General features: G+C 40.0%; 10 protein-coding genes and 1 pseudogene across 15 annotated transcripts; 6 read left to right on the forward strand and 5 right to left on the reverse strand.

The window, feature by feature from the left end:
* Positions 1-3,650: 3,650 nt before the first annotated feature.
* LOC107305218 lies at positions 3,651-14,738 on the forward strand. The gene is made up of 4 exons (XM_040528805.1): positions 3,651-3,654; positions 5,164-5,481; positions 14,466-14,537; positions 14,629-14,738. Exons 1-4 carry the CDS (start codon positions 3,651-3,653, stop codon positions 14,655-14,657), a joined length of 423 nt encoding a protein of 140 aa, XP_040384739.1. The 3' UTR covers positions 14,658-14,738.
* A 4,399-nt stretch (positions 14,739-19,137) lies between these two features.
* On the reverse strand, positions 19,138-27,016 carry LOC102713500 (annotated as a pseudogene).
* Positions 24,328-29,333, forward strand: LOC102706790 (F-box/LRR-repeat protein 12). 2 transcript variants are annotated; one of them, XM_006662849.3, is made up of 2 exons: positions 24,328-24,416; positions 27,547-29,333. In XM_006662849.3, exon 2 carries the CDS (start codon positions 27,783-27,785, stop codon positions 28,926-28,928), a length of 1,146 nt encoding a protein of 381 aa, XP_006662912.1. In that variant the 5' UTR covers positions 24,328-24,416; positions 27,547-27,782; the 3' UTR covers positions 28,929-29,333. The 2 variants fall into 2 exon arrangements, with proteins under 2 accessions (XP_006662912.1, XP_015697783.1); XM_015842297.2 differs by lacking the exon at positions 24,328-24,416 and adding an exon at positions 26,246-27,064.
* Positions 29,334-30,403: 1,070 nt separating this feature from the next.
* LOC102713777 (protein NLP2) lies at positions 30,404-35,196 on the reverse strand. The gene is given in 8 exon segments (XM_015842136.1): positions 30,404-30,483; positions 30,486-31,218; positions 31,220-31,347; positions 31,542-31,665; positions 32,240-32,535; positions 32,538-32,989; positions 33,078-33,118; positions 34,909-35,196. Coding segments are annotated over 8 exon segments (2,142 nt in total).
* A 14,043-nt stretch (positions 35,197-49,239) lies between these two features.
* On the forward strand, positions 49,240-58,022 carry LOC102714050. Of its 3 annotated transcripts, none has more exons than XR_005812710.1 (12): positions 49,240-49,509; positions 50,353-50,494; positions 50,823-50,956; positions 51,471-51,670; positions 51,780-52,061; positions 52,175-52,233; positions 52,330-52,366; positions 52,473-52,695; positions 52,797-52,943; positions 53,035-53,659; positions 55,452-55,570; positions 58,005-58,022. XR_005812710.1 is itself a non-coding variant. In XM_015842138.2 (10 exons), the coding sequence occupies exons 2-10, from the start codon at positions 50,362-50,364 to the stop codon at positions 53,485-53,487; spliced, it is 1,668 nt and encodes a 555-aa protein (XP_015697624.2). In that variant the 5' UTR covers positions 49,240-49,509; positions 50,353-50,361; the 3' UTR covers positions 53,488-53,979. The 3 variants fall into 3 exon arrangements, 1 of the variants encoding a protein (XP_015697624.2); XR_005812709.1 differs by lacking the exon at positions 58,005-58,022 and adding an exon at positions 55,774-55,789; XM_015842138.2 differs by lacking the exons at positions 55,452-55,570; positions 58,005-58,022 and having other exon boundaries at positions 53,035-53,979.
* On the forward strand, positions 55,837-61,181 carry LOC102714326 (ER membrane protein complex subunit 10). Its single transcript, XM_040528681.1, has 8 exons — positions 55,837-56,247; positions 58,176-58,238; positions 58,324-58,419; positions 58,914-58,961; positions 59,578-59,649; positions 60,277-60,335; positions 60,508-60,598; positions 60,674-61,181. The coding sequence occupies exons 1-8, from the start codon at positions 55,903-55,905 to the stop codon at positions 60,809-60,811; spliced, it is 912 nt and encodes a 303-aa protein (XP_040384615.1). The 5' UTR covers positions 55,837-55,902; the 3' UTR covers positions 60,812-61,181.
* Positions 61,182-73,037: 11,856 nt separating this feature from the next.
* Positions 73,038-79,888, reverse strand: LOC102714594 (F-box protein SKIP16). The gene is made up of 5 exons (XM_015842274.2): positions 79,574-79,888; positions 74,146-74,862; positions 73,665-73,886; positions 73,448-73,554; positions 73,038-73,295 (listed from the first exon to the last, which is right to left on the reverse strand). The coding sequence occupies exons 1-5, from the start codon at positions 79,832-79,834 to the stop codon at positions 73,217-73,219; spliced, it is 1,386 nt and encodes a 461-aa protein (XP_015697760.2). The 5' UTR covers positions 79,835-79,888; the 3' UTR covers positions 73,038-73,216.
* A 3,124-nt stretch (positions 79,889-83,012) lies between these two features.
* Positions 83,013-86,812, reverse strand: LOC107305219. The gene is made up of 4 exons (XM_040528992.1): positions 86,243-86,812; positions 84,461-84,763; positions 84,195-84,286; positions 83,013-83,615 (listed from the first exon to the last, which is right to left on the reverse strand). The coding sequence occupies exons 1-4, from the start codon at positions 86,810-86,812 to the stop codon at positions 83,048-83,050; spliced, it is 1,533 nt and encodes a 510-aa protein (XP_040384926.1). The 3' UTR covers positions 83,013-83,047.
* A 22,515-nt stretch (positions 86,813-109,327) lies between these two features.
* LOC102714868 (dehydrogenase/reductase SDR family member 7) lies at positions 109,328-114,101 on the forward strand. The gene is made up of 12 exons (XM_006663289.3): positions 109,328-109,458; positions 109,595-109,650; positions 109,807-109,840; positions 110,532-110,630; positions 110,749-110,897; positions 111,090-111,128; positions 111,209-111,301; positions 111,398-111,496; positions 112,035-112,136; positions 112,515-112,598; positions 112,937-113,002; positions 113,851-114,101. Exons 1-12 carry the CDS (start codon positions 109,383-109,385, stop codon positions 113,935-113,937), a joined length of 984 nt encoding a protein of 327 aa, XP_006663352.1. The 5' UTR covers positions 109,328-109,382; the 3' UTR covers positions 113,938-114,101.
* Positions 114,102-114,271: 170 nt separating this feature from the next.
* On the reverse strand, positions 114,272-120,166 carry LOC102706508. 2 transcript variants are annotated; one of them, XM_040528689.1, is made up of 10 exons: positions 119,755-120,165; positions 119,127-119,187; positions 117,842-117,890; positions 117,470-117,524; positions 117,007-117,094; positions 116,082-116,200; positions 115,589-115,714; positions 115,375-115,468; positions 115,134-115,288; positions 114,272-114,605 (listed from the first exon to the last, which is right to left on the reverse strand). In XM_040528689.1, exons 1-10 carry the CDS (start codon positions 120,082-120,084, stop codon positions 114,546-114,548), a joined length of 1,137 nt encoding a protein of 378 aa, XP_040384623.1. In that variant the 5' UTR covers positions 120,085-120,165; the 3' UTR covers positions 114,272-114,545. The 2 variants fall into 2 exon arrangements, with proteins under 2 accessions (XP_040384623.1, XP_040384622.1); XM_040528688.1 differs by lacking the exon at positions 114,272-114,605 and having other exon boundaries at positions 114,971-115,288; positions 119,755-120,166.
* Positions 120,167-129,670: 9,504 nt separating this feature from the next.
* On the forward strand, positions 129,671-135,435 carry LOC102715155 (2-(3-amino-3-carboxypropyl)histidine synthase subunit 2). Of its 2 annotated transcripts, none has more exons than XM_040529068.1 (10): positions 129,671-129,916; positions 130,043-130,245; positions 130,751-130,859; positions 131,444-131,831; positions 132,245-132,314; positions 132,414-132,481; positions 134,259-134,374; positions 134,451-134,557; positions 134,710-134,917; positions 135,020-135,110. In XM_040529068.1, the coding sequence occupies exons 1-9, from the start codon at positions 129,833-129,835 to the stop codon at positions 134,894-134,896; spliced, it is 1,332 nt and encodes a 443-aa protein (XP_040385002.1). In that variant the 5' UTR covers positions 129,671-129,832; the 3' UTR covers positions 134,897-134,917; positions 135,020-135,110. The 2 variants fall into 2 exon arrangements, with proteins under 2 accessions (XP_040385002.1, XP_040385001.1); XM_040529067.1 differs by having other exon boundaries at positions 129,686-129,916; positions 134,710-134,849; positions 135,020-135,435.
* The last annotated feature ends 54 nt before the right edge of the window (positions 135,436-135,489 follow it).

Genomic DNA, 135,489 nt, shown 5'->3' on the forward strand with positions numbered 1-135,489 from the left:
GGCAGAGGGAGGAGGCGACCGAGCGGCGGTGGTAGGCGACCAGCGACGGCGGCGGGGTCCGACGACCAGCGGCGGCGGACGCTCGACGATGGCCGGTGAGCGGCGGCGACAGAGGCGAGCGGAGCGGCGAAGTGGCGGTGGTAGAGGAGAGGAAAGGCGGTGGCCTTGATGGCGGAGCGCGGGCGGAGTGGGCGAAGCAGCGGCGAGTCGACCGGTGGCGTGGGCGCGCTCGGGCGTGGGCGGAGGGAGCTCGACGGCGGTGACGGCACGCATTCACGACGGCCGGCGCGGCGGGTGATGGGCGCGTGAGGGGGCGGCTCACGTCGGTGAGCCGAGGGAGAGAGAGAGGGAGGAGGAAGGGGAAGGAGAGCAGGACCTCACCGGCGACGAGAACGACGGCGGCGAATCAGCATGGAGGGGGCGGAGGCGACAAGGTTGGGTAGCTCGGAGCAGCGGCGAGGGTCGAGATCGGGTGGCGGCGGCTTCGGCCGAGCAGCGCGACGGCGGGCAACCGACGTGGGCGCGATGACAGGGAAGGAAGGAGGAGAAGGGAGAGGGCGGTGCTCACCGGCGGTGGAGGACGGCGACGCCAGCGGGGACTGACGAGGGCGATGGCGGCCGGAGGGGTAATGACGACGACCGGAGCGTGTAAACTCACGACGGCGATGTCGGCGGGGGTGGCGACGTCGGCAAGGAGGGGAAAGAAGGAGGAGTGCGATGTGAGCGCTTACCGATGGTGGCGAGGGCGTCAGTGCGTCGGCGAGGTGGAGACGGCGGCGGGAGAGGCGACGCGCCGGTGTGAGAGGTGACGCGGCGATAGATCGGTGGGGCGGCAGAGATAGGCAGAGGGCGGCGGCGCAAAGGGAGAGCAGCGGCGGCATGCTGGGGATTTTAAAAGGGGATGCAAGCGTGGCGGTCATGCGCTTAGGGCGGGTCAGTTAGCAGCGGCGCGGCCGTTGCAGCGCGGCGTCGGGAAGAGCGGGCCGACAGTTGACCGTGGCGGCACACACGTCGTGCGCGTGGCAGTTACGCGCTGCGGCGAAGCTCGGATGGTGGCTGGCGGTGGGCGCATGGGACACGGACGAGGCGGGCAGGTTGTTGGCGGTGGGCGCAGATTGCGGCCGGCGGTTAGCGAGCGTAGGGCTGACGCGGCGTGGAGAGTCGGCGGCGGCGAGTGCGGGTTGCACGCGCGGTGGGCGTGGAGACGGCGCGGAACCAGAGTGCAGCCGACGCGATGGCGGCCTCAATGGCGTGACAGCGAGAGGGCGCGGCGGCACTAGCATAGGTGAGGCGCGATAGTGCGATAGGGTGATGCGGCAGTGCGGACGCGGGCGCGATGTGCGCGGGCGCAGGCTAGCGGCGCACGACGCGGTGGCAGTGGCCATGGCGAGGCGGCACAGCGAGACGGAGGCGGGGAGGACGCGGGCGCGTGCGGGGACGTGAGATGGCGCCAGCGATCGCGGCGCGACGCGACGAAGCATGCATGCGGCGAGAGGTTAGAGATGGGCTCGACAGGTGGGGCCCACCTGTCGGTGTCCTAGGAAGGAGGAGGAAAAGGGGACTCGGGCGCAAGGGGTGGCAGTGGGCCGTGGCCTGGACTTTGGGGCGCTTGCGAGGATGGGCCGGCCCACGGGAGGAGGCCAAAGGGAGAGAGATGAGGGAGAAAGGAGTGGGCCGGTGGTGTTGGGCCGGCGGAGAGGAAAGGAGAGGAGAGGAGATGGGCCGAAGGGAAGTGGGCCGAGTGGCTAGGCCGGTGGCCTACTGGCCAGGACGAGAGGGAAAAGGAGGAGTGGGCTGAAGGAGGCGATGCAGACTTCGAGCGCGGTTGGGCCGTGGCTCGGGAAATCGCAAACAGATAACGTATACGCGTAACAGAACCAAAACGTGTACGAATCAAGGATTCGCACGACGAATTAGATTCGAAACGTGAAACCGTGGACTGTTAGCGGAACAACGATAGGAATTAACGACGCGTTAAATCTTGATTTAACGACTCGCTAAACAGGGATCTCAAGAGTTTAACGTAAAAACAATCTACATGTACGAAATTGAATTTAATACTGTAGATCAATTTCACGCTAGCTAATTAGATTAAAAAATCTAAGCAATTGAACAGTAGATCAAAGATAGACTGATTCGCATGAGTAAAACATACGCGATCCTGAGATTTGGTGGAGAGATCAGCGACGGATGCGGCTGTTCCTCGCTGCTCGGATAGGAAACCTAAACAATTAGACAATAGATTAATTTAGATTGATTCGCAAGAATAAAATATATGCGAACATAAGATTTGGTGGAAAGAACCCGGCAGACGGCTGCACTGCTGCAAACATGGATGCGGCAGGGACGCAGGGGAGACGGCTGGCGGCTGCTGGCTGTTCGGCAGAACCGGCGGCGGCCCGGCAGAGAGACAGCGTGGGCGCAGCGTGGCTGAAAAATAACGGGGAAAAGTGGGGGCTTAGGGGTCTATTTATAGGGGAGAGCTAGAGATAAATCTAGTTACCCATCTCCTATTAAAAAGGGATAGATAAGGTTTCCAAGGGATAAGAATTGGAGTCCCAATAGTTTAGGAATTGATTTTACCATGAGGGAGAAAGGTGGGGCTGACTCACGGCGTGAGGGTTGGCTGCAGGGGCGCACACAGGGGGAGGGAGAGGGGAGAGTATGATCCTGGGGCAAGGGGGGAGGTCGCACACGGCCTGGTGGGCAGGTGGGAGTGCAGCACAGGAGGAGGTGGGCTGCCGGGAGGAGAGGAGGGGAAGGCATGTGGCCTTTTTGGGCTAGAAACCCGAGCGAAACTTAAATTTCGGCCCGAAAATGAAAACCTACGGCTAAAGAAAGAACGGACGGATGACCGGGAGAATGAAAGAAAAAGGAAGGAGGAAAAAAAAGAAATTGTCTCTAATTTTGCCGATTTTTATTAAGTTTATTTGAGCAAATTTTATTGACTGTAATTTAAATATAAGTCCTGTTAATAATTTAAAATGCTTTCGGGACATTTTAGAATATCCGAAAAGCTTCCAATTAAATTAAATTAAATTTATTACACTGGGTTTTCTCTTGAACTTTAATTAAACAAATTATTTTTATTGCATTATTTAATTGAGTTTTAGCTAAGGTAAACTCAAGGCGTGACAATATTGCACTTCTATTGGGTCACAAATAATAAATTTTCCAAGAGTAAATAGCCAACACCGTACTTCCTATATATTTGAAGCAATCTTGTGAATTGTATATCCCATATGTCATACTACAGTGGCTATGAAATAGATATCAAATAAATAAACATTACAGTTTGAGTGTACTGTAAATACGCCTACCAAACAACATCCTATAATAAACAATGCAGGTATAGAGTATAGACTAGTGATCAGTTACTCTACACTTGGCATATACCAGTTGTAACCTATCTGATTCTATGCACAACAGAACATGTGATAAACAAAAAAAAAAAGACTTGGAAAGCACAGTGGGAATATGAGGCACCAGGAACAAAATGGCCGGTGCCCATTCTAACCATCGATCACAGAATCTATGAATCAGTAATCCAAAAATATTTGATGTGGCTGCTTCCATGGTGAGCTTAGAGGTCATTCGGGCCATTGTGCAACCAAAATAGAGTGAGGAAACTAGCAGATGTTGTGCACCTTATGGGTAATCTCTTATCTGTATAAAATCAAATGGAACCGTTAAAGTGATGTTTGTGGGTAATCTCTTATCTGTATAAAGCCAAATGGAACCGTTAAAGTGACGTTGGAACTCTATCTGCTGCTTGTAAAACCCAAGTTAGTTTGTGAGACTATTCTCAAGATGTCTCGTCCATACCGCTCTCATTACGCATTAGTAAACCACAAAATGAAATTCAGGGCATTAATTTTCCTCTTCTTTAATTTTTTTATGGAACCTTTTATTTATTGGTTGAAGTAAGACAATAGGAACATCAGCAAACCAGCGTGGCAGATGTGGTGCTTATTTTATTATCACAAATTTAAGGATATATTAGAATGACAGTAGTCCAACAAAACCATGAAACATTGAGATGGATTGAAGATGTTTTCAATTATATTAGTTAAATGAACAAAGGAACAAAATAGACTATAAGTGGCTAGAAGACACCTATTATTAGACCTGCCGTTGGAGAGGGTTTGGGAGTTCCCACCATCCCGGGCATACCCATGCTCATACTCACTGCGAATATTGCAAGTGCATGCCCTCCCCATCTAAATTACCCATAACCATTTGGGGATGGATAAAATTGATCAGTATAAGTAAAAATATTTGGGTAATAGACATAATAAAACACATTACGGTGATGGAAACCAAGGTACACCCTCCGTCCCAAAATAAACCAATTCCTACGTTTTTGGATTGAATTTTTGACTCTTCGTCTTATTTGAAATTTTTTTATGATTATTATTTTTATTGTTATTACATGATAAAATATGAATAGTACTTTGCATGTGACTATTTTTTTAATTTTTTAATAAATTCTTCAAATAAGATGGATGGTCAAACGCTCTATAGGCAAAACTTAGAAATCTGTTTTTTCTGGGACGGAGTAGTATATTAGGAGAAAAGACTAAAATTTCTGATGGAAAAAACAAAGCAATTGGAGAGGAAGTCATTTTTTTTTCAACATCAGTGTAAAGTAAATAAAAGTTAGATTTATGGCATTGGATCACATATTGCAAACAATCCATTCATTGCTAGAGAAGTAGCACATGCAAAAATAGTGGAAAGACCTATTATTTAAAAGATATTACATCACCAAAGTCATGTAATAGCAACATAACAACTTCTGTCGTTAATCATAACATGCTACTTAAAAATACTGGCTAGCATAAGGAGCCACATGTCTTCACTTTCTACCCTAGCAGAACACATAGTGCCTTGTGAAACCTCAAAGAAATCATCTTGACTGAAAAAGATGTTAAACAGTATTATAAGGGACAATTTCGTTCTTGCCCTTATTTCAGAGTCTAATATTGATTTTGCTCCTCTTTTAGGGCTTTCGTATTTGCAAATGCCTTTTGAATTGAATGAACTGGTTGCCCCTTTTTGATTGAATGTTAGGGAGACCGTTAGTTCTCAAATATATCCAGTTAAAAAATAAAAGATTTAATTCTTGAAATTGTAAAGGACAATTTTGCCCCTTACAACTAGAGAGAGAGGAGAGGTGTGGAGTGGCAATTTCTGAAGCCGCGGCAGGGCTTGCGGCGGCTGGGAGGGGAGGCGCGGCGCCGACGGCGGCTAGAAGGAGGGCACAGCGTCGGCGGCAGGGCTCGCTGCCAACTAGAGGGGTGCGTGGCGCCAGCGGAAGGAGGGGCTCACGGGGGTCGGCAGTGCCGGCGGCGGTGGCAAGGAGGGGCTCACAGAGGCTGCTGGGCAGGGGAGGCGGCGGCTGGGAGTCTTGGTGGTGGTTGATTCCGGCGACGGTGCTGGCTAGCAGAGGATGCAGCTACAGCGAGAAGCAAGTGCAAGGTGAGCCATTTCCTTCCCCTACCTTTGCTCGGTCCAGTGCATTCCTAGGATTTGTGGATTTTGTGAATTTCCTGTAAATATTCCTGGGAGGGCATTGTGCTAAAACCAAACAATATATTTACAAACGAAAAATAATTTATGAATAAATATTATATACGCATTCTTAGCGATGTAAAAGCCAAGGCTGGAAATTAAAAAAAAATTCAAAATCAACTATAAATTCAAAATTCGGCTTATAAATATAAGCATAAGCGAAAAGATGGGATGGACGTGACATATATGACCAGAGGTCCTAGATGCATGCCCATACGTCGAATTTTTTAAAGAAATATTATTATTTTAATAAAAAATCGTAAGATTACAGACCGCTTATATTAAATTGGCGAAATAGGAGTCTGTCGAACGTCGGACGGGCGATAGGGCACCTGTCAAAATTTGGCCGGTCAACTGGGTGCCTGTCGACGGGCGAGAGGTCGACAGGTCCACTGGTCCCCCGCTGTCGACCAACGCCCGTTCGACAGGTCCGATGCAGCACGTCCCTGACCGGTCCGCATGCAGCAACTCTTTTCGCTTGGTATTAATTATCGGTTAGTATACTTGAATATTTGTAAAATATAACTGTACATATTTAAATTTATGTATTAAATTATGTGCAAATTTAGATTTACGTGTAAAGAATACACAAAAGTACTTTATTCAAGTACCGGAAGAAACTGAAAAGGCGTTGGTGATCTTAATTTACATGTTCAGCCTAGTCTGCTTATAGAGAGGAGTAAGGATAAATCGTTATTCCAAATGTTAATACAATTTAGTAGCAAGTTAAAAAATGTAGTATATATTAAAATCAGTTTGTAGTTTCCATTGAACGATAATATTTGCTAAGCTCACACCCATTCAGAAGAAATGCTACTTATAACGAGATCGTCATCGACAATGGAGGGTAAACGGATCCTCAAAAATCTCGGAACCATTGATGTAGATTATTTAGTGTTAAATTTGGTACTAAATTAAGCTAACATTTTAATAAATTGGATTTGTGGTTATGGTTTAGAGCAACCATTGTTGTACACAATGATGTCATTCAAGTGTTTGAACGGATAAAAAATAAGCATACTAAAATAAAAAAATAATAGTAAACAGAGGGAGGAAGGAGGCAGCGTCGAAGTGGTAGTGGAGCCTTGCTTTAAAAAGCCTGCCGAACAGCCACCAGCCGACAGACTCACAAGGGGCTGTCGACCTATTTTTTTGCCCTGTCGAACAGCCAACGGGCCTGTCGAACGGGGCTGGTTCGACAGGCCGGGCGGTGGTCAGGTGGTGGGCCCTGTCGACGGGCCCCCATTCGACAGACCGCCTATCGTCCTGCCTGACATCTACAGGTACCCCGTCGTCCTTCCAAACTTGACAGTACAATATTTTGGCAATTTCATGTAACTGGCTCTTAGTCCTACGATTTTCCATTAAAAAATTAATATTTTTCTAAAAAAATTCCCCATACGTCAACCAGGAACCCTTAAACGATAGTATATAGATCATTGTACAGCTTTTACCTCACTTCGTACATATCAGTACTTTGTCTCCACTCAACAAAACTAACAAAATACATCACAAAAGTGCCCAAGAAAAAAAAAAGAAGAGGAAGGCTTGAAAAGCATGGGTGAATAGGAGACATGGGGAATAAAATGAACTAGTCTCTGGGGAAATAGCAGCCAACTGATGTTCGATTCATACCACAGAAGCCATGAAACAGGTCGAAATTATTCGAGGCACCTGCCTCAGGTGTTTGTGCAAGATCTGGAAGGCTGATGATGAGGCCATAGAAATAGCGACCTCTAGCAAGACGGTTGCATGTAGTGGATCTTCCACGGAAAGTCGCGAGGTTAATCTTTTGACGTGTTAAAGAAAAAAAATCAAACGACATATTTATCAAGAAAAATACTTTGCTAATAAAACTTGTGTCTTCATAGCGATCTAACAGCCATGGCTAAAAAATAAATTACGATGAAGAAACATCAAAATTAAACAAATTTAAGGTTGAAAATTTAAATTTGGTCTGATAAGTATAAGGAAAAGATAAAAGATGACGGTGATTCTGTGAAAGACTAAACTGAACATCACATGGATCTGGGACCCTGTTGTCTGACACTAAAACCACAGTTTAGTTCGCAGTGTTAGTGCTACTGAAAGCTGCTGGGCTGATTTAATCATTTGATTGTGGACGTGCTTGGCTGATATAATCAGCAAAAAACTCTCTATTCGAAAATATAAGTTTAAAAGTTTTTTTCCATTACATAAAGCATTTATATAACTATTCGTAGTACTTCCAGTCAGACCAATCACTTTTCATTCAAATTATTTCCCGTCTACCTTCTATCACCATTCATTCAACAATTATTGAGGGGGACTAAATTAAAGATCGTCTAGCCATTCTGTCATTTGTGTAACATGGTTCTCTTTTGCTCTATGGCTAACCATGGTAAATTCAAGCTTGAAGAAGTATTCAAAGATGTTTGAACGGAGGGTTTATATCCCTAAAGACTATGTTGCCTGTGCTACACAATCTATAAATATTTACCTCCATCTTATATTAAGTTCATATTTCAGTTTTTAGATACAATGTTTTCACTCTTCGTCTCATTTGAATTTTTCTGTGATTAATATTTTTATTGTTACTAGATGGTAAAATATGAATAGTACTTTACGCGTGACTAACTTTTTTAAGTTTTTATGTAATTTTTTTAAATAAGACGAATGGTCAAATATTGGACACGCAAATCAGAAAATAAAGTTATTATGGGACAGAGGTAGTATTTTAGAACATACGGGATAATTGGTAGTGCAATTTTATTATTGCAAGCTTGATCTCCACCACTATGTATTAGTAAAACAGAAAATTAATCAAAATCATGGCAGTCGTGTTTTTAATTTTTAGTTGAATGTAAGAGCTTCATTTATTTGTTATCAAAGGAATAAAAACAAAAACAAATGGGAGAAACAAGTGGCTAGAAAACACACGATACAGTAGCGAGAAACTTGAAAGCTTCATTTATTTCTAATAACATATGGAATTTGAGGGAGGTAAGTAGTATCTCCTCCCCATATTACCAGAACTATCACTTGGAATATTATGTATTTTTTTCATGTTGCCATCTCTTACTTAAATCTTTCCTAGTTTACTACTGGGGCTAATTAGTGAAACTGTGAAATGCAATATTTGAGAGTAAATAAATTGCTGTGACTATATGGTCAGCGAAATTAAGGGAAAGACGCAAAAAATAGAGTATATATGATGACCAGATAGGCTTAATCTATACTAATTATTACTCTCTTAAATAACAGATGACGGTACTCCAATTTGTGTATATGAGACTGTCCACTCTCCTAAAGTCTCAAACAACCAAAGAATTGCATTTTTTCTCAAACTGTAGTTGCACCCTAAAAGATATAACTTAGCATTAATTAAGCAGTTCCATGATATGTGTAATACTGCAATCGATCACATATAATTAGGGGTGAGAATGGACCAAGACCCGTGGGTTCTTTTACAACCCTATTTAACTCTTAAAATATTTTAGCTCAAAACTCTATACAATTTTATTTTCAACCCGTTTTAAACCTGACCCTTATATTTTGTAGGCAAAATGGTTGAGTCCATTACCACCCCTAAATATGATCAGAGTACACGAGCACACCCCCTTCCTAGCTACATATATCTATATATAGACATGTTCTTCACACAGATTTCAATACATGGGGGTTATCATTTGTCGACATATTTACAATCAAAAATAAGTTATAAATAAAAATTTTATATACATATTCTTAACGATATAAAAGACAAGACTAGAATAAGCTTCGATGACAAAACTCTAAAATTAACTTTAAATTTAAGCTTGAAAATTTAAATTTTGATTTATAAGCACAAACAGAAGTGAAAATACGGGGGGTATAAAGATAGCTGTTTTGCTAAACTTATTACCTGCCTCACAACAAATTTTTCAAGTGATGAGCTTAGAACATGAATGGGCACCTCTTTAGTAACTAATGCTAATTCGTTCCACGTATCATATAGATCTACTTCTCTCCATTGAACTGAACTAGTTTAAAGACTTTGCAATTGCAAATCCAAAGTGAAAAAACAAATAACAGGAGCTCCAAACAAAGGAAAAAGATTGAAAAGCACGGGAATACGAGACATCGGGAACGGGATGAACAGCGCTCTTCAAGGCTAGCAGTCATCTGCTCATTCATGTCGATCAGATAATCCATCGAGCACACCATAAGTATTTGTTATAGCTTCATCGGCAGCATATTTCAGACCATGTATTTCTTGTTGAGGATGGACAAATGAACATGGAGTGATTAAAAATGGAGAAGTGACTCCGCAACATGGTTAGCAGCTTGTCTGTTATCAGCAGAAGCCAAAGCAGGTGAAAAGCGCATGCAGCATCAAGTGGAAGATACGCTGAGTGTTGTGGTTCTGAAACCTGAGTTTCTTCGTGAAAGAGATGCTTCTTTTACACCATATGTATTAAGAGTTTGTAAATTACAAAACTTAAATTCAAAAACAGTTAATTTTCCCCTTTAAATTTTAGGGTTAATTTGATCCATGCCATTACAAATTTACTATATTAGAAAAATACCATCACTATTTGTGATATCAACTATACGCCATCACAATTTTATAAAATTAGATGGATGCTATCGCCGTCACATTCTTCTTTCTTCCTTCTTTTCGTTTCTTTCCGACAGCCTCCGCCCTTGCAGCGACTCAGGTGGTGTTTAGCTTGAGAAAATTTTTGAGAGAAGTGTGATATCAAATGTTTGGCTGGATGTCGGAAGGGGTTTTTGGACACGAATGAAAAAACGAATTTCACAGCTAGCCTAGAAACCGCGAGACGAATCTTTTGAGCCTAATTAATCCGTCATTATCACATGTTGGTTACTGTAGCATTTATGGCTAATCATGGCCTAATTAGGCTCAAAAGATTTGTGTCAAGATTTCTTCCATAACTGTGCAATTAGTTTTTTGGTTCATCTATGTTTAATGTTTTATTTAGATGTCCAAAAATTTGATGTGATGTTTTTGAAAATTTTTTTTGAGAACTAAACAAGGCCTCAATGTCATACTCTTGCTTTTGAACTCAGCAAATCCCTCCTTTTCCCGCAACAAAGATCCTTAGTAATCCGGGCTAACCAAGTCCTAGTTCATGTGGTGAGCACCCAGCAGAGCTCATCGGCTGGAACGAGGGTGACGTCGCTGCTCTGTGTGGCTCCGCTCGCTGCTATGCTCTTCCAACTCCGGATCCCCAACCTCAATCCCCACAGCATGGACACTGGCGTCGCCACCATAGACGCAGTCGCCTGTGAATCGAGTTCGATATGCCCGGTGTCCTGCGCGTGTACAACGACACGGAGACCGCCTCTCCATCGCCCTCCAGCGACCTCACCAACAGTGTGGTCTTCAAGGACGTTTGTCCTAGATGCGGCCGCCGGTATCTCCGTGCGGCTTTACCTCCTACCTGGTGTGGAGCTGGGGAAGAAGCTCCCCGTCGTGCTCTCCTTCCATGGCGGCGTGTTCTTGGTCCACAGTGTCGCGTCCCCGCTCTACCACAAGTACACCGCCTCCCTCGCCGCGGCGGTTCCCGCCGTCGTCGCCTCTGCAGACTACCACCGCGCGACGGAGCATCCTGTCCCTGCCGCATACGATGACGCGTTTGCTGCCCTTAGGGTGGTCTGACTCGCCGCGCACGGGGACGCACGGTGGAGGCGGCGATGGAGATGTCGGTGGAGAGAGTGGGGAAAGTGAACATTGAGGGGAAGAAATGAATCTGACCAGTGGGTCCCGTGTGTAGATAGGGAAGAAGATGGAAAACGTATCAGTGATGGCATGATTCTAATTTTGTAAAATTTGAGTGACACGACTATGAATAAATGAATTATAATGATATTTATCTGAATATGTATATTTGCGATGGCACGGATCAAATTAATCCTAAGTTTTAATGGAACTTAAAGGTTTTGCTTGTTGGTTGAGGAGAATAATCTTAAGGTCTAAGCATCAATCAAGGAAGCCAATATTGCAATCAATCAGATCAGAGCACGAGCAAAGTCTTGCTGCATATTTAGGAGACATGTTCATTTACTTCTGCCTTCAAGGCCTGCAAAGGTAGCTGTTTCTAGAAAGTCACTCCCTAGCTCACAAAGCTTCCTTGAGATCACCATTAGGAATGGATCATCGTAACATGAAGTGATATATTTGATCCAGGATACCATACGTCAATCAACACAACACCAAACAAATGGTGTGTACTTAGCTTGCACTTTACGGCTAAAGATGGAAGATTTTTTAACTTTTGTGATGCATATTTAATGATATAAACGACGCAATGAACTGTTATAAAAGTAAAAATCTATTGTTGAAATATAAGATGATGAACTTTTTGTAAAAAATACAATGTTTTAGCAGTTCATGGATATTCACATAAAATCTAACAATAAATAAATGTAGAAGAACAAAGCCTATATATAACATCACTTTATATTTCCACTCAACAAATCTCGTAAAGACATTTCAAAAGCCAAAGAACAAATTAAAAAAACCAAAAAAAAGAGTAAGGCTAGAAAAGCATCAAGGCATAGGAGATATGGGGAACGAAGTGGTGGGCGCTCCGTGGAACTCTTGAGTCTCACCAAAACTATTTGGTGTGTGTGCATGCATCGAGGTCATATTAGAGATCTGGGAGGAGCTGATAAGGCCACAGAAATGGCCGCAGCTAGTCAGTTTTCCATAGAGATTGGATCAAGCAGGGAGAGATAAAACCGAGCATCCTATAGTTCATTTGGGGTGCTGGGCTAGCCCAAATGCTCTTGCTATTTTGATCAATGGAAAAATTGCTAGTTCGATTCTTGTGCCAAGCTTTGTTTCCACCATATAGAATAGAAAATTAAAATTGTGATAGTTATATTTTTAGATTCTAATATAATGTCATAGCAACACGAACGAGCCACCATAGCTAGATCTTTCTTTGTTTATATTCTTACAAGATTCAGGATAGAAGGGTGATAATCATCCAAACAAAATGAAAAAAAAAGTGTCACGGACTGAGAATGGTCTTAATTATTACATGTAGCATGGGAATAAGAACAAAAAACATTAGGAAACAAGGGGCTGGAAAACACAATGGTATAGTAGTGAGAAAACAACTAATTACTAGAACATGAGGGGGGTATTCCTGTAGTAGAAAAGAACATTATGAGTTTTATTTATGGTGCCATTTCTTCATAAAATGCTTCTTAGGAACTCATATCTGGCCCTAAAACCCATATGTTGTTGCTAAATATGAATTTTAGGCCTTACTTTAAGAATTGTTTGTGGTGTTTTTATGCCCTTTTTAACCATGGGCATTGGCGTTTAAGCCCCTAAGAACACAATATAAAAGGTTCAACCAAAATTTATTTTTGTTCATACGCCATTTAATTTGGTGTATTATCCTTAATTAGCCAACCCATGGGCTCTTAGTACACTAGAGTTAATTAGCAAAACAATTAAATTAATTACATGAGAGTAAGCAGACCCCAGTAGCATCTTGAAGATTGTGTTAAGATCCATAAATAATTATATTTTGGTGACAGATGGAGTAAATCATGAGAATAATTTTACGATATTTTAGATGTAACCCCTAGTTGGTACACTAGGGTTAGTGCCACGGGATCCCTCATCTAGCAGACTGCGCATAACCCACATCTACCATGGAACATCACGATGGATTGTAACTTAACACCGGTCACATTTAAGGGCTTGTTTGGGGGAGCTTCTCCTAGCTGCAGCTTTTCTCAAAAGCTGCTTCTGCCAGAAGTTGCCCCAAATGGTCCACAACTTTTAAGAATTTGTAGTTACAGATTCTGGAATATGAACTAAGAATCCAGAATCTGGAGAAGCTGGGCTTAGGAGCTTTTCCAGATTCTCAGAAGCTGGCTACCAAGCAGCTGCTTCTCAGAATCTAAAGCTCCCCAAATAGGCCCTTAAGTCATGTTTGACAGCCATAAGTTAGTATCCATAATTGGTAACGAGTTATCCCTAATGGACAAATCTATGATGTGTGTTAGTGGTAACAGTTTCATGATTTTTAAGTTTTAAATGCACAAAATTCACCATAAAAATATTTTCAATTTTTCTAAGCATCTAACCCATGGTGCACGTTGCTATGAGCACCATATGAGCTCGGAGTCAAGACCTTATACTCCAACACGACAAACTCTAACAACCTCAGTTATGAGCACATGTTGACTATTGCTTTTCTCGTTTGAAATGTGTAACAAGTATTTGACATTCTATATCAGTTCTAATGAAAAGATCATCAGTTATGAAGTTGTAGATCTCATCAATATTTGCAACTTTGATAAGGGGCATTGCTCCATCAGAAATCATTTGAAAACAAAATCAAAAATTCATTTTTTAAAATAGATCTCATTATAATGTATATTTAGAGAGCATGAACAGAGACCACCTACCCTCTGCACCTCTAAGCTAAGAAGGGTGCTGGCAAGCTGGACCAGGGCAGGGAGTTCATGTCAATGACAAGTGGGCCCTATTTCATGTTAGTCTAGGTTTTACGAGAGCGGTTGGGTAGAAATTGTGTAGAAAATGTTTTTATAAAGTTTTTCAACATTTTCCTTATTTCTCTACTATTTGCTAATCGGACAAGTATTGCTAGAGGTGCGCTAAAATTGTAGTTATTTGCAGGATGGTATTACTAGGTACCTAATTTCCATTTTTTAAGGTTTCATTAAAATTTCCAGGTATTTTAACTATAGGGAAAAGGTGAAAAGGGGTCCCTTCTTAGGCATTGATGAATTTTTAAGGGGTTAAAAATGATTATTAAATTTTTAATTTTTTATTAACTCATCATAATTATTCTAGTATTTGATTAAAGTATTTCCTATAAATGCTATGATCTCATCAATATAACATCATAATTCAATAGATCATATGAAGACCACAGAGGCTTGGGAATCGGCAAAAAATGACGATGACAACATACAACTTGTGAAAAGAGGTGCCAAATGGATAATATTGTTCATTTTAGTAATCTTGTATATATTTAATATTCATATTGTAACTCTGCTATTGTTTTCTCTATCAAACAGTGGATACGAGTCATATCGTCTTGATGTAAGAGAGTTAATGGTATTGGTCAATGATACTCACAACTATGTATATCGTAAGGTTCGAAAGAAACATCACGTCTTAAAGAAAGTGGTCGACTATGAGTTGTGCCATGCGATCAAAGTTTGAATTTAAGCCTCATGGGTTCTGATACAAGCAGGGAAGATACACATACATATCCCTATGGTCCGTCATGAGTTAAAACGTTTCTTCACAAGTAAGGTGCACAATGGTGCAAAATATTTTAGGAAACAAATCTATTACTTCAACTCTCATTTTTCTTTCACAAGTATGTGAGTGACTCTTGACCGCAATGTCAGCACCATGGTCGGTACCGGTATATATACATTCCGTGTGCATGGTGCGTTGTATAATTGACTGGACAATTTGGTTCTTGATTCTCATGGGCCTCATCACATGCATCTATATTTTCTCATATAGAAAATAGTGACCTAACCCATAGAGTGCAGAGGTCCCTGACCTTGATATTTATCTTGTCTGGATAATCCTAACATTAGAACGGAATTGGTTATCTCTAACGGACTTAAAGTGTCATCTCTATCGGGCATGGCTTCCGTCACTAAACTAAAGTCAGTGATGTTTGAAAATATCTCAATCTGACATCCGACCGTCGCAGATGACACTCATCTCAATCGGACCTAGATTATGGTCCGTCACCGATGACTCTCATCTCTGACGGGCCAAAATTATGGCCCGTCACAGATGACTTTCATCTCTGACGGACCTAGATTCTAGGCCCGTCACAGATGAGTATAATCCAAAAAAATAAATGTTGTCATATGCGTGCCTCTCTGGCCATCTCTAACGGGCATTTGGTTAGCCTTAACCTCATAGTTCCTTTGGATATTGCTTCCGAGAAAGAAATTGTAAGTTGTTAGCATGAGTAATCTATTAATCCTATTAACCCCTAGACCAGGATGTCACATCCTACTCAATTCATATATATTCATTCACAAACACAAGTATCAATATATTTAACACAGCCACATTAATACAAATTTTACTTTGGTATTTTTGCTAGATAACATTTTTTGAACAATTTGAATTTGAATTTAAAAATAAAACAACTTCAAACAATATTTTCAAATACAAAATGATTTTAACTGAAAAAGTCATCAACAATAAAGTTGTATAACTCATCATTATTTATGACTTTTATTTTGTTCATTTTTCTATACAACATTTTTTTGAACAGTTTGAATTTGAAAATATGACAACTTCAAACAATATTTTGAAATACTAAATGATTTCAACTAAAAAAGTCATCAATAACAAAGACGTATAACTCATCAATATATATAACTTTTACTTTGGTATTTTTGCTATATAACATTTTTTGAACAATTTGAATTTGAATTTAAAAATATGACAACTTTAAATAATATTTTTTAAATACTAAATAATTTCAATTGAAAAAGTCATCAACAACAAAGTTATATAACTCATCAATATATATAACTCTTATTTTGTTTATTTTTCCATACAACATGTTTTTGAACAGTTTGAATTTGAATTTGAAAATATAATAACTTCAAACAACGTTTTGAAATACTAAATGATTTTAATTGAAAAAGTAATCAACAACAAAGATGTATAACTCATTAAGATTTATAACTTTTATTTTGTTCATTTCTTCATCCGATAATGTGATAGTAACATTGTTCATAAAATTCACATATCTCTCATCTAGTTTATAAACTATAACACAGATATGTCAATTTTATGAACAATGTTACTAACACTTTGTCCGACAAAGAAATGATCAAAATAAAAGTTATAGATCTTGATGAGTTATACATCATTGTTGTTGATGACCTTTTTAGTTGAAATCATTTAGTATTTGAAAATGTTATTTGAAGTTGTCGTATTTTCAAATTCAAATTCAAACTATTTTAAGAAAAGATATATAAAAAATGACCAAAATAAAAGTTATAAATCTTGATGAGTTATAAAACATTGTTGTTGATAACTTTTTAGTTGAAATCATTTAGAATTTGAAAATGTTGTTTTGAAGTTGTCATATTTTCAAATTCAAATTCAAATTGTTCAAAACAAACATTATATAAAAAAATGACCAAAATAAAAGTTGTAAATCTTTGAAAGCTATACAACTTTGTTGTTAATAATTTTTCCATTTGAAATCATTTAGTATTTAAAAATATCATTTGAAATTGTTATATTTAAAAATAGTCATCTGTGACGGGCCATAATTTAGGCCTATCAGAGATGAGGGTCATCAGTGATGGGCCATAATCATGGCCCGTCAGAGATGAGAGTCATCTGTGACGAGACATAATCTAGGCCCGATTGAGATGAGTGTCATCTCTGACGGACTTAATAGTTTGACCCGATTAAGATAATTGAGACCATCTCAATCAGGCTGTGCGACTACATCTATGACGGGCTCACTTTAGGCCCGATTGATATGAATTCATTCTGACGGTCCAATAGCCCAGGAATGTGACGGACCGTCATAAATGAGAGGATCTGTACTAGTGTAAGAATTTTAGCATATAACCTATGTGGACTTTTAAGACAGTAGGTATTATGTCTAACCTAGGTGACTATATAATTGAATTTAATATAGCTGTTACACTTGACCAACAAAGATACAATTTCCCCACAACTTCTCACGTTGTCGCTATAAGGTTAGTAAGGGATGATCCAATATGAGAACTTTCGATAAAAGTGTATGTACACCCCAAATGTGATCGTCCATAATATATCAAGGCATGGCGTCATTGTTATGACCTGATGGTGCATCCTTTATTTTTTTTCCTTCCAGGGAAACTAGATAGCACCTCAAGATGTTGTACGAATATCCCTAGAAGATGCTAGGTGATTTTGTAATAGATAGATGAGGTGAGTCACCAACTGTTCATAACGTGCATTCTAGAGAAGAAACAACCCATGATCATCATTCGGATTAGTAGTACACTTGTGCCATATATCCATTGTTTGAATTAGATTATCCTACTTGGTTGTCTAAATTAATAATATTATAATTTTGTAATAGATCATGATGCAGGTGATAACCATTTAGACAACAAAGGAGATAATGATGTGGTTTATGGACCCAATGAAGAGAAAATGCAGATTTGTGATAGCAAGAGAGTACTATGCCTTCAGACTACAGGTGCAAAAGGAAATTCTTAACACAATATTAATTTCCCAGTGATTCTCCTTCACAATCTTGACCCTAACTATGGGTTATGAAATACAAGAAGGTTATTGGCTAGAACTTTCCAAGACAATGCAGTTAATAATGAAATTGTTAGTGAACATCATGCAAGCAGGAGAGTTTATACCAAGGATTCCGTTATCTCCCTCAGACGATATTTTCCTCCCTTTCAACATCAAGAGGAAACAACTCTCAATATGCATAAGTTTCGCAATAACCATAAATAAATCACAGCGATAAACCACTCCAAATGTCAAGATCTTATCCTCTAGAGCCTGTGTTCTCACATGGACATTTTTGTATTGCACTTTCAACGGGAGTGTGAAGGCAAACGTTGATGATTTTGGCCAAACCAAAGAAAAATATAGATACTATGGGAAAGAGCACTAAGAATATATATTGTTTATAAAGACTTAGTGGACTGGTAGGTAATGAGGATAACTTTTTAAGTTTATATGCAATGGAAAATATGAACCATTTTAAAACCACAAAAGTTTAAGATTATAATGCAAAAAATATTTGTTTATAAATTTGAAACTAACCACTATCATTTCATGTATAAGAACAAGTTTGAGCCGATGGTGAGTACTATGTGATGATTGTTGGCATGTCAAATATGATGGAAATGCATTAGTTGTGGTATACCTACTTCTAGCACTTCTTGGCATATGTTATTTTGTAAAAAATAGACAATAACTATCATATTTTTCATTGTTACATTTGGACCACTCTTCATGTTACACATGCTAATTATCACTCATGTTCCGCTCTGCATGTTAGTCATGCTAAATTGTAATGATGCATTTTAGTTGTTGGATGATGTGTGATTTTATAATTGAAAATCATACTTTTAACGTTGTTATTTTATAATGTATTATCAAATATATTATGGTGTCGTAGCATTAGCACGGGCATGTTACCAGTTTATGTAGTTTACTCGAGACACACAGCGCACCACATATACAGAGTGTTCCATGCAAATATTTTCATTCTTTATGTATTGTTCTCATAATTTATTATGACATATCCAATTTGAGATGCAAACAACATCTAATAAAATCTAAGTAGGAGAGTAACAAAAGTGAAAACGGCAACTAGAATGAAGATGGTACCCCAAGGGTGCTCAGGGTCAAGGCTCCAACCGGTATAGATGCAATATATCCAACACTTGCATCCTGTATGTGTCTACCCATCCTTATTACAAAAATAACTTCATACATAGAAACACAAACACTGAGTGAAGCCAAAACATACAATGTGTAGCTTCGTAGGTACATCAATCACACAGTTAATTAGGTGTAACTGAATTGAGCTGGATGTGATAGCCTTGTGGGAATATGATCTCTGAGATGCGCACAACATCCCCTCCTTGGATCTCCTTCCACCTACTTCGGGTTAGAAATGCCAATTAGTGAGCTTAAAGAGCAACAAAGTAGAACACATATAACCAGGGTTTGCAATTTTCTCCCGAAATTTTGGGAATTTTGAAAATTTCGGTGGGTACAAAAACAGTATTATTTTCTGAAATTTCTGAAATAATCATTTATATTTTCAAAATTTATGTACTTGGTGAGAAAACGATCGTTATTAGCATTTGAATTTGAAAATTTTCAATTTCGGTCCCCCCAGCCGGTATAAAAGAGTATACATAAATTTCAAACGCTGCATATAACACACAAAACTATGGACTATACATAGTCATTTGTACCTGTACTCAGTCACCAAGATGTGGAGGAAAAGTGCAATAAAAAGCTTGGCAAAGTCTGCCCCAAGACAAAGTCTTATGCCTCCTCCGAATGGCATGTAATTTTGTAGCAATTCAGTTCGCTTTTCCTCATCCTGTAATTTTGTATGGTACGCTTGATTAAACTCACGGCTGCAAGGAGTTTGTCACTAACCGTCCATCTCCATGGATTAAACTCAAGTGGATCTTCAAACAATTTTGGGTTGAGATGAACTGCCATGGGGCTAATCATTACTAGCCACCCGGCTGGAATTGTATATCCTGGGGAAGAAACAAATCATCTCTGAAATGCCTAAGTGGATCTTTCAACAATTTATCAATGACATGATTTAAATTTACATCATAGAATTTATTGTAAGAAGTGTACCATTCACTTGGACATCTGTTATTGCTTTCCTGAAAATTCCAGGTGCAACATTACTAATCCGAGTGATTTCATTTATAACCTTCAGAAGAAACAATATAAATTGAGTTAACTAAAAATTATCAAAAGTGATATGATTTGACTCTTCAAAACATAATTTTACATAACCTCGAATCACCTGAGGAGTGAATATCAAGGACTTGTACTCTTCCCAAGTGAACCCGGAATTGACGTTCTTTCTTCTGTTCAATATCTTGTTATGCTCCTCCTGGAATAAATAATTAAATATACAATTATTGAAGTGTTTGTAGATCACCAGTCTTTCCTTTTGGGCAAAATGGTTAGTGCAAAGCCGAAAAGAATGGTTATTATTCTGGATTAGTATCAATTATTCAAGAGCTTTTTAGGTTCATTTTTGGGTACTACTGAACAATGTAAAATAGTGTGATATCTCACAGTAACTCCACAGTTTACATAATGAGTGTGAAACTCTGCAGTAACTATACAAGTTCTAAAAATAACTTATTTTCAAATATTTCACATTTAACATCTGCTTCTTATATACAAATGAACATCTTCCCATGTTTAATTTGTAAATTTTCAATATGTGTTTTGTAGGGGTAGCTGTTTAATTATCTAGCATCTTTTGGATGACTTTGGCCGTGTTCTTCTCTTAGACTAACTAACCCAGATTCTTTTCTATGCGCATGCTTACTGAACTACTAAAATATATATTTTTTACAAGAGAATTTATAGAAAAGTAAATCATATTAATTATTTTTTTAATTTTTTATAGTTAATAATTACTTAATAATCCACCACTACGCTTTCCGCGCGGGTTACTAACCCTTTTACCGAACGTGGCCTTTGAAGGACTAACTTACATTTGAGAGAGAGAGAGGAAGAGACAGAGATGTTTAGTATTAATAGAGAAGGACAAACCTTGAGCTCCTTGACAACTTTGGGATTATCAGTGAGCAACTTGAAACCTACAGTCAAGGTTGACGATAGTGTTGCAAAACTGGCAAACAAGAGCGCAGCAAGTGGATCTACAGAAAAAACGGGCATCTATCACTGACTTTTCACTTTGTAGTTCTTCAACAATTTGGTCAACGAGGTCATTGTATTTCTTCTCAGGTGCACTCAGTCTCTCTTTCAGTAGATCAGTCAGGAGTTAAAGATGACAGAATGTGCACAACATCTTGTAAGTTCAGAGTTTGCAACAAATATTCAGAAAAGTTGTTGAAACCAACATACCTGCATGCACCGGTAAAACTGTGTCCCTTGAAAATATATGGGGAAAGAGATCATCCCTTGAAAGAATTCCTGAAAGTTTTTCCTCAGTTCTCTTGACTTAGTGGGGTCAAGGCCAATCAACTTCTTAGCAATCAGATCAAAGATCATCTGTACGAATCATTGCGAAATTAAATTAAATTAGCATTTTCTGCCAAGTCCATGCATATAAAGTGGCCATAGTAAGCAATGTCAGAACCGCCTTAGTCCTTTTTTCTTAAGAAAATAAATAGAGTTCTCTCCTTGACAGGGACATTTCCCATAGCACAACACATGGAATTTACGTAGGTCTAAGTTTATTAGGGTCAAGTTCACTATTCACTAACAACATGCCCATTAGGCCTTGATGAGCCGAAGGTCCTAACCACCGAAGGCATACTACTCCGTCTCAAAAAAGTCAATTTCTGGATTTTGTATGTTTAGCATTTGACCATCCATCTTATTTGAAAAATTTATTAAAAATTAAAAAAAATAGTCGTATATAAAGTACTATTTATGTTATTTATGTTTTATCATGTAGTAATAATAAAAATATTAATCATAAAAAAATTTTAAATAAGACGAAGAGTCAAAAATTTTATCTAAAAATATAGAAATTCGTTTATTTTGGGACGGAGGTCTTACTTGGCAAGTCTCGCTTGGTCGAAGGTCTTCTTTGGTTGAAGGTTCATTGGGTCGAAACTCTCGTGTCGAAAGGCTCGTCGGTCCAGGCTGGTTGTTTGCAAAGCACAGGCCTTTAATGGGGTGTTTAGATGGAGCTAAACATTTTAACTCCATGTCACATCGAATGTGTGGACACTTATTATAAATATTAAACGTAGACTAATTATAAAACTAATTATAGAAATGAGAGCTAATTTGCGTTACAAATTTTTTAAGCCTAATTACTCCGTAATTAGAGCATGTTACTGTAGCATCACATAGGCTAATCATGGATTAATTAGGCTTGATAGATTCATCTCGCGAATTAGTCCAAGATTATGGATGAGTTTTATTAGTAGTCTACGTTTACTATTTATAAAAATGTCTAAACATTCGATGGGACAATCACAACCACCCCCTTAGCATCCAACAAGCCCATCACGAATAAGGTTGATTGCAAGATCACCGAAACCGTCCTTCTCTTAGGCTTTCATCTGGATACCCCTTGATGTGACGACCTTCCATTAAGCCTTTCCTGTCTTTCCTCTGCATAGGTCTGGAATTTTTGTCATCAGTATCCGGAAGATAATCCAAATTTCGGAGCCAAGTCTCTGTATTTTTTGGTGGATACAAATATAGGTCTGGAATTACGGTATCCCATGGTTACAGATTACCCGATCAAAAAATGGAGGCTACCTGGTTAAATATCCGGATATAACCCGAATAATTATAGCCTATCAAAAAAACTATGTTGCATACATAGATTATTAGAACCCAATAACCATGAAACCTTATTCTAAGAAGCTCCCTGTGCATATACATGTAGTTTGACTATATATATAGTTTTTGTTCCTTATCACTTATTGAAGTACTACAACCATGTATATATATACTAATCTAATGATTGAACGTAACGAATCATTTATGCTATCCTACTGGTTGTTCCTACCCTTATATAGTTGTATCGGGAATTTATGGAATGGTTGAATAGCTAACATATATGTATACATAGTTACTATTTTGATTTTGATATCCGATAAGTATTCGTAACTAGTGTCATTTGTATCCTTATTAGTACGTATTCGTTCCATATTTGTTTCTGACATTATCCGTGTTTGCATTCGTATTCGGCAATATCCATATTTTACCTAATCTCGAAGAGAAAAATTATGTAGTAAAATTGAAAATTTCAGTAATATTGATAAATTATTGATAACCAGTTTCTCTTTGATAGCCTGCTCTTTGTCTTACTTTCTATTCTACCCTATAGTGCATCTATCCTATAGTGCACCAACTGTTGTGACTCATGACTCATTGCCTTACCGGACAAATCCAACGATCTAGAATTATCTATGTCAATCAAATGAACCAGTTCGACTCTACATACCCTATTGTCATGCATAGAAAAATTCTTTCTATATATTAGAAACTTCCTATAAAATATAAATATATACGCTTTTCATTTATATAAATCATATAATTATGCTATATATTATGTGTGTATTCCTATAATTACCAAAAGTGGTGAAGTTGTGGCTTGTTGAGTTTTAGGAATTCATAAGATTAGTCATTATACATACAATTAGATTTCTGAATTTCATATGATTAAGATTTATGATCAAGTTTTATTTTCCCTAGTCTATGATTGCAGTGGATTTTTGTTAGATCATGATAAAAGACCGTTGTTGAATGAGATTATACAAATATTTCTAAATACTTTATTTTACATGAGTTAAAAGCTAGAAAACACACGTCTTCAAAAAGATTCCTATTTAGCACATATTTAGTATGCACATGTCATAATAGCATAGTGGATGGCATGCATATGACCACAAAATTCTCTTGGTTGAATATGACAATGATAGATAAAATTATGCAATATCTAAAACAATAACTTTATTTCAATTAATTGATTTTTATTATCAAATTCACCATTCATTGATATATGTATATTTAATATATGACTTGAATCAAATTAAAGTGCAACTAGACCTATTTTAGAAAAATTAATTTAACCAACATAAAATTAAATATGTATGAATATAAATATTATGATACCGTAGCATTAGCAGGGATATATTGCTAGTAGCACATAGATGTGCATTTTTTTTTGTGAATGTCATCATCAAATCAATGCATCATAAAAGGGGAAAACAATGAAAATTCACAGGGGAATATGCACTGAAAAGAAAAATCAAAAATAAAATAAGCCCAAACTTAAAAACTCAAATTGGCCCAGAAACACTTGCTCTTCCGGCAACAAAGACGGGCCAAGAAAACGGTCCAAATCAAGACTGGGGCCCATGAACCCCCGCATTGCGGCCTGCTTCGCAGGCCAAACCCCCCTCCCCTCAAGAGCCGTCTCCTCGTCGTCCGCTCGCCGTTGCTCCCTCTCCTCTCGTCGCGCGATTGCGGATTGCGAATTGCGATTTGCGATTTGCGATTTGCGATTTGCTATTTGCGAGTTCGAGTTCCCCCGCCTGCGCCGATCTTGGTCCTGCTGTTTCCGCTGCGTCATCACCCGGTGAGTGAGCATGCCCCGCCCACGTCCTCTTCCTCGTCTCTCTATCCAGCGCCTTCTTTTTTTTTTTCTTTATGGAATTTGTGCCATGAAACCCTAGATAGGTTATCCTCCAGATCTGCGGGTTTGATACTGATAGCAGTATGTTTGTTAGATGCGACGGTGCCTTAGAGTGAGTGGTGATCGTTGTTAGGGTGAGGTGGGGAGGACTTTTGCAAGTATGTATCTATTAGGTATCTTATCGTGCGGTCAATTCTGTTTCTGCGCAATCAAAAAGATTCGTGATGCCGCGAAAAGGCAATTGCGGTGGTTTAGTTATTGTTCTTATTGCACTTTTTGGGGGATTCAGCTTGCAAGATTCTGTTCTACGCACAATTTAGTCCAGCGTGTTACACGTGGACTTGCTGGCATGAAAATTGAAATTGAAATTGAAAACTATGTGTTGTCGCCGGGCTACACTTTAAGGTCCAAAAGCGATCTACGAGTGCAATGCACCCACTCTAGCATATAGAGCGTTGGGCTTGCACGAGCATGAAAAGTTTTCCACATGCCAGAGTAGATTGTACGAGGTATTGCCTAATGTTGTTTCTTTTGCGTAGTTTCTGAAATTCTGACTTCTGAATCGATGCTGTATGTTTAGATTCCAGTGTTCTTGAATGATACTGGCTATGTTAAATTGTTAACTTGCGTTATCAATCCAATATATTTTTATTTTCTGGCAGTGAACAGTCAAATATTGATTATTCTTCCAACAGTGCTTTATATTGGTTCAATTTTTCTTTATTAATGTTGAGATAGAAATATAGTGATAAATGGGGTCAAATTTAAATTAAATCAGTGATACAGGTTGTATGAACAGAAACTCGTGTCCATTATTCTTGTGTAGCTTCATGAAATTTAGCCCTATTTGTTATAGATACATTGTCATAAATCTCATTTGTGTTCATTTTTTTACTAGTATTCAGAACGTCGCCTAGTTGTCTGTTGCATTCTTTTAAAAACGTTGCCTATTCTCCATGTTCTTCCTCTTTGCCCTTCCTCTCCTCTCTGCTCTATCTCTTGGATCCCTACTCTACCTCTGCTCCAATCGCCCGTTCTTCCTCTCCCCTTCTCTTTGTTCTTCCTCTCCCTTCCACTTTGCTCTGCCTCTTAGGATCTCTGCTCTTCCTCTTTTCCTCGTGTGTGTTTGGTATCGCCTTGATTGCACACCTTGGCGTCACCTAGGCAATTGAGCGGTGGTGGGCGCCCTTTCGTTAACGCCTTAAGAACCATGGTGTGTTGGAACACATGTTCATTTGCCCATGATTTTTCTGGAAGTCTTCAATTTCTCAAATATACTATCTGATTGTTCTGATATTATCTAGCACACACCTTACTGGAGCTTAGACATTGGAAACTTTGACATCATTGGTGCGTCTTAATTTTTCAATTATGTAATAAATCACAAATTGAGATTATTGTGCTGGATTGCTTATATTATCCAATACAAAGTGTTTAAAAGCACGCATTTCTTTATTTATATATCCTCAGTAAGACAAAGCATGCAGGTTGAATCAAACCAGACCCTAAAAGTAATTGTAGTTAATGTCTTTTACAAAAATTCCATTGTCGCAACTTTATTGTTCTCATTTTTTATTTTTCATCTGCCAAATATGGCAAACATTATTTGCCAAGGTAATTGGGAGCACCAATATAGGTATATGAATTTATATTCACTTTGTCTTTCCTTATTAGAAACTTCACTGGAATTTGTTTTTCTTATTAGAAAATTCTTCTCCTTTCTCATTTGATTTAATCTTAGCCATAAACATGATCAAAAAAATTCAGAACTTCTCATTCATTTTATGCCATTCTTTTATCTCAGTAATATAACTTCAAGAGGGTACTAAAAGACAGATATTATTGTTCTAATAGTTGACAGATTGGCACAATGGTTGTTAAGGCATCACCATAGCATCGCTATGGCGTCGTTATAGCGGTAAGGTGCTGGCAGGAGTTAGGGCGCGTCTGTCCCGCCTTACTGGATTGAGTATGGCGCCCGCCTTTTGCCCAAGGCTTCACTGTGGCGTCAATATTGCATCCTGAGGAACTAGAACGGCTGAAGGTGATGCCATAGGGAGGTGGGGGCATGGTTTTTGCCCAGTCTGGCCAAAACAGCACGAAAATATTGTGGCAATGGGCCCTTGGCCGTGAAACAGGACAACAGAAGTGCCAATTTTTCGGGTAAAAGGGGCCATACACGCCAAACCCCACAAGATCAGGGAGAAAGCAACACAAGAGAGAATCGTTGGAGCCTTGCTGTAGCAATCCATCCCTGGCGATTTTCTCCATCCCTAGTGGCGATCCCGTCTGCTGCCTGTGACGATCCTGTTCTGCTGCTCTGCAACTGCGCTATCATCCTGGGCCTCTATGGGCACAAAATTGAGCGGGTGTGCTATAATTTCTTCTGTCCTATTCCACCCTCTGATTAGCTCTGTTTCTTGCTCTGCTTTACACTGATTTTGTTCTGCTCCTTCCTCTGCTTTGATCCTTGATCCTTCCTCTGCTGCTCTGTTTTGGTCTTTCTTTCCCTCTTCTACATCCCATCTACTCTGCTCATTCATCTGCTACTATGTGACTATGTTGTGAGTTCAAGAATGGTCAAGAACAAGGTATGTATATGTAAGGCATAGCAAAATAATCTAACATGGTGGCAAATCAAACATGCATTTTAACAACAGTACAGTACAGAGTATAATCAACATGCTATGGCGGTAAGACAGTGTGGGGTCACCTTAGGTCGCCTTACCGGCTTTAACAATTATGACAGGCACCTCCATTTAACCTTATTTCATATAATCAACATTGCACTGCATGCTCTACTTGATTTAGGGTACTTGCAATGGATTGAGCATGTAGTAATACTCTATTTAAATAAAAGTAGCTTACTCTCAATACTTTATGTAATGTTGAATGATTATCTCTGGTTTTGCTGTTCCGGCAACTTAATTGTGTATACATCTTATTATTAACTGCTAAATACTAGCTTTGAATGCTGTATCCTACTATGTAGTAATTTTTTTTTGACTATTTTGCAAGTCTTTCCCCTTTTGCCTGTATGACTTTCTGACAACATTTACATGTCTATTGGCAGTTGTTGATCTTGTGGATACCCTATAAACCTTTCATCTCCTAACTGAAGAAAATCTGACTTAGGGTCTTCATACCAAAAGTCTCTGAAGAAAGATCTGGTTTCATTCATTTCTGTTGATTTGGGCCAATTTAATCAGTTCTGTGCAGCTTTCAAAAATTTTAAAGATCCAGGCTCTCTAGCCTTCAGACGGGACTCAGTAGTCTGTCAGCTTCAGTCAAATTTTGGAAAGAGAGAAAATGGATGACAGTGTAGAAAACTATATTAATTTCCTATCAGATGATTGCTTGTTTTCAATATTTAACAAGCTTGAAAGTGAATCTGACAGGAATGCTTTTGGCTTAACTTGTAAGAATTGGTTCAAGGTTCGAAACATTGCCCAAAAATCAATAATATTCCATTGTTCTTTTAACCCTAAAGTATATAAGGAGTATGCTGATTGCCTTCCAAAGTTATTGGCCCGCTCACCTTATCTTAACTTGGTCTCCCTCGCTGGGCTAGCAGAGCTACCTGACGCTGCTTTGTATCAACTGACAATTTCTGGAGCATCATTGCACTCCCTTTCATTCTACTGCTGCTCTGGTATAACAGATGATGGTTTAGAACAAGTGTCAATTGGATGCCCTAATTTGGTGAGTCTTGAACTTTACCGCTGCTTTAATATCACAGATCATGGTTTGGAAAATCTTTCCAAGGGCTGCCATGCTTTGAAGAGTCTTAACCTGGGTTACTGCGTAACCATTTCGGATCGAGGGGTTGCTGCAATCTTTAGGAATTGCCCTGGTATTCGCACAATTATCATATCACATTGCAGAGGTTTATCCGGTGTTGGGTTTAGAGGTTGTCCAAGTACACTTTCTCATCTAGAAGCTGAGTCATGCATGCTTTCTCCTGATGGTTTGTTGGATGTAGTGAGTGGTGGTGGACTGGAGTGTCTAAATTTATACAATTTAAAAAGCTCAACTGGACTTGATGTCCTGGATAGAGTTGGCTATGCAAAAAACCTCCGGTTTCTAAACCTCAAGATGTGTCGTTATCTTACTGATGATTCTGTGATGGCAATAGCTAGCGGGTGTCCGTTGATTGAAGAATGGAGCCTTGCTGTCTGCCATGGAGTTCGCTTGCCTGGATGGTTTGCAATTGCAATGTTCTGTAGCAAGCTGAGAATCTTGCATGTTAACCGTTGCAGAAACATTTGTGACCAAGGTTTGCAGGCTCTAAGGGATGGCTGTGTGTGCCTTGAAGCTCTGCATATCCATGGATGTCGGAAGATTACTAATAATGGTCTGGCATTATTTCGCATTGCAAGGCCCAATGTGAAACAAAGGGTTGATGAAGTCATGTCAATTGGCCCCTCCATTGAGGATTTATTCCGATTGCAATGATCAGAAAGTAAGAAAGTTCAGGTAGAGTTTGGGCTTGGCCAGTGGTAAATCATTGCAACCAGTATTATCATTGCAAGTCATATCGATTGGCTCTGCAGCCCCATTATGGTCATCTATTTTCTCAAGTGCATACATATTTCGTTATTATAAGCAGGACCGTAAATATACAAATGAGTTGTAAAAAGTCCGTTAGATCCTGTGGTTATTTGAGTGTTCTGAGCTTATTAGCTGATACAGAAGGCTGTAAAAAAGTGTTTTTCATACAGTTTCATAGCTAGTTTAAGCTTGTAAATTTCTATGCTTTAAAACAATCGAAGGTTGAATTGGATAGAATCACTGTGCAATACTGTTGAACACTATTTAATTTGTCCGACTATCAGAATACCACCATGGCTGAAAACAACTCTGGAACTTTAATGGGCGCGTTCTCAAGAGCTGGTCCAATCTGATCTAATAAGTGTACCATCGGTTTTTAAACTTGTATGTATGTGTCATTTAGGTCCCTAAACTCTCAAAATGTATTTTTGGTCCCCGAACTTGTCCGGTGGTGTCATATAAGTCCACACGGACTTTAACCAGCTCCATTCGCTGACATGGCATGTCACGGTGGCGCCTACGGGAAGAGAGTGGCATGTCATGGTGGCGCGGCCTACGAGAAGAGAGATCGCCTACGAGAAGAGAGAAGAATAAAGAGGGGAGAGAGAAACTGATGTGAGACCGACATGACACTACCAACATATAGGCGCCACCGTGGCATGCCACATCAGCGGATGGAGCCGGTTTGGACCTATATGACACACCCGGATAAGTTCAGGGACCCAAAAATGCATTTTGAGAATGTAGGTATCTAGATAACACATGCATATAAGTTTAGGGACCGCTGGTGCACTTCACTCTAATCTATATCTCTTTTTCCACGCGCACATTTCTCAAGCTATTAAACGGGGTGTCTTTTGCTAAAAATATTTATATGAAAGTTGATTTAGAAAATCAGATTAATCTATTTTTAAAGCTTAAAATGGTTAATACTTAATTAATCATATACTAATGATAATTCTGTTTTGCGTGCGCCATTGATTCCAATCCCAACCCATCCATGCGAACGTGCCCAATGAACTATTGTAACAGAACAAAAAATATTAACTTGAACAATTGAAGAAGTTGCCGAATGATTTGGCAAACGAAATGAACAGCTGGCGCAGGCAGTTGCAGAATTATGTTCAGAGAAACAGATCAGCCACCGTAGATCCAAGTACACGGCGTTCTTCGAAATTATGGTAAAGATCATACAAGTAAAAGCAGAATTTGCAAGTATACAACTGTTGCATCGGCTTCCATGAATATATACATGTTTCAAAGCATCAGCAAGTGTAAATACTCGAGATCAGGAACCAAAATGTTATAAACTAGCACCTAGCTTTCCTCTGCCAGAACAGAACATACCTACATCCTTTCTGTACAACTACTCAAAGTAACTAAAACTGCATGATTAGTCTCTCATCTTTTTGCATGTGTCCCAACAGGGAACAGCTACCTGACGAACTTCAAGTAGGGCCTCTTGCACTTGAAGCTTCAAAATATGCAACCTGGTTGCGTCAAGCATCTCAAGGCACTCGTGGAGGTCATCGTCGCTTTCTAAAACCACCGAGTCACCCTCATCATCTGTATACTTCAGATGAAACGTGCCAAGTGATAGTTTCAGCCTCTTCACAATTTCCTCGAGCAGCTCCTCGTATTTCGCAGAAGGTAGCAGCAGTTTGAACCTAATGGTGTCATTCTTGTAGGTTGCCTTTACAACAATAGCCATACTGCTTTCACTAACTGGCTGACTCTTCAAGCTCTTGAAAGTTCCATCACTTGATGCACTACCACTGGAGCAATCTGTCATGCTGGAAGAAGACGGAACGCTTTGTTCAACATTCTTATTGCTCTTATCTGTGTCACTCTCCATTCTGTATTGTTCCGGTGCAGACGAATAATCCCTTGATACAGGCTTGTGCTCCTGTCTCTCAGTCCTCGCGCCAGTTTTGGCAGCACAAGTTGACATATCCTCACAGAGTGGCCCATCATCCATATCAAAATCAATTTCACCGTTTTGCCCATTATGCATTACATCTTGGCCCAGGTGTTCCCTTTGGTATGTATCACGGTCAAGTTTGAACTTCAAATGGGAAACCTCAGATTCATTTGGTAGGGGATTGGAACCTTTGTGTTCAACATTCACCAACACAGGCTCTATGGAAGAGGAAACAAGGCATCCCGTAGAAAGATCATACTTTAGCAGTCCGTCTGACTCCATGTACTGTACTTATCACATTCTGGATTTTCTTTAAGGATCGGTTTACCTTATTTATCTTACGAGATGGCCACCTTGATATTCCATGTTGCCTGCATATCCTTTTCAATGTAGTACGACAAACTGCAATGCAGCAGCAAATTAATAAAAAAATATCCTGTAAATTCCTCTTCTTATGACAGCATTTGTTTACTTTAGACTCTTCTGTTAGCAGTAGTACTTTTACCAGACACATCCAAAAGAAAATTAATTGAGTATGAATTAATATTTTTTACATAAAAGAACAGAAATAGATCATGAGAGAGTAAGCAGATTACCACCAATACTCTTTGCAGCATCTTTCAGACTGCCAGAAAAATATTGCTGGAGGACATTCAAGCTAATACTCTTCTCTGTTGAGCTACGTCTTTTCTCTCCACCACATGCATTGCTACATATTAACTTCAAAAGAAACAAATTGAGATTAGACAGCAGTTTAACTGGTTAAACTACATCTTCGTGTAACATGAATATCACACAAAGGAATTGACAGAACATACAGATACAGAAGCATTTGGTTGTTTAGATGTAAATTATAAATTGAGAAGATTGGTTTGGATGGAACTTCTTGTGGTGCTCACTTCTCAATCCAAAGGCATTGACATGTAAGCTGTTTGATACAGGTATAACTAAATTACCATTTCAGTTACTCCTATTGTTTTTTAGGTGAGTATAAGAGCATTGCAGTTATTCTCTGTAACATTTGGAACACCTTTATTGATTAAAAAATAATAATCTGACTAGATGCTGTCAAAACATCAGAATTATACAGCCTAAATTGCAATACAGGTATGCAACACGTGAAAATGACCATGCTTGATCTGTAAGAACTATTTAAAATAGATTACTGATAAACCTATCCTGCAGAGCTATCAGCTACAATTGTTTATGTCTGATGAATGACGCACGCACAAAAAAAGGATGTAAGAAATATTAGAGAGGATGAAGGAGAGAGAATTAATGTTGAGGAAAAAACCTTGTTAGAAATGTTTTTATCTGCAAGTTGCTTATTAGTGCTTTCTATCTGATATCCCAAAGGCATATTTGTTTTTATTTGATCGGATACATCAATATTTTGTCCTGAATAAATAAGATTAATGGGCGAAGAGCATCTTTTCCCTGATCCATTGTCATTTGATGGCTTTGTTGTAGCATCTTTCTTGAACTCAGCATCTGACACAGTTCTCAGACTCTTGCATACTTTCCGCATAGTCGCAGAAATGCTGTCAAGTAAGAGCTGTTGTTCTTCACAACCTTTGCACAAGACTGGAAGAAAAACTCTAGCACATAGTCATCATTTCCGGTGTATGTGCTCCGCAGCCTAATTGCAACAGCAGCATGAAGACCAAATTTACGGGCATGAATGGCAAGTGGATAAGCATGCATATCATAATCTTTCACATCAGATGAGAAGAAGGGATTATTCGATAAAAATGCGTTTCCAGCAACACCTTGTCCCTTCTCAAGGGGATGTTCAGCACAGATTTGGACAAAATCACACATTCTTGTGTCATTGACATAACATGCAGATTCATGTATGCAAAGCACTTGTTTGTTCCTTGTACCAAATTTTGCACCCTGATCACCATATTCTGCTGCCACATGCACGCCCCTTTTGAAGCAAACTGGAATCCATGCAAGCGCCAAAGGTAGCAAGTGTGCTTCACAAACAGTTCGCAGAACATCAAATATTTCCAAGAATGCTAATTTCTGGTTCCTTGTATAGCTCTGCAAAATTGAGTAAAGCAAGAAAATGTTGAATCAATTAGCTTTTCATGTACACTGACTGTAATAGTGATATAGTAGATTGGTACCTGAAATGTCTCCATGTGTTGACAGTGGTCAACTGAACAGACTGCAAGATAAACGTGTCATATTAAGCTCACAGAGGTAAATTTAATTATGAAAAAAAATTAACAAAATATTTTAGACAAAATGAAACCATATGCACAAGATCAGATGGAAACAAATTCGAAAACTAGCACTGTCCAGTGAAAAAACAAGTCATAGCAACTCTATAGTAGCATAGTACCATTTCCATGCCCAAAAGTTGAACCTTTTACTCATGCATGGGATAGAAACTACTCCCTCCGTTTTATAACATAAGATGTTTGACTTTTGCTTGCAATGTTTAACTATTTGTCTTATTTAAAAAATTATGAAAATATCATTTATTTTTCTTGTAACTTATTTTATTATCAAAAGAACTTTAAGCACGCCTAGTCATTTTTTATATTTGTACTAAATTTTTGAATAAGACGAATGGTCAAACGTTGCAACCAAAAAATTCAAACATCATACATTATGAAATGGAGGTCGTAATAATTTGGTGATAAGAGAAAGTAATAAACTAATAATTGATATTGACTATAAAAAACCTACCAGTTAACTTCAGAGATGTAATTCAATTGATTATTCGTAACATAAGAAAACAATAACTCAGGAAGAAAGCCAAATATCTCACATAACCTTTTTAGTTGAAGTAAAACTGTAGGAAAGATCCTACAATAAATATACTTATATAATTAAAAAGTGGGAAAAATAAAGCCTTTTATATAGTCTACCTATCCGCTGTTCAATTCTAGAAAATAACTTTGCTTTTGTCATATAGATGGCCATAGAAAATTTATTTTTGAAGAAAGCTTTACAGGATTCTGTTGAGAACTCAACCTATCTATTTTGTTGTCTCACTCACCACCTTAACTGAACCATCCATAAAAGAAAGCATTTTCCTATGGACTATGGAGGAGTGAAAACCTGTAGTGATGAATAATATGCAACTTCTCTAGGTTTTAAATGGTCCCACTTGGCAGACCCTTCCAATTTTATTTTTATTTTTTTAAATAGTCTAGTTGATGAGTAAAGAGTACAACAACAGTTAGGGTAGGGTACACCAAGCAAAACTCATCTCCTGAGTCCTGATTAGATAAACTTGCTACTTATTCATGCTTTCAATCATTCTTCCTGCTTCAGTACATGATATTGATACTACTTAGGCCGTGTTCGAAGTGGGGAGGATAAGTTAACTTATCCCTAGCACGGAAAACGTAGTAATAGATTAGTACATGATTAATTAATTATTAATTATTAAAAAAAATATAAAATAGATTAATATGCTATTGAAAATTTTTGCAAAAAATACACCGTTTAACAGTTTGGGAAGCACGCGCGCGGAAAATGAGAGGGATAAGTTAACTAACGGGAACCGCCGAACGCGGCCTTAGTGAAACAACAAATTTGGAACAGAAAACTGCAAGGCACGCATATGCACTTCAGTCATAAATTCTTTTAATGAGTTTCTTAGTGGTATTGAATCTCATCTGGGTATAAAGTCAGGCAACACAAAGGACGAACAACTTTTAGAGCTGTAACCAGAGCTATTAGACCATCAGTGACTTATGGAGATGTGTATACCACATAGGCTTGCTATAGATGTTTTGAAGACAAACAAGGACGTCAAGTTGATCAAGGGAAGCACACTGATCCAAATTTCCCTATATCAAACAAATGAAAAATGTTGAAACATGTAATTTAAACGTTTGCCATGTGCTACTTACAGGCATAGTAAAAATGGATCAAACCAATTATTGGAACACTTCAATTCTGAAAAGACATCTTATAACAAGGAAAAATACAATCGCTAACCTGCAGTGCGTTAGAAACATTCACCATGTCTGAGCAAAAGCTATCCTTCTCCCGTGTCATTATAACTTCTAACACAGCACAGCAAGATCCACCACCTGAGTTGAAAACCGGCATCGCAAGGGATCCACGGACTTCATGGCGCGCGGCATAATCAACCCTCAAATACTCAGAACCATGGTAGTACATCACATTCGACGTCCACTCTGGCATACCAGACATGAAAACCCGTCCGGGCAGCCAGGCGAACAGACCAGGTCCTCGTTGAGCCGAGAATGTGAACAGCTCCATCCATCTCGACCTCAGGCCCTTCCTCAGCACAGAAAAAAAAAACCCAAACTTTTCTTCTTCTTCTTCTTCTCCTTTCGCAAACAAGCTGCTACGGGAACTGCAACAGAATCAAAGAAAGCCCGGGAATAAACCGAGTTGGTCAGCAAATCCATCCCGTGTCGACGAGATCTCCGATCAACGCCACACGATGCTGTAAGATCATATGCATGATTAATATTTTCTGATAAACAATTGGCTTGTGATTTGGTTTTTAAATTAAATTTGGTTTGGAAACGATTAAGGTGTTGGTGCGAGTGTGTGTAACTAATGTGAGTCAGGTTGCGATATCTGTGCTCGGAAACGGTTGGTTTGTCTCTAGTTGTGTAGGTGACTTGAGGTCAATGTCAGTCAACGGTAGCGGGATCGTCACTAAGCTTAGGGAGGAGCTGAGGTCCGGACAATCGAGAATGTCGGGTGACGATATTGAATGCAAGTTGACATATGGTGAGGAACACTGTATGAGGATGGATGTGTAACGGGCTTCACAAGTTATACGTGCAAGCATCAGAGAAATCACGAGAAAAAACGAAGTAAATTTGAGAAGGAATAGAGGAAGCGTGCTATACGCATGTACATGTACGTGTGTACACGGGATTAGTAGGTTAATTGCTGTGCTACAGTATTCTTCCGGTTACTGTAGCAGGGCAGCAGTACGTACGGCTGCGTACACGTTCAAGAGATCGATCGGTGCTTGAGACGGATTCCGATCGAGCAGGGCAGGTCCGAGCTGGAGATCAATGAAGGACGGTTGCCTATCCGTGTTGGACACAGAGATAGAAAGAAAGAGATTCAATTTTGCTAAATTGAATTAGTTTAGAAAATCGAGAGATTGAGTCCTATTAGGATAAGGAGTTCTATTCCTAATTGAAGATAGATTTTTTGATATAAATAGGTACCGAGAGGTATGTCCCTGGTGTGCTTTTTGTGAGATTTAGTTGTTGATTCTAGATCGACGATTTTGATAGGAGTGCTGTTGGTGCACTTTGTAAATACCAGTTGATGCAATAAAGTCAAGATCATTCAATCTATGTTTTCGGCTTTTATCTACCGGTGATTTTTTGGATTCCGACGATCTGATCGGCGTCATAGTAGTGGCGCGATCCGATGATTTGATCGGCGGCACATGAGCGGCGCGATCAAGGTAGCGGCGGCACAGGAGCGACGCGATCAAGATAGTAAGCCTTCGTCAATTTCTTCGACAGAGATAATCCTTTATTCCGCGAAAGATTTTTGAGTTTTGTTTTTCCCTAGCATTCACCCCCCTCTAGTAGGTTTGTTTGATCTTGTTCGATCCTACAGATGCGACGCGGGAAGGAGGTGCACGAGAGGAAAGTGAGTGCCTTCAGCTCGATTGGAGGCAGCCGACACGGGAGGAAGGAGGCCAAGACCCTCTCGATGGCGGTGCGGGGCGAGCCCTGGCGGGGCGCTAGTGAGGTGTGGGGAAGGAGAGTGTGCCTTCCATCACAGGCCCTCTCCCCTCCCAGCTCGCCGGCCACCGGGGAGAAGGGCGGCGGTGATCGGAGACGGAAGGGAAGGGAGAGGAGGGGACGAAGACCTGAGTTTTGAGCTACGGAGGAGAGAAGCGATGAACGAGGGGCATTTTGGCCATTTCGTCATTTTCTTACTCTTTTTCCATTGTTTTTTTTGGTGAAAATTGGAACTCATTACAGAGGGAGATATGATCCTTTTGCATTGTTGTTAAATCTGTATGCCGGTATAAAAATGGAGTTTTGAAATTGTGGATAAATACAGGGTTGATACAATATTTTACACCTTGTTTGATAACTTGGGAGAAGAGAATTGGGTGTTTAGAGGAGGAAATCAATAGTGAGATTAATCTACCATATAGTGCATAAACATGATTTACTCATCATTATCATGTAACGCATCCAACGGCCTAAATCGATCTATATTGGATCGAACAGTCGATCTAACTCCCCTCTCTTCAGCCGCCTCCTCACATCATTTGCCCGTCCCCGAACCCTAGCTGTCGTTGTCGTCGCTATCACACGTTCGTGGCTCGGACTTGCCGCCGCCTACTTCACCGGATCCGCGGTCCGCCGCCGCCCTAACATGCTCCGTCACCCTCTTCGCCGCCTTATACACCCTCTCATCCCCGTTGGATCGGATGCCTTCATCCCTCGTTGTCGCCTCCTCTACATCCTAGGCAGACGCAACCTATACTCAAGGTTAGAGAGTTTTTCTCTTCATAAATAAGGATATTACTATATATATATATAATGTGAAGTAACAATAACTACAAATAAAAGTAATTTTGTAATATGTTTGAAGTTCCGAAACCATAAGTTGTTAGAATCTAATTCCGTGTGTCAATCAGTTCAGCTTTGGGACAATTTGGTTGTAGATTGGCAAACATTTTGGCTGAAGAACATCACATTTGCATAGTGAAAACAACATAATGGAGGTATAGCTACATTTTTCCATAGAGGTCTATATGGTGTTTTTTAACAACCTTGCTAATGATGATAATTGTCAAGAAAATTGACAATAAGTTACCGAAAAAGGTGAAACAATTACAAACAAAGAGATATGAAGAAAGTTAGGTGTTGATCAAGAAAGTGTCAATTATTTCTTTGCATGCTTAATTCTGACCGTAATATGCAAAGTGCAGCACACTGCGCATGAATATTTTTACCTATGCAGCGAGAACCAAAAACATAATATTCCAGATGAATCATTATCATAATTTTATTGCCAATAACATCTACATATAAGGCGAGATTAAACTCCCCGTGCAAGCAGTACCCAATATAATGTCAAGCATGCACAAAAATACAGCTATATAGATCGGGATCTGGGAACTTATAATGTACTTTCAGGAAAATAATAAACCACAATTTGACAAAACCAAATTATATTTGGTGATATGCTAGGTCCGTTGTCGTCTCTTACATACCTTGTCATCCACCGCCACCTCTACGCTAGGTGCGCCGCCACCTCCTCCTCGGTGTCGGGTCTGCTGCTGCCTCTTCTACACCCTAGTCAACCACTGCCGCCTCTTTATTTGTCTAAAAGACTTAACTTCCTTTTCTTTCCTTGTACAACTGCAAGATTCAACTTCTTTTTTCCCTAAAACAAAGAACTAAAAGCCTATATTATCGTGCAACAATGCAATTAGCTTAGTAATTAATAATATTGCCTCCTTCTCCAATAGTTCTAGAAAAAATAAAATTCAGACAACAAAAAGAATCTTAGGAAAATTCAGACAACAAAATAAACATAGGAAAAAGTAAGATTGAAGGTTTGGCAGCGGCAATGATGCTGCGTTAGCAACTGAAATTTGGTTTTTAATTTTATTTAATAAATAATTTATAAAAATATTTTGTTTCTAAAATTTACAAATCTAACCTCCTGCTGCCCTTGTAGAGGGTGGAAAGATGATGCGGTAGATGGTAGAGAGGGAGCCGAGACGGGCGATGACGGCGCAGTGGCAATTTTGCAGTTTGGCCCCTTTGCCGGAGCAAATTGCAAAATTACCACACGTGCTCAGGAACTTTTTGATTGAATCGTGGTTTGATACATATATGTATAACATATGTAATAGTTTAATCATAAACGCTACCTTAGCTCAGTGGTCACCGTCCCCCTCTTCTATCCACGAGACCATACGTTGAACCTCGTAGGAGCATATTTTCTTTGATGGGAGTGGTTGTGACCACTGAGCCAAGGTAGTACTTATAATTAAATTATTAAATACATTATACATATATGTATCAAACCACGGTTCATCGAAAAGTTCCCGGGTGCGGCGACAATTTTGCAATTTGCCCGAGGGTGGCTAGGGACCAAACTGCAAAATTGCCACCACACCGTCATCGTTCGTCCCTAGCTCCCTCCCCGTCGTCTGCCACGTCATCTGTCTGCCCTGCAGGAGGACGGTAGGAGGTTAGATTTGTAAACGTTGGAAACGAAAGTATAGTATTATAAATTATTTATTAAATAGAATTAAAAATTAAAAAAACTTCTGGAGCTGAGTTCCTACTGAAGTTTGTTAATTGGGCCGTGTCCATGAGTACATACATAGTTTAGGCCCATGGGCCCTTGTAGCTAAGCATTGCATGTGCAAAGAATGGCAGACTAGAGCACATAACACAAGAGTTCAGGGATAACTCAGATGCAGAACATTGCGTAAGGTGGCCATCTTAGATTGATTGGGTAGGTCTTTTGAGGTGCAGGGAGGAGGAGCACACACGCAAGCTTTCGTTTTTCTTTTCTCGAGATTTGCACACGTTTAGGAGTTCCATCATGTGATTAAGGAATCGAAGTGAGAAGAATTAGAGCATGTACAAAATAGAAGGCTATAAGTCAGATATAAATATTTTTTAGAGATAAGAGAAGAGAGAATAGCGGCGGACTATATATTTATATTCAGCTATAGGACGGACTCTAAGACACACGTGTATGACAGGTGGGATCAGATATTAATGGTGTAGTATATAACTATAGTATGAATTGACTATAAGTTGGTTAGATATAAATTGACTATAAGTTGGCTAGCCAACAGTTGGATATGCTATTGAACTTGCTTTTAAGGGAACGATTGTTTGGAAAAAGTGAAATGACATGTTTACAAATAAAAATAATTTATGAATAAAAGTTTATATATATATATATGATCTTAGCGATTTAAAAGCTAATGCTAGAAAATAAACTACAATAAAAAAACCCTAAAATTAACTCCATATTTTAGGTTAAAAATTAAAATTTTGGTCTATAGCACGAGCAAAAAGATCTAGGGCTCACTGGTCCTGAAATGATGGACTGATTTCTCTCTAGCATTAGTCTAAGCTACAGGCCCTTTTGTACGCAGCATCTTACGGTTGATTGCTGTTGCCGGGTTCTGGATTTTCTTTTAGCAAACTAGATAGATTCAAGAGTTATTTTCCAACTCTCAATTAGATTATGTATGCTGAATAGCTGATTAATATGTGATAATATTTTGAGGGTGCAAATGATTATTCGATATTAATTATAGGTTAAAATATAGATTCAACAAATATTTCCAGAAATTCATATATACTATTTTATTTAGAAAAATTGCACCGTGTACAAGTCCTCCGCTAATCCATTCTTCGTTCATCAGAAAAGAACAACTTATTAGTAGACATATTAACTATACCTCCGATCCTTATCATGTGTCAATAAACTCTACTGGTTGCAAACAAGTGTCAATAAATTTAATTTAATACAGGCACTACTGATACAACGTGAACACTGTGCTAACTTACCTTTTCTTCAGAAGAGAGAAAAGAAATTCAGTTGACGATGCTTGAAAGAGACATCGCTGGCAATCTCTTTCTATGATGTACGATATATATGTGCATGAAATTCGTCTGCAATTAACAGAATACATATCGATTTTTTCTCTTGTACAGAATCTACACATATATGAAAGTGTCGTATATATCAATATATGTGTGCACTACGAATTAATCCTGTGAAAAAATATACCAAGAAAATGATCGATGTAGTGCAATAAGCTTTGAAGACGACATTTTTGGGAAATATATGTTGCGTGATGATCAGCACATCGACATATACGTACATACAATATTTATCTCAACTTATCTTCTTGGTTTCCCTTCCACCCATTGTCGCAAGACAATATCTTACCTAGTATTTTTTTTTCTTCCATTGGGATATAGTTAATTATTATTGGATAAAGCTAGCCATTTTATGCACACATATATACATATATGTAGATATATATGTATATACACACACATATTTATATATATGTGTGTATATATATCTTCAGACGAAGACGTCACTTGGAAATATAACACACATACACTTTCTGTATGATCATAGAAACACATCTGCTCAATCCCCTCCACACATTAATTCTTCTCTAGCTAGAGAGGATATATATATATACACATTCTGATCAAGAGACAACATTATCTAGCCTTTAATTTTTCGAACAAATTCTCAGTACAGGAACATAATTCAAATTTTCAGTGGAGTGTATATGAAACGTTTGGATGCCCTCTTGTAAAATTTCAAAACTGTTACGAGACACATAGCTAGCTAGCTAGACACGCAGGAGCGTTCCTGTATAGCGCCACCTGGGGTTAGGAGAGACCCTCGTAAAATTCTACTGCCTCCGTTCCGTTTCATAAAATATAAGATAAAATATAAGATGTTTGACTTTTTCGGTTGTAATGTTTGACCATTTGTCTTATTCAAAATTTAGTACAAATATAAAAAATGATAAGTCGTCAAAAAGAAAGTCACAAGAAAAATAAATGATATTTTTATAATTTTTTAAATAAGACAAATGGTCAAACATTACAAGAAAAAAGTCAAACATCTTACCTTATAAAACGGAGGGAGTAATATTAGTTGTTTTAGTCTAAGACATGCATGTAATTGCACCAGCAAATCCAAACTCAAGCCATGGCACGAGTATTTTCTCCATTCAATCATATATCTAGCATGAGGCCAATGTTTTTTTTTTAAAGAAGCGTGTAAATTTCTTGTACTTGATCATGAGCTGAACTGTAAACGAACATTCCAATGTGCGGTTGGCTCGAACTTAACACCGGCATGGAGAACGGAATAAGTCATTAACGTGTGACTATATAATTAAGTGTTTGACTAATTAATTAAGTGTTAGCTATAACAAGTTTAAAGTTGGATTTATTTAAAAGTTTAGAGAAACTTCTGTACATAAAGTTTTGCACAAAAGACATTATAATTGTACATTATTTGGGGAAGCGTTCACGATGGAAAACAATAGAATAGATCTAACCAATTACACATTCGAACGATCCAACTGGAGAGAGCATGGACAATACCACCTACATTTTTCTTAAAGTTTGGCACATTTGACCATTTATTTTATTTTAAAATTTTATGTAAATATGTAAAGTTATAAGTTATGTTTACAACACATTTAATAAGAAAAGAAAATACAATGAAACAATTACATATTTTTAAATGAGACGATGATCCAACATAATTCTAAAAAATTAACACGATGTTAACCATCTACCCAAACTTTATGTTTTCTTTTCTTATGGTTTGGCTGGACAGTGGCATAGTTAGAATCTTATGTTTGGGTGGTCAAACTTATATAATATTCTAAATACCATAAATATATAATACCAAAAATACAATACATTTATAAAATCATCAAATCCATGGAAATCATCAAATCACGTGGATAAGAGGATGGGAATGTGTAATGATGATTACCATTTTAAAAATATTATAGCGTTCCAAACACCCATTCATCTAAATTTTTCTTTGTATTTTAATCTTCTACTTTATATGTGTGCTCGTGCATTATTCATTTCCCGTTTTTTATTCCGATGCTTTATTTATTCTTCGATCCAAATTGGGCCTCATTTTTAATCCATTGACCATATAAATGTTACACTCGCATGTGATCGATTTGAACTACTCTAAGCACACGGATACAGACTTCTGATAAAATGCCTACGTACACACATATGACGCATGTAGCTCTATCGTCATCTCCGAGTGAAAGCAATATAACTGTAAAAAAAAATTGAAACATACTGCATATACTCCCTCCCTATTTTCAATAGATGGCATCTTGATTTTTCATCACGCGTTTGACTATTCCTCTTATTAAAAGACTTATGTAATTATCATTCATTTTGTTTTCATTGAATTTATTACTAAATATATTTTAATTATAGCTTAGATTTTGCATATATGAATATATTTTTAATAAAACGAATGATCAAAATATAATAAAAATTCAACGGCATCATCTATTTTATAAAATAGTAGTCATTTTTGCATCATTTATAGGTTTGAATGTTTGATGCAGCTGGCTTTTAACTATTCATATTATTTAATTCTTTTAGAAAAACAAAATATAAAAGTAATGCTTATATATATATATATATATAATGATAAAAATAAATTACAACAAAAGAAAATAAATGGTAATTAAGTAATTTTGTAAAAATAAGATGAATGGTCAAGAAAAGTCAATGTGTATATCTCGAACGATAAAAATCGGGGAGGGGTACAAGTAACTCACTGCTTTTGGTGATGTACGCTTGCTTTTGGTCAAATTAGATGACACATACGAGGAAATTAAACTAGAAAAAGTGAGAATTAGCAAACAAGCACGTATACGTAGCCGTCGATCAGGTCACGCACGTAGTATAGTACGGTTCGTACTGACGTACGACGGCTTGGTGACGAGAGAACATGTAACTACCCACAAGAGTACTCTCTACAACAGCTAGCGTGTATACGTACGCGTGTGCACGTGCATGACCAAAATTAACTCACCTACTCCCTATATCCAAAAGACTTTATTTTTTTATTCTATGTCCATCGTTTAACCATTCATCTTATTAATTTAAAAATCTATATTTTTTAAAAAAAATCTAGTTACACGTAAAGTATTATTCATGTTTTATCATCTAATAACAATAAAAATAGTGATCATAAAAAATTTAAATAAGACGAAGAGTCAACCATTATATATATATGAAAATGTTTTTCATCATTTACGTGTAGGGAGTAGCTACACGTGGTAGTAGAATCTAATTTTCATATATATATAGATACATCATTCACATGAGATTTAATAGTGTCTATACTTTCTGTTGGGTGAGAGCAGAAACAATTATGAAAATGTTTTTCATCATGAACGTATCGGGAGTAGCTACAACTGATAGTAGAAATTATATATATATATATATATTAAAAAGCTTATTTTAGAACAGAGAGAGTAATTAACACCTAGGCACTCAAACAGCCAAAGGCACATGTACTCTGAACACTGAACCGACTTGTTTATTAAACTGAGCACACTCACCACGCTAAAAACATACAACTTTGTTATACGTCCGACTCATGTGTCCGAGGTAGGTAAGACTGAAACGGTGGAAAGACGAGCAATGACAGCGTTCGACGCATGACAGCCCCGCTAAACTAACAGCTCACGCTCACAAATGACGCCGTTGACTAGTCGTATGATAGTCGTATGAATCCGTCGTGTGTAACTGTGTATAGCATTTTCGAAAAACATATATGCACACGTAGGACTTCACTCGCTATAACTTAAACCTTGGCGCCTATAGGTTGTTTTCTAACCGTAATTTAGTTAAACGTGAGCGTCAATATTAAGTTCAGGAATTTAATCCAGGCAGGTGTAGATTTTCGATCAAAACTAGCTGAGCAACACTTAATGGAGATATACAAATATTTTTGTTTATATATATATCCTAACATTTGCAAACATTTCTATCTAAAACACAAACTAATTAATACACGTAGGAAAAAAAAACAATACTTGCATCTTGAAAGAAGGGTACAACAGAACGCATGCAGAAAGGTGCATGAAGAGCAAATTAAAGAACCCAAAGGGGCCGGGCAACGGAAAGTAAGTAAAGCAGTAGCAATACACAGGTACAGTCTAGTCGGCAAGTTTGACGTCTGGAAGCTCGGCCGTTGACGCGCGCACTAAACCGTGAACCGTCCCGTCATCTCTCTCTCTCTCTTCTCTCTTTATTTCGCTTTCATGTCCGACGACGACGACGACGACGCTGTCGGGAAATTTATGTGACGGCGAGGGCAGCTAGCCGCCGGCGAAATCTAGCGAGCGAGAAGATGCACCGGAAAAAGAGAAGGCCGTCGCTGGTGCTACCCTTTGGGCGCTTTCCCGACCGTCCATGCTGTATGTATGGATGGATCCACGGTAGGGATTTATTGCAGCGCCACGTGGGATTGATGAATCCGTCGTTCGGCGATAGTTATTATTGTAGGAGCAGTATCGGAGAGAATCTGAACTCATCGATTATCTTATCTTATTTCATTTTATTTTCTGTGGGTGCATCACATTAGAAATATCGTAACGGATACCCCGATCAACTTCGGTATGCTTAAATCATAGAGAAGACAAGGTCAGTGTTTTAACTGTTTCATGGGACAATTAACCCTATAAACTATTTCATTTGTGAAGTAATTTGTAATTAGCCATCAAAACGGTACACTTACACGGGTGGGTATAGGACTTCTCTTATAAATTATAATTGATAATGAATATACTTAGCTTCGCATTGCATTTTATTTCTTAATAATATTTGTCGAGTTATAAGATCATGACTATGGTATTCAAGAAACTTAGGGTCGTATGGTGCATGCAACTAAAAAGAACTTAGAATCCCTAATAAGTGATGGTCGGATATGTAAGATCATAGTCATGATTTATATATTGTGATGAACAATTGGCTTGTAAAGTGACAGAATTTGATCTGAAAACGGGTATGGTGTTATGTGAGTGTGTGTAACTAATGTGTGTCAGGTTATGATATCTGTGCCCGGAAGCGGTTGGTTTGTTTCTATGTGTGCAGGTGACTTAAAGTCAACTGTGATCAATGGCTATTAAGGACCATAACTAGGTTCAGGGAGGAACCGAGGTCTGGATGGTCGGGATGCCACGTGACATGGTTGGACTGGAGTCGTGATTCTCGAAAGTCAATATCGGTCAACGGCGGTGGGATCGTGACTAAGCTCAGGGAGGAGCTGAGGTCCGGACGATCGAGAATGCCGGGTGACGATGTTGAATACGAGATAACACATGGTGGAGGAAAAAACCGTGTGAGGTGGAATCGTAACGGGCTTCCCATGTTGCTTGTGTAAGCGCCGGAAAATCGCGAAGTATATCGGATAAGAAAAAAAAAAGCTGCCACATGAATCGGATCGCTACAGTAGCGCGGTACTGTAGCAAACGGGTTCGGGCACTGTAGCAAACCGGATCGGATTACTGTAGCGGACCCGGAATACTGTAGCAAATCGGGATGCTGTAGCGGTCGTGTTACTGTAGCACCGAGATTTGGTTTTGGATTCTAATTGGAGATAATTTTGGAGATAAGTCCTACTAGGATAAGGAGTCTGATTCCTAGTCAGAGAAAGATTTTGTTGATATAAATAGGTACCGAGTGGTATGCTCCCTGTGTGCTTTTAGAGATTTAGAATTAGAAAATTAGAGTTGAATAGTTGTTGATTCTAGATCAACAATTTTGAGAGGAGTGCTGTTGTTGCACTTTGTAAATACTAGTTGAAGCAATAAAGTTGAGAGCATTCAATCTACATATTCTGCTTTCATCTACCGGTATTTCTCTGGATCTCGACGATCTGATTGACGGCATAGGAGCAACGCGATCAAGTTAATCTCAGGAGCGACGTAACCAGATTGGCGGCATAGGACAGCGTTATCAGAGGTAATCGCAGGAGCGGCTAACCAGAGGTAATCTTTTATTCCGCGAAAGATTTTTGGATTTTGGTTTTCTCTACCATAACCCCTCTAGTAGGTCTGTTTAACTCTGTTTTAATCCTACAGGATAGGTGTCGGATTTTTAGCACATGATAACACAAACAATATATATTATAATAATCTAACAAGATAGCATCAATCATACTTGCTTTTACTTCCAACGTATGCCTTAAATTACAAAGATTACTATAATTATGTGATATTTGTCCTAATTATAGTTGGTTTGGTCATTTCAGTTAATGTAGGATGATGATTGAATTAACTGAATTAATTCTGGTTAGTGAAAGATGCTGAACGAATTTCTAATTGAAACTTTCAATTTTGGTCTTGGTTAGTTTGGATCGGTTTCTTCGTCTCGGTTATTTTTGTCCGCCTAATTGTTTTGAAAACTGTGCAGTGAAACTAAAAATGGAGACTGACATAAGAGAGCCTCCAAGTAGTATAGATAAATACATTAATCCATCTTATCATTTTTCTGAAAAAAATAACAACTATTTGAATAACATGCTGTATGAGCCTCACCATGTCTGACCAGCTCTCTTTTTCACCAAACAGACAATATGTACTTTATATAATCTCAATTTTCAAATGAAAGATTTTGCTTGCTTTAATACAATCTGATTAAAAAAAGCCTGAAGTCTCCTTGTTTGATTCAGTTATGCCTGAACCGCATAAAATCCAATATAATGACCTTTTCAGTGGCCCCAGCATATGCTTTTTATGTGCTTCATATCTAGCTCCCTCTTCCTTCTGCCTGTTGCCAGTCCAATTAGCCTACTGGCTTTTCATTGCTCAATTAACATCAATTCCCACTGATACTACCAAAACTAGCTAGCCAGCAGTAAAGGTAACATAGATATTAATTAGGCTGGTTAGTTCCAAGGAGCCTAATCTCTCTTTTTTTTTGCTGAAACAAGAAAAAAAGATATTTCAACTTTTATATGTACTGCATGCCATTGTGAACACACATGGAAAGAGAACAAAAGTTAGAGCCGAAAGAAACACGGCAGAATCGTTTCGTTTTGCCCCTCTTTTTGCTCTTCTCTAGGTTCCTTTCCCATGCTACCCCTTGAGTGTTTGTAGAAATTCTGTTTGGCCCTCAAGACCTTAGGTCACTATTGATGAAAGTTTCATATACACGATTACCTAGAGTAACATGTCATCTAAAAATATTTAAAACTAGAATAAAACACCCTTCTCTCAATGTATAGTTTCATCTATTGTTATTTCCTAGATTACATACAAGACACAAGCTGTCGAGGTAACTGTGCATATGGATTTTTATTACCATGAAACTTATTTCATCTCTCTTTATTAATGCGTTACCACACCATCAAAAATATCTACATGACACCCTATTTATTGTCCATTAAACTCCCACTAAGACTGGCCTATATGATGCCATTTTTTTATGGGAGAATTGAAATAGATAGCATTTGGAGAATAATCCTTGAAGATATCGTATTTGATTACACAATGAAACGGATAATTTGAGGGAGATACAACATATCATTATGATTCACTAAATCTTCATTCTTTAGATATAATCCAATTAAATTCGACTTTGTGTATGATATGATGATATTTAAACATTGTACTTTTGGAGAGGCGTATTTTTGTGTGATGATAAAGTTATGAGCAACATGGACTCAAACCTGGACACACATGTTGATGCATTTTCAAAAAAATATAGTGATGGCATGAATTCATCTAACATCCATCTTTTAAGCGTATGTTAACACGGCGCGCTCGATCATGCATGTGTGACAGTTCTATCTAGGGAATCATTGTTTGGCTTTTTCAGGGAATAAGTGTACGTTGCTTATGTGTCACTCTTGAAAATACAAAAATGAAATCTCCCACTAGAGATAGCCTAACAAGAACAACAATGGTCGAAAATGGTAACATGTTTTATATTATTTTTAAAAAAAAGGTCCAAAGTTTTAATTATATATGAATTTAACTAGTTAGTTCCAACTTCAATACAATAATGATAGAAGCTTAAAAATTTTATTTTTATGCACGGAAACAACCGGAAAAGATATCGTTCTTATATTACTTTTATAGAAATGGTATCAGTATGATCATCAATTTCCTTGCAATTGTCCAAAAGGACGCTCATAACTCAAAAAGGGTCATCTTTTCGTCTTTTTAGGGAAAAACCAAATAGCTTATTTAAAAAAATAAAAAATTATACAATATTCTTAGCGATATAAAAACAAAGCCTAGAAAATAAACTATGTTAAAACAAATCCTAAAATCAACTTAAAATTTTAGCCTATAAGTATAAACGGAAGAAAAAAAAGAAGACTCGCGATGATCCGACAAACGCCCTGAATACGGGTAAACCGCAAGGTCAGTCGCGCGAAATCCCCCCGCAGGCTTACAACTTTGTCCCTGTTCCCGTCCGTCAACTTTCACACGTACGCTGCCGTGGAACGAAGCAGAAAGGAGCCACGATCGCACAGAAAAGAAACAAAAGAGTCGGTTTGATTCTTAACCGGCAGAGCCCATGCATCGATCGGCAGCAGTATTCTTTGCTTCAGATTAATCCGCTCCTTTACTTAACCCGTTGGATTTGGTGACCATCACCACCACTGCTGCTGCTGCTGCTTCTTCCTCCGTGCCCAAGAAAAGGATGCCGCTTTCGCCCTTTGCTTGTCGCAGATTGCCATCGGAGGTCAGAGCATCACCACACACATATATAAATTTGCTCTGCTGCAGCTGCAGCTGCTGCTGCTGCTTGGTTGTGTGAGAGAGAGGGAGGGAGGGAGATGTGATTGAGCTTGGCGGTGAGCGAGAAAGGGAGGCCACGTTTGGAGGATGGGGTTAATGGCGAGAGCGACTGGAGGAAGAAGAAGAGGAAGGTGTTGTTAGGTCTCTCGCTCTGTCGTCGCTGCTGCTACAAAAGCTGGAGGAGGAAGACGATCGTGGAGCTGAGTAGCGAGCGAGCTCGGCTTGCATGGGAGGAGGAGATTTCGGCGGTGAGTTTCGTGGCTGTTCGTGATCAGCTTCTCTGCTTTCCAATGCGCTGCTTTGCTCTGTTCTTCGTTTTATTCGTCCCTTTTCCTTTGCTCACAGCTTAGAATTGGATCAAGAAGAAACCCAATCACCCCTTATCAGGATCATGTTTCTTTCTCTCTTCTTGCTTGGCTCTCTCTGAACAAGTAGTAATTGTCATTCAGCTGCACGCCTGAAGAAAATTAAGAACTCCGTTCCGTGTTTAATATTATGCCACCTTTTGTTCATTTTTGTTCTTAGTTTTCATAAAAAATTTTTAATCTTGTCGATCCAGTCATTGGCATTTTATTACCAATACTCCCATTTTTCCGCACAAATTCCGGTGCTCTAGTTGGCGTCCAAACAACACTGTCAGTCAACCTTACGGTATTCAATGGGGTTGAAATAAATTCCAATGTCTGAATAAGCTCATTCGACTCGGTACTAGTAAGGTTAGGCATGCATGGAAAACAAAATTCAGACGTTCAAAATGGGGCAGGAAAATCAAGTCATCTTTCTGAAAGTTAGTCCAGACAGACCGTGCAATACGTTTCTAGTTAGGCAGAAGAAATAGGCATGCGTACTAACTTTCCCCTAATCAGACCGGAGAAGTTGTTCATCACCAATGGGTTCAACATCATGGACAGTATGCAATTGCAGGTTTATCTGCAGTACTCTTTACTGCTACAAACTGACAGCGTAGCGCAATGCGCATTCGGAGATTTTGCTACCCAGAAGCTGCTCTATTTTACTAATTACTAGTTTACTACTATTGAAGTTCAGGGTTTCAGATCGGAAACTAATGTTTGGAGCTTTTCTGATGGCAGTTTACTGACATGGAATCGAGGAGATTGGAGCAGTTAGTGTTTCTGGTCTGCTGCTTTGCAGCGATCACATGCAGTTTGCATGTACAAGCCCAGGGCCAAACCACTCAACACCACCTCAAAAGCTCACCCCACAATGGAGCAGGTGACTAATCCTGATCTATCACTTTGCAAAGCATCCAGATATTTCACCTTTTGAGTAACATGTGCATCAAGTCCAGTTAAAAACAGAGATGTCGAAAAAATAAATATCCTGATGAACTGTCCTATGTTAAATTGTTCTTGTCTGTAGTATGTTCTTCCTTTATTGTATATATTTTTAGTACTTTTCTTGTTGACATTCTGTTTGTCAAAGGTATATTATTCCCCTGCTGTGTTTTTACTGCTCTAGTTGACAACTTGACATTTGTACTTGTCTGTAGTGTATCCTTGCTTCTGAACTGTATCTCATCATTTTTGCTTGTGTTGATCAGTGGGCCGAATTTTGTCGGAGATGGCAAACAGATCGGATAGCTCTCTTTCGAGACGAACACGAAGAACTGATCCTCTCAATAGCTTGAGGAAGTATGAGGGAGGATATAATATCACAAACAAACATTACTGGAGTGTAAGTTCTCTTTGATAAAAACAATATTCAGTCATATATACATTCATTCTGAGTTTATCACAAAAATGACTGCATTTGTGGATTATCAACAGGGAATAGTTTGTTCTAAGATGGATATCATTAACTGAATATGTGCAAATATCATTTCGTAGCCATAAATTTTCAAATTTGCTATTTTTCAATCACTTGAAAATTTTTAATTTACTAATCGATCTTTCTGTCTATTAAATTTGTTTCAAGAACTGTGATTGTCTTCCATATGCTACTATGATTGGTTTCTTTTGTTACTGTTCCATCTAAATCCAACACAACACAAAATCGATTGATGAATTCAGTTTTATCAATCGACTGATAAATAGGTGCCCCTATAAATTTTAGCTTCAAATGTACAGAAAGTAACTTGATACATTCATATTCATATAAGTTGTATCACATCAGATAATTTACTATAATGAGAGGGTAGGCATGTACATGCAATGAGAAAAAACTGATAGTTGTTATGTTACCTTTTCAGTCGACAATTTTTACAGGTAGCCCTGGATACGTTATTGCAGCATTATGGCTTATTGGTGGTATTGTTTTTGTGGGAGCTTTCATCATCTCAAAGATTTTCTTTGCGAAAAGGAACGAGGGATACGGCGATATAAATTATTTCCTCGCAAGATTTCACATTTGTTCTATGATAGTTTTCATCCTCCTTACAGTTTTTGTCATGTAAGTTACTCACAAAATGAATAGGCACCAATTCTCAAATGCTACTGTTGCAAATCTGGCAACATATGTAGCAATGCAGTTAGTAATCTGCTACCTGTTATTTGTGCAGAGTTGCATCAGCAATCACACTTCGCGGTGCCGTGAGATTTCATTCAAGAGCAGAATCTGTCAAAGAGATCATTGGCAGGACTGCACTTGAGGCGACGGCGACGATTTACAACATAACAGAAGCCATTGAGAAGATGCAGAACACATCAAAGCTATACAACAATAACAGCAAAGCTTTTGATCATCTGAACTCAACAGTACTGGCCCTCAACTCTGAAGCAGTGGAGATTCAGTCAAAGGCAGAGAAGAACATGAGTTTAGTCAGCAAAGGGATCAATATACTGTAAGAGCTGAGAATTTCTCACATTGTACACATATTTTCCTCGGATTTGTAGTTTCAGAATAGCAGAATACCACATGATAATTATCTCAAGTAACGCTGAAAATGCATTTCAGAGAAGCTGTGACCATCTTAACTGTGACCCTGAATCTTGTCGCAGTTCTTGCGTTGCTGGGTAAGCAAAAAACTCACCAAAATTCTCAGAATATGCAAACATATTTTAACATTCACACCTGAAATTAACAAGGTGGCTTTGAATCTTTGGCTGCAGTTGTGAAACCTCTAAGGCTACAAAAATTGTGCAACATGTGAGTATCCTTCAGAAAACCATTCCATCCCAAACTACAAACCACTGAAACTCTACCGGTCTTTGCACTACCATTCTAATTACAAGAAACTGTCTGCAACAAACAGATGCATAGCCATCTGCTGGATTCTGACAGCCCTTACCTGGATGTACTTCGGCCTGTACTACTTCCTCGACGAGTTCGCCGGCGACACGTGCGCCGCCCTGGAGGAGTACCAGCTGGACCCCAAGAACAGCACGCTGGGCAGCATCATACCCTGCAGCGGGAAGCTCTCCGGCAATGTGATCCTGCACGACGTCGGTGCAGGCATCCATGACATCATTGATCAGGTTATTAGAGAATTTTTTTCTGACGAAGCTAGCCTGCATTTAGGACAGGAGTAGAATGAATTTGTCTCGGAAATTTAGAGATTTTTGGTGTGCGTGGTCAGGTGAATTCGAACATCTACACGATAAAGTCGGAGTACGGGGTGAAGCAGCTGGACTATATCTGCAACCCGTTCACCGGGCCGCCGGAGTTCCGGTACCGGCCGGAGAATTGCCCCTCCGGCGCCGCCACCATCGGCGACATTCCTCAGGTACACGCAGCGTTCGTCGCAGCAACCGCTTGAAAGATTTCAGAAGCTCCAGGTTGTTGACATGGGCGTTGCATTTTTTTTGATGCTGAAGATCCTGAGGAGGCTGACGTGCTCGGACCTGGGCGGCGGCCCGCACTGCGCGGCGGCGGACCTCTCGTCGGCGATCGACTACGACAAGGTGGAGACGTACACGAGCTCCGTCCAGAAGGTGCTGGACATCTTCCCGGGCACGGAGCGGCTGGTGAGCTGCGAGCTGGTCAGGTCCGGGTTCGCCGACATCGTCGGCAACCAGTGCGCGCCGCTGGCGCGCGGCGCGCGCGCGGCGTGGGCCGCGCTGGCGGCGCTCTCCGCCGCGGCGACGGCGCTGCTCGCGCTCGCCTCCGCCGCCGCCGCCGGCGGCGCACCGCGCCACGCCGGCGACGACCGCCACTCGGTGCGGCACCTGACGTCGTCGTCCAACTCGGAGATATCGGAGGCGGACTTCGCCGAGATGCACGCCAAGAAAGTGCGGGTCCTCGGCCGGATCGACCCCCCACCGGCGTGAGCTCTGTGCATCGATCGAACTCCTCTTTCTTGCGCTGTTTCTTGGCCGATTTTGGAGGATCCATTCATGCCGCTCGATCGCCGCCGCCGGCGGTAGAGAGTGATCCAGGAGAGATCATCCACCGCCGTCCCGGCAGGCCGGCCGGCTTCGCGCCATTGACGCGGAAAAAAAGGTTTGTTTTTTTTTTTTTTGGTTTAGCTTCGTGAGATGGTCTGGAGAATCCAGCCATCCGCCCGCCATGGATGAATTCTGATTTTGATGAGAAAGAAACGATTAAAATTTAGGACAGTAGGGAAGGGAGAGAAAAAGGATTAAAATTTGTACATAAGCTGCAAATGCAAAAAGATACGAAATTAATTAATATACAATGCATTCTTTTGATCAACCTAGCGTCTTGATTTTGGATGAGGTTTGAGTTTTAAGAGCGAAATCTTTTATTATTTTTCAACCAATCTGTAACTTTAATGGATTGGGTAAATAAAAAGTGAGCCACACGGGACAAAAGGACTAATGTGAGCCATGTGCAAAGTTTGTATGTATAAAGACATATTTTTTTATGTATGAAGATGTATTTTCATGTATAAATATATTTATGTACTCCTACAAAGTTTGTGTACAAACATATATTTTCAGATACAAAGTTTGTGTACACAAAGATATATTTTCATGGACAAACTCTATGAGCAAAATTTTACCTATATTTGTATAAGTTTTTTTCTACCATCCAATAATTAATTGTATTACTGTAGTTTTTGTGTATTACATGTGTTTGTTTTTATGAATGCACGAATATTGGGAGTGCATTCTTTTCTCTACTTATGGAGAGCAAGTTCTCCCGTGTTAGGAACTCTAATTTATATGGGCGCCTATTTAGTAAAATTGATGAAACCTGATTTTAACTTGGAGACACAAATTTTAAATTTGGAATTCATATTAGGCATCTCTTGGTCATGCTCTTATATGTTTTAGCCAAAAGGCTACCTAAAGATAAAACCAATTTTGAGCTTTAGAGCTTACATTAGGGTTTTTCTTTATTCTCGTCGCTTAGCCTAAACCTTCAAACTGGTAAGAATTCAACCATAATATTATCTTTTCCTGGTCGCTACCTAGGCTTATAGGCACAACAAAAAGATGTCAACCAATTATATTAATCTAGGGAAATTTGAGTGACTACCAACAAGGGATTGAAACTGAAATCAAATTCCTGTCTTAAATCTCATCACTAATTTCTTCATTTAAACTTCCAATTAATGGATCGGGTCAGCGGTAGAGCAAATCCATGCTTGACTTGTTGCCTGACATTGCCCGCCTGACCATGACCGATAAGGGCTGGTGGGTAAAATACCACCAATAGTTTAAAGATCAAAGCAAATTATCACCATTCCTGCATAATTTCACCTAAGTTTAGCACATCAAACGCCGAAGTAGGAAGGGGTACTAGATGAAAAAAAATTCAACTAATAGATATACGTTGGTTCAGACATGAGTCACTCACAGATAAAATATATAACCTAATTGTCACCCGTAAAGATGACCTAGTTGTCATCCGTAAAGGTGTTGAGTCTTGAGCGAATGCGCCCATGAGCAAAGAACTAAACCCATGCCTATGCTCATCAGGTGCGGTATACGTAAAATACATGTGCTCACCGGGCATGATACCTACGGAGACCAGTGGGGTAATAGCCATCCCCACTTCCAATAGCTTCCTAAAGTTTCCACACCAGACATTTTCTTCAAAGCAAAAAAAGAAAATTTTGCAGGCCTCACGAATTTTCTTATTGATATATATTTTTATTAAGAGTTGACAAAATTATTTTTTATTTGAAAATTTTTAAAACTAAACCCTTAATGCCCAGCCAGTGGGTGATATATAAAATTCTAACTAACTAGACGATATACTTGAAATAGAAAATGTCCATTAGCAGTGGTTGGACGGGCGGTAACGTTGTTTGCCATATTTACAGGTGACTTCTTAATATCTATCTACTGGGAGTTAAAGGGGCCATCTACAAAAGGTTCTTGTTTATGGGCAGGGAAAGAAAACGCCAACTAGTATGGCGTTAAGGAGGCAGCTGTAAAATTGGTAATCCCTCTATCTTAAGTACTTACGACTTGTCATAGGAACTTACGGATATTTGACACATCGGATATATCATTTAACATCTAGGTACGTTATATATATCGACCACTGGCTGAACGTTGGGAGTTTAGTTTTACGATTTTTTCGAACAAAAATATATTCTTTATTAATTTTTAATAAAAATTATATAAATAAAAAAAATCCAGGCCTCACCACTAACGAGCGACTCTGACCCGGCCCGGCCCATCGAAAGGGTCCCACCATCACCGAAAGTCCAAAGCCGCACGGATCCGTCTTCGGTCTGCAAGCTCACCACTCCAAACGCCGCCTCCGCCATGGCGCCGCGCCGCCCTCGCCCGCTCCTCCCCCTCCTCCTCCTCCTCGCCGCCGTGCTCTCCCTTTCCCTCTCGCTCGCCGCCGCCGCCTTCCAGTCCGACGAGCTCCTCCTCCACGACGACGACGAGTTTGAGGGCGCGGGCGCCCGCCCCGTTACCCCCACCCCCACGCCCACGACCACCGCGTCGGTCTCCTCCCCGCGCCGCCGGCCCGGGGACGCGGCGGCGTCCGGGCACGCCGAGTCCACCGCCGTGCAGTTCGCCCTCGAGCACGACCTCGGCGCCGGGTTCGTCCCCGCGGGGTCCTTCTCCGCCCGCCTCAAGTCCTCCGCGCACGGATCCCAGGTCGGTTCTCGTGTCTTTGCCCTCGCTACCCCTGTTTGGTTGCTCGATCGTCTCGTCCTAACCTGTGGTTGGTCTGCTTGGGTTTAGTTCATGGATCCCTGATCCGTTGATCCGTTTGATGGTGAGCATGCCGGGGTCTGAATCGTGGTTGCGACCTTGCTTAGCTGCAGATTCGTATGTGCTGTGCTCCGGTTGCTTGTGTCCAGTGATCTTTTACTGGGAATGGTGGTGAACTCATTGCGGACTTCTAAGTGATAAGGACGTGAATTGCAGATCGGATCTAGTGATGATGGTGGTCGCTGTTGTCTACTCTCTCCCCGTCGCAAAATATAGCTAACTTAGGGAGTATCTAACTAGATGGCACCTGGCACGTTGCTGCTGGATGCTGATGTCTGCATCGCCATTTGCAAAATTGCAACAAGATATGGTTCAAATTATTGGAAGCCGTAAATCAGTAATACAGGAACTCATGTATGCTATAACGATTATGTGATAATGTGAACCATCGAAGTATCATGCAATGGTATGGCTTCCTGCGGTGGCTTCTTTGTAACAATAACTACATAAGTGTGTCCCAATTATATACTAGTATACATAGATTTGAATGTATGGATAGGGGTTACAGGGAGGTAAATGAAGGATTTATGTGGCAAAACTATAAAGGGCTAGTCGTCGATATAATTTAATTATTATTATTTTTTAATCCAAATATTCTAGAACTATAACTTTGGGTACATAAAATGAAAAGGGAAATATGCTATTCCACTCAACCATTTTTTGATGGTATATGTCTCAAGTTTCATACTTTGGGTGATTTAAACAATTGTGATTTGCACATGCTGACTTTTGATTAGGTGTTGTCTTGTGGTACTTGTACTTTTATTTGGTGAGTTCATCCAATGCATCATAATTATGCATGGGAAATGAAGAAGAGTTACGATTGGGACATTGGAATTTGGCTTTACTGTTATTTAATAAACTATTCCGTTTGCATTCAAATGTGAATATGTAAGAGTGTATTTTGACTCCATTGTAAACTAGTGGTAGTACATTGTCATTGTGAGTCAAAAAGGAGGATTTAAAAGCCGTTTAAATTTTGCCACAGAGGCCTAAACCTAGGTATTCCACTTTGCAGTCGATAGGAAATTTTGTTGAGAAGAGGATAATTGAAACACATGGATTTTCTACTGTCAGCCTTTCTGCATGAGAACAGGATACTGAATGGGAGCTAGAGCAATGAGGAGAGATAAGTAGGGAAAGAGAGGCGCTTGATGAGTTATTTCTTGTAATATGGGCCCCAAGAGTGGAGATTTCTGAAAGGTTTATCATTTTAGGCATAAACAAAGGATGATTGGTCTCTATGCTACTAATTTGTTTATTAGGCAATGTTTTCTGGCACACTTCTTTTAGCTAGCTCAATCTGGTGACATCGATGTTATAGAAGAATTATTAAATGCTGAGGTTATAGTATATTTTACAGTTTAGTAAATACCTTCTTGGTTTTCTGCACCAAATGGCTAAATGTGAATTTCTATAGGCTCATTGTTCCTCTAAAATGTCATAGTGGATTCTGTAACACTTAATAGGGCTGAAAGAAAATGCAAGGGAGTGATATTTGTTGTCCTGACCGAGATCAGTTTTTTTTTTCCTGTACTTTATTTAGTACACTTGCTGGTTAGTATGTTTTTTATTTGGTGCTTCTGTTCAGGCACAATCACTAAATGTGAATTTCTATTTGATAAATTTGAAACTATTAGTACCTAGGTCTTTGGAATAGGTGCATAGCTGCAATGAGGAATCCTAAGGAAGGATGTGTTTTTCTTAATAAGACGGTACATGTACCTTTGAACAAGACAAGAATTGACCCATTGTATGCTCTTTCCTTGAATACATTGCTATTTTCTAATTATACTCTTGAATTGTTTCAGACTCTCACTAAACTTCGGTTCACAAGAAACGAGTTGACTGGTGATGAAAAGGAAGCATTTAAAGTACTTTCTGTATTCCATTCTTTCTCTTTCATGTTTTTCTTTTTTTTCCAACTCATGTATTGTTTGCGTTCATTGTTCATTGCAGAAATTGCTGAATGAAGATGGTTTTTATTCAATTAGGCTGTTGTCTAATGTGTTGGACCCTTCAAGAAAGGACTATGTTGTTTCCTCAATCAAAGCTGTAAGCTAACTGAATTGCTCTCCACGTTGTGTCTCCTTTCCCTTATTGTTACTGCACCCATTGGTCACGCATACTTGTTGTTTCAGACCTACTTTTGGTGAAATTTCAAAACCTTTAGCATATATCTTTTTAAATATTTGGATTGGACACGGAAACCTCGTTTGTGATTACACCTTGATTATGGCCTTTTCATAATATTAAAAATTTGATGGGTTTTACAAAGATATTCTAAAATAGAAATCATCCAAAGGTTTAAATTGGTTTAGCTTTCTGTACTTATGGAACAAAACGCGATTGCACATTTTATTGGAACAAAAATAAACTTATGGTTATTTAAGTTAGCTAGAATCAACAGCCACTGTAAAATGTAGAATATCAAAATTACATCACTTGCAGTGGTACAAGGGTTTCTTTTTTCAGTACTGGAATTATTGTGTGATTCTGAATTGTGTTGTCAGCTCCTCAACTGCATTATGCTTCTTTATGTTTTTCAGAGGTGCATTCCACGTGAAAGTTTGGATGAACATATTGTTATCCACATGGTAATTTTCTCCATTTCTTCCATATTTCTGCAGAGCTGATTATTTTTTGATGATGGATTTGATTGTTGTTGGTGCTATTTGAGTGTTTGCTACTGCTAATATCATGGGCGTCAGGCTAGGAGCCATCCCTAGCTAGGTCATGTATGTTAAGGGGGCAGGGGGAATTTGGGCTAGGAGACACCCCTTGGCAGGTCATGCATGTCAAGGGGGTATACAAGTGACTTCTGGGGATAGGGATTATATTGGTTTGGATTGTTTGGTGTGCTAGTGATATCACCTTGGACAGATGCGCTCGCTAGGGATGTGCTGAATGTGATGTGCTAGGGGTATATAAAATGTAAAAAGTTCCATTGGCAGACAGGCCACTTAATGGTGCATGAACAGTGATGGCATGAAGGGAAGAAAATTGTTGTACAATAGCATATTGTAAAACTGGCCCTCATTGATGGCATATTGTAGACCTAGGTATTTGTGAATGTCATATCATAGAACTTTTTTTTATGGAAAGGATCTGAGGAATGTATTAGCTCTGGAGTAGTTATACATGAATATCAATAGAAATTCTCTGTTTGTTGTTAACTCATATTAAAGCGCTTTGCTGATGATTTGTATGCAGGATGGTGTAAATATTTTAGCAGTTAATTATGGTTCTGTTGGTGGGTGCCAATACCCTCGTCCGGTGAAAATGGTAAGCTACCTTGTCTTGAAATCATTATTTATGGGTGCTACATGTAATTAATAATTATAGGAAGAAAATACTAATCCGTAATATCGTGGCCTTTAAATTCTCAGCAATAATACACATTATATTTTTACATTATAAACATAAATTATATCTTATCCTTGATTCCACGTGGCATTTCATTTGTTCAACACAAACACAAATCAAGGCAAAATGGTATATGCACTAATCACTTGTACTAATTAGAGATATTTGTTAATGAGCTTGCAGAACCATTAAATGCAAAAAAAAAAGTTAATGCTGTAACATAATTCTGTCGCACAACATTATTGATGGTTAGAATAATATTCCAGAATGCTTCCCTGTAATCAGCAGTAGCCTCCACCAGGATGGAGTTAGACCAATTTGATCATGGGGTACCGAGCAATTAGCAAGCGTATGATGTACAAAGAAAGACAATACAACAGTGATATAACAGCACTAGAGTCCCCAATGCAGGGTGGCTTCCTAATGCACCTTCAAATGCCAAATCACGGTGGCTAGCTTGTGCTAGTGACTAATAGGTAGCATACCCAGTGCCAACTTTTAGAACACTGTATATGGTTGTATTTACTTTCCCCTTTTTTGTTTCAGCCATCAAAGTGGATATTCAATTCATACACTGTTCTGAAGACTTCTGAACAAGCACCAAGGTAAATTCACGACTTCTGAAGAAGTTATGTTTATGTAAGAATATTATTGCAAATGATCAACTAGAACAAGCATTTTGACAAATATATGTATGCTAGGATGTTTCGAAGTCATTCTACCTTCAAGGATGCTTAATAGTTAATTCCATGTGCTAACAAAGTTGTGCACCTGCAGAACTCCATCATTTGTAGATCAGTTACTAGAAGCCGAAAATGGTCTCGGTGAAGTGGTGAAACCCCCTGAGAAGTCTTTCTGGGCTAAATATGTAAGTAAAGTTGTAAATATCTCAGAGAGTTGATTCTTTTCCCTTTTAATCTGACTGCTGCCTCCTGCTTCTCAGTGGATGTACATCATTCCTCTTGGTCTCATTGTAATGAATGCGGTCACGGCAGCAGCAAACATGCCGGAGGAGCAAGCTGGAGGGCAGGGCCAACCTGGAGCACAGAGGGCACCGAATGCTGCTCCAAGGAGGAGATGATAGCTGCACTGCCTATTTGGTTTCTATCAAGCTTGTATTACTATATACAGTTATATCATAGCAGTACTTGGTATATGCTTAGATCCAAGAGCGATTTGCTGGCTGGTTTTACTGTTCGCCATAACTGTTAGCATCCAGTTTACAGAGCACGTCGCAATGCACAATGCAAAAGCTCTTGTCAGCTGTGCATTGTAGCTTTCACAGTTCCTGAGAATTTAGTGAATTCTTAGCTTTCAGTTCCCAGTAACTTATTCTTGTTCTCTATTTCTCCATACTTGTGTTTTACCGGAAATTTATTGTCTGATTTCATACTCGTGATCATGCTACAAATCTTTAACTAGTAACGGAAATATACAATTTTCCAGTGAAGCTATTCAGCAATGTGCAGTGCCAAAGCTCTGTGTCAGCTGTGCATTCTAGGTATCGGTTCTTGAGTAGGGCCTAAGTGCATTCTTCGCTAACTTATTTTTGTCACCCGTTTACCGACAGCTGTTTGTACCGGCAATTTATTGCCTGGTCTTATAGTAAAAATGTTACGATCTTTCATTGAATCCATCATTAGTAATGGCAACATACAATTTTCTACCAAGATTTCCTCGCCAAAAATGCTAATATGACATTGACAAAACTATGTGGATACAATTTGTCTTAACTTGCTACCTCCTTGCAAAGAACAGGAGCTGTACCTTCGTTGATGGGTCAAGGGGTAAGAGCATCCCTAGCAGGAGCTGTACCTTTAATGATGGGTCAAGGGGCAAGAGCATCCTTAGCAGCTCATTTAAATTTAGTCATTCATACGTTCATTTGGATGATCATATAAATCAGTTTCATCCTTTATATATCTTTATACTTTAGTAGATCATTCATAGATGACATGTTTTATATCTCTTTGGAGGACGGAGAGAACATCTAAATACGAACTTTCTCTCGTAATACGGATGACATCCAAAAATAGATAATATGATAGATGTTTTGCTGGAGCTCAATTCTTAGCCTTCGTCCTCTATTTTTAGGATGGAGAATGAGATAGATGAACTGAAGGCAATGCTCTAAACCTGCTTCTTCCCTCTAAGAATAGGAGCTGATGCAAAATGTTAGTATATAATTAAGTATTACTCTCTTCGTTTCATAATGTAAAATGCTTGATTTTTGTTAAAGCAATGTTTGACCATTTGTCTTATTCAAAAAATTATGGAAATACCATTTATTTTGCTTGTGACTTACTTTATTATCAAAAGAACTTTAAACACGACTTGTCATTTTTTATATTTCTACTAAATTTTTAAATAAGACAAATGATCAAACCCTGCAACAAAAAAATCAAACATCTTGCATTATGAAACGGAGGTAGTAGCTATAAAACTTAAAAAGTGTATTGACATGGTTTTTGAAATCAACTTTATTGTATAGAATTTTCATAAAAAAACACAACCAGCATATGTGACGAAAACAAGAAAATCCGGGTCAGTTAACTGGGCGAAAGACCGGGGACCTTGCTATCTCGCAAATTTTGTTGAGACTTATCTCACACGACATGATTATTGGTCATATAAACCTTGACCAGTAAGTAACCTTGCTTAATTCATCGGTATGTTTGTGTATCTTGAGGTGGACTTGGCTGGTTTCAGACTTCCGTTGTTTGCTAGATAAAAGGTATCAATGTTTTGTACCGATAGTAAAGGGGTGATAAGTGAGATAGAAAGAAACATATTGCACAAGAGATAAGAGATTTATATAGGTTGGGCTTTTGAATATGATTATACGAACTAACACCCTACTGCTGCCATTTAGGTTTAGCCTTCTGTATTTGAGTTGAATAGCTATCTATAAACTGTGAATCTGTTGTTCTTGAGGGACCCATCTTAGGCCCTGTTTGTTTCAACTGGGATTATTATAATCTAGATTATTATGTCGATTACTGTAAGATGAATTGTTATAAACTAAAGTAGAAAGAAATGATAAATGTAGATAATTATTTTAAAGTATCTAAGGTCAGTGGGTCTAAAGTCACCCAATAATCTAAAAAAACACATTTGGATGAGGCTACCATATTATAGTAATATGTGCTCTAGATTATAATAATGTTACAATAATCTATTTGTTTATTTTAGCTTACTCCTAATAAACCAGATTATAATAATTCCAAGATGAATCAGACAAGGGCTTACATACCCTACCCCCTCTAATATACCGAGAGATAGTGTTACAAGAGATGGATACTAAGTCGACTATGATCTCAGCACCCTCCATACAATATCTCGCCATGCCCGAGTGTGTCTATTGAATCAATAATAGAACTTCCTTGCCCCAATGGAGTATTAATTCTATCTTTGTTTACTCCTTTTCAAAGGGAAAGTTGATACCTCTAATCCGTAACACCCATAGCAGCCTCAAAGTCCTCTGCAGCCGTGTCAATTTCCTTATGTAGATCTTGATCATCCTGAAGGAATCACCTAAGTATTTTTCTCCATCTTGATGTCAATACTTAGAGGCTGTGGAGGGCTCTGCAAAAATAAAAATATAGATTCAAACAAGACTATATCTGAACATAGAATTTTGGGTGCATCGAATAGATGCACCTAATAAATGTAGGCCTCAATTATACTACCCTAGACTTCCTCGGAAAGTTACAGTAACCTTCTTGAGTGGTCCTCACCCGAGTGCTTTGGTCCTTAACTGGTATTTATAGACACAATAGTGTTAATTTAGTGCGAACAATTAATTAGTAGATTATTTTACCTAAAAAGGCTCCATTAGTAGACCAGCCGAAGTGGCTTTTTTGCCCAAGTGCAATAACACCTCAGGTCCCTACTTAGGTTTGGCATATACCGTATGGTATATTATGCACCAGGTGTGTTCATCTAGAACCTGCATTCCCAATATAGGACTAGTCATTAAGTCTTTTGAAGAACATATTGTTGGTACCCAATTAAGAGATCACAATTTTCATATTTTACCATTATGAAAATCTAGGAAATTTGTAATGTTCTCTAATGAATAGGTCAAAACATGCCATCAACATGCCTAAGCATTAGTAGGCTCCAGCCTAATAGGGACATGTTTTCACTTAGTCAAACTCGGACCATGCCAATAGGTGCATTTTCAGGCCCATTAAGTTCTAAATGGCCCATTTATACCGCCCCCATCATCTTCATAAATAACCTCTTCGCCCCTCACTCTAGCATGTTGCTCCCAATTCTTCGATGCACATGCGCGTTGATAGCCGGTGCTAGGGTTTTCGCTTATTCTCACTTCACCCCCATCGCCTTTGCCACCTCTAAATCTTCCATCCCCCTCAACGCTTGGCAGACCTCCACCATCACCGAAAAACACCTCAAGCCCATGGTGGATGTCGGGCCCTTGTTTTCCAAGGAGCTCATTAGCTAGTGATCCGCTGCAGGTGAGGAGCAACTCCCAACTTCAATGAAGCTATGGTTTTGGAATCTTTTTTGAGAGGGACTCTAGCTTGCCGTTTCCTCCTTCTGTTATCTTCTTGATTTCTACTAATCGAGCTCCATCGTCTGAACCCAAATTCAATTATCTAAATTACTATTTTTATTTATGCCTGGGAAACTATCCTTGGTATTTCTCCCCACATCAATCTTGTCCGCCACCTCTTTCATGTCAAACCTTAATCGGATCATCTCAAACCCTTTGTGGTTGATGGTGTCAACAATTAGCTTTGTGAAGGACTAAAGAAAGTTTTGCTCACCCTCCCTATCTATTCTTCCTTGAAGGAATGTGTTAACACCAAATTTGGTAAAATTTCTTAGTGAATTTGGATAGGGAAAGGCGCAATCATCGATAAAAAAATTATCCGAAAGAGTTTGAATTTAACAGGGAATCGTAAAGACCAAGGCATGGTGACATAATTTTGTCAATTAATTAGAGTCGGTTTAACAGTTTTATTTTATCTCTAAGAGAGTTAGAGTCTGATCGGGACTTGTTATCTATTAGGAAACATGTGTCCTATTTAATAGAAATTAGAGATAGAGTCCACATAGGATTTGTTATTTTCTTTTATCTATTAGGAGTCGTGTGTTGTGTTCGACATGAACTCGTATCTGCCTATGGGTATAAATATGTACGCCCGAGGTCATTGTAAATCATCTACATCTCAGTACAGATCAATTATTCTCGGCGAATCGCCATCCTCTTTCCCAAGGTTTCAAAACCGACGGAACTTGGCACTTGACGCAGGGCTGCATGGTTTTGATCTCTGGAGGAAGGGTAAGTCCTACGTTCTCCCAGCCCATGACAATCGTATCGTCTAGATCAGAACTGTCTCGGTTTAGTCCGATCTTCTGATCTGCTTGTACGGTTGCTAGTTACCGTATTAGTTTCAGCTTAGGTAACTCTTGTATCTTGAGTTGATCTGGTCAACCACTTTAGGTAATTTACATCGATTTGATATTTGCTGTTTGACATATTCAATCTCGTATTGTCCCGGTTCGGTCCGATCTATTATATTGCATTTATCAAATAGTTTATATTAGATCGATGTATCTTGCTCATAGTTTTATCGGAGTACCAACCGATAAGTTATCTATCATCGGCTCATTGGCTTGATAGCGATCTAGATCTGTTTAGTATCTAGCTTGACATTGCTAGGCGTAATCTTGAACTGTCTTGGTTTGATTCGATCTTCTATGATTATTCCTAGTAAGCTAGGCTAGATATTTTATAGACCTTGATTGATTGTCAGTCGTCTATGGCCAATGATCATTGCCGATATACATGTTCATTATATTTATATCAATATAGTAGCCGATTGTATTACTGCATTACTTATACATCGATCGACTTGATTTATTTAGATCGGTAGTTATTTATGTTGCATCGGCTTATGAGAATTGTATGCTAGTTATTTTGGCCGATCGTAGCAAAGTATTCATTGTTTATTTAACTATTCAAATATATCTATATCAGACATCCAGCCGATTCAAGCTTTCAACAGCCGATCGATTAGCCTATCGGCTAAGCGCCACTGCAATAACACTCGATCAGCTGGATTTTTTTGTTACCTATCGGCTCGATAGCCGATTGACTTGTTTTTTCGTATCTTGTTAGTTGCAGGATCAAACTGATGGAACGCCCACACACCTGTTGACGTTAAAAATATGATCCGATGACGTGTCACATACAAAGGCCTGAGAGTCACTTCTCATAACGCTCCAGCGCATTACCTAAATTCTTAGAAGGTGCGCGGGCGTGCCAGTCAGTTTAGTCCTGCAAATGACAAGACAAGCAGTAAAACAAGCCGATCGGCTATCGAGCCAATAGGTAACTAAGAAACCAGCCGATCAGATGCATGATGTAGTAGAGCCTAGCCAATAGGCTGAACGATGGGCTGTTGAAAGCTCGGATCGTCTAGAAATACGATAGAAATATATTCGAGTAGTTAAATAAGCAATGAAATATTTTTTCTGATCCGTCAAAATCAATTATCATGTAATCCTCATAAGCCAATGCAACATAAACAACAACCGATCTAAATAAATCAAGCCGATTGGTGTAAAAACAATGCAGTAAGGCAATCGACTACTCTATTGATGTAAATATAATAAACATGTAGATCAGCAAAGATCATCGGTTATAAATAACTGACAAACAACCAAGATCTATAAAATATCTGGCCTGGATTACTAGTAATAATCATAGAAGATCAGACCAAACCGAGATAGTTGAAGATCACACCTAGCAATATCAGGATAGATATTAAATAGATCTTAATTGCTATCAAGCTAATGAGCCGACGACTGACAACTTATCTGCTGGTACTTCGATAAAATAATGAGCAAGATACATTTATCTGATATAAACCATCTGGTAAACGCAATCTGATAGATCGGATCAAACTGAGACAATATTAGATTGAATATGTCAAGCAATAAATATCAAACCAACGTAGATTACCCAAAGTGGTCAACCAGATCAACTCAAGATACAAAAGTAACCTAAGCTGAAACTGATACGATAACTACCAATCGCGCAACCAAATTAGAAGATCGGGCTGAACTGAGACAGTTCTATAATCTTGTCGATACGATTACCGTAGCCGACGAAACATATGACTTAACCCTCCGTCGGAGATCGAGACGATGTAGCCCCGTGTCAGGTGCTAAGTTCCGCCGGTGTTGAAACCTCGATGAAGAGGGTGGCGACATGCCGAAAGTAGTTGATCTATGTTATGACGTATATGATTTTACAAAGCTACGGGGTGCTATATTTATACCCTGAGAAATAACTAACCTAACCGGATATGGATCTGTATCTAATAACTAATCTATTACACACAACCTCTAATTTAGAGATAAAATCCTAAACAAACTTTAATATATAGATAAACTAGTTTACATGGACTTTAATTACTTCCTAATCTACCTGCAATGTTCACATGCCCAATCGAACTGCAATTCTTGTCCAATCTAAACTCTCTCGGCTGAATCTGAGTTATACTCCGCTTTGGTCTTCTATCCGATTGTCATGTTTCTTGTCCGATTTGGTCTTTTAATCACGATTTAATCTCCAACGGTTATTTTCAAATTCTGGCATTACCAACACCTTCTAAGAATTTAGGTCCTGCACTAGAGCGGTTTTAGAGTGACTTTCAGGTATTCGTGTGTGACATGTCATCGGGTCAACTTTTGACGTCAACAGAATGGTATAAGGAGTGGTTTTACTATTCCAATCTATTCTCTTCTCTTCCTTGTTTTGTTGGACATATTCCTATTATCTAGGAAACTTGGACTTCTTTCTATTCTGCCGACGAGATGCCACAAGTCAGTGCCTTGTTGAAGCTCCTAGATGACATGAAGTCTAGGGGTCTAACCGGTGTTTGAGCCGCTTAGCAGTTCCTCCTTCGACGTGTATAACCTCTAAAAGAGATATTGCACCTCTCCTTTGACTACTCGGGTCCCCTCGACCTGACTAGGAAGGTCCTAAAACCTGTAAGCCAGTGGAGTTAACAAGTTGAGTAGGTCGCATTTTTACTTCTAGCACCAAGATCATGAGTCAAAGACAAATTCCTGACTTTCTTCAACATTAGCTTCCAAATACTAGCAGTAAGCTTTCTTGCCTTTCATCTCTTCTATACTTTGTAATTTCCTTGCCATCATCTATTTTGGTCTTCTCAATGGACCGCAACATCTTTTTGTCATATCCTCCCGAGTGCATCTCTCCTGAAAGGAAAAGATCAGCATCCCCCACTATCGATGAACCTGCTACAAAGAGAGCAAATGTTGACCAGGAACCCGAGACCGAGTTGCCAGAATTGCTGGACGACTCTAGGGTCCCTAGTCCAACTAGGTCATTGATCTAGTCCTTCCACCACTCAAGACTGAACAAAACCTTTCGATTTCAGAAGTCAACTAGTTAAAACACTTCGTTTTTATTTTTCATTAGCTTCTGAACTTCACGTAAGGCTAGCCATCTCCGAACCCCCTCCCCCTTCACTCCCACCGGCTGATCTCCTCATCCCGTAAGAATCTTGCAATAACATGATAAGGATCTAAGGTAAGAAATCATCATGAAAATGCTCTTTATCGCATATTTTAAAACTAACTAAATAGTGAATTCTTATACTATTGATCATGACTGTCTTCTTGAGTTGGTTCGTATCTCTGAACTGCTTGAGCCTTATAAGAGCATGTTGTCTAGTGGCGTATCAATCACCTCACCATCTGGTTTTGCTCCATGGATGGTCGAACAGATTTAAAACAAAACTCTTGTTCATCTAAAGTGATGATGACAAATTTTATCCATGAGTTCATGGCAGAAATGCCCTGCGTTAACTAGTTGAGAATACATGAATAGGATCCCCCAACATCACAATATTGTAGCATAAAAAACCATCCATCCCCAAATCATAATGCACACATTCACAAAAAGAAAAATACCGTCGATTTAATTTTTGTTTAGAACATATGCCAAACATAAAATATAAATGGACAATTCACCATCCAACCAAAAATACAAGCTTGATAACCTCACTATACAAATGGACGTGAATAACAACTCTACCACCATAAAACAGGGATCAAATGTGGAATAGAACACTAGGCGAGGCGCTACCGTGCACCAACAAGGATGCACCGCTCAATCTTTAGATCGCCCGAGGAATAGTATTGTTGGAGATGAACATGGCAGACACCACACTATGCAGGTGAAGAAGGGCACACACTTGATCCCAACAGAGTGGAGACTGACTAGATAATTGCGACCCATTATACTGCATGGACCTAGCAAATTCTGCACACCGAACAAAAAATGCACGCACAAATGTAGCAATCATGACATTATCCAATTGCTAGAAAAATCAACTGAAGTTTAAGAAAAAAAACTAGTAGCTAATTAAGGAGTCAAATTTGCACATGGCCAAAGGTTATTACTAATACATATGCATCATCACATCTTCATTTGTTTATATATGCAGATGTGGAGATAATAAGTTTATGATTCACAAGCAGCTTCTCATGTCTATATATACATACATACATCATTATAGTACACTACTGATATTAATACATACAATACAATATAGAATACACATGCGTACACATACAATATATATACAATAATACGCATGGAAGAGCGTACTAGTCTCTTTGTATATTGAATTGTACATGTGTAGTTGATTTGCTAGCTGTTGGCGAGGTTGGGCACCCACCGTTTACAAAATTATCAATGTTAAAGCGGCTAGTCTCCACTGCGGCAACTACCCATAACCCCTTCTAGCTGACATGGTGCCTCATCATTGACCTAACTAGGGTCTGAGTTGCCATACTCAAGTTATTTGACGATCTTGATGTCTCCACCACATGATGGCCCATATCCCACTCAACCTACCAAGTGATGTTGAGGGTGCCACTGAGATAGCTCTCCATGAAAACCACACGTGAGTGGTTCTTTCATGAGGTTTTCATAGTCCATTGTGTTAGAAGAAAAACCCAGAGGCATGTCGAACATCACTGCAGCCATACTCGATGATTACTTTGTGTGCCATCACATACTTGAACATGAAGTCGATGGCGCTAGTGACGTCAAATAGGCTACATGCCAACATATGCTCTGCATGTAGTTGGATCTATGTAGCTAAATTTTAACTAATTTCCCATCCTAGTCTAACATACTAGATTTCCATTAATTGCATATGTCATGTTGCTATGTGTATGTGAATTAAGGAGGAGACTGGGGAGGGGGGCACGTGCCCCCGTATCACCCTGTGTGAGGACGTCACGAGGTCTTATTGTTCCTTTGTTTCAAAGCTTAAATTGGCAATCTACCCTAATCCTTTCTTTGGTCCTTGTTTTCATTATGTTAATTTTTGATGGATTCAATACTGCACTTGAGTTTTCAGTGGAGCAAAGGATTGGTGAGCGTTTAAATTATTGTTTCTGCATGTGACGTTGAATTCCATGCTAACTCAATTTATATGGATATACCAATTTAGCATTTTCTCCAACTGCCAGTAATCAAATCGGCCAAAAATGAAGAAATAGGAGGATCGAACAACTGCAAATCCATGCGCTACCTACAACTATATATGAATTTATGGTGTAAATTTTACATCTGGTGTAATTGATATTGATTTTTATTTGTATGATATCATTTAGTTCAAAATTGAACATGCCAACATCACACAAATAAAAATGGAGTATATGTGTATTATTTGTATCTTAATCCCCGATCATACTCATGAATTCATGAATTTAGATATGATGTAACTGAATGGTTAGTTTGCCCTCATACATCCTTATTGCGATTTATGGACTTGTGCATGCTGATGTTTTACCACTGATTTTTTTATTTCCCACAACAAACTGATCTTAATTATGTAGTATAGCAAATGTATTGATGACATTAAATTTTAGGAATAAAAACTCATGTTTGTTGTCTACATTTAGGTTCATCCTTTAGTTAATTAATTATAAAATGTAAATTAGTTGTTAAATATCATTGTAGCGTTAATACTGACATATTACTAGTTGCACAAAGGTTCTTGTTTATTCAGACAATGGAATTTGATCTAAGGTTCTAGGAGGCCATACTCCTCCAACATCAAATAAACTCCATTCAATTTAAGTGTTGTTAAAATACTTCACTGAGCATATGAAAATACTAGGCTTGCACTTCGAAGTGCTTCGTCCATATTATAATAGATGGTGAGGTTGTCTTTTTGACCATTTGTTTTATTAAAATAATTTGCATCATTATCACTTGTTTACTAAATATATTTTAATTATGACTTACATTTTCTCATATTTGCACAAACTTTTTAATAAATGAAACGTATACCAAAAGTTAATAGTATCATCTATAAAAATATGAAGGGGCTACATATGTTCCACCCTTCACCTGTGCAAACACAGTAAGTCTCAACATAATCAATATTCAGGCTACCGTAATAGGCGCTTTCTAAGCTATGTTTTTTTTATTTCTTAACATTTTAATATAATTTTAAAAACAACCAATTAAAACATGTTTTCAATTTTGAATGTTTTACCACACCATTCTCATTAGTGTTACAACACAACATTGTGGCGCCGGGTAAAGAAATTGGTGTGGCCTCATGGCCAATCACTTTGCACAGCCTGGACATTAATAGAAGATTGTGTTTGTCCACTTTTCATAGCATGATAATATTTTCTTGCACATCATTTTAGGTGCCATGGCTAAATAGTTTGTTTCTAAAAAATGTTTTTTTAAGAGATTGCTTTTAAATTTAAAATAAAGGAGGTTCATAATATAATGAAAATTCCTACATGCCACCTTTGCGATCACACTTGGGCATAACGATGGCATGCGTTGAACACACCAAGCAAGACCTTGATTAATCATCACCTAAAATTACTTAGTAAGCCATCTTTGGATGAGCTTCAGTCATGCCAAATCAGAACTTTTCAACTTAAAAATCCCTATAAAATAATATAAATTACCTCCCACCAAAACAAGAGTTAGTATGCTCCAAGCTAAGGGCATTTTTGTATTTTCCATTGAATTCCCTTCCATTACATGAATTTATAGGTTTGGTCCCCACATATGAGATCGGTGGGAATTAGACCCCTAAATTCTCCTATTCCATACTCTCCCGAATTTCCATGTCTTCCAACATATGAGATCGGTGGGAATTAGACCCCTAAATTCTCCTATTCCATACTCTCCCGAATTCCCATGTCTTCCAACCAAATTAGAGATATAAAAGTCCAACATAACCTAAATAATCTAAACTCCCATTCCACGTCACCGTCTCCCTCCAACCAAAAGCCACAAGGAGAACGAGATTTTAGATGGCTAAGGCCGCGTTCGGCTGTGGGCACAAATTAAACTGTTAGACGATGTATTTTTTGCAAAAAAAAATCTATAGAAAAGTTGTTTTAAAAATCATATTAATCTATTTTATATTTTTTAATAATTAATAATTAATTAACTATGTACTAATCGATTATTACGTTTTCCGTACCGAAATAAGTTAACTTATCCCTCTCCGCCGAACGCGGCCTGACTCTTCCTTACCGAAGGGGCGGTAATTGAGTGGGAATGGTGTTTCAAGTGGAAGACAAATTGCATCCCCAGCGTTCATCATGATTTATGGTATTTCTTACTTCAAAACCCACTCACCGAACAAAGAAAGGGCATCAATTCCCTCTTAAACTGCCCCTCTTATCTCTCTAATAACCAAACAAGGAATTGGAATTAAAAATTAAATTCCCATAATAATTCCATCCATCAACTCCCACCGAATTCTCATGCCCCTTCCCCATTGCTGCAAATCATTTACCGAACATATCATTTTGTGCTGGATGAAATTAAATTGCAACAAAAATATTACTGCTCATGTTTTGTATTATAATCCACTTTAGGTTTGTCCTAAGCCAAATTATTTATGTTTGACCAAAATTGTAAAAAAAATATATACTTCTACACACCAAATTAAATTCATTAAATAAACAATTGAATACATTTTTTACATTATATTTTTTTTGTGTTGCAAAAGTTACTATGATTTTTCTATAAATTAGATCAAACCCGATGAGACTTAATGCAAACCAAAAATAACTTATAATATAAAATAACAGATTGATTCTAGAAAAAGGTTTTCTAAGAAATGCCGATGCAGTTTTTTGGCAAAAATTGCACCATTATAAGGCGTCCACGATAATCCGATGACCTAACCAGAATTCAGAACAGACGGGGGGCACAGGGCCCTTAGGACTTTGGAGCATGCTACAAATCAAACACGCATTAACGCCCCCCAAAAAAAAAGAAGGGCTTTACTTCGAGATAACAAAGTAAGTGCCGCGTCCACAAGATCATTAAAAGCAAACCAACCTTGTTACATGAAATGAAACAGGTACTAAATTTATGCAGGTGCACTATTGCAGACTATTATGTTATGTACAGTCCTTAGAAGATGTACTCCTGTTTTTCCAGAGGGAATGGAGCCACCGTGACCTCAAAACGTTTTCCTTCAGGCCGGCCCAACCTAAAGAACAAATACAAAATTAGACCTCACACTAACAAAAAGAAAGCAGAAGATAATTCCAGTGTGGGCATATCAATGTCTCCACAGCACCCCGAATTCTCTAAAATGGTTCATTGATCAAGTAAAACATTATAAGCTAAGTTGAAACATACTTCCCCGGAACAAACGTGAAAGAGCCCTCCACAGATCCAGGACTGTCAGGCAGTGGCGTGCAACTCTCATACACAAACTCTTCCTGGCCTGGAGTTAGTAGAGGATACTGCACAGAACATGCCAAGAAGCATATTATCTACTTTGCGTCTGAAAAGTATATATGTTGCACTAAAATAAATTTATTGAGATTGTTCTCCTTTTCCGTTCCAGCAATACCTTCCCAATGACACCCTCCCCATTCACATCAGAAATAACCCTGTCCCTCCATCTGATGATCCAGTGGCGTGAGTAGAGCTGGCATGAGGAATAGTACACACCACCTAGCATGCATGCCTCTGGAACTGACAGGCGAATGGAGTATGTATACATATACGTATGTCTGCCCCCAGGCCGCCAACTATCTGGATGCTCTGGTGCAAAGACAGCAGATGCACGTACCTGAAAAAAATATCACGTGTTAGCCCACAGCTCTAATGGGATCAATCACATTAATTGTTTATATGTAGATGTTGTCATGAAAAAGTTAGCCCATCCAAAGCAGTACTGTAGGGAATGAGAAATGATGTGTGTGAGAATTACAACAGACAAAAACCTCAAATACCTTTCTTGTACAGAGAATACCCAAGACAGTTATCTCATACAGCTCTTCGTTCTTAATTAAATGATAAGAAATAATTAGGAAGTCAAGACTCATTACCTTCACACCATTTGTCATAGCTGAAGTACATAATGGGGGTGCTTCTGGAAACAGGCTGATATACCTCGAAGTCTTAACCATACGGGTCTTGATCATGCCATTCTGTAAACGCCTAAGGTGCTCTTCTAACCACAGAAGCAATCCGTCTTGGGGCATATCATTATTAGTTGGCCTTATCAATGATTTCGGTACACATGGCAACATTTGTCCATCTGGTAAATTGATGGTACCAACATAGAGCTCACCATCTGAACAATTAAGGAGAAATGTTTTTGGACTATACCATGAAGTTGCCACTACAACAAGCTTCATCGTATTAAAAACACCTCGGTCATTGTACTCACGATAAAATTCTTTTGTCTCCTCAACAATTTGCTCAAGTGGTGACAAGTGAACATTTATGCAGTGGTCATAAACAAAATAGCCTCCTATAATACCAAGAGGAGCCATGCGCACATTCTCGGAAAGATCTTCACTAAAGGGCAGCTGACCATTGCAAAAACGATACAGCAGTTTTGTGGGCATAGGGAGCTTGAAACCAAGATCATCCTCTGCTGATTGTATCTGAGCTTCAGAAACACCTTTACTCAAAGTTTTGAGTGCTTCAGGGAAGTTATCAGACAGCCAGCTCTTCAGCGAACTCCAGAAATATTTCACTCTCCTTACCAAAGGTAAAGGGTACATACCAAACGACTCCAACCAAACTTTATAGGCCTCCTGTAAGATCAACTGAGGTTTGTTACAATGGACTCAAGCAACTAGATACAAATTAAGATGTAGAGCCTTTTGTAAAATTAATTTGAAATAACATCATGAATAAACCAGTCAATAAATAGGAAATGGAATATTGAGAAATATTGCCCAAATTTTGAGGTTAACTGAACATTAGCGAACAAAACTGCGAGTTCTCTGGCATTTCTCAAGTACTACCTCCCTTTCACAAAATAAGATTTTCTAGCATTACCTAGAATCATATGGGTGCTAATGAATTTAGACATATATACAACTAATATACATTGATCAATAAATGAATGTCAGAATGTAGTCATAGCTAAAAATCTTACAATATAGAACGGAGGGAGTAGAATGCAACAAAATCATGAGCACAAGAAAATAACAGGTGCAAAATGGAGTTCAATCAACTTTCTAAGATAAAGCACCACACGCTGACAACTGCTTATCAAACATTCTTTGGGGTAGCTAAAATATGCTGCTGAGTGTTTACGTGGATATTTTTTTTAAAAAAAATTCAGGTCAAGGAATATGTATCTTTGAGTTCTGCTGACTGCTGCTGAGGATGATTCATTTGAAACAAGCATTTCACCTAATCTATAAGAAAATGCTGATTACTTCATGCATGGATATATGCACCATAAGATGTGATTAATTGGCTTGCATGTTAGCTGATTTTGGTCATGGGATTTGTGGAATTATCCTCACAGTAAAATAGCAAGGTGTCAATTTGAAGAACTAAAATATGCATAAAAGTCGGTAGGGATTAGGGAATGACAAGATGAAATGTGCCATCTCAAAATATGTTATCAACCAACGATGATTGCAGTAGTTGAAATGAAAGGTTTTAGATAAAGTTAGTTTGTTGCATTTCATCAAGAGAATATTATACAAGTGGTAACTTGAAGAGAGTTTCTTATCTATCCCACCCCAACAACCTCTCCACCTACATGAAAACTGACAAAAAGTACAAGAGGACTTCCTGCTCTCAAAAAATGGAAAAGATAATTATAACCAACCTAACATGTGGACCACACCTCATACCAGTCTCAAATGAGCTCTGTTTCATTGCTCCCAGTCATAACTTTCCCACACCCTATAACTTGGGCACACCACCACCAATCTGCCCACCCTGCCTTTTATCACCCACAGTGCCTCCAACCCTGTCTCCACTCAATTCCTATATGCCAGATGACAATTGCATCTGGAGGCCAAGATGGGAGCAAATAGTGCCGACTGCTGAGCTGCATTAGTGCCAAGAGATGTATGACGAAATGGGGACCGTCAGTATGTCACCCTCCTAGCTCACCATGAAATCACCTTTGCCAAAACTTTCCGTGGCACCCATGGAGCTTTATAGCAGCAGCTACGATCAAGGTGACTGCAAAGCAGTCTCAAGCAAACACAAACATGATTGCATGCGAGGCAGTTGTGGATGGTACTTCTTAAACCTATAGGTGGCTTTGCTGACCTTCACCATAGTCTTATCTTTTTACCTCTGCAGAAAGAGTGGCATTAAACAGGATTCCAAGTCATGATTCTCTAGGTCCAATTTGCATTTCCTCCAGGAATGCTTTTCTTTTGTATGTTTCTCCAGTGCCCCCTACACAATTTGAATGATAGATTGAATAGGATCTGCCTCTTATATACCAGGTCTTGGAGGATTTATAGAGATAAGGAATGCATATTATTAATATATTAAGCAGATAAGTTGATGCAACTACAATTAAGGTAATAAGCACGCAACTACCTTTCCAAGTGAGTGCACACAATTGAAATCTCAACCAGACAAATTATACAGTTTAGTTTAATGATGCACCCATGTATATCCTCTTGTTGCTGGAATTTTTTTCCTCTAAGGTTGACAAGCTGACCGACATTGTACACTACGAGTGACTGGCATGCACTATACCTTGGTAGTAGCTCAAGTGTTAGCAGAACCAACATTATGGGTAATGTACTTTTCTTACTTCCAAAATCATTCATACTTTACAGTTTTTTATAATACAGAAAAGATTGTATGCGTATAGAATCAGGTATTTCCATGATTTTTAGCTTTATATTATAGCTTCAGGTATCCTTTGACAATTAACTCACGGTAAAATTTGCTACAGAACAGTACAAGTTAATGACCTTTGCTGAAAGACATCATACAATCACGCACATGCTGATAGACACTATAATTTTATGGTTGTTTTCTGTAGGACGAGGCCAGCAGAATAATCTTCTTACTTAGGAGGGGAGAGAGTATACGCAAAATGTCCAAATCGCACCTCTACTCCCTTATTCCTCCTCTATGGAGTCAACACTCAACAGGCCCTAATACCTGGACACAACTTTCTTAACCGTGCTCTGCCCCCACCACTACCAGCTCCAGGACTCAAGCAGGAAGATCACCACGCCCTGCCACATTTTCCTCGCCGCAGCTGCCACCAGCTCCATCAAGCCCCCACTGCACTCAGCTCGTCGCCATTGCTAGCTCCATCAGATCTACCGTGTTCTGCTTTCTGCCCTCTACCGCTGCTCGCCAGTGCAGTTATTCCAGTGAGTGCGAGAAGCAAGAAGAAAGTGCGAGTAGGTGATTTCTCAATTATCTCTCCAGATCCACAAGTTATTGTATTTTAACAGAAGATTGTTTAGCGGAAAATTGCAATAAGTTTTGAGTATCTCCTAGCAAAGAAATGATTCAACATGTATTCAGCAAAGGACAAAATTTCCGTGTGTTTTAGAGTGTCCTGCAGAAAACGTTGCTTTAATTCATTTGCATGTTGTTTGTAATATAAAGGAAAATGTCTACTTAAAGTCTGCTTAACCCCTGAAGTATTGAGGTTGGCTCACTTAACCCCTGAAGTATGAAACTAGATATTCTACCCCCTAAAGCATTCAAACCGGTTCAGACAAACCTTGGAGTAGTTTTATAAGTGGTTTCGTACATGTGGACTTTTATGTGGACAATGACATGGAAATGGAGTGTGTTAAGTACGTTTTTAATAAGCGTAACGGCTTGGAAAATATGTAATTTTCAGGTTTGCCGATCAATGAGAGTAATGCATCTGTTGGTTCAACTTAGGCCAAATGGACTAATGTCTGTTCCACATAAGCAATACGACCACCTACCACATAAGCAATACCGTTGGCACATCATCGTCCACATGGCCAAAACCACTTATGAAACCACCCTAAGGCCTTGTTCGGTTGGAGGGGGATTGGGCGAGATTGGGCCACAACCCTCGTGGATTTCTCCCCCGCGGAATAAATCCCGGCCCAAAGAAAAATCATTGTTTGGTTAAGCCTAGTCAGGGTTCTAACCCGGCCCATCCCGGGATTTTTCCATTGTCTTGGCCGATGAATTAATCCTCTCCATCGGTGGTGTGGAAAAAATCCCGTCGTCTTGTTTGATAATATGTAAAATCTGAACCTACTACTTTTCGTAAATCCCTGCCAAAACGAACGGATGTTTTTATGAAAGGGATTATGGGAAAGTTAGGGATTCAAACCCCATAGGGATTGGGTGACATGGGAGGGATTCACCCAATCCTCCCCGGGATAGATTCCTCTTGGAGATTAAATCCCAACAAACCGAACAAGGCCTAAGAGGGTTATTTGAACTGGTTTGAATACTTCAGGGGGTTAAGTGGAACAACCCCAATACTTTAGGGGGTTAAGTAGACTTTTTCCTAATATAAAATACGAGGTCATTTAATTGGAAGTAGGTTCTTCTATTACGATGCGGACACCCATATAGTATATATTATTTCTTGTTTGATTTTCTTGTTTTATCTATTAGGACAGGACCATGAATTAGATAGAAACAATTATTATTGTATGTCCCTACTTAAGAAATTGAGCCAGCAAGCAAAACTGCAGAAGTCTCTATCGTAAAGACACACACATAAAGATCATCAAATCATCTTCATCTCACAATTACCAAAGGACACACAATAACCAAACCACATTCCAACAAGAAGAAGTATATGTTATATAGTAAAATTAAGAATGAGTCATGAATCATGATATGGATAGAAGGGATCAAACTGTTAGAAATTAAATTCTTGGATCACAATAGGACTACGAACTATGAAATTCTTGAATGCAGACAAGGTTTTGGTGATTAGGACAAGGAAACAGGCGTTTAAAGTATACAAATAGTCATGCCATTGCCGTTTAGGCATCCACTACTCTCTACTGTTAAATTGCACAAGTCCTGATCTTCATTTTTTTCACTAAAATCATAAAAGAAAACACCGAGATGATAAATAACTACAGAGTAGTTCCAAAATCCTCATCCTTCTATCCACTCCACACCTCTTTCAATACTTCTCTAGAATATTAGAAAATTGTATTTACCTGCTCTGTGTTCATCTATTTTTATTGGCGAAATGCATGAAGCGAAATGATAAATCAAATCTATTCTCACAAATCCCAAATGGGGTATCACTAAATAACAAAATAAAACAAGTGCCGTCTCTACCTACAACCACAAGCTAGGCTGCAGCCATCCAAATTTCGAAACAAAAGCATTAAAGCAACCACGCTACTGATCAACCGAACAAAACCAATTCAAGGCCAGCGCAACGGGGCGACGAGTTCGCTTTCCTGATCCGCGGATTCGATCGGCGCCGACGGCGGAGGCAGGCAGGCCAGACGGCGAGGTTAAGAGGAAAAGGACGAGGGGATGGAGGCGGGCGGCACCGACCTTGAAGGAAGGGAGCGGGCGGCCCTCGGGGTCGACCGGCGCGTCGAGTACGAGGTCGTCGGCGCAGAAGCGGCGCCACAGCGCGTCGTCCCCGGCAGCGGCGCGGAGGCGCGTGCTGGCGCAGGCCAGCGCCGCGGCGTGGCGCGCCCCGGCCTTGGCGATGACGGTGTCCAGCGCCAGCCCCTCCAGCGCCTCCAGCCCCCCCGCTGCGGGCTCCGCCGGCGCTGGCGCCGGCGGTGGTGGTGGTGGCGGCGCCGCCATCGGAATGTCAGAGACCAGAACGAGCGAAGGGGAGAGAGAGAGAGGAGAGAGAAAGAGGGGATTTTCTTTTCTTTTCCGAGCATATCTGCCATATATTCGGAGGAGCCGCGCTGTGGGGCCCACAGGGTGAAATGAACTAATTTAAAAAGGGGGAAATCTGCCGGTTGATGTACTCCTGAACTAGCCAACTTGGGTGTTTTCTTTTAAACTTATTATATTTATATATATCATATTTATACGGATTGGTGTGATTACTGTTGTATGAAAATGGTGGTATTACTTCTAATTATATGTCAAGCATGAGAGCTGAGTATGAAATGGCGAAGTGGGCGTTGTTTATAACGCTTTGGGTTCGTTGTGGGGTGGAGATGTTTGCTATGTTTGGGTCCTATGCGTCTCTTCTGTTTGGAAGAATTATGCGTCTCTTCGGTTTGGAAGGATTTTGTGAGAATTTTAGAGAAATTGAATTATTTTCTCTAAAATTTCTGTGATCCGAAGAAGCCCTAAATTTAATATAGATGCATGTATTTATAATTAGTTATTATTTTTGAGTGATAGATATTGTACCGTGGTATCTACAGTGACTTCATCGTCAAAACGAGAATGATAAATCCTGAAGAGAGCGTACAGGGATATAAGAATTTTGGTACTTACTGTTGGATACACGTGTTTTGCTATAAAAGAAAATATATTATAGTATTACTTAAAATAAAAATAACATTTTTCACTAAATCGCGTTATTTTATAGTGCATATTTATCTTAATTTAATTTTATATATGGTTATTATTTTATATTCGATGGTTTCTTGCTGATAAGTTGAAACGGTAATTTATCATATTTACGACAAGATAGATGGAGTGACAGACGTCACCAATATATTATTTTAAAGTACTATAGAAAGGGGTTTTTTGCAAAGCTGCACTATACATGAGTTGGAGAGTACGTGGAGTGTATAATCTCTTTGGTAACAAAATCTTCCATCAAAATTGAGGCATTGATTATTAATTATAGAATTTTTACAGTATAATATACTGACAGCATATACTGCACCACAAGGTGTGTTTGGAATGTGCCACGAAATAAAAGAATCATTTTAGTAATTTCATGGTTTTGCTTCAATCTAGTGGTGAAATGAATCCGAGTTCGAGATGCATAACGTTACATCATCAAACTACAGTGAGATACGATGGTGTGTGTGTGTGGCAGCAACACACATAGAACTAACCCTATATGACGTAAATCTTCGAAAATGACCCTAGAGAATAACATAAAAAAGATAAGTTTGCCCTTTCAAATTTTAAACTGCAATCTAATTAAGTGTAAAATCAAACAAATTTACACCCTTGGATCATTTATACGCGTAATATATACTGTCAGAATATTACGCCATAAAAGTTCTCGGATATCACGAGGTTTTATTTAATTTTCGTAAAATTCACATAATCTTCGTTATCATGGTTGTGGTTGAGGTTGCATAAAACCACAATGCTTTTCACATGTTGCACATAATTATTGTTATTATGGTATTAAAGCTTCACAAAGCAATATTATTAATCAATCTCATTTAACATTATAGCAAAATAATAACGAATTAATTTAGATTACTACAACTTTTATATGGTTGAGTAAATAACTCGTAACTTTTGCATATAAGTTTAGGACTTGCACACACGATGGAACAAAGAAAAATTGACTAGCCATGTGGTTTTACAAAATTATATATAGGACCATTATCGGTGTTATGGGCCTGGGGTATACCGTGTAATTGGAAGGGAGCCGCCCTCGGACCACGTGGCATGCCCCGAGAGGGGTCGGGCCCAGGACCAAAGAAGCAGTTACTTCCTACACCAGGGGTCAGGCCACCTGCGTAGGCACGCATGAGACATTTAATGGAGCTCTGCCAAGCCGTCCGCGATGGGATCGACGAATGTGACGGCAGACAGGAGGCCGGTCAGACCCCTACATGCAACTGAATGTGGCAGAAGGCATGATCTGTGTCAGCCCCGTCTCGTCAACTATTAATGAGAGGCATTTTTGCCCCCCCCTCTAGAGTGAGCTGACGTTCTGTCTTCGCTAGGCTCATAATCATCGTCGCCGTTTGCCAAAACTAAGTAGCCAGAAGTCTTTAGCATTTAATAGAGGATAACGTGGGTGTTTCCGCCCACATCGCAAAAGAACGCGACCCATGCTACGGTAAGACGTGCGCCGTTTTTGCACGTCCATAGATTCGACGGGTATTAATTGCCTATAAAATATTGTCTTCTTTTCCTAAGAGGATGGGTCCAGCCACATGTGGTAGCCCATTGTAGTATAAAAGAGGTCCTTGCCTATAGAAAAGGGGAGAGCTTTTCTGGTAGACAACCAATAGGCATTCAGCGTGCTTCGCCGCTTTGCCAAATTAATGTGTAACTCGTTGAGCCCCAACCAACCACACACAGGAGTAGGGTATTACGCTTCTCACTGGCCCGAACCTGTATAATCCGATCGTGCCAGCTTCCCTCCCAAGGGGCCCACCCCATCATCTCTTTTTGGGATGACAATTTTAACCACGGGTTCGGATATCCGTGGGTACCCAACCGGATAGGTATAGGGTTAATTTTTTACCTATGGGTACATCCGCCCATAACCAAAAATCTATTGGGTAGTAACTGAGTTTTATATTTTACCCGTGTGTAACCCATACCCGACCCAAAATTAACGTAGATGTTAATTTTGTTCTATCTCTCATACCTATTTTCTATTGACCTATCAAAATCTTGAACTTCGATAAAATTATGCTAGCTTATTTATAATTTGCATTACTCTTTTAAACCATCGGTGATAATTTTATAATTTACAATTCTATCAGGTATCAACCGGGCGGACAAAAGCGGGTATCGGATCGAGCACCCGACCTGACCTATTACCGTTGGTTATGAATTCGTTGATCAAGAGTAACAGGTATAATATATGGTCATGGTATGGTCCATCCACGGACCACGAAAACTGTATTTATTTTTATAATAGTTAAGATAAAGGTACACTCTCTAATAAAAATAACTTCTAAACCGATAGTTATACTATATTTTTATATCTTAGAATAGAATAGAAACTATATGTTCTAATAATAATAATAATAATAATAATAATAATAATAATAATAATAATAATAATAATAGTACAAATATATATTCCGAATATAGTTATGGCGCCTGCAGGGCTTGTCTAGCGCCCTATTTTCTGCGGCCATGAGCACAGGCGGCGCCGTTGAGCGCGACCACCGCCGACTCGACGTGGTCCAGCAGGTACCCGAAGATCTTCTTCCTCAGCCGCTCCACCGCCTCCGACGGCCGCATCCCGCCCACCCCCGCCTCCGCCTCCTCCAGCCAGTCGTTCACCCGCTTCAGCTGCCCCAGCGTCCCGGCCGCGTCGGCGTCGATCAGCCGCTCCACGTGCCCGAGGAACCACCCGCGCGTCTCCTCCCCGACCTCCCTCGCGGCCGCCCCCAGCCACGTGTTGTTCTTCGCCCCCTCCTCCGCTTCCGCGGTGGAGGTGTGGTCCGGATCCCCGGCCGCGGTCCCCGGCTGCGGCGGGGACCGGGAGACGGCGGCGGGGGCGGGGGCCGACGCGGAGTAGAGGGAGAAGTGGCCGAGGTCGCCGCTGGCCGCCGCGCGGAGCCAGTCCTCGGCGTGGCGGGCGGCGGCGGAGGAGCGCGCCATCGTGGCTTGCAGGGCGAGGAACTCGTCGACGGTCTGCTGCGGCGACTGCTCCGCCGCGACGGCGGCCAAGTCGGCGAATGCACTGCGTCATATAGAGAGCTTCATCAGAATGTCAGCTCAGGCCTTTACAGACTTGAATGCAAAATTCGAAATTGCACAAAAAAGTGTGAGGAATTTGAAAGAAAATCTAAAATTTGAACAGGTTTTTGCTTTACTTTTAGTGAGAGATTTTTTCTTAGGGGCAACTGTAGTAATTATAGTAACAGTAGAAAAATAGTATTTTTTTACTTTGTTAATTATTTGATTAGCAATATTTTATAATTTTGTTTTTTTAATAAAGATCAAAATAAAAAGGATGATATTACCCAACAAATTTCTACTACACCTATTATTATTATTAGTAGTATCATTTAATCACAGCCGTCCGATAAAAATAGATTAACGGTACGGATTAAATTCTATTTAAAATGCACCGGAGTTGGCCCCTTTTGTTAGACATTGTTTTCAAATCAAGTAATGGTTTTCTGTTTTGCCTAAGAAAATATCTGATCAAGTGAACTTTTTTCCCTAGTTTTGAATGGTAAGATCAAAATTACTACTCCTATACAGCTTTCTTGACAATTTTGATGTTGTGATCATGAAGGAAGAGCACTGCTTAAACCTCAGACACCGGAGCAAAATCTCTGCAGAAGAAGCTTCCTGCAATGCCTCAACAGCAGCAACCTCTGCAGCATCCCTGTAACACATGACTTCCTGCACATCATCCACAGATCAAATTCCCAAACATGTTACTTCAAACTTTCACCCGATTTCGCATGCGCAATTGTCGCAAAACTACACATTTCGACAATCGGTGCACTGCGCAAAGTCGAAAACCAAATGAGTTTCTGAAATCTGAATGAACCATGTGTTACACTATATGTATACCAGTCCAATGCTTTGGAGATCTGGTGGAAGCGACTCCCAGGAGGCGCCCATTGTCGCCAGTGTCGTCTTCCTAGGAGGAGGAGATGCCCTGACCATGTTGTTCATGTGTGACACGCTGCTGGGGGCCTTGTCAGTGGTCTTCCTTGTTGCAGCGGTGCTGCTGGGGCTTCTCCTCTCCATGGAAACATCCCCTGCTGATTTTGGAGGTGAGACTGAGCTTGCCATGGTCTTGGAAGTGATCTTGGTCTTGCTCTCCCTCTTCTGCTGCTGTTTCTCCTGATCTGTTGGGGACTTTCTTGTAACCTGAATGTGTTGTTATTCAGAAATGTTATTATTCAGTTGCTATTGCAGTCTCGATCTGCCTTCAGAAATACTGTGGCTATCACAATTGTGTCAATATATCACTTGTACTGATAATACATCTTTTCAACATGAACAGATTCTGAACTTTGGCATCTGGAGTAGGATGGATATGATTACTAGTTTGGGATGATAATAATGTTACTGTTTCTGTATAATTATATCATAGATGATGGAAAATAATGCTTCACCGACAGGTGAAACCAAGCAGAGACAAACTTGCTGTTGTGGCCTAACGACTGTAGAAAAGGCAGAGATTTGGCACAGAACCATGAAATCTTATTAGGTACACCTAATTCCTTTTATGTTTCACTCAAAGGGAATCACTCAAATCAGTAAAGCCGAATCGCTCCATTATAAGAATCATAAAAAAATTGCTGTTCTGAAACTTTATGACTGCATTCTCCGGATGGACAAATCAGTTGTGATGTCCATGTCAGCCCAAAGTTACAAGAATGAATGCATCACCGGTCACCACTAGGCAATATCAGTGATGACTGATGAGTGAGAAACCCAGCAAAATAATTAAGAATGCAAAATGCATTTTGAGAATATCAGATAGATGACTTGTTACCGAACAAATTAGAACAGATGACTGTTAAGAAAGATGGATTCTAATCCGGGGTGTTCCCTTATGCGTATTTATTTTAAGGCAATGCAAATGGCCATAAATATACTCTGAAAAAAATTACTCCATTCTCCGTTTCACAATGCTAGACTTCTAGCATGCTTATAATCATATAAATGCTAATAAATCTAGACATATATACAAATTATATATATTCATCAATAGATAAATCTAGACAAAACAAAAATATCTTACGATATAAAATGGATATAGTAACAATATACAATAAAATTTGTCACTCACTGAAAATTAAGTTCAAAACTGGTAAAGCACATTGAGAAACTAAGATAAATATACTACTATATTTATCCTTTTTTGTTCCTCGATTTGTGGGTTGCTTTTGAAGTGGTTTGTTCATATATCATACAAATATTGTAAAGTATTTTGATGTTTTTTAATAACTATTTGTATGGTATTTGGACAAGAAAGGAGAGACATATCTCAAGGGATCAAAAGATCGCCTCAACTGATAATCCATCACGAAAGCCAGTTAATTCACTCGTAGAAATGTTTCATTTCCATCGAACCATGTAAATGTAATTAGTCAACTGCGTGCAATACTGAGTTTAATGTTATCTCACATGGTTTGAGCTTAATGAAATGAAAAAAAACGTCGTAAACATCACAACAAAAGACATGCAAACTGCAATTTTGTAGCGTTCGTCTCATCATATTTGCATGTTGCTACGAAATGTAAACGAATGCATTTACATCATTAAATAAATTCCAAGGCAGCCAACAATTAATAATAATAATTATTATTATTGTTGTTGTTGTAAAACTCAATAACTCACCGAGTTACTCCGAGCCTGAGACTTAATCTCGCCGACGGCGATGGTATCATCACGCGGCCGGCGATGATCAACGCTCGCCTTCTCCTCCACGTCGCCGCCGCCACCTGTCCCCCACCCCCAGCTCCGCCTCAACCCCTTCGGCCCCAGCTCCGGCGACCCTCCTCCACGCAGGCTCCCGCTCCTCCCAGCGGACGTCCTCGCCCTCGGCCCAGAAACGGAGGCCGGCCGTGCGGTCGCCGGCCTCGCCACCCCAGCACCGGCCCGCTGCAGCTGCGACGACGACGACGACACCACATGCGAAGAAGAGCCAGCTCTCCTCGCCGCCGCCGCCGACGAGGAGGAGAGCGTAGTAGGTGTAGGAGCGAACCTCACCGTGGCAGCTGGCCTCCTGCCTGCAGCGCCATGGGGGGCTGCGCCATAGCTCTCCCTGCCCAGGTGGTCCAGCTCGCTGCTGCTGCTCCGGAGTGAGGACGAGGAGACGTTGAGAGAAGATGACATCTTCTTGACGTCCATCGCCGCCGCCGCCGTCGTCTCCCGCCGTCTCAGTGCCGGCTTCTTGGGTTTTTCCATGGGTGCCAAATTGTGGCAGCTAACTGCTCAAGATTTGTGTGGCAAATTGGTACCTACGCGCGCATTGCATGCATATACAACTAACTCTCTCTCAGTATGAGTGTGTCTTGGCATGCATCTTGCCCCTATATAGAGTATGGAAATATCCTCTTTATCCTAACATGTCATCAAAGTAGTAATATAAGGATACGTACGAAGGGCTTTTATTGTCGTCTCTATTGTTATATGCTTGCTGACGTGGAAAAAATAGACGATAGGAGAGAGAATGAGTTGTTTCGCATGGAGTCAACAAACATCGACTCTTGGCACATAAAACGAGAAGACAACCATAAAATCTATTTTGTGTGTGTGCTGACTCTAATTAGAGGCGCTGATCAGATGAATATGAACGAGAAATTAATTAGTCTAATTATGAAGAGTCAGCCTGAGAGACTTGTCCTTTGTATGAGTAGTTTTTTCTGCTGATGTGACTTGAGATAGAGCCCATAATATGTTCTACCATTGAACATGTCTTAATAATATATCTCTACCTAAACATGCAAGATCAAAAATCAACTTATACAAGTTACAATAAAAACAAAATAAATATAATTATGAATATTTATATACATAGTACTCATAAGTGCACCAACTTGTTACTCGTCAGTCGTCGTGTGACACATCTGATGGCTCAAACATCCGTACGTGGTTTAACGATTCAGATCCTCCTCTCCTATAGCAGGCAGATGTTCTATTGAGCAGAAACCTTTGATATTGAAAGTCAACATCCTATCATGGAAAGATCATTAACTAATTAAGTACCTTTTCTTTTTGAATCTTCAATACTTAATTAAATTTTTTTTGGTGTAAGGATCACTAATTTGATATACTATTTCTATATTACGAGGGTTTTTTTTTACACAACATAAACTTTTTCACAGAATCACTGTAGGTTGGCGGCTCACATTGATGTCATTCACATCGTCCGCAGTAGCAAGAAACGTTGGTAGGTGGCTGATGCAGTAGCATTTTGTGGCTGACAACATATTGACGTCATCCGTAGGAGTGTACGCACCACTTTCGCAGTTATCAATACATTGACATCGTCCATAGCAACAGTACATGTCGTCTGTAGTGATATTTTGTTTCCTTCAGTAATTTTATATAAAAAATACTACATGATTAGAGTTGTTCCTATGTGTATGCATATACATGTTGATATATTATCATTTAAAAGTGAACAATAATAAGATAGTATAATTATATTAATTGTGAAGAGAATAGCATGTACAGTGTTATTTTTTCTTGATGGGTAATGTAGCACTACTACTTTACATTTTGGAAATATGTAAATATTATACCACAGGCTTAGATAAATAATAATAAATAATATCTATCTATTTTTAATATAATATAGAGCACTACTTTATTTTTGATTTAGAGTTGGGGGAGTGTTATCTAGATGTTTTACATGATAATTTTTTATTTAAAAGGTTAAATAATAGATGTCATGATATTGAATAAGTTTATTGTGTATTTATGTATAATAAGTAGGTAGTGACTAAATAAGGATGAGGTCTTCATGAACTAAATTCTAACTTGCAATTAATCACTAATAATAATATGAAATAAATATTTGGTGAATAGGAACGAGTGTTTGGGATACGTAGAATTGCGTGTTGAATTGGTACTAAATTTTGATTGGTAAAATAAGTTAATCCTTTGATTTGTCTAACGTTGAATCACTGCAGACAATGGCAAAATTGCTCCCGAGCTTTCAATAAAAAACAACAAAACGAACTCGTGAATGTTTTCGGATAATAATGAATGAATAGCACAACTAGTGAAAACATGTGCTTTTCATGGTTGCTTAATATATACTTTTTCTGGTTGCTTAACATATGTTTTTCATGGTATTACTTTAATTCTACCTTTTCAATGCCAATGCATATTATTGTGTGTAATATTAATGGGTTCTTTCAGATTAAATAATATTTATTTTAGTTATTAATTAATATCTTGGTATACTCAGATCAATCCAGACGATGTGTATAATGCCGTAGCATTAGCACGGATACATTACTTCGTTTGTTCTCTTTGTTATAAATTGAATTTTAACTTGTATATTTATAAGATAATAATCACAAGTTAATCTATCCTCTAGAATTGTTTTTCATAACCATTTAGATGCTATGCAAAAACAAGGGAACATCATCCTAAGCTGAGAATAAAATATATTTCACTTAATTGGTTAGTGGCGAAGCAATCCTCATAAACAAATGTCTATATGTACATATACCTTTGTTAGCAACTTGGAGCATCGTCTTTTCGCTTTTACTTATACTTATAAGTTAAATTTGAATTTTAACCTTAAATTTAGATTTAATTTTGGGTTTTTTTATTATAGTTTATTTATTTTTGTCTTTGCTTTAGATCATTAAGAACACATATATAAAAGTTTGATTCATAAATTATTTCACATTTGCAAATATTTCATTTTGTTTTTTACTCAAAAAGCCAAACGATAGCAGTGGTTGGTATTTATTTAGTGATTATTAAACAAATGAGAAGCTGGCGATTAGTGAAGCTTCTAATACAAGTAAGGAGCATACTGAAAAAGTAAATCAAATGCCTAGAGGGGGTGAATAGGAGATAACATCTTTAAACAAATTAACCGAAGCTAAAACCTTTGGAAGTTCCGCTCAACCTTCGAAACTTCCGACTATACCAAGGCCGCGTTCGGCAGGGAGTCCGTTAGTTAACTTATCAGGTACGGAAAACGTAGTAATAGATTAGTACATGATTAATTAGTTATTAATTATTAAAAAAATATATAATAGATTAATATGATTTTTTTAAACAACTTTCCTATAGAATTTTTTTGCAAAAAATACACTGTTTAACATTTTGGGAAGCGTGCGCGAGGAAAACGAGAGAGATAAGTTAACTAATAGGCGGAGCCGAACGCGGCCCAAGTCTATTTGCTAATGAAATGAACAGTGAGCTAGCAAACTACTATAGCAAGTCAACAAGCACCACAAGTATAGCCCAAGCATTAGCTACAGTACAAGTGACAATAAGAGCAAAGGTAGAGAGAGAAATAGAAAGTTTTCACTAAGATTTTGCACGGAGACTTTTTACCGAAGTCCATTTTTGAGGGAATTGTACTCTTCGTTGAGGAACTCACTTGAGTCAAGTTTCTCCAAACCCTATCCTCAGGGTTGCACAAATGCAATTCCTTTACTTGGGGTGTCTCTTTTCTTTTGGAGGTGAGACCCAACCTTCACAAACTTCTACTTTGCTCACCACACACCCTTATTGGCTCAAGGAGTGACGCCTAGCCGTCTAGGTGTCCTCAACCGCCAAGAGTAAAATGCCTCCAATGAACTTCTTAAGGATGAATTAGTGCTTAAGAAATTTCTCATGAAGTCAACAAAGCACTCAAACCAGCTCAAAACCAACCACTCTTTCACACACAAAATCCAAATACTTAGATCTATGGAGGGTAGGAAATGAGAGAGCAAGACTCAAAATGAACCTCAAGAAATCAAGCCAAGGACCAAAAGGATGAACAATAGCAACAACAACCCTAGCTTGAGAGGTGGAGCAAAAGATTCTCTCCCAAAGGCACCGTTGGAACTTCCGGTCAGTTGAATCTCAACTGCCCTTAACACTTAGAAACTCAAAATCTCTTTTGAAAAACAACTCTTTAAAACTTTATGTATTCACCACCGGAACTTCTGACCATCTTATAGTACTAAAAATCAGTGCCCAAACACCTTTGGGACTTCTGGTGGTAGCCATTACAACCTCTGGTCAACTTACCAAACCGAAACCAAGTGACCAAAGCTCTTCGAAACTTTCAGTGGTCGCCACAAGAACTTCCAGCCATTTTACATAACCGAATATGAGCTTTGCCATGGTCATTCAAAACTTTCGGTGGTCACCACCAAAACTTCTGGTGGTTTTTACTGAACTAAAATACAAGAGCAAATGACCTGTTTGGAACTTTAGGTCATATCTTCGAAAGCTTCGGTCAAGAGAACACAACTTCAAAAAGATCACAAGTGACACTTCAAAAAGTATTTCTGAGCACTGGCCTAATTCCTAGATTTCATTGAAATACCAATCTTTATAATACGACATTTCTAATTGACTTAAAATAAACACACATTTCAACATAATTTTACCGCTTTTCTTCTCTTTTCAGGATGGGCAATGCAATGACTTCACTATCATGAGGACTACTATTATCCTTAACAATCTCATATTAGTCATCACTAATTGATTGTCATTAATTACTAAAACAATTTGGAAGCCTAGATGCACTTTCACATGCATGCTTGTATTTGTCGTGGAGTAACTAGAACTAGTGGAGAAATGCACGTGTAAATAAGAAAAAATAATGAGGCAAAAGGAATTGACGTAGAATGTTTGTGTAGAGATTGAATTGAGGTGAAAATGTTCAACCTCTAGACATGATCCGACAAATAAGTGAAACCCTTTTGCCATTGTTAGTTTCGACTGTAGTACTAAAAATCAATCAACTTGCATGGGCTATATTTAATTAAAAAAATTCAGATAATTAAGTGACTTAGCTAAACTTACACACAAATGACTTTCAATTCGGACTAAAACAATCTAGCTAGTTACTGATATTCAACTTGCTGGTGAGTAGCGACTGAAAGCTTCTATTGGTCTAAGATCACATTCAAATTTTCAATTTCACCCATTATAAATTTAAATACTTTTGGAACAAATTTGAGTATGTTCACACAAATTCAAAAAATCTGAAAATTTCGGCCGGAATAGCGGTTTCCTATCTCCGCGGTTGGGGTGGGGTTGGGGGAAGGAATGCTAGAAATATCTGTCTTGCATATGGAATCATGGTCGCATGACAAGAATGTCAAAGAACTTTAGAAAAAAAAAAGTTACGTAGCACTAAAAGTTCATAATTTTAAGCATTTTTTAATAACTGATTTCAACAACATGACACTGTACTTTGTCAAACAAGACACATCCAATTAGCCCATACAACTGGCAAAGCACAACGGGGGCAGATCCAGCACGTTGATTGAATTGCCAGCATGCAGCCGGAAGGTGAGCAAATCAATATGCTACGCCAACGGTGTTTCGCGGGTGTTCATCGTTTGGGTGATCGAGGGAAAATACGGAACTATATATTTATTTATTTATGAAAAATAATTTGTAAATCAAATATTTATATACGTGTTCTTAGCAAATGCTAAAAAATAAACTATGATAAAAACAAAACCAACTTAAAATTTAATGTTGGGAATTAAAATTTTAGCTTATAAGCATAAGTATAAGTGAAAAGATAATGCTGATGGTCTACAATCGGAGATACTAATAAATTTTCTAAGTGCGCCTTCGGTAGTACAACAACCTCGTTGTTTTGGTAAAAAAAGCATAAGTGAAACAACTTATTAGTGATTAAAAATAATTTGTGGATAAATTTTTTACATGTGTGTTCTTATTAATCTAAAAGCAAAGATTGAAAAATAAACTATAATGACAAAACCCCATAATTAACTCTAAATTTAAGTTTTAAAATTCAAATTTTAACATATAAGTATAAGCGAAAAGATAGGAGGCTAGGTTTGGATATCTTATCTCTGGCAAAATAACATGACAACTTATTAGTGAATGACTAATCAAGTGTTAGCTTAAAAAACTTTATATATATATATATATATTCTAAGGAAATATTTTATAGAATTTACTTTTAAAAATACACCATTTAGTCCTCTGGAAGTATACATATGAAAAATGAAAAAGTAAGACGATGCACTCTAAGGTTCTGTGTAGAGGAACTTATGATTGTAAGAAGCAGCTAGTGAGAAAGCAACTCCTTAAAATCTAGAAAAATTGAGTCTTTCAGTTTCTAGCTTCTAGTTAATTCTGGATTCAATTGACTCCATGTTGTTAGAAGGTGTTAGAAGGTGTGGGCTGTTTGAAAGAGCTTCTTATTTCATCTTTGTAGCTACAGTACCTACATCGGTGTGGCTACAGTATCTGCATCACTATTCATAGTATTTTTTTTCTATTTTTCTCACATGAACAATATCTATTGTGAGGACGTCCCAAAGCCTAGGTGGTGCAACATTTCGAGGCATGTCAGCGTGAAATATCTGGATGGATTGGGTCTCAAATAAAACCCAAATAATTATGGTAACCATCCCACCTCATCGCAGACCCCGACATGTCTTGAAGAGTGCACTACGAAGGCTCTAAGCCATCGGATATAAAATAGAAGACACAACCGTTAGAATAGCCACGCTAGTCATCTACATCATACGCCCGTCAACCATTTGATGGTGGCAACCAAAAGCGTACCCCAGAGACTCGATCTTAACAAAGACATATTCACCGGTTATCTCAACCATTTCAAACATATCCTCATGTGGGACTAGTCGCCTAGGAATACAACATAGTCTCATATAAATCATCTCAAACATAATATCCAAACAATAAGTGGTTCTAAGCATAAAACATAAATAGTCTTAATAAGGTTCTAAGTAGTACTTGGCGACAAGCCATACATATTGGTTAATAAGGTAAGCGTGCTACCCAAAAGCCCATAGGCAAACCGAGTAGGGTAAATCCCTAGTTAGAACCATCCTAGAAATCTGCAACATCACAATCTACATCAAACTCATCATCCAAACCGTCATTACCTGCAGTAGGTCTGAGCAAAAACAAGTAAAAGAAAACAAGAAATCAGTACATTAATCAAATTAATGTACTGGAAAGCCGGGAACAACCCTAGCATACTACATGTTGGTCATATTCAAGGATAAGCTGTGTATAGGTTAATTTGCATAAATGCCAGTTTTAGTTTACAACATGTTTCGTAACGAAATTTTATAACAATAATATAGAGTAAGTAAAACTTGTAATGTAAATGAATAAATAACACACATCTACCCCTCAAGGTAGATCATCACCACTCACCATCATCTCATCACCATTCACCGAACTTTACCCAAGTTCACCAACAAAACATTCTAACAATTTTCCAAGTTCACAAGAGCTTATCAAAATCACCCACTATACTCATGACACTTCACCATGCCGCTCATGACCATGAGCATGGCTAATCGATTAGTGCAGAGTTTGTACAACTTTTAAGCCCATATGATATGGATCGCTCTAGTTTGTTCGATACCCGCCGGTATCACCATACTCTACACATTGAGTGTGATCTAGAGGTCATAATGAAATCATTACATTGTTTATTGTCTAGCCTTGCATCAGCACGATGTGTGTTTTACCCACGCTACTTACGAGGCACGACACCGTTGTATTGGACAGACTACCCGCTCAAATCACCACATGCCATATGTCATTAATCAATTTCATCATATCACAAACCATAGAAAGTTCCGATAAGTTAGCAAAACCCGGTAACCCATACCCTTTGGCCTACCAAGATGCAAGGCTAAACTCTAAACAACTTAATAGGTTAAGGGCAGCCCATACTCAGCACATGTGGTTTGTACTATTTTCATTAGTTGGTGACATAGAGTGATGTCACGCCCAGAAATTCCTCACACGAATTTCTGAACTTAATTGTGTATTAAAATCCCTGTCCAGGATCAGCCAGGGTACACAAAAAGACAATGTTGATTACATAACCATCGTTCTTAGAAACAACTGAAAATAACACTTATTCTAACGAAAATGCAGCGGAAAGAAAAGTAGACTAGCTCCAGCGGGTACGGCTCCAGTCCACAGGCAAAGCTTCAACGACAGACCAGCTCACTCCTGAGAGACACCTCCAACGGACTCAACTTCTAGCTCTGGGGGGTAAAGTTGGGCAAGGCTGAGTACAAACCACCGTACTCAACAAGTAACACGAAAAAGGGGCAATAAATGATGCATAGGGATCATCAAGGACAGGCTAGGGTTAGTTGCAATAAAGCAGCAGTTAAACAAATAACAGAGATTAAAAATGAATAAAGATAATTGAATCAATTAAAGGATAAGTAAATAACAGTTGTAAAATACCACAACACTGTCCAACGTTACACCACGTTGTGACAGGCCCAACCCATACTCAACGATACACCATGTTGCAGTAGTCCCGGGTGAAAACCAGTTTACTCAAGTTATTAAAGGTTCACTAATCACAGTGAAGCTGAGAGTTCACCCGTAACCGTGGGCACGACTATTCGAATAGATTATACTCTGATCAGAGGTGTACTACTGTACCCACAAAATACGACTCCGCTACACTTGAACGTGCGCCGACATACCACCATGGTATACCGGAAAGCAGACCGTGATAGGACCCGTCACATAACCCTCCCTATTTAATCGCACCGCACTTCAGGTTTCACCCCCTCCTTTATACCAAGTCGGGCAGTCTCCTCTTGTGCCTTGGTAGATCCGGAAGCAGCAGAGGCTTTCGTTACACCACGATTGCCCGTCCATACTCCATCACGCCTACCCTTGCCTTGGTACGTTAAATAGTTCGAAGCCATGCTTCAAATCCCACCTTACCCATTTCGACATGTAGTTAGCACTTAATTACTTCCAGGGTTTCCCATGAACCGGTCATTAATTGCCATGGATGCGACTCTCAAAACCATGCACCCGCAGCCCACCATTATCAATATTTTAGTTGACATTAAGCCGAACCGGGTAGTGAATCATTATTACAGCTATTCAGAACTAAGCATGATTAAATGTGATCCCATGAGCTACTTGTTCTAAGCACGGCTAAGCATTAACCTAGGTCTAACTCTAATCAAGTTACCCTTGGTCTAGCAATGAATAAAGTTGCATAATCAACGGCATAATAATAAGGATTACCCGAAGAAAATAAATACAGTAAATACTTTATTTAAAACAATGCATATTTGAATAAAGAAAGTGGGGAATTTGCAATAGTGGGTTCAATATGATCAAAGATGAGTGCCACTTGCCTTGCTTTGGCCCCTGGGGAACTTCGGCGACGATCTCGATGTAAACCGGTTCTTCGGCGGGGTCCGAATCTAAGCGACAAAGCACAAAAATAAATAAAACAGGCACAAACTGTACTGAAACAACAAAAGAAAGTAATTTTTAATGGATTCTTGACAATTTTAAGAATTTAATGAAATTTGAATGGACCTAAACGGAGACTAGATGAATTACTTATGAATTTTAGAAGTTTTGTGGGTTTTTTAACTAAACAGAAAAGTCCTAAATCAATTATTGCGCAATTAATGGGGCTGCTGATGTCAGCGAGGAGAGAGGAGGCGCTGATGGGTGGGGACCACCTATCGGTGAGGGAGAGAGGGGAGGAGAGGCTGACGGGTGGGACCCGCCGGGTGGAGTGAGGAGAGGGGGTCGGCGTGCGGCTGACGGGTTGGGCCTGCACGACAGAGAGAGGGGGGAAAGGAGGAGGGGTGGCCGACGGGTGGGTCCCGTCGGTCAGTGAGGGGAAACAGGGGAGCGGGGAAGGGAGGTTCGGCCGACGGCGGCGATCGGCGGGCGGCGGCAGCGGCGGCGCATGGCGCACAGCATGGCGGCGACGGCGAGACGGCGACGGCGCACGACGCACGACCGAGACGGCGGCGACGGATTGGCGCGGCGACGACGACGAGCGATGAGTGCTGGCGTGTGCGGGCGCAGGTGGTGGCGGCTTGACGACGACGTCACGAAGGCGACGACGACGGCGACGGGTGGCGACGACGACGAACGCCGCACAAGTCCGACGATGGCGTGCGGCTCGGAGGCGGTCGGCCGGGGAGGAAAAGAGAGAGGGGAGGAGGAAGGAGGCGCTCACCGGCAGCGGCGACGGTGCGGGTGAGTCGGCGAGGTCGAGGCAGAGGTGGTGATGCGGGTGGGCGCGATCGATCGGCGATGGCGGCGGAGATCGATCGGCGGCGGCGAGGAGCGGCGGCTTGAGCGGCGGGCGAAAATCGGTGAGGCGGCGCCGGAGAGGGGAATTTATATGGTGGCGGCGCTGGCTAGGGCGGGGCGGTGGTTGCCGAGGAGACCGAGTCGGCGATGAGCCGGATTCGGCGGCGGCGGTTGCAGCGGAGGGGTTGGAGTCGGCGGCGGCGCGGCGCGGGCTCAGACTCGGCTGGCGCGGGCGCAGGCGCAGTCGCTGATAGGCGGGCCCCGCCTGTCAGCGGCGCAAAGGAGGAGGGAAGTGGCGGCGGACTTCGCGGGTGGGCGCGGGCGCGCTGGGCCGAGCAGTGGCCTAGGGGAAAAAGGAGGCGCGCGCGGGCGAGGCCGGCTGGGCTGGGCCGGCCTGGAGGGAGAGGTGGGCCGGCTCGGCTGTGCCGGCCCGGGAAGGAGGAGAGAAAAAATAAAAAGGAAAAAGAAAAGGAAGGGGAGGAAAATTGGACTTTGGCCCAATTTGAGAAAGAAAGGAAAAAGAAAGGAAAAAGGAGGGAAAAAGGAAAGCCCCACTTTTGCCGAGTTTTAAATTAATTTGTTTGGCCAAATTTTATACTTCTGTAATTTGAGTTTAAATCCAGTTAGTCGATTTGCGAACCTCGATTTAATTGAATTAAGTTCTTTTAGAGGGATTTTTCCTGAGTTAATTAAGCCAATTGTTATTTACGAATTTCTTTTACGAACTTAGGCTTGGGACAAAACTCCGGGTGTGACAAACCTACTCCCCTTAAGCGGAATCTTGACCCCAAGATTCGGAGGTGCTGGCGAAGAGGTGCGGATGGGCGACCTTGAGCTCATCTTCTCTTTCCCATGTCGCTTCTTCTTCTGAGTGGTGACTCCACTGAACTCTGCAGAATCTGATCGCACAGTTCCGAGTCTTCCTTTCACTAGTTTCCAGAATCCGTGCTGGTTTCTCCACATAGGTCAAATCCTCTTGTAGGTCGATATGCTCGGAGTTGGTCTGTTCTTCAGGCACACGGAGACACCTTTTGAGCTGCGACACATGGAACACGTCATGGATTCCGGCCATGTTAGCAAGGAGTTCTAACTGATACGCAACTTCTCCCCTACGTTCCACTATCCGGTATGGTCCCACAAAACGTGGTGCCAACTTTCCTTGGTTTGAAACTGGTGTACTCCTCGCAAAGGTGTGATGTGGAGGTACACATAGTCTCCTACTTCGAAGGCTAAGTCCCTTCGACGATTATCTGCATAACTTTTCTGTCTGGTTTGGGCTGTTTTCAAGCTTTTTCGGATTATTTTGACTTTTTCTTCCGCCTGACTTAAAACTTCTGTCCCAAAAACTTGACGTTCTCCTGTTTGATCCCAGAAGAGGGGTGTACGACACTTTCGCCCATACAATGCTTCAAAAGGTGCCATCTGCAAACTGGCTTGATAACTGTTGTTGTATGAGAACTCTGCATACGGCAAATTCTTATCCCAAGTTCCACCAAAGTCGAGAGCGCAAGCTCTGAGCATGTCTTCAAGAATCTGGTTTACCCTTTCCGTCTAACCATCGGTCTGTGGATGATAAGCTGTACTGAAATTCAGTCGGGTCCCCAATTCTTCCTATAGCTTCTGCCAAAACTTTGAAGTAAACTGACTTCCTCGGTCAGAAATGATCCTTTTAGGTACTCCATGTAGACACATGATCCTAGCCAAGTAAATCTCAGCTAGTCTTTTTTCTAAGTAGGTAGTGTGAACTGGTATGAAGTGGGCAACCTTCGTCAATCGATCAACAATTACCCAAATCGAGTCATGACCGACAGCGGTCCTTGGTAAACCAGTGATGAAATCCATCTCGATTTCTTCTCATTTCCATTCTGGAATCTGAAGAGGCTGCAATAGTCCTGCTGGCCTTTGGTGTTCTGCTTTGACTTGTTGACAAACGTCGCACAAGGCGACATACTCTGCAATTTTTCTCTTCATACTAACCCACCAAAACTTTTCTTGAGGTTTTGATATATCTTGGTGCTCCCGGGGTGAATAGAGTACTGGGTTTGATGAGCTTCTTAGAGTATCAACTCCTTTAACTCCTTGTTATCCGATACACACAACCTGTTTCCCATCCAGATTGTCCCATGTTCATTCTCTGAAAAATCTCGAGCTTTACCAACTCGCATATTTTTCTTTAGCTCGGCTATCTCCGGATCATTTGCTTGGGATTGGCGAACTTGATCCACCAATGTGGGCTGCGCTTCTAGGGCTGCCACAAAATCTTCTTCGACTAAACCCAAATTTAGTCGTTCGAACTCCTGTTGTATCTGATCACAAACTTCCGTTGATACCGCAGCATTGCAGTAATTCTTCCGGCTTAAAGCATCTGCAACTACATTTGCTTTGCCCGGATGATAATGGATACTTAAATCATAATCCTTGATCAATTCCAACCATCTTCGCTGGCGAAGGTTCAAATCCAGCTGTGTAAAGATATACTTTAAACTCTTATGATCCGTATACACTTCACACTTGTTACCAATTAAGTAGTGTCGCCAGATTTTTAGGGCATGCACTACAGCTGCTAGTTCCAAATCGTGGGTCGGGTAATTACCCTCATGTGGTCTCAACTGACGAGAGGCATAAGCAACCACCTTTCCTTCCTGCATCAGCACACATCCAAGCCCTGATCTGGATGCATCACAGTAAACCTGGAAGTCTTTCGTTTGATCTGGCAAAATCAATACGAGTGCTGACACCAACCTTTGCTTGAGCTCTTCAAAACTCTTATCGCACTCAATTGACCATCTGAACTTCTCTTCCTTTTTCAACAACTGTGTCATTGGCTTGGCTATCTTTGAGAAATTCTCAATGAACCGGCGGTAATAGCCCACAAGTCCTAAGAAACTTCTAACCTGGGAAACCGTCTTAGGTGGGGTCCACTTGATCACTGACTCCACATTACTGGGGTCCACAGCAACTCCTTGAGCATTGATCACATGGCCAAGGAACTTCACTTCACGCAGCCAGAAATCACACTTGCTGAACTTGGCGTACAACTGATGCTCTCTCAGCGTTTTTAGCACTATCCGCAGATGTTTGCTCATGTTCTTCTTCTGACTTGGAGTAGATAAGAATGTCATCATTGAAGACAACCACAAACTTATCCAGGTATTCCATGAACACCTTATTCATGAGATTCATGAAGAATGCCAGGGCATTAGTAAGTCCAAACAACATTACCGTACATTCATACAAGCCGTAGCGAGTAGTGAACGCCGTCTTGGGAATATCTTCTTCCCGAATCCTCAACTGATGATACCCTGATCTCAAATCGATCTTGGAGAAAACTTTGGCTCCCTTCAACTGATCAAACAGATCGTCAATCCTTGGCAGAGGATACTTATTCTTGATGGTGACATCGTTCAAAGCACGATAGTCCACATACATTCTCTTAGTTTTGTCCTTCTTCTCAACAAAAATAACCGGGGCACCCCAAGGCGAGGTACTCGGTCGGATGTAACCTTTCTGAAGCTGTTCATCCACTTGCTTCTTCACTTCTGCCATCTCATTAGCTGCCATCCTGTAGGGTCTCTTATAGATCAGTGCAGTTCTTGGGACCAAGTCGATACGGAACTCGATCTCCCTTTCTAGCGGCATCGTTGTGAGATCATCTGGGAACACCTCCGGATACTCACAAACCACTGGTATGTCTTCCAACTTCTTCGGATCTTTGACTGTTTCCGAGGGTTGCTCTTCAGCTTCCATCTGATTCAAACAAGTCCTAGTTATCACCGACTCCGGTGACTGTTATGTCACAACTTCACCTCCTTTACTAGTTAGGGTGACCTCTTGGCACAATCAATCACTCCTTGATGTTTGGTAAGCCAGTCCATTCCCAAAATGACATCTAGATCGTTGGATTCGAGAAGGATGAGATTGGCTAGAAACTGTCCCTTGGATTTCTATGGGCACATTAGGGCTATAAAGGTCCGAAAACATACTATGCCTTGGAGTACTAACCCGCATCAGGTCTCTTAACTTTTTCCTTCTTAACCCAAGCATTCCCACAAACTTTCTTAAGATAAAAGAGTGTGTAGCACCAGAATCAAAAAGTACTGTAGCAGGTATGGAATTGACAGGAAACGTACCCAGTATTACTTCTGGCGCAGCCTGTGCTTCTTCTGCGGTGACATGGTTCACGCGAGCTTGCACGAACCTCTGCCCGCTACGCTTCGGTTTCGGGCACTTGTCGACAAAGTGACCTGGGTCGCCACAGTTGTAGCACACTCCAGGCTTTGCACCTGCATCCCTCCTGGCTAGAGGAGGCTGAGCTGTTGGTGGAGGTGCATTCTGTTGCCGAGGAGCTGGTGCTGGAAGAGCACGCTGAGGTGGAGCACGATGGGACGAGCCACCACTGTAGAAGTTGTTGGGGTTGTAGAGACGGTGTTGGCGGACAATAAAGGTCGATTGCCCGTGCTGCTGATTCTGAGGATGGCGGCTGGTGTGGAACCGGAGCTTCTGCGGGTGCGGCTGGTTGGACCTGAACTAGGAGGCCTTCCTCTTCTTATCCATCTGGAGGTGCTGGTCCTCTTGACGGATGGCCTTGTCCACCAGTCTCTCAAAATCAGCATAGTCACCTAAGAGCAACTGCTTCTTCAACTCATCATCCAAACCTCCGAGGAATTTTTCTTGTATTTCGGCATCAGTGCGAACATCCTCGGGGGCATATCGCGCTAGGCGATTAAACTCATGAAGGTATTCCGTCACGGTCTTGGTACCTTGCTGCAAGGCACGGAACTCACGCTTCTTCTGTGTGACTCCCATCAGGGATATGGGCCTTACGGAAGTTAAGGCAGAACTCTGCCCAAGTCACTTCCGTGGTAGCGGTGCGGGTAACCAGGAAGTTATCCCACCAAGCAGAGGCTGGACCCATCAGTTGATGTGCGGCGAAGGAGACTTTCTCCTGGTCAGTGCATTGTAGTAGGTTGAACTTCTTCTCAATGGCATGGAGCCAATCACTTGCCTCCATGGGGTTAGTAGTGCTTGAGAAGGTTGGGGGACGGACGCGAAGAAACTCTGGCAACTTGGACTGCACTAGGGGTGGTCCATACTGTTGGTTGTTCTGGTTCTGGTTTAAGAGCTGTTGTAGCACTTGCTGGTGTTGCTGCTGCTGTTGTTGCATTTGCTGCATCATCCAAGTGAGCATTTGGGTCTGGCGAGCAAGAATCTGAGCGAGTTACGGGTTCTCAGGTGGAGGTGGTGAGGGCAGTCCTCCGGTGCTGGACTGGTCGGTGTCGCGGTTGTCGTTGCGAGTGTTCACCATCTGCAGGGGCGGGAGGGAACAGAGAGAGAAAGAAGAAAAAGAAACGGCTAAGCTTATTTAATTAATGAACTGTAATTGTCTTGCTTAAGAAACACACTTAAAAACCACACAACTCCTGGCGGTACAACCATAACCCCACTACTGCTATGGTTCACCACTAGCCCCAAGCGAAGCAAGCCTAACACACCAAAACTAGCACACAACGACTAAGAACGAAGCTAAAGGTGATGTCTAGGACACGGAAGGAGAGCGACGATCGACGATAGGGGACGGATCTTCTTCCTCGTCTTCGGATCGGCTCCTAGAGTTGCTGGGGAGACCGTCTTCATCTTCACCAGAGGCGGACTCACTGCTGCTAGAGACGGTGACGGTCCCGTTGCGGTTTCTTGCAGCGTTGAAAGGGGAGACACCTTTCTCGGGCACGGGGGTCGGAGAGGTTGGTACCATCTGCATCAGTGGTCTTGGTTCATCCGGGGCACCGGGGTAAGACTGAACTCTTGGCGGCCCGCGGGTTCGCATCCTTGCTGTGGTGCGAAGCCTTGCACCGTCGGGCTCTAGGAGTCCTTTGAGCCAGGCGTTCTCCTTCTTCAAACGGTCGATCTCATCCTGCAGACGGACGATCTGAGTGAGCTTGGCGTCGTTCAATGCCTTGGACGCTTCATGGAGGTCGTGACGCATCTGGTCGAGGCCTTGCAGCACCGTGCACATCCTACCGAAGGTAGGGTCTTGCTCACTCCGGGCAGACCGAAACCTACTGACCATGGAATTGGGTCCACGACCAGGGTGATACTGGTATGCCGAATGCCGAAACGTCAGGTCGTGCCTGGCCCTGAGCGTTGTCATCAGACTGTAAGCAGCCTCCTGGCAGGCATGCTCATGCGAGCCTCCGGCTCCTTCTGCTTCCAAGTTAGGGAGATAATCGGGGATTCCGTGTAGCTCCAACCTGACACGGTGGGGAAACTCGCCTTCGAGAGGGTGGATCGTGGTGTACTCTGGCTCATAGGGGTATCCTGCCGTGAATGAGACTCTTGCCAACTCTGCCATGAATCCAGCCATTCCAAGTCCACGATGATACAAGGGGTGGTTGGCCATCTAAAGAACACAAGGATTTGGAATCAATGGATGTAAAATTTTGTTTCAAGATAAACAAATCATAAAAGAAACAAAGTAAATAAAGTTTTACCCGTAAATCGATTTACTCACGCTTTTCAACCAAAGGGGTTTTGTCTTTTTAAATGACTCACGCTTTCGAAAAGCACTAACCCATTTTTAAAACACTCTAACTTTCGCAAACAATGCACAAACATGAAAAGCAGAGGGATCTTAGGGTTTCCATTGGGCTGATCCTACGGTCAAAGGAGGCTCTGATACCAACTTGTCACGCCCAGAAATTCCTCACATGAATTTCTGAACTTAATTGTGTATTAAAATCCCTGTCTAGGACCAGCCAGGGTACAAAAAAGACAATGTTGATTACATAACCATCGTTCTTAGAAACAACTGAAAATAACACTTATTCTAACGAAAATGCAGCGGAAAGAAAAGTAGACTAGCTCTAGCGGGTACGGCTCCAGTCCACAGGCAAAGCTTCGACGGTAGACCAGCTCACTCCTGAGAGACATCTCCAACGGACTCAACTTCTAGCTCTGGTGGGAAAGATGGGCAAGGCTGAGTACAAACCACCGTACTCAACAAGTAATACGAAAAAAAGGCAATAAATGATGCATAGGGATCATCAAGGAAAGGCTAGGGTTAGTTGCAATAAAGCAGCAGTTAAAAAATGACAGAGATTAAAAATGAATAAAGATAATTGAATCAATTAAAGGATAAGTAAATAATAGTTGTAAAATACCACAACACTGTCCAACGTTACACCACGTTGCAACAGGCCCAACCCCTACTCAACGATACACCACGTTGGAGTAGTCCCGGGTGAAAATCAGTTTACTCAAGTTATTAAAGGTTCACTAATCACAGTGAAGCTGAGAGCTCGCCCGTAACCGTGGGCACGGCTATTCGAATAGATTATACTCTGATCAGAGGTGTACTACTATACCCACAAGACACGACTCCACTACACTTGAACGTGCGCCGACATACCAACATGGTATACCGGAAAGGAGACCGTGATAGGACCCGTCACATAACCCTCCCTATTTAATCGCACCGCACTTCAGGTTTCACCCCCTCCTTTACACCAAGTCGGGCAGTCCCCTCTTGTGCCTTGGTAGATCCGGAAGCAGCAGAGGCTTTCGTTACACCACGATTGCCCGTCCATACTCCATCATGCCTACCCTTGCCTTGGTACGTCAAATAGTTCGAAGCCATGCTTCAAATCCCACCTTACCCATTTCGGCATGTGGTTAGCACTTAATTACTTCCAGGGTTTCCCGTGAACCGGTCCTTAATTGCCATGGGTGCGACTCTCAAAACCATGCACCCACAGCCCACCATTATCAATATTTTAGTTGACATTAACCCGAACCGGGTAGTGAATCATTATTACAGCTATTCAGAACTAAGCATGATTAAATGTGATCCCATGAGCTACTTGTTCTAAGCACGGCTAAGCATTAACCTAGGTCTAACTCTAATCAAGTTACCCTTGGTCTAGCAATGAATAAAGTTGCATAATCAACGGCATAATAATAAGGATTACCCGAAGAAAATAAATACAGTAAATACTTTAATTAAAACAATGCATATTTGAATAAAGAAAGTGGGGAATTTGCAATAGTGGGTTCAATATGATCAAAGATGAGTGCCACTTGCCTTGCTCTGGCCCCTGGGGAACTTCGGCGACGATCTCGAAGTAAACCGGTTCTTCGGCGGGGTCCGAATCTAAGCGACAAAGCACAAAAATAAATAAAACAGGCACAAACTCTACTAAAACAGCAAAAGAAAGTAATTTTTAATGGATTCTTGACAATTTTAAGAATTTAATGAAATTTGAATGGACCTAAACGGAGACTAGATGAATTACTTATGAATTTTAGAAGTTTTCTGGGTTTTTTAACTAAACAGAAAAGTCCTAAATCAATTATTGTGCAATTAATGGGGCTACTGACGTCAGCGAGGAGAGAGGAGGCGCTGACGGGTGGGGACCACATGTCGGTGAGGGAGAGAGGGGAGGAGAGGCTGACGGGTGGGACCCGCCGGGAGGAGTGAGGGGAGGGGGTCGGCGTGCGGCTGACGGGTTGGGCCCGCACGGCACAGAGAGGGGGGAAAAGGAGGAGGGGTGGCCGACGGGTGGGTCCCATCGGTCAGTGAGGGGAAACAGGGGAACGGGGAAGGGAGGTTCGGCCGACGGCGACGACCGGCGTCCGGTGACGGCGCACGACGCACGACCGAGACGGCGGCGACGGATTGGCGCGGTGACGGCAACGAGCGATGAGTGCGAGCGCGTACGGGCGCGGGTGGCGGCGGCTTGACGACGGCGTCGCGAAGGCGACGACGACGGCGACGGGTGGCGACGACGACGAATGCCGCACACGTCCGGCGATGGCGTGCGGCTCGGTGGCGGTCGGCCAGGGAGGAAAAGAGAGAGGGGAGGAGGAAGGAGGCGCTCACCGGCGGCGGCGACGGTGCGGGTGAGTCGGCGAGGTCGAGGCGGAGGTGGTGACGCGGGTGGGCGCGGTTGATCGGCGATGGCGGCGGAGATCGATCGGCGGCGGCGAGGAGCGGCGGCTTGAGTGGCGGGCGAAAATCGGCGAGGCGGCGCGGGAGAGGGGAATTTATAGGGTGGCGGCGCCGGCTAGGGCGGGGCGGTGGTTGCGGAGGAGACCGAGTCGGCGACGAGCCGGATTCGGCGGTGGTGGTTGCGGCGGAGGGGTTGGAGTCGGCGGCAGCGCGGCGCGGGCTCAGACTCGGCCGGCGCGGGCGCAGGCGCGATCGCTGACAGGCGGGCCCCGCCTGTCAGCGGCGCAAAGGAGGAGGGAAGTGGCGGCGGACTTCGCGGGCGGGCGCGGGCGTGCTGGGCCGAGCGGCGGCCCAGGGGGAAAAAGGAGGCGCGCGCGGGCGAGGCCGGCTCGGTTGGGCCGGAGGTGGGCCGGCTCGGCTGGGCCGGCCCGGGAAGGAGGAGAGGAAAAAGAAAAGGAAAAAAAGGAAGGGGAGGAAAATTGGACTTCGGCCCAATTTGAGAAAGAAGGGAAAAAGAAAGGAAAAAGGAGGGAAAAAGGAAAGATCCACTTTTGCCGAGTTTTAAATTAATTTGTTTGGCCAAATTTTATACTTCTAGAATTTGAGTTTAAATCCAGTTAGTCGATTTGCGAACCTCGATTTATTGAATTAAGTTCTTTTAGAGGGATTTTTCCTGAGTTAATTAAGCCAATTGTTATTTACGGATTTCTTTTACGAACTTAGGCTTGGGACAAAACTCCGGGTGTGACAAGTAAGGTCCTTAATCGACCCAGGCGAACGCTCCTCCTATCGGTGTACAACTACCACCATATGTACACCACTCGCCGTCCAAGTCTAAAAACAAATAATCTCCATTTTCAGTTCACAATACTCACACATTTAAATTTTTGTCCAGCAACATCAAAATAATCATTTTCACATATAACATTTATCAAAATGAGTAATTTGCAAGGAGATAACCGTAAGCATATAGCGGCAATATAAGTATAGTATAATTCCAAAGAACACAATAATTGTATTCAAAAGTACCCTATGGTTACAACCAGCAAGGATTCAATATTTCAAGGGGGTCATGCAGCAATTAGGTCATATCTACCATTCCCACATTTGTATAATTTCTTTTTACCAAAATTAATACTAGCTAATGTATGCATGTTTACAATAGAATCATTTAGCCCAACAAAACATAGGATCAATATTGTCAAAGGAGGGGCAGACTTGCCTTCTCCTGCAAACTTCTGAACCTGGTCATCAACAAACTCACTCTCTTCTTCTTCGACGTGTTCTTCCTCTATGCAAAATACGTGTATACGATAAATACAAAAATTCATAAAACCAAAATGCATGAAAATGCATGAGACTTATGCAGTGAGTGTGTCCTGGTCTCAGGTGATCTCTAGTGATGGAATTTTTATTTTGTCACTTTGTTTTACAGAGATATGCATTTTATAATTAAGAAGGTTTAAAAAGAGCTAAGTTTTATTAAACAATATTTTTGTACAGAAACGAACAAAATTCCTTTTACAAAGTTACAGAGAATGATTTTTGAAAGTCAACAGAAGTGGTTTCACAATTTTTAGAGCTATATTCAATTTGTTATGGATTTAAGAAGTTCTAGGCAACATTTATGGAGAAACAAAAATAACGGAAAAGTTTGTATAGAAAGTACCTAGTTTTATATTTTTATAAAATAGTTCACAACTTTATGGATCTAACAAAACTGGTTTCACAATTTCTGAAGTTAAAATGAATTTTCTACAAATTTTAGAAATCCTGCTCATTCTCTGCTTTAAACAAAATAGAAATCAATTTTCGAACTTTAATTCCAGCCGTGTCCACATGTCATTGAAATGAGTTTTGCAGAGAGGCCCTCAGAAGTTGGGGGAATCAACCCGCACTCCCTTGCCACCTAAACAACAAGCTTCATTACGAGTCCCTGTTCTTTTGTTTATTTCCATCAAGGTCCTACTACAGTAATATATGTCTTGGCAGTTTTTAGATTGGACCTTAGAGTCGATTAAATTCAAGAAATGAAGTCCTTAGGTAGCTCACGATTGGTGCAGCCATGGTTGTGCTCAGTTTATAGCTCGCCGACGACGTTCAATGCATCGAATCAGTTCGAGCACAAAAGAGAAAATATAGAGAACGTTCTTGCGCACCCGGAAGTGGTGGTGGTGAGGGAAATGATGGTCCGTAGCCCATAAAACATGAGCTACAGCAGCGGTGTGTCTCGGTATGCTCATGCATGTGCATGTAAAGGCTTTGTTAGTGTGTGCAAGGTCTTGGCTAGTGCATGAGCTCTCTTATGGTACCAGGGTGCTCACCAAGCGGAGAAACGGAGGCAGCGAGGTCCACGGAGCGGCGGAGACGGTGGCCGACGGCGAGGACGGTGACGCCCTCCACGTGCTCGATGGATTGGTTCTAGTGCAAAAGGGATACGGGTGAGCTCTTCATGATGCGTAGATCACGTTCCAAAGTAGAGAAGAGAGAGACTCACCAGGTATGCACAACGATGACGGCTAAGTCGCCGGAGCCGGGGAAGATGGCCGAGCTCTAGCCATTCTATGCGTGGGGTGTGTTTTCTTGTACTTGGAACACGATGTGGGGAGTGTGCTCTTGCTCCTGTTATGTTGGCTTGAGAAATAAGTAAGAGTGGAGTAAGGGAGTGAGAGAGAGGTGGCTGGTGCACTCATAGTGTGCCTTGGTCATCCATTGGACATGGGGGACGGTGGATGCTGTGAGGAAAGAGTGGGAGACTATCATGTGGGTCTCAGGGGGTGTGGAGGCCACTTGTCAGTGAAAGAAATTCGAAAACAGCCTTAGAGACTAAGGAGGGTTGCCTATCAAAGATCTTTAGAGCGGATTCAAGAGAGATTGTGTGCAGCAAGAAATATGGGTTAGAGATCCTCTTGATTGAGGGTGATGTGGAGAATAAATGTGCTGAAGTGGTTTGGTTTAGAAGTCTATGATTTAGGTTTGATGAAGTGATGAACATGGGTTGACAGTATTGGTTAGCAGCAGTTGACAGTACAGTTAGAAGTTGATTGGATTTTTGGAGGGAGAGAAGAAAGAGTTAGAGATTGATCTAGGTTGTGCCGCTCATCAGGGTGTTAGAAGAAAGTTAGCAGAAGACTTTGGCTGAAACCAAACTTCAAAAAGAGGTTTTGAAATAAATTTTATAGAGAGAGCAAGTTTGAATCTGCTAAGTAGTTTTTTAGGATTTTGGAGAGATTAAAATTAAAATAAATCAACGAGTTAGCAAATCTTACTGAAAAATTATGAAAATTTGTGGGTCGAATTCTGACATATCAAGTTATTTTTGAAAATTTTTGCAGAATTTTTAGATACATATAATTACTAGATTAATTGTTTTTTTTGACTCTGGACATATCATTGCATGTGATGATGAGATGATTAAGAACCAAAAACAATTAAAATCACTCCACAACCACATGACGTATTTAAATTAAATTTAGTTATCAAGTTTACAGACTTGAATATGTTACATCTATCTGCATTACAACAAACTATCAAGACAGCACGCCATCGGTGGTATTATCATCGCCACACCCAAACCCAACCCCTCTCAATCTCAATGTGACGCACGCAACCACGCAGGAGCACGATGCTTGCGGGTGAAACAGGAGTGAGGAGTGCAGTGTCCCCGCCATCTATCCCACGCGCGAGCTCTCCCGTATAAAGCAGCGAGCGCCCGCTCGGTAGCCGAATCCAAGAAGAGACAGATAGCTCAGAGAGGGTCACCCACGCCGCGAGATGCTCCTCCTCGCTCTCCCCCTCGCCGGCGCCGCCGCTGTCGCCTTCCTCCTCTTCAAGTTCGCCACCGTCGATGGTGCTACCTCCCCCCTCCCGTCTTCCGTGCTCTCTTTCTTTCCAATCCTTTTCTTTTGGGGGTTTTCTCCGCTGTTTTGATTGGGATCAAACTAATCGGGTTCCTGCTCCTCTCCGTTCGTTCGTTCGTGGGGCAGGGGATCTCACGCTGGTGTCGCGCGGGGCGCCGCGACGGGAGAAGGTGGACGGCAAGGTCTGGCTCGCTTCTTTCTTTCTTTCTTTCTTTCTTTCTTTCTTTCTTTCTTTCTTTCTTTCTTTCTTTCTGATTTGATTTGTGTCTCTCTTTGCTGGGTTTTGCTCTCTCTGAAATATTCGACTCGATTTTTTGGTTTCTGTGATCGCGTTTCAGGTCGTGTGGATCACGGGAGCCAGCCGCGGGATAGGTGGGTGCACTCCTCTTCCTCGCGCTCTTGAATTCTTGAGTGATAAATCGGGTTACCTATGGCTATGGCTGAATTTGTGATCGCCATTCACCGGTACAGGGTTTCATTTGATGGACATGCTTATGGTTAGGGTCACCGTCCCAAATCTAATAAGTGTTATGAATGATGATGATGATACATGTCTCTTTTCTAATCTCATAGATAGATAATAATAATATATTATGTCAAAATTGATAGGGTAGATACGTAAACAGCTACTTTTGTGGGAATACCATTTTTGCTGGAATCCAGATTGCTAAGATATGTCCAGACTGCTAAGCTAGTAATTTATGCCCTGGACTGGATGTAACCAAACCATTTTAGTGTTGCTTATATAGTTCAAATATTAAGACATATTGATGACATATACAAAATGAATCTGTAACCCTTGCTCATATGTCATCAGTGCCACTATCGGTACATATGTTTCATTGATGAATGGCATTTCTGAAGGTTTAATGTGTTCTCTTCCATTGTGATATTATATGGTCAATTACTTTCACCTTAATCTAGATAGATATACTGTTAGGAGTCCATAAATCATTTTCAGTTTTGGCTATTGTACATATGTTGTTTTACCTACTAGAAAATAGTGTGGAAGTTGCATAGGATTTCACCAGAATAAGTTATAAATGGTTCATTGTAATTTCAGGGGAAGTTCTTGCAATGCAATTTGCTGCTTTAGGAGCAAAGCTGATATTATCTGCTCGTAACAGGGAGGAGCTTGAGAGAGTGAAACATAAGATCATCAGTAAGTTCGAAAAAAAAAATAGCTACACTATTACTTGTATATTTGTTTAGTGGAGAGTGGAAGTGTGAAGTTCTGTCTGAGTCTAAGTTGCTACTGTTTTCCCCCTTACACTCCAAAGACAAGCATCCAGACAGCAGAGTTGAAGTATTACCCATGGATTTATCATCGGGCGAAGAATCTCTGAAAGAACATGTACATGCAGCAGAGTCACTCTTCTCTAATGCAGGCGTTGACTATATGATTCATAATGCAGCATTTGAACGTCCAGTGAGTATCATCAAGCTCATTTTCTGCTACAGTTCTTGCTTGCTAAATCCTTTCAAATCACATCACATTTTTTAAGGGCTATTAGTTTCATTTATCCAGCTTTTCAGGAATCTTATAAGCTGTCTATCTGCCCATTTAGCATCATATACTATGATCAGTTTGTGCTTCCTGAATGTATAAATTGAATTGCAGAAAAGGAGGGTTCTGGAAGAAACTGAAAAGGGCCTTAAGGTATATGAACTGCGTTTTACTTCTTTCTCTACATCTTTATCTGCAACCTAACTTTGTGCAAAATGTTCCTTGTTAGGCAGGCTACTTTTGATGTCAATGTCTTTGGTACTATTACTCTAACTAACCTTCTTGCACCCTCAATGATGGATAGAGGGATGGGCCATTTTGTTGTGGTATGTCTGAAGTCTGAACAATTTAGCACCAACCAATTAGAATTTAGTCAGCATAAAACTATCAGGATGTTAATTTACTCAACTCATTATTTACAGATGAGTAGTGCAGCTGGAAAGGTTCCTTCACCTGGCCAAGCTCTTTATTCGGCCTCCAAACATGCCCTCAATGGCTACTTTGCTTCTCTGCGCTCTGAGGTTAAATGTTATACCATTTTTATTAAGCCTGAACTATCTTACATTGTCTTGACTTGCGAATTAAATGAATATAAGCTCATCACTTCTGTTAGGACCAAGTATTTATGGATAGTTCTGTCTTCCCTTTGTCAAAACTCTAGTGTGTTTTCTTTTCACAGCAACTGTAGTGATACTTTTCTGAGCAACAGAAATTTTTTCAGTTATATACCCTTCTCTATTGTATTGCAGACAGTGCTGTAAAAGTTGGTGGTAGGCGATAGATAGCCACCACGATTTTGCTTTAGGTGGCTGCCCTTCTTTGAGGGCTCTAGTGCTGTTGCCTGTTATATTGATGCTCTATTGTCTTCTGTTTATGTCATATGCTTACTGATTGCTTGGAAGCCCCTGGGCTAGTTAGTTGGTCCTTGGTGCTAGGAGCTAGCCCTGTGGAGCATCTAGCATCCAACGCCTTCTTGAACAATGATTGCAATTTGCATAGCACAAAATGGTTATTCAATCTATTTATGTTTATGAACTTATACTATGTTGTATGTTGCAGTTATGTACAAAAGGCATTAAGGTTACTGTTGTCTGTCCTGGGCCAATTGAAACACCCCAATCTTCCAGTGCAACCTCTTCATCACAAAGACCATCTTCTGAGGTTCTAATTTTTTTATTACAGTCTTTCTTGATTTTTGCTGACAAACAGAAGGATTGCTTTACTAGGGAAAGGAATGGAACTATGCAAGTTCCTTTGTTCAATCCTAGCGTACCTGAGTAGAAACCGATTCAGCCATAAACGTTCATTGCATTGCTGTTGCAAAGGATTGAGCAGGAGCAAAATTTAGTTGATGTGATTCATAGTATTATAATATTTACACTACAATATAGCTAAAAAAGTTATCTTGTCTAGATTCACTATAATCTTTTTCTGGTACTTCTCATAACAGATTCTCTCTTTTCCTAACATCTTGTAACCAATTACTTAACCAACTGTTAAAAGTTAGATGTTAAAAGTCATCCATGATCCCCCCTGCAGAAACGTGTTCCAGTGGAAAGATGTGCTGAACTGACAATTGTTGCAGCAACTCATGGACTAAAAGAAGCATGGATATCATACCAGGTGTATTTCATTTTCAACCTATTTGTTTCCACCACATCTTTAATTATAAAGATACTAAAGTACTTATATTTCCTTGCATCTTAATAATAGATTCATGGGGTACATTTCTCTATGCTTACCTGCCTGTACCCAAACATAAAATATTATGTTAGCCCCATGCATGTAAGCAACAGCATGTCACATCAACAACAGCATAGTTTACATCAAGAACAACAGCAACTCCCCTTTTACCTTTATTGCTATGCCTACTCTACTACGAGCATTGCATATCATATATTTTAATAATCTTTTTTTTTCAATTATATCATCATTGTGATCTTCTGTGGTTTTGTTTGCAGCCTGTGCTAGGGGTTATGTACTTGGTGCAATACATGCCAACGGTTGGTCTCTGGCTTATGGACAAGGTATTTCCTGTCTCACCTTATTTTAGTGTAGTCATTTTTCTTTCCCTAGTGGTAAAGCTTTAACCACGGTTACATCGTCCAGTCACAAAGAAGACCTTCACATCACACATGGGTTTTGAACATGATATCTGAGCAACCATACCTTAAATATTCAGGTTTAGTTACCTTAAATACTCATGTTATACATATATGAACTTTATCAAGTTAAAACATGGAGACTGGAAATTAGAAAAAGCAAAATGCATTTTTTTTAAAAAAAGAAAGATTCCAGTCTCCATGTTGTACCTTGATAGATAGGAAAAACAAGATAAGTCTGAAGGGCTGAATACTGAAACAGTTATTTTGTTCTTTGAACGGCAACTGTTGTACAAATGTTTCAAATACATGCTCATTTATCTCCCTTTAGCAGTCTGTATATGAAATAAACACATAAAAGGAAGTACATTATTAACTGTTGAGTTCATTATTATGTTGGATCTAAATCTCTAGAAAAGTGCCCCATGCCTTTTTGCATTCTATTATTATCTTGAAATATTTAGTACTACCTCCATTACCACCATTTCATAACCTCCATTTCATAATGTAAGATGTTTGACTTTTTTTTACAACGTTTGACCACTCGTCTTATTCAAAAATTTAGTACAAATATAAAAAAATGACAAGTTAAGTTTAAAGTTCTTTTGATAATAAAGTAAGTCACAAGCAAAATAAATAAATATTTTCATAATTTTTTAAATAAGACAAATGATTAAACATTGTAAGGAAAAAAGTCAGCCATCCTACGTTATGAAAAAGAGGGAATACCTTACAGTTGCCCCCATAATTATTGTTCAATAAATTTTTCCCAGATTGGCGCGAAGCGTCTAGATGTTGCTGCAAAGAAAGGCAATGCATATAGTTGGAACCTCCTTTTCGGTGGCAAGAAGTCAGCATGATGAAATTGTTCATTAGGCAATGATAGGGGAGTCGGAAATGGTTGTATAAATTTGTGGATTCTGAAAACTTGGATTTGGCATTTCCTTTATCTACTACAGTTACAGTAGAACCTTACTGGAACAAGATTCCTACGTTACGTTATGAAGGAGCCCTTGATTGGAAATATCTACTCCCATCTGATCCACAATGTAAAACTATCTAGCACTGCATAGCATATAAATGCTACTGAATCTAGACATATATAAAACTAATGGATAAATCTAAACAAGGTTATAAAGTCTTAAAAATGCAGAATTCTCTGAAGATCTGGAATTCGTGACATGACGCTTACCATTGCATCTCAGGAGTAAAAATTCTGAAGCAACTCAAACAAAGTCATACATTTCCGTTATACAACTTCCTGCCGATGAACTGCTCAATTAACAGCAGACTACCAGCATCTGATGCAATTCCAAATAACAAAACAAGCATTTAAAAACAAGTACAAAGTACAAAAATGCTTAGCATAGCAGCTGCTGCAAGAAATTCATTCAACTGGACCAAGACGTACAATATGTTACACATATACAAGTGGTGCAGAAGCACTCTGCAACATGGTGATCTTGTTCTAGTGTTTCCAGCCCTTAGAAAAGCCATCTGGACTGTACGGCTCCAAGAATCCAATGAACTGTAATAAATCATGTGGCGGGTGGGCAGTTAAATTACAAAGGTAAAAATGGAAATATTGGAGTCTAAAGTTTTGCAGTCCTTGACTTCAGTACATTTTGGTATCTTAATCATGAACAAAGGTGTAACCTTTGGGTGCTACAGCATGTGTAATCTACAGTAAATTTTGGGCAGGCTCAAGGCTTTGCTCACTACAACAACCTCTGAGAGCTCTATCTTTTCGTTTCTGCTTATGCTTATAAATCAAAATTAAAATTTTCAACCTTAAATTTAAAGTTTTTTTAGAGGTTTTCATCATAGTTTATTTTTCAACATTTGGTTTTAGATCGTTAAGAATATATATATAAAAGTTTTATTCATAAATTATTTTTCATTTGCAAATATGACCCCCTAAATTTTGCAGCATGCAACCATGCATATATCAAAATAAGTTATGGAATCATCAAAATAATAATAAGGTGATACAAGATGAATCAATTATTACATTAAAGACCAGAAGAATCATCAAAGGGACAAAAATTACGTGTACCTTCGAACCATCTTGAGACCATCTAGCACCATAACCTTCTTGCACACGGATTTCATAAACAGGACCATATGGTTGAGTCAGATGAATATTCATCCAACAACATTCACACATCAGCCGGTCAATGATTTCGGATGCAAGTTGGTTCTTTTTTACATCTGAAGACAAATAATGGAACAGTGAACTATATGGCCATAATGGTAGTCTCCAACTGGATGAGAATTAAGCTGGGCCATATCTTTACCACTTCCATGGAAGCTGCCCCACCATCCATTGCTACTCCTGTGAACATGTTTGGCCAATGCCCTTGCAGCATCAGTTAGAGAACAACCATTTACCTCCAATACAATAAGACATCGCCAGTCTTAGTGTAGAAAATTGGAGATTTTGTAATTCTTGAGATAAGTTTGGTTGGGACATGGTGGCAAAATTGATAGAAACATAACCACAGAACATACATTTGGTTGATGTAGTTTCATGCAAGATGATATCAGTACAGATCTTGGAGGAGGTAGTCCATCTTGAACTGTACCAGCAGTTTTCACCATACCGAGGAGTCTACCCAGTCCATCAGAACCCAATCCCTGAAAAATTATAAGATATAAATAGGAAGAAGAAGAATATTGATAGCTTCCATGGTATAATTATTAAAATTATGATAACTAATGACTACCAGTTCAAAAATATTACTACAGTAAAGGGCATATTATGACTACCAGTTCAGAAGAACTCCTATCTACTGAGTTTGATATGCAAAGGGGCAGATGAGATTGCTTGTTCCAAGGGTTTATATCCTAATGTTAAGAGTGATTTAATTATTCATAGTGAAGATTAGTGAATCCAACAAGGTAGGTATTATATTTGTTTTATCCTAAACACTTTAAGAAATAAGAAGAATGTTTCAGTAAAATATAAACATAAGCATTGAACAACCAAGAAAGGTGGCCTCACAGCAATAAGCTCTGTCATGGTTATGTAAGGTTGAGCAGTAGGCTTAGAAACAGAGATTGCCAAGACTCCATATAAGTTTTCTTTTTCTTCTGTATAGAATTTCCTATATACTTCCACCCCTGCATATGTAGATAAACAATCTATTGTTCATGAATCATTTATATCAGCATATATTATTTTTTAAATACTCCGAAAGATTTCAACGCACCAGGTGTGCTTTTGCTTACACAGCAAAAATTTACTGAAAGTTGAGAAGAGAACGTGGATATCATATACACTAGTATATTTTCTCTTAATTTAACTCTGTTGATTTCCCAACCAAGAGTAATCTGTGTCGCTTCCAAGCAAACTATTAAGATTGAGGTGCTTCAGTTACTCTCCATATATACATAAGTGTAAGCACAGATATTCACTTGAACTTAAAACTAGATGGAGCTTTGGTGTGTTTTATATCACTCACAGGTCCACCATGGTGTTAAACTCAAGGGAGAAAAAACTTCACGGATTAAAAAGTGAAAGCACGAGAACTTTGAATAAGCTACTCCCTCTGTCCCATATTATAAGGTATTTTGCCATTCAAATTTGTCCCACAATATAAGGGATTTTCTGATCCCAAGACAATATACTTTATCTCTCAACAATCAACTTTTATACTACTTTATTCTTTATCTACTTACTTTGTATCACTTTATCTTACATCAATCAACTTTTGTACTACTTTATTACCCCACCTACCATCTTTTTATGACATGACTTGTACTATTGATACTTCCTTAATTTTTATAAAAAGGGGTATAATCTCTTATATTATGGGACAGGGGGAGAACTAAGAAAGTCCGAGAGCACAGTACAAGCAACATACTAACATTAGTTGGAACATTTCCCTACAAAAGAAGAACACTGTTTGCAATATGGAAATAACTACCTTGTTCAATTGATGAAATACCAGGAAGAACCTCTGAGATCATCTCCGACTGCAGCATCTCAGAGAATGAACCATACTTTCTAACTGCCTGAAAACAAAATTAAGCAATTGGGATTTGCAACTATAATGAAATATAAACATCTCTATTGATCAAGGAGGATTATTTCCTACAATATATTATCAACTGATAAAACGAAAACATAAAAAAAATATAATGACACTAATAGCAGAATTTTTCTTTTCTACCTCCATCTCAAAAAAAAAAAAAAAAAAAACTAGTGCTGCAATAGACATGACGCACAACTGTGAATCTGGGAAACCATTATTGATGAAATACTGGAATCACCTCAAGTCAAGAAGAGGGAAAAAATGTTATTTAATTTACCAGAAGTCACGGTGAGCTCTAAATGTGTATCCGATGATAATGATATAAATTATAAAGATGCCGAAAGAAAAATATTACCTGAACATTAAGTAAGAGGCACTTATTGAAAAGAAGCAAAGAACCTTTGGCAATCCTGAGAAAGAAACAAAGTATAATTAAATGGATATTTGTGTACACAAATACCAGATAAATCCTAACTGTGAGAGACATAAATAAATGGTGTCAGCTTTAGAGTCAGCAGGTTTTGGACTTTATTTATTTGCAAGCCCTCCCAATGTGTCCTGGAGTTGAAGGGCATATAGGAACTTAGTAAACATTATCTATATCTAGTTGTCTACAAATTATGATAACATCTACCATGCAGAACGCTAGACCCTGTAACTGCCAGCATTGAGGCTGCAACTTTGTATGTTATACAAATGACCAACTTCTAGATTCAGATGTTCATACCGGTTGTAATTACCAGCTGCCAATCTCCCTTCAACTTTTTTGGCTCCAGCTGCAGGAATACACAACTCAAGTTAGGACCAATGGTTCTAGAAAGTGACAGGGCACGGCAGTGTAAGTAAATACAAAAGTTCCTCAAAACCATTCAAGCATAGGTTTAATTCATGTCAGAAGAGAATGTAGGTGGGGAGGTTGTTATATTTTGGGACATTTTTTTAACGCTATAAGTTGTTATACTTTGGGACGGAGATTAGTATTTCGTTGTGTGCAATCACTAGGAATAGTACTGTAAATTTATGCAACTTATATAACCTCTACACATAAACTGTTGAAGCAATTTGACATAAATTGAACCTCATATCCCAAACAGATAGGAGCAAAGCAAAGGGATTAACGCGTGATTTGAATGAAATACAAGATTCAGCGATTAGATGCAGGATCTTGGTTGTGAGTGCACAGAAAAAAGGCACCTTTTCTTGAAATTCCACAAATATGCATCAAACTTCCAATATACAACAGCCATCATGGAACCAAAAGAAAAAGAGAATTTTACTCATAGAACTAACTAATGCTGCATTCTCACATATGCCACTATTTCACACGACTCTAATGTATACCGCACTACTCTGTTAGTGAGTTTTCAAGTATGTCATTCTCCATTAATTAACGCTTCAACAGGCTTTGACAGTTTGGGAAATTCAAAATATTTCTTGAAAACAGAAAAAAGGCATGCAAAAATTCAGAAATGCATAGAAATACACCAAGACAAACAGAAAAAGGAGCAATGTTGATAGAGTTTCAAATCTATAATTTAGAAGCTAAATTTAAAGGATATTTCATGAAGTGTCGAGAAAATTGAAAAGCTGTTCCTAATGTACTATTTTAGAAGTATTCTTACTGTAAAATCTTCAAGAATAATTTATTATTCTGTTTGAACGAGAGTTTTCCTTCAAACATTATCTTTTGAATTTTTGGTAGTGTTTTGACATAGAAATATAACAAAACACACGGAAATAATCATTGCCTTTTCTGTTTGTTAAAAAATTAAAACTCTATCAACAGTGCTCCTTTTTTTGAATTTCTATGCATCTCTGAATTTTTTTCATGACTTTTCTCAGTTTTTCAAGAAATACTTTATATTTCCCCAATGGTTAAAGCCTCTTGAGGTGTTGACCATTAATGGAGTAGTGACGTATCTGAGAAGTTGTAAAATTAGTAACATAAATGAGAATGGGACTCATTGGTGGCATAAATAAAATTTTCTCAAAGATAAAAGATATAGACATACCTCTTAGCTGAGTGAAGTATGGTTCTTGAACATGCAACTCAAACTTGACAGCATCATACATCTAATGGATAAGAAAAAAAGAAAGAGCATATGTAAAAGGGAACCAGGCATCCATATTACAGAGATGAAAAATGTACTTCAGTGTTTTATTCTTCCCATTTACGAGTACACAAGTAAGCTCATCATACAATGTGCCCAAGGAGACACTTTGCGCATAATTGCATATATGTAGGACAACCATGGGCACTGGGAACAGTTTGTTTTTATTTTTAATATAAGAAGAAAAAGGTGGCACTGGGAACAGCTACACTGCTCATCCTGTCTGGTAAAAACAAAGTTCAAAATGATGCTAAATGTAGTAATGTACCATACAGAAAATCTTTAAATATTGATGGAGCATGCTTGACCCCCTATGATTCCTCAAATCTTAAGTTCTAGTACAAGGCAACCATCGCTTGCTCATACTACATCCTCTTATTTGGTACTAATTGACAATTTGCAAAATTAACTGAAATGAATTAACCGTGTTCATTGTTTTTCAGAAATAATCACTCAATTCTCATTTTGTATCGACAAAATAATCCATCAATGCAACCAAAGGAGGAGCAGCAAGCGAGAGATGCATTACCCTCTTCAACTCGGCGCCCTTCTCCAGCACCACCGCTTCCCACTCCCTCTCCTCCGACCCCTCCTCGCCCGCCGGCATCCCCGCCGCCGTGGCGTCCGGGAGCCGCCCCTCCTCGACGCAGCGGGCGAGGCTGGTCGCCAGCTTCTCGAGCAGGGAATCGTCGTCGAGGAGGAGGCGGGAGCAGAAGGGAGCTGAGAGCGGGAGCGCGGGGTCCGGCGCGGCGAGGTGGGAGGAGAGGACGAAGCGGAGGAGGCCGACGACCGCGGAGGAGAGGGGCACCGCGCCGGTGCCCGGCGACGGCGGCGCCGGCGGGGTCTCCGAGGAATACATTACGGTGGGTGATGTCCTTTGACTTCTTCCCTCACAAAATACGTGTACAATCAAATCAAATTTCGCAATTTGAAATTTTCAAAACGCAGAGTCCTAGTACAATATTAGTAAAACGTATTTCACATACTGTAATAATGTTAACACCAAAATTTAGTAAAATTTCATAGTGGATTTGGTTAAGTAAAGGCGTGATCAAACGATGAAAATCTTATTCGGAAGAGTTCAAATCCAACGGGGAATGAAGACAAGACATGGTGGCATAATTTTTTATGTGTTAATTAGAGTGAGTTTATGATTTTTTTCTTTATCTATCCGGCCGCGTCGGCAAGAGGGCCTAAGATAACTTAACCCCTTGTTTTCTATATGTGCACGCTTTCCGAACTACTAAACGATGTATTTTTTTAAAAAAAAATTTCTATAGGAAGTTGTTCTAAAAATCATATTAATCCATTTTATATTTTTTAATAATTAATAATTAATTAATCATGTACTAATTTATTACTACGTTTTCTGTGCCCGGTAAGTTAACTTACCCACTCCACAAACAAACACGGCCTTAGAGTCCGATCGGGACTTGTTACTTCTTTTTATCTATTAGGAAACGGTGTCGTATTTAATAGGAATTAGAGATAGATTCCAAATAGGATTTGTTATTTACTTTTATCTATTAGGAGTCATGTGTTGTGTCCGATATGGACTCGTATCCGTTCGTGGGTATAAATATGTATGTCCGGGGTCATTGTAAATTATCTACTTCTTAATACATAGATCAATTACTTTTGGCACATCGCCACCCTCTTCATCGAGATTTCAACACCAGTGGAACTTGGCACCTGACATGGGGCTACATCGTCTCGATCTCCGGCGGAGGGGTAAGTACTACATTCCGTCGGCCACGGTAATCGTATCGGCTAGATTAGAATTGTCTCAGTTCAGTCCAATCTTTTAATTTGGTTGCGCGATTGTTAGTTATCGTATCAGTTTCAGCTTGAGTTAGTCTTGAATCTTGGGTTGATCTGGTCAACCACTTTGGATAATTTACCTCGATTTGATATTTGCTATTCGACATCTTCAATCTCGTACTGTCTTGATTCGGTTTGTCTACTAGATTGCGTTTATTAGATGGTTTATATTAGATGAATGTATCTTGCTCATTGTTTTACCGGAGTATCAACCGATAATTTATTAGTCATCGACTCATCGTATTGATAGCGATCTAGATATGTTTAGTATCTATCTTGACATCGCTAGACGTAATCTTGAGCTGTCTCGGTTTGGTCCGATCTTCTATTATTATTCCTAGTAAGTGAGGCTAGATATTTTATGGATCTTGGTCAGATTGCCAGTCTACATCCTAATTGTATTTATATTAGTAGAGTAGCCGATTGCATTAGTGTGTACACCAATCGGCTTTGTTTATTTAGATTCGCAGTTATTTATGTTGCATCGACTTACGAGTATTGCATGCTAGTTGATTTTGGCCGATCTAACACATGATTTATTGTTTATTTAATTATTCAAGTCTATTTCTATTTGAGTTTCCAGCCAATCAAGCTTTTTACAGCCGATTGCTTAGTCTATCGGCTACCATCACAGCATCAACATCCGGTCGGCTAGATTATTAGTTATCTATCGGCTCGATAACCGATCGACTTGTTTTATTGTTTATCTTGTCAGTTGTAGGATCAAACTGACTGGCCCGCCTGCGTATTCTAAGAATTTAGGTACTGCATTGGAGTGATCTAAGAAGAGACTCCCATGCCTTCATGTCTGACATGTCATTAGGTCAACTTTTGACGTCAACAAATACGTATTCCTGTAAAAAATTGATATATGCAACAATCTAAAGTCTTCAAGACCAGGAGGAATTGAGCACTCCATGGCGTTTGGCACTAGTGTCGATAGTGGGCCAGTAGGGTGTGCCGACGTGTAGTCCTCGGTCGGTTTCGCTTTTGCCTGCTCTAGGTGCACGGTGTGCCCTTTGGCTGCAAGGTAGACTCACTTCGTTCGTACTGTGTTTGGTGTGGTGCACCTGGCTCATTTCTTCTATATGTGTTGTCAGTTATGACCCTTGATAATTGGTTGCTTTTCTACCGTTGCTTTTTTATGCATGCATGTTATGTCCATTTCACTACTTGTCAAACTTTTGGTTTTCTTTTTCTATGTTGCGTGTGTTTGGTTCATGAATATTGTCTTCCTGTCATGTGGGTCATATAGTTACTATTTTTTCATCGTAGTTGTCATAGAACCAGTTTACTTGGTTGGCCTAATTGCTCATGTGCAGGCATAGGGTGTTGTTTTCTGCTTGTGTAGACATGTTTCATGCAGTGTGGTGCTTCCTATTTTCCTCTTCCCGTGTGTGCGGTGTGGGCTGGGTTTAGGAGTGCATTGTTTTCCCCTATCTTGTTGCATGTGCTGCACACATGCATGCTTGCCTTGTTAGAGCCATTGTTTGTAAAGCATCTGAAAAGCATTGCTTCGGCATCAGAGCGCCAGGAAACTACAAAGCGTCCAACCGCTCTATCGTGAGATCACAAAGCATCCGCTTTGTGGAGTTAGCGTCGCCTGGACACTTACTAGGCAAGGCGGATGCCCTATGCCCCCAATTTACCAAATACAGCCCGAGTGATGTGACCCAACCTACCACTGATACAATCATTACTCACATCAAGAGCAAGATGCTCACATGCTGGAATCCAATTCGGCCACCCGCGACATTGCTGATTTCAAACAGCCGCCAAATTTGCATACGAGCTCTGTTTTGGGCCTATAAGTACTTGATGGAAAGATCTTGGAGTCTCCTTTGCAATGGATCCAGCCTCATTGTCAAATTCCACCTAATTCGACAGGAATCACGAAAACAATGTGTCATGTCACTAGTAATGGGCCTATGGGCTTGTAATTTCATCTGGGACCCTGGCCCAAGAGAGGCCCAAGGGGGCTACGCCCCAACCATGGGGAGGACGCCCCTAAGGCCTTCTCCACCCCTATAAATAGCTAGGTACCCCTTCAAGGTTTCTCGGGTTTTATTAGATTAAAGTTTAGCCTTTGCTACTTGCTTGTACACGTGTGTGTTGGCACAACCACTAGGATACTTGTTCTTCGGAACCCCAACTTATCATTTGTATTCAATTCCAATTTGCAATATTAGATTGCTTTTATCTCGTTCTTACTTATTTCTTCGATTTGCTAGCAGGAATAAGGTTGATTTGCACCAGCAAGATCAACAACCCAAGAAGAGGTGTATCGATCGCTAAGGCGCAACACAATGTCTTGTACGGTTGTAGTCGGATCGTCAACGTTTCTCCTAAATCGTAGTTATCACAACTCACCGAAAGATCGGGTCACCCCTGTGCACATCACCGAGGCCACCATCTTTACAATCGCGCGGGAAATAGAGGTGCAACACGCGGGAAACAGAGGCCATCGTGCGTTCGTAGAAAGAAGGAAAGGAAAGAAATAGTGGAAGATTAGATTTGGATAGAAAGAAAGGAAAGAAGAGAGAGAGGAGAATGGACATGAACAACCCTAGTCTCCTCCAAGTCTTCTGGCGGCGTCGACTCCCCTATTCTTCTCCAATCTCCAGCTCTCCTCCAGGCCTCTAGGCTTCTCTCCTCTCCCTTGACGGCTCCAGCACCAATATCTACGGCAGCTGCAGGTACCTCACCAATCGTCATGGCAGCTACAAATACTTAATAGAGTATTAGATTGAATGCTTGATTGACTATTGGTCATGTGTTGTATAAAAAAATGGTGCTAATGGCCTTATCTATGTTTGGCATGTGCTCACTTCGTATAATATTGTTTGATTTATCAAATTATTTTAATGATATGGCCTATGCTAATCCTTGGCTGGTTGCTAATGTACAGTTGTATAGACTACTCTCCTTGGCCGGTTGCTAATTAAATTATTGATGTTCCTTTATTTTGTATGCACTATGCAGGGTCGAACAACATAATAACAACAACAAGTCCAGCTTGTATTGCCGGTGACTATGACCCCAAGACTGATCCAACCCAGAAGGCAAAGTTGAAGGACCCGGCTTGGGCTATTGGAAAGATCTTGAAAAAAAAGGTTATAGTCACTTGTACACTTCTTGGTTATGATAGTAATGGAGGGATAAAAAGATTGAAGCAACATATATTTGATGGTTATGGAGATGCACAACCTTGTTTGTTGGTAACATATGGGGTTAGGAAACAAATGCGAGACTACTTGATTGCCAACAGGAGGATGAGACCATTGTTCCTAAGTGATAGTGATGGTGATGAGTAGGAAGGTGGTGGTGGTGAGGATGATGAAGATGTGGTGGTGGTAGAAAATGGAGCATCTGGCTCGTGATCCAACTCCTAAGTTTCTATGGTGGTGCATCCAAGCTCAGGGGGACAACAACAAAAAAAGACAAGCAGTCTTCCAATTCAATGCTCCACTACCTACAAAGCCTAGAGCAAGGCCAAGGGACGGTACTAGCACCAAGTCGATTGTCACTATGCTTCGAAGAACACTTGAAGAGCTAGTTGAGCAAAGACATTCGAGATTTGTTTCATAAAGCTATTGAGACAAGCATAAAGACCAAGGAGGAGAAGCATTATGTGGATATGTACTGGGCTTTGTGGTTGTATGAAGCGGGCATTCCATTTTATATAGTAGCTTCAAGACAATTTGAGATTGCACTAGAGGCTATTGCACAATCTGGTTCAGGGTATAAGCCTCCTAGTCCCTATTCTCTAGGGGAGCCATTGCTTCAGGATTGTGTCAAGTTAAAAAGTACCATGAGAGAAGATCTTGAGAAGGCATGAAAGCACTATGGTTGTACACTTACGTCAGATGGATGGTTTGATAGAAGGCGACGTCACTTGATCAATTTCCTTCTAAACAGCCCGAAGGGGACTTATTTCTTGGAGTCAATTGATGCATCAAGTGAAGTTCATGATGCCCAAATGCTTGCTGATCTGTTAGAGGAGAGAATTGAGAAGATTGGAAAAAATAAGGTGGTTAAGTCATCACTGATAATGGAGCTAACTACAAGGCAGCACGGAGGGTTCTAATGGAGAGGATTCCTACATTGTTTTGGAGTCCATGTGCTGCACATTGCTTGGATCTTATGCTCGAAGATATTGGGGACTTGAAGCAATTTAAGAAGCCTATTACACGCGTCAAGCATGTCACAACTTTCATTTACCGCAAGGAAGGATTCTTAGTGCAATGAGGGAGAAGACGGGTGGGAACGATCTTGTGAGATCTACGGCCACTAGGTTTAATTGCCGCATCGTTCCTTACTTTGAAGAGTATGTATAAGCATAAGGATATTTTGATGTTCTTATTTGTTTTTGAAGCATGGGTTGGAAACAAATTGCATGTCAAGAATAAAAGCTAGACAAGATGTACATGATATTGCACTATCTATGGAGTTTTGGAACCCCATTGAAGAGTGCCTTAGAGCTTCAGCCCCACTCCTTATTGTTCTTAGGGTAGTTGATGGTGATGAGAAACCGATAATGTTGGATGTGGTAACACTAATGACTCATGCAAAAGATAAGATCAAGGCAAGCTTCAATGTGCAATCCAGGAACAGATTGGTGAAGAATATCATGGACATTATTGAGCGACGTTGGATGACCCAAATGGACCACCCATTGCTTGGGGCTGCTCTGTATTTGAATCCTGGAAAATTTTTCAAACTTGTGAAAGAAGATGATGCAACTATTAGGCACCTAAGGGGTTCCTTTCTTGATGTGCTTGGAAAGACGGTGGAAGATGAAGAAGTGAGAGACAAGATTAATGCACAATCAATTAACTATGAATGCCAAATAGGAGATGCATTTGTAGGATCGAACAAGATCAAACAAATCTATCAGAGGGGGATGAATGATAGGGAAAACCAAAACCCAAAAATCTTTCGCGGAATTAAAGATTACCTCTATCGATCCCACGTTCCCACCATAGTTGACTGATATTGACCTCCAAGGATCACGACTTTAGTCCACCCATATCACATGGCATCCCGACCTCAGTTCCTCCCTGAACCTAGTCATGGTCCTCACCATTGACCACAGTTAACCTCAAGCCACCTACACACGTAGAGATAAACTAACCGTTTTCGGGCACAAATATCGCAACCTGACCCACATTAGTTACACGCACCGATACCAACACCATAATTATTTTCAAACCAAATTCTATCAATTTACAAACCAATCGTTCATCATAAAATATTGATCATGACTATGATCTTACAACATTTTCAACTAAAATGGCCAAACAAAATATTGAAACAATGTACCCACGTAAGTGTTGTACTTGTAATGCCATTTACAGTGAGCTTGTCATTCTTAAAGTCATATTAGGCTAATATATGCATGTATGTCATTCTAGTTGATTGGTGTTGTTCATATGGTGGTCGTGCAGTTGAACTACAAAGATTTGCTAGGTGTATTGTTAGTCTATGTGCTTCATCATCTGGCTATGAGAGAAATTGGAGAACTTTTGAATTCTGTGTCATCATTAGTTGTACAGAAACAACTATTACCCCCAGATTGATGTTTATCTTCTTTTACATCAACTCGATCTCTTGTAGAGCTTGCTTGAATGCTGGTTGTTCTTTTGCTTGAAACTAGATTGCCAATTACTTGAGCTAGGTCCTGAAAACCTATTATAAATCTCCTCGAATAGTTATCATGGAAACTCTTAAGAGCAGAAACAATACCATCACTCATCTAAGAATAAAAAAATGAAATATGATTAAGGACTTAAACTCAACATAAAATGGACCAAATTACTACCATAATTAATATAAGGGAACAAAATGAAAGATAAATAGATATTTATATCATCAATCGAAGCAGATGCCTTATCATCCAGTAACGGTTTAAAAATTAAACCAGATGCACCATGATCCGCTACTTCAACAACATCACATCTCGATTTCTAGCACAACAGAAAAAACAAAGTGGGGCGCGTGGAAAAAAATTAGAAAATTATGTCATGTGATGGAATGTTGTTTGTAAACACTATAAGGCAAACAAAAAATACCTTGAGTTGAGTGATGTAATCTTTGCTTGCAAGGTACTTTCTTTTCAAGGATTTGTATTTCTGAAATAAAATAGAGCAAGAAAATGGAAAAAAAATAACCAACTGTATAAATAATAAAAATAATATAATTGAGAAAAAAGATGAAATATAAGCAAAGAAAGCTAATGTGTGTGTACCTTCTTTAGTAAAACAATGTCATATGTTTCTGCGTCAGAACCACTAGATAAAACATCACTTATATCCCCTTCAGGATGAATCAAGATCTTTGTCTTTGGAAAACAAAAAGGAAATATGTGTGAGATTGAATAGGCATTCATTGAAATATCATATCAAACAAGAACAGCCAACAGTCCCATGAAATGCTAAAATGGTACTACCTCTGTTTCATATTGTAAGACTTTCTAGCCTTACCTAAATTCATCAATTGATGAATGCATATAATTTATATATATGTCTAGATTCATTAGCATCCGTATGAATTTAGACAAGGCTAGAAAGTCTTACATTGTGAAACGGAGGGAGTATTTGATTAACTAAGTTACTATTTTTTTTTGCATTGCACACATCACACAAACTTGAGCTCTTATGGTCTAATTAATTAACTAGTCTAAACCACTTGTTTCCTGAAAATAGGCACCAGGAATGTCTCTCCCTTTGGTTAAAAAAATAGATTCTGGACAAATTTTTCTGGTATTGTTCTTACCCTGTAAAATTCTTGATGTGCCATTGTCAAATGTCAAATAAGACCTCGTGAATTGGTACTGCTACTGTTGGCATAGTAGTACACTCAAAAAAAACATTACGCTAATTTCATGCCTAATTATCTTCTTTATTTCCAAATTCAGAATAACAACATGGGCATAAAATCACATGAACACGATTAAAAGTTAACCAAAACAAATCAGAAAATAATGGGACGTCAACTGATGTATCTCTGAAACAAAAATGCTACAAATGAGAGAAGAAAAAACATAGAACAAACTAGGGGATCTGCCAACATGTGTATCTGAATCTAAAGTGTTTCAGGTGTAGAAGAATTCAGACATATGCTATATGCATCTCTCGCTTAACCACCCAAGATGTATAAGTGAAATGAAAATGCTTTAGATACAGAAGGAGTTTAGAACCATCCTCTCATGCAGTCTCTGAATTAACCAAATAATATACTGAATACAAAGGGTCAATACAAAAAATGGATCAGTCTGTCAATCAATCTCTAAAACACAAATGCAACATTCAGATAAAACTCCAACAATATTTTCCCATCTGTGTTCAATTCAAATAGAGTGCAAGCAAAAACGCAACCCAAGCCTTGCACCCAATATTCATGAAACAGAAAAAACATCTTGCGTCGATGGTTCGATCGAGCGCTGAGAAATTTTGAAAAATGTGCAACTAAATCTCATGAATCTGAATCCCACCAACGAAACCCCAAGCCAACAATTTTCCTGGGCCTTACATCTAACATGAAAAGAATAGAACATCTTCATTGAAGAGATCTAATGCATTTCACAACCCATACTGTGCACACATATGCCTTATTAGCATAAATCAACTAAGGACATCATATAACAAAAATCTGTCAAGCTTGGTACGAGGGCATGGATTTTACCGGAAAAGGAAAAAAGACATAGGCTACATGAACTTATATGTGAAAGCTAGGCATGAGAGCGTAGATTATACATAAAACAAACAAGACATGTGCTCCATTAACAGATCTAATGGATTTGAGAACCAAACAAAAACACAAAATATACACCCTATGTTCGAAAAAAAGTACACTACATCACCTTAGGGGCTGATGCGACCAGGATATTGGCTGGTGCTTCAGGTATCTGATCTCCCACGACGAGATGCAGTATAGATGTTTTTGTCACCTCAGCCACCGACGAGACAAGGTCCATGGCATTGCCCCCTCGCAAACTTCTCCATGGGAGCCGAGCTAGCAAACACAAGACTAGCCATGACTTTCTCCAACACAGTCGTAAGAACAAAACTACTTCCCTCACTGTCACCCATTAGACACTTCGCTGCTTTGCCGTTAGAACTTACACATGCAGCAGCCACAGAAGCAAGAGTTGTGCTCAGGACACCATCTTTCAAGGGAAAGAGTGAGGGCTTGACGGACATACGCAAGACGTCGAGATACATAGGATCTTCACTCGGGATAGTGGCAGGGAGATTGCGCCCTCCTCGTGATGCGTGTCGCCGTTGCCGTTACCGGCAATGTGAAGCTTCTCTCTTCTACCAGGAGCATGGAGAAATCGAGAAAGAAGAGGACTCTATTCAAAACAAAACAGTGAGGCGCGTGTGTGGGTGAAAAAGGCAGGGTTATCTCTATTTTGGGCTGTGTTCATAAGCATCTAGCACAAAGGCCCACGTATCAGGCTGCACGAATTTTAAGATTATTGAATGGTCACGGATTCGGCTGACAAAACCCAAAAAACAGCTAGATATCTCTTAGCAACTCGAAAAAAAAATCTAAAATTTTTGTACCTTTTTAATTCGAATTACAGCCGGAGAGAGCAAATAAATCCAAACCATGAATTTACACATCCAACGGCTCAAACCTCAACCAAACACGACGAACACGGCGGCGGCGGCGGCATCGTCGTCGTCGTCCCAAAACCCTTCCTTTCCTTTCTCTCCTCCCTCTCTCGAGCTGCGGCTGCGGCTGCGGCTGCATACCCCACTTCGCCCCTCCCTCCGCCAGCCATGGACGACATCGACGCCAGGTACGAGGTCACCCGCACGGCGGAGTTCATCCGCGGCCGCGCCTACACCAGGGTCGCGCTCCAGGTAATATGGCGGGCCCCGCCCGCGATTCAAGTTTCTTTCTTTTGGTAACCAGTTTGGTCGCCTCGCCTCACTCTTCCGAGGATTTGGGTTTTTCTTTTTTTTTTTCCTCTTGGTTGCTGTTTCAAGTTCCCGGACGAGATGCTCCGGGACGCGGCGGCGGTGGCGCGGGCGCTGCGGCGGGAGCTAGCCGCCGGCGGCGGCGGAGGAGGAGGGGTGAAGCTGTTTGTGATGGCTGACACGGCGTACAACTCGTGCTGCGTCGACGAGGTCGGCGCGTCCCACATCGACGCGCAGTGCGTCGTCCACTACGGCCACGCCTGCATGAGCCCGTGAGACCTTCTTGCCCTACCCGTCCTCCCCAGTTTCTCTCAAAAGATTGGGGCTTTTGAGAGGGGGTGGAAGTGCTGCTCCAATTCTGGAGTCTAGAATTAGAGAACGAATTGATGGCTTGGCTCAGGAAAAGTGTGGTCTTGATTTATGCTCTAATGTACTTATGTTTGGTTCGTGGGGATTTTTTTGTCTGCTTCTGGCTAGTCAGGAGCAGTGTTAAAATAGTGAATCCATGTTCCAAATTATTTTCAATGAGGGCATTTCGAATTGTTATGCAATCATGTCATACATGTTGTGGTGCCTAAAGGGCATTTTCAGCTCAATATTTAGGAAGGAACTGATAGTGGTTAATTGAAAGTATTCTCTTGCTCATGCTGCAGACACATATTTTTCCAACCATTTTATGTAGAGCTGGATGGAAGCTGTTTTCTGTTGCTATTAGCTCCACACTAGCACTCTATTCTTACTGACAATTCTTACTGACAATAAGAAATTTGAATGCAGAACATCCAATTTGCCAGCGTTCTTTGTGTTTGGGAAGTCACCATTGGATACCAACGCTTGTGGCCGTTCATTGTTAGAGTGCTTGCGAGAAAGTGATAAACGTATCCTGGTATAGTAAGCATATAACTCTGATATGTTAATATCGAAGTACACTCAAATTATGCTTCAGTTTTGGCACCACATTCTAAAATCAAATCATGCACTAAAAAAATACCTTTGATATTGAAACAGAATTACCCTTTTCAACTAGTACGAAATAAAGTTAGAAATCATAGAGTAATTCTTCCTACATTGTCTTCAATCTTCATAGATCCAAGTATTTAGCAGTTAGTACACTATATTGGTAGTCTTAAAATCAGTCTCAGTTGGATCATGAATGATAACTTGTCTTTTATGCACTGGACCCAAATTTGATATAAGTAGTTGCTGTTTGTTTTTCATGTTGTCTACTTGTATATGTGTTGTGTAGCAAGTAATGGTTAATCGGCTATATCTGTTGTACATCATCTTGTTTCTTATAAATTGGTTTGTTATTTATATTTATCCTTCTCAGTGCTGTTTTCTCTTATTTAGTATTTTTGTTACTTATTATTTGCATATTGGACCATGAAATAGCTAATATAAGATGTTTAAAGCTACCATTTTATCTTTATGAATCTATTTGTAATCGTTCTTCATTTTCTTATCAAACAGGTTTTATATGGATTAGAGTATGCACATGCATTGAGTGATCTTAAAAAAGTAGTTGTGGAATTATACAAATCACATTCTTGCAGTGTTGAAGTCCAGTATGCAGACGTTCAGTGTTCAGTTATGAGCCCAAGCCCTGCTGCAGAAAGGGAACATACTCAATCTGATGGAAACACTTGTGGTGATGATTTATCTATACAAAGTGATGGTGTAGCAACATTTGTTAATAATTGTTGCGATGTGGAAGGATCCACACGAAAGTATAGCCTTGGAGGGCTAACATGGGCTATATCCATAGATGATAATATGGAAGACTATTTGTTATATTGGATAGGACAAGATAACTCAGCATTTGCCAACATTGTGCTTACCTTCAATAAATGTGATATAGGTTTGTTTTCTTTTCAATAGCTTGTCAAAATTATTTGAATATGCACAAGTCATGTTTTCCTTTTAAATGTGATATAGAATCTAATTTGGTTTTCTTATGATAAGCACAAACAAATAATAATAATTGGACAATATGAGGTGCTACAGCCTACATGATAAATAGCCTGCTTGGAGAGCTGGACTGTATTCTGATTTGTCTTTTAAGATCCATATCCTTAATATCTAGTTATCATGTAACTTCCACTCGATTCTTTATATTGTTATTGTAGTTATTTAATTCCCTTATTTATATGAATGATCTGACAGTCTCTACAATCAGTCCAGTATCATGTCATAACATAATTGCTTTAACACAGAGACCATTATAATGAAATGCATTTTAATATTTATGAAATATTTTAATTTTTTATGCAGTTAGGTATGACTCGGTAGCAAATCAACCATCAAGGGATGTATCTCATCTGATGAAAATTCTTAGACGCAGGTCATTTTGTGCAGCATTTATATACTTTGTTTTTGTGTGAAATGCCCGAGTATTTTTTTATTGTTGTAGTACTTTTTACAAAATACACTGTACTTGCAGATATTACCTTGTGGAGAAGGCAAAGGATGCAAGTATTGTTGGCATTTTGGTGGGGACCCTCGGTGTTGGTATGTACTCCTGTAGCATGTTTTGTTTTTGTTTCCTTTTGTAAGGTACACAAAGGGACTGGTGAATGATGACCCTATTAAATTTGTCAAGTTACGAATCAACCTATTCAGCATTGCAGCACTTTGCAATGTTGTATTTGAGAAAGATACGGACATTATAAATGCAGATAGCAGTGCTTGATTAATATGGCAGTTTAGTCTTTTCCTTTATTCAATGCTTTTGCTGAGGTAAAATACCAATAAGAAAAATGATATGGAGTATATTGCTAGTTACAAAATGGTAATGGTTACGCTATGTTAGGTCATTGAGCTAGAAAAAAGATAGGTCGGTCTTCTGAGATTGAGATGTTATTGGAATGGTAGCCTTAAATAATAGCAGTACATCATTTTTCTGTGAAAAAAATACCTTAATTGAGGGCTCTAAATTTATATTTTTGAAGTTTACTTAGGTCAATCTGGTCGCAGCATGAGGTTGATTCTGTTGGACTTGAAGTACACATGACCTATGTAGGAACTATCCAATTACTTCAATCCTGGTTGAGGTTGATTCTGTTGGACTTGAAGTACACATGACCTATGTAGGATCTATCCAAATACTTCAATCCTGGTTATACTTGTTTTTAAGTAAATTGTGCTCATGGTACAACAACTTGGTGAGTGGGTGCGATTTAGTGCAAGAAATAAAAATTGTTTACAACAACAATTACTTGCTAATTGGATACAAGTTGGTGCTAGGAGGTGCCATGCATGCAAACTGGCCATGCCAGTTGGCAACCTCGTCAACTAGGTAGCCCACACCCAAGGTTTGAACAAACTAGAAGATATCACTGACAGCAGAACTTCCATGGTCTTTCCCCTACTCTTCATGAAGTTGCACATCGATCCCATCGCATCTCACTGACTGCATCACCACAGCATGACTTCGGTGATCACCTTGCAATTGCCTGATCACTTTGCTTCACCATTGATTCAACAAGCCAAAATAAGAAAGGATTTCAACCAAATAATAAAAATGCTGGGGATTATGCAGAGAAACATGTAGGTTGAAGGCCTCTTTTGTGCCTGCCATGCACCACATGGTGCCTCCTGAAACCATAAGCTCACCAATAAGCCAACTTTTGTTGTTGTTGATTGAATAAATTTTTCAAGTTGTACTAAATCATGCCTAGTTGTCAAGTTGTTGTACTGTGTCCATGATTTACTCTGGTTTGATATCAAAATCAACCTTACCAAATTTTGGCACTACCAATTTTTGGTTACGTAGCAGTGTGTGGTAGTTTGTTTGGTTTGCACTTTAACAATTCTTGTGCAGTATTAAAGTAATTCTTGTGTGGTATTAAAGTGTGAGCTTTCAGAATGGTGAAATTTTGGTGTGGTGGAAGTGTTTATACTATGTTTTGGTCTGTTGCCTTATCAAAATTTTGGTATTTCCAAAATTTGTAATGCTAGAAACGGTGACAAACCAAATATGCTCCAATTCCATTTATTTTCAACTGAACTGCCTATTTGGTTTGATTTTTTTTATTATACTAGCATATTGCCCATGCAACGGGATTTTATTAAAAAATATCATTAGCATGTTATTAAAGTAGAGCTAATAAAAGTAGTTTGATATACAGGTAGTATAGAAATGGTAGAAGGGAGTTGGTGGTGGGGTAAGTGGCAGATTCATCACCACTACTCTTTATAGGAGTATAGAAATGCTTTCATTGCACCTTAGTACCACTCATACATCTATATGAAATTATATGGTGCATGTAATCATTTTCACATGCAGCTGGTTATCTTCACATCATTGAGCAAATGAAAGATCTGATCAAGGCTGCTGGAAAGAAATCTTATACGTTGGTCATGGGCCGGCCTAATTCTGCAAAACTTGCTAATTTCCCTGAGGTGCTACTGAACTGTAATGAGTTATCTGCTTTTCATGTTAAGGATAACTGACTGATCAATTTCTTTTCTACGACAGTGTGAAGTGTTTGTTTATGTTTCATGTGCCCAAACTGCTCTATTGGATAGCAAAGATTTTTTAGCTCCAGTCATTACACCTTTCGAAGCTGTATTAGCTTTTAGCAGGTACACAGCATTATTAACACCAATAGACCTGTTCACATACTTGGGCATGCATGTATCAATCATGGATTTGTATTAAGTTCTGCCTGGCGTCATGTAGATGCAAGTTTGAAGTATTTTTCTTACCATTCTACTAAGCAGTATCACAATTTCAGGGGAAGGGAATGGACAGGAGAGTATCTTTTAGATTTCAAGGATTTGATCACCACAGATAAACCAGAAATTTCAAGCAAAGCCGAAGAAGCACGATTTTCCTTTATCAAAGGGGGCTATGTGGAGGATAATGGCCTTGAAGGTATAGCATCTGGAACTTTGGTTTTGAAAAGCTCACAACATCAATAAGCTATTTGTCGACTTCTGAGTGTACGCCTAGCATAACCCCATCTTCGACATTAATACCCTGGCTCTCCTGGCTGATGCATTCCTTTTTACCTTCTGCTGTTCCCCACCATTTTGGTCACACAGAAAATGAGGAACATTCAGAAACATCACTTGCGCTTGCTGAGGTAACAGAGAAGGCGCTAAGTATCAAAAACCAGAACAATGATGCAGTTCTTTACCAAGGAGGAGCAAGGTCCGCAATCGACTACCTCAAGGCGCGATCCTACCGTGGTCTCACTGGACAATACGAGGGTCCAGCACCAGACTCAGTCTTGACAGGCAGAACAGGGAGAGCTGCTAGTTACAGTCACGAGAAAACGAAGAGCGCAGAATGAATTGGGGTTTTTTTCTTTCCTGACTGACATACTTCAGATGTGCTTCCACAAGCACGTTGAGGGGTGACTGATGGGAGAGACAATTTTGTATTTGAGAAACTACTGCAAGTCTGTAACTTGTCCAGTTTTGTTGTGAGCTATGCATGATCCGTCGTATTCCGCGAACTGTCATTTGTTCCCAAGTTATATATGTACCTTCTGCCAGCATATTGTATAGCC

This window comes from Oryza brachyantha, chromosome 11 (assembly GCF_000231095.2).
Source record: "Oryza brachyantha chromosome 11, ObraRS2, whole genome shotgun sequence".
Classification (NCBI taxonomy): Eukaryota; Viridiplantae; Streptophyta; class Magnoliopsida; order Poales; family Poaceae; genus Oryza; species Oryza brachyantha.

Bases quoted from the DNA above. Each gene is read 5' to 3' on its own strand.
- LOC102715155 (XM_040529067.1), top strand. From the start codon at position 129,833: ATGGACGACATCGACGCCAGGTACGAGGTCACCCGCACGGCGGAGTTC. The intron at 129,917-130,042 runs GTAATATGGCGG...TGCTGTTTCAAG, and splicing joins ACACCAGGGTCGCGCTCCAG to TTCCCGGACGAGATGCTCCG. The intron at 134,850-135,019 runs GTATAGCATCTG...TTGGTCACACAG, and splicing joins GGAGGATAATGGCCTTGAAG to AAAATGAGGAACATTCAGAA.
- LOC102706790 (XM_006662849.3), top strand. From the start codon at position 27,783: ATGGATGACAGTGTAGAAAACTATATTAATTTCCTATCAGATGATTGC.
- LOC102714594 (XM_015842274.2), bottom strand. From the start codon at position 79,834: ATGGCGGCGCCGCCACCACCACCACCGCCGGCGCCAGCGCCGGCGGAG. The intron at 73,555-73,664 runs GTATTGCTGGAA...TGTTCTGTGCAG, and splicing joins GGGAGGGTGTCATTGGGAAG to TATCCTCTACTAACTCCAGG. The intron at 73,296-73,447 runs GTATGTTTCAAC...TTTGTTCTTTAG, and splicing joins TTCACGTTTGTTCCGGGGAA to GTTGGGCCGGCCTGAAGGAA.
- LOC102714868 (XM_006663289.3), top strand. From the start codon at position 109,383: ATGCTCCTCCTCGCTCTCCCCCTCGCCGGCGCCGCCGCTGTCGCCTTC. The intron at 109,841-110,531 runs GTGGGTGCACTC...TTGTAATTTCAG, and splicing joins GGGAGCCAGCCGCGGGATAG to GGGAAGTTCTTGCAATGCAA. The intron at 110,631-110,748 runs GTAAGTTCGAAA...TACACTCCAAAG, and splicing joins AGTGAAACATAAGATCATCA to ACAAGCATCCAGACAGCAGA.
- LOC107305219 (XM_040528992.1), bottom strand. From the start codon at position 86,812: ATGGAAAAACCCAAGAAGCCGGCACTGAGACGGCGGGAGACGACGGCG. The intron at 84,764-86,242 runs GTGAGTTATTGA...CAACACATTCAG, and splicing joins CTCAGGCTCGGAGTAACTCG to GTTACAAGAAAGTCCCCAAC. The intron at 83,616-84,194 runs GTTTAAGCAGTG...TATATGACGCAG, and splicing joins ATTTTGCTCCGGTGTCTGAG to TGCATTCGCCGACTTGGCCG.
- LOC107305218 (XM_040528805.1), top strand. The intron at 5,482-14,465 runs GTGAGCCATTTC...ATAATTCAATAG, and splicing joins CAGCGAGAAGCAAGTGCAAG to ATCATATGAAGACCACAGAG. The intron at 14,538-14,628 runs GTGCCAAATGGA...TCTATCAAACAG, and splicing joins CATACAACTTGTGAAAAGAG to TGGATACGAGTCATATCGTC.
- LOC102714050 (XM_015842138.2), top strand. From the start codon at position 50,362: ATGGAATCGAGGAGATTGGAGCAGTTAGTGTTTCTGGTCTGCTGCTTT. The intron at 50,957-51,470 runs GTAAGTTCTCTT...TTACCTTTTCAG, and splicing joins CAAACAAACATTACTGGAGT to TCGACAATTTTTACAGGTAG. The intron at 52,944-53,034 runs GTACACGCAGCG...TTGATGCTGAAG, and splicing joins CCATCGGCGACATTCCTCAG to ATCCTGAGGAGGCTGACGTG.
- LOC102714326 (XM_040528681.1), top strand. From the start codon at position 55,903: ATGGCGCCGCGCCGCCCTCGCCCGCTCCTCCCCCTCCTCCTCCTCCTC. The intron at 59,650-60,276 runs GTAAGCTACCTT...TTTTTGTTTCAG, and splicing joins ACCCTCGTCCGGTGAAAATG to CCATCAAAGTGGATATTCAA. The intron at 60,599-60,673 runs GTAAGTAAAGTT...CCTGCTTCTCAG, and splicing joins AGTCTTTCTGGGCTAAATAT to TGGATGTACATCATTCCTCT.
- LOC102706508 (XM_040528688.1), bottom strand. From the start codon at position 120,084: ATGTATTCCTCGGAGACCCCGCCGGCGCCGCCGTCGCCGGGCACCGGC. The intron at 116,201-117,006 runs GTAGTTATTTCC...CTACATATGCAG, and splicing joins TATTTCATCAATTGAACAAG to GGGTGGAAGTATATAGGAAA. The intron at 115,715-116,081 runs GTGAGGCCACCT...ATAATTTTTCAG, and splicing joins CCATGACAGAGCTTATTGCT to GGATTGGGTTCTGATGGACT.